The sequence below is a fragment of the Equus asinus genome, chromosome 20 (genome assembly GCF_041296235.1).
Source record: "Equus asinus isolate D_3611 breed Donkey chromosome 20, EquAss-T2T_v2, whole genome shotgun sequence".
Lineage (NCBI taxonomy): Eukaryota > Metazoa > Chordata > Mammalia > Perissodactyla > Equidae > Equus > Equus asinus.
This window is the reverse complement of record NC_091809.1, coordinates 88806634-88950812: the sequence shown is the minus strand read 5'-3', so window position 1 is coordinate 88950812 and position 144179 is coordinate 88806634. Positions and strand designations below refer to the sequence as shown.

Below are 144179 nucleotides of genomic sequence, written 5' to 3'. Positions count from 1 at the left end.
TCCCTCCAAATGGTGCCTAGACTAGACAATTTAATCAAACATGTCTTCTTATTTTTAAAGAGCAGAAAATTCGTGTAGGATACAATTGATTTCTGAGCATATACTGAGCCTGAAAATGTTCTAGGCTTATTTTAAAGGCTGTTATAACTATTTTGTAAAGCCTAAATATATTCATTCATTCAAAGGATATTTTTTAACCCTAATGTGCACTCAGATGGAATGGGAACTCATTGTTCTGTAAACAACCAATAGAGTATGCTAATTACTGTAGTGAGTAGATAATGGTAGCCTGAGTTAATATAACAGGAAAGATTAATGAATTGGCTTCAGAGGTCTAAGAAGACAGAATTGGTAGGACTTGTCAATTAGTAGAGAGGTGATGGAAAGAGAAGTAGTAAGATGTTGAAACATCAGCAAACTCTTCCATCACCAAGAACTTTAAGCCAAGCTTGCTTTGCTTTGTTTTGTTGTCTTGGTTTCTTCTTCGTCTCCTGCTTTTAGGGAATAATTTTAAAAATTACTCAAAATATGCCCATTTGGGGCCAGCCCAGTGGTGCGGTGGTTAAGTACGCACAATTCTGCTTTGGCGGCCTAGGGTTCGCAGGTTTGGATCTCAGGTGAGGACATGGCACCGCTTGGCAAGCCATGCTGTGGTAGGCGTCCTGTATATAAAGTAGAGGAAGATGGGCACGGATGTTAGCTCAGGGCCAGTCTTCCTCAGAAAAAAAAGGAGGACTGGTAGCAGTTAGCTCAGGGCTAATCTTCCTCAAAAGAAAAATATATAATCCCATTTGTTTACTATCTCTAAGGTTAGCAAATAGATATTAACTTGAAGACGGATTACCTGGTGGTGTGAATAGTATCCTTCTATAGTTCTCTTGCAAGCATACCTCATAACTGAAGAATATGCATACAGCTCATGATTCTCTACCTAAGCAGATCCCATGGCATTATTGACATCATTGTTGGCATATAGTTCTTCCATGCCACTTTTAAAGACCTTCAATGATTTCCTTTGTTCAGTTTTAAACAAGGATTATACTAACACCAGATCCCTGATGGAAACATCAAAGTTGGAGAGGCTATAAAGCCCTCTCCCATGTCAAAAAGAGATAACTTTAGTTCACTAAGTGTGTCAGCTCCGGTTTGATTTTCAGCTTCTGGAAATACTCTTGTCTGAATTGCTTTTCACCTACGTTTGATCTTGGACATTTCTTCACCTTAGTCCATTTTGTCTCTTCCTCTGGCTAACTGCCTGTCATCTACAGTACACAGCAAGCTTTCCTGAACAATATTCAAACTAGGTAATGTTCCCAGGTACACTCCTGGCAATTCACATTATTCTATCAGAGCACTTGTAACACTATTTTCATTTTATGTTCCTTCCTTTTTCACATAATAAATGGTAATCTTTAAGAGGACAGATATCATGTATGCTTATTTCATTGTTCTATTCCTAGAACAATTTCTGATGCTAAGTGCTCAATAAATACTTGTTGAATGAATGAGTGACAGAGGACCCATTGGACTTCACACTAATTAACTTGGTCATCCAAATAGTGTTGTGAATACAGTTTACTTATGTTTTACTTATGTTCTCTGCCCTACCATTCACCTACGTCTCCCTCCAACTTGCACCCTCACAGCCTACCCTAATAACAAAAGATAGCTCCTACACTTCAACTCTGGAAAATGGAAAATCTGGAAAAACATGAAAACTTGCTTTCCATATTTAAATACTTCCAAACTAGATGAAGACTTCCACCAAACAAACCAAGAGAATCCACAGACACAACACACTATTGAAAGACGGTCTGGAAGGAAAGACAGCTAGATGTGAGAAATTAGTAGCACCTTCCTCCTCTACCTTCAAAGTTCTAGATACAATGAAAAGGTCCATGGCTTTATATTTCCAGTCCTTGTTGAAATTTCCCAGTTGTCACTAACTATACATTCTCTTTAATCTACTATTACTGTCTTTGTCTTTGATCACAGTATCCAGAATAGTATTTTATATTTAGCAAACATTCTACTCTCACTTTATTGACTGGTCTCTGATTGCTGAGCATTTTTCTCCTCTCTCCTAAGATTAAGAATATTGCAGTGGCACTTCCTATACATCTCTACATGCTCCATCTCCTCCAGCACTAAACTGAACACAGGACATATCCTTCAGTAATATCTTGATCAGGAAGTATTGTAATCCATACCTTGTCCTTTATGTCTCTTTTCAGGCTAAGTGTGTCTGTGTGAAGATCTCTCCTCTTCCAGTTTTAGGGGAAAAAAAACTATCCATGCTTGGTCAATGGGTCACAAAAAACATGCTGTAAGATCCATTCAGAAAGCAGCTGTTCCACTCCATTATATATTTGTGCCCTCCATGATGTGTAGGGTGGATGGATATCTTATTGTTTTCTGCCATCATCCCAAAAGAACAACAGGACACTCATTCATACATTCAAGCATACAAACACACACTTACACATATATGATAACCTAAAAGTCTCTGAGGTGACATATCCAACTTCAATCTCCAGATGGCTGGCCCCAGTCTGATATGGCCAGTCCTAGTCTACCATGACTGCTTATTCACTTTAATTTTTTTAAATCCTTACCATTATAAATTTTAACCATCAGAAAAACCTAGAAATGTTTTGGAGAGAGCAATAGGAGAGGCTTAGAATTAAGCTCCTAAGAGACACTTCTATTTTATACCATTCTCTTACCATGAGTATCAGTTCTAGCATATATATTCAAAGTTCTAATCTTGGTCTTTCTTATTTCCTGGAGCCCTCCACCAGGTCTCTCTATCCTCTCCACCTGGCTCCATTTCTCATAAGCTATACTCCTTACCAGCTATACTCCCTAATAGTTCTATATTGCTCACCACCAGCTTATACCTGGGAAATCGTGGTCCTGAAACTGTTTTGCAAAGGCAGGGTAAGGACCAGAGAATGCAGAAAGACAGCAGGCAAAAAACAGACCAAAGATCCAAAGAAGCAGTTCTTGGATCAGTAAGGACAGAAACAGTGACAAAAAGGACAGACATAGAATCACGCTCACAGTAGGGAAGAACAAACACAGAGCCTGGAGGAGTGGAGTGCAAATGTACTTTCTTTGTCTTCTCCAGGGATTAGTGATAAGTTAGAACAGAAGGCTCTGAACCAAGGGGACCTATGGGCCTCAGGTCCCAAGGCCCCAAGTCAGTCTAGGATATGAGCAAGGATTCGACAAAATTAACACTTTCCCAGCTTACAAACTTATATCTCTGTTCAAATTAGTGGTGGCTGGGAATTTTGGAAGCCGGGATGATAGCATACCTGAGTCTCAGCAGAGTCTTGATCTAACTTAGTCAGTAGTTTGATCAAGAAACTACAGCAAGAGTCATATCTACCATGTCTCCAGGCCCAGTGTAGATCTCCTAAAACTTCTTGTACAGGGACTGGTTCATTTTCTTTTGAATCTCTGATAGAGATTATTTCCTAGTGGACAATCAATAAGTACCTGTTGAATTGAAATAAATCTGCTTCTAGCCTGACATACCAAAACCCTGGAGACATTTCTCACTGTAGCTGCCATTTCCCCAGGTGTGAAGAGACCTCTCTTTTTAGATACTTATTTCAATGTTCAATCTTGCTTGGCAGTTCTCTCCATCTTCCCTCAATGGAGAATCATCACTAACTTCGTCTTCAGTCCATTATCTAGCATACATCATAGTAATTTGTTTATATGGGGCAATCTCTAACACAAAGTACATGTAGGTCTGAAAACTGTAGACAGCCAGCCTGGTTACAGTCTCATCTTTCCAATAGGGAAACTCTCCACATATCCTCCCCTCAGTCCAAAAAGCAAGTCAACTTTCAATGTCTAGTATCTGAAAATCTGGAACTTTTCCCTTATTTCACTCATCCCTTCTTTTGTATTTTATCAAAATACTTGACTGTTCTGGAAATCAGTTTTCATACCCATGGAAAGGGAATAATAACTTGGAAATGCTTAATTGAAAGAAGAGCTCTGAGGAATAAGTGGGGAAACATCTGTTACCTTACTGTGGAGAAAATAAGACTTTCTCCATGATTGCCCATAATTTTCCCTCTGGTTAGATTGAATTACAAATCCAGATAGATTACCACTATGCAAAATAGGATTTACTTCATTAATTAAAACTCATTTGCCTCAACTCTTTTATTCAGCAGATATTTATTGCATGCCTCTTATGAACTAGTAGCTTTGCAAGTGATAGGAATGCAGTGGTAAACAAGGCAGAAATTAACTTGGTCCTCAGGGATGTAATAGAGGGTATAGATGTTAAATAACTAAGTATACAGTCATCCTATTAAAGTTGTCATAAGTCCTGCAATAAAAAGTACACTGTGCAATGAGAAAGTATACAAGAAATACTAATCCAATAAGCAGGATTAATGAAGGAATATCTGAGGAAAGATTTTTTTCCTTTCTTTTCTTTCCTTTCTTTTGTTTTTTTGGTGAGGAAGATTGCCACTGAGCTAACATCTATGGCAATCTGAGGAATGATTTTTAATTAAAGCCTAAATAGGAATTACCAAAAAATGAATAAAGAGTAGGCAAGTATGGAGGTGTACTGTCTTAATTCATTAACAGTAGTATCAGTCTTCCCTGGGGGGATCATTTTCTCCACCTTCCCCAAAATACAGGTCTAACTTTATTAAGATTCCTAGAATATTTTTTCAACTAAGTATGTAGGAGAGACAGTTGAGTTTAAGACAAGTTGAGTTTAAGATAAACACACTATGCAATCTAAACTGGGTAGAGAAGGAAGAAAGGAAAAGTTTGGGATAATGGATGGAGAAAGGGTTTCTGATGAAGTTTAAATATGCATATAACCTTTACTGAGAACACATGGTAGGTCAAGTATTTTCATAAGACAGGGCATAAGAATATGCCTAGGGCTAAGTTTCTGCCTTCAAGGAGCTCATAATATAGGTATGGATACATAAATACATAAGCAAATAAGTATGATGGTTTATAATAGTGGTGTGAATAAAGCAGCCTCTGCATACGTCTCTTCTGAACTTCCTGAATGATATTACAGACAGCAAAGGAAATATCAACACACATACACAAGATTTTATCTTGTTATGCCACTTTTACTCTTTATTTCTTACTACCAAGTAATATAATATGTTCATCTTGATTAAATGTATATCTTCTTCTCCAATAGAGATTTTAGGAAATAGGTGTTTTTATCCTGAGACAGTTTCTAAAGAGGAGCATAGATGGCTCCCACCCAACTCCACCCAGGACACACACTACCCACACCAAGTTTTATTTTTTGTAAAAGAACAGGACAATGCATCTAACAACACAAAGAAGAACATCACTTTTGGAATTACTTGCTCAAAGAGCCAGGGAAGTGCAGAAGAAGTGCAAACAAACATAAATGAAGTGTAAATAAATGTAAATTAAGTGCAAGCTCTGACTTTCATGGAAGATTGCTCTTTCTCTTAGTCTTTCATTCCCTGCAGTGATCCTAAGAACAATACTTATGCATGATCTTGAGGACAGTGGAATTTTTGAAGAGTTTCAAGGTGCAAAGTGACACAATCATATGTGAACTATGAAATGATCACTCTAGGTTTTTTAGAGAGAGTGGATTGGATGAAGCAAGATTGGAACTCCTTCAAAAGGATAACTTTGAAATACACTCAAAGAAACAGATCATAGAAAAGTGCCAGACCAACTCAATAGCCATATGAGAATGTGATGAATATGTCTACTGGAATGACTTATAAGCACTTCAAATTCAAATATTCAACTCAAAAATTAAGTTCATTTTGTTGGAGAGTGACATAGTATAAACCAAGAACAAGTCCCAGGTTTCTGGCTTTGGAATTCATGTTTGTGGTGTTGCCATTTACCATAAAGGAAGACAGAAAATGATGGGCACTTTCTATGTAGGAAGTTAATGAGTTTCCAGGTCAGTTTTGGAGAACTTAAGTTTGAGGAGTTTGTGAACCATTCAAGTAAGTAGATTTCCAGAAAGCAATTGGATAAGGAATCCATAACCAGACAGACTTGGATTTGGATTCTAAATCTAATTGTCTTTCTGTAATCTTTATAAGTCTCTATTTCTTCATCTGTGAAATGAATTAACTAATATTACCCTCTTATAGTTATTTTTTTAAAAATATTTTCAAACTTGTAAAATATGGACAAAGGGTAGTGAAAATTTTCTTGGAACATGCAACTGAAGAAAAGATATACAAAAGATAATCAACTCTATGTAATCTGAAATGTGTAGAGAAAAATGTAAAATAACTAAATGACACAGGAGGATGAAATAATAATGTATAGAATCATGATTAAAGTGAGAGGAGTGTGTTTGGCAGTTTTAGTAGAGAGAATTGATAGGTACTTAAAGAGGGAAGGCAGGAGGTTTGCCTTTAAATACGGAACTGAGAAACACAGGGCTGTGTTGCACGTTAGGAAATATCTAGCCTTCCAACATCTCAAAAGCAGCAAAAGCAAACATGTAACCCTTGCTATCAGTGCTCTTCTGGACCCATCATCACCTTCTTCATACCAGTGATGAGAAAACTAAACCAAGAAAGCTCTTGATTTTCTTTTTCCTCTTTCCCACTTGCCTATATTTTGCACACCGGTAGAACTCTAAAATTTCAAGTTAATAGGAGTTATAGCTCTATTTCTATGTCTTCCTGTGTTTTATAAAATTTCGCCTAATCAATTTTACCTAAATTTCTCCTTCAGTGGCCCTCTGCACTCACTGTTTCGTGTTCAAAGAGCAGCGGAGGATAAATTTGTCCTGTATCTGCTGGGTCTTCACTCCATAAACAATTGGATTTAAAGCAGGAGGGATGGCCACATAGAGGTTTGCAAACAGGATGAGCACGTTTAGAGGGACACTGTGTCCAAAGCGATGAGCAAGGACGGAGAAGAAGGCCGGTGTGTAAAATATGAGGATAACACAGACGTGGGAGCCACAGGTGCTGAGGGCCTTTTGGCGGGCACCCTGCGATGAGAGTTGAAAGACAGCATGGAGGATGAAACTGTAGGAGACAGCAATAAAAATCACATCTGATATGACTGTCATGAGAGGCACAGAAAATCCATACCAGATGTCGATGGAGATATCAGCAGAGGAAAGCTGAGCGACACCTATATGCTCACAGTATGTGTGTGGGATGATATGTGTCCCGCAGAAAGGTAACCGTTTCAGCAGAAAAATGTCTGGAAGGATGATAGAAAAGCTCCTCACAGCAATGCTCACTACAAGCTTAATCATCACCTGCGGAGTCAGGATTGTGGTATATCTCAAGGGGAAGCAGATGGCCACATAGTGATCAAATGCCATAGCCAACAGGATGGCTGAATCCACTACAAAGCTGAAGTGGAGGAAGAACATCTGGGTGAGACAACCAGAGAAGGTTATTTCCTGGGAGCCAAGCCAGAGGTTACTGAGCACTTTGGGCACTGTGGCAGTGGACAAGATGAGGTCAGTGGTTGCAAGCATAGAGAGGAAGAAAAACATGGGCTCATGGAGGCTGTGCTCAACTGCAATGAGGTAGAGGAGGACGCAATTGCCCACAATAGCCACAACATATATGACACAAAAAGGAATCCCAATCCAGATGTGGAACTTCTCTAGGCCAGGTATTCCAACAAGGATGAAGGAACCAGGGTTGTAGCAGCTCAAGTTATACATGGTCTCTTCAGTCTGAGATCCACTGGCTTTTGAGCACTGAGGACAAATGAGCTGTCAGAATGGGCTGCGAAAAATAAGAATTCCACTCAGGTGCTGCACATGGTTGAGGACTGCAATTGTCACATTCAGGTTTCCTACAAGAGAAGTACCTCCTGTCCCCTGCATGAGCTGGCACCTATATAATTGACTCATTTTTGCTACTTTTATTTGTGATTAGCCCCAGTTCATTTCTTTATATATTTATTAATAAACCATCTGAAGTGATTATTTTTGTAGGTCAGTAATTTCACATGATTGAACCTCAATAACTGCATCTCTTTATTAATGCAGATTATTTAGTATAGGCCAAGGTTCAAATGGAAAAAGAAATATGCATGAGGTGAAGGAAGGAGGTGTGTGTGAGAGAGGGAGGGAGGGATAGAAAAATATTAAAAATATTAAATGTGATGAGCTGTGAGGAAAGGGGAATAATTGACTTTTACAGAGCAAATATTATGCTTCAGACAATGGCTTTGATAAAATAAACTGAAGAGTTTCTATGAAGCAGTAGAAAAAGATAAGGAAAAGGGAGGAAAATGAGAGGACAGATTCCAGTACTGTGGGAGCTATAGGAGCTTTCATTACACAGGGGTTAAATATGATTCAGCTTAGGACGTATGCTTACTAGGATATGAATATAAGAGAGTAAGAGAATGCATGTACTAGAAAATGCACAAGGACAAGTGAGCAGCATTCCGCTGACTCAGGCTGAGAGCAGTAAGCTCAAAGGATGATTTATGGCTTCAGGGGCAATGCCCTAAGCCTTGGAGGACTGTCTTCCAAGCATTAGTAAGGGAGACAGCTCTATCCATCAGTGAGGCTGGAATTGCCTGCTAACAGGTATCAGCCAGTGTGATTTGGCCTAGGCAAAATAAAACAGAGCAAATTCTCACCAACTAGATGTGAAATAAAGAATAATAAAGTTTTGCCCCAATGTTTTCTTTTCTGGTCTGCCAGTGCTTGGATCTCATTTTTGGGAATCTTCACCTTTGCACTAAATAGATCCTGCCTTTGGAGGTGCCTTTTGCATTGAAAATATCCCTTGAGTTTTTTTAACTCTATGGTGTGATCTATTGTATGAAGTACTTTTGAAAACGGAATCAGTAGCATTGATACTAGGGAACACAGCATTGGAGAGGCCCAGCACAACTTGAGCCATCATTAGACCAGTTTTGGAGAGGCTTAATTCTTACCCTCCCAAACAAATTTACAAAGTCATTCAAAAAGCTTTTAAAGAAAGGCAGCAGATTTTGTGGTCAAGCTATAACAGCTCTGTATTATTGTATTTGGAATTTGTAGTTTTGTACACAAGGAGGAGAGAATGGGTCAAGCTGTGCAGGATTTTAGGACATCTCTGCCAGAACCCCAGTCAAAGCTTTACATAGTGAGTTTCTCTCACTTAGGGGCTGGTTTCCTCATTGCCAGAGTCCTGAATTATCCAAAGTGAACAAAACATGTACTAAGAGGAATGTGACTAGTTCCCACTATCCAAAAGCAGCTCCCTCCACCCCCAGACCCATAAAAATGTATGTTCTAAGTCACACCTCCGGATCTGTAGCAGACTGAACGCCTACAGGCACTGAGCTTTTATTAGAATAACAATAGCAACAGAGTCTTTATTAAAATCCTCATTAAAAGAATGGCCACATCATCTTCTGAAGTGTGAAGAAGCCGGTATTATATGGGCCCTGATATCAGTTTCCCTACATTAAACCCAGCACATATGGGGTTAAAACCAAAACACTCATTCCTTGCTTACTCTCTGTCTTCCCGGTTCCAGAATCCACTATCCTCCATGGAGACAGACACTGCCAAGGACAAGCTACCTGGATCATCTCCTCCCTGCAAAGAAATACAGGCTGGTGGGAAAGCTGCTGACCAGCAAGGTCAAGGTCTTCCTCCTCTCTGCAAGTAGTCTCAAGGCCAAAGACAGGCTGGTGGGAAAACTCCAATGAGCAAGGCCATATGTTCCCCCTCCCCTACCTAAAACCCCAGATAAAAACCCTTCTTTTTAGCTTTTCATGGAGTTTGGGATTTCAGTGTTAGCTGCGCTTTCTCCTTGCTCAGTGCTGTGCAATAATAAAGTCCTACTTTCTTCCACTACACCCAGTGTCAGAGATTGGCTTACTGTGCAACAGCTGAGTGAACTCACTTCAGGTTCCATACCAGGTAGACTGAGAAAGTCCCAAAATGTCACTACAAATTAGGCTAGATTTCAGCTCAGTCTCTTGGAGCATAGACTCACTATCTCCTGATATGAAGCACATTTCTTCAGGGTCACAGGGAATAAATTCAAGGAAGAGAAAAATAAACCATCAATCATTAAAACTATGAATGGGGCCAAAATAAAACATTCAAACCAAGTTCTGCTGCTTCAATCAAATCCTATTCTGACCTTGGCTCTTCTACCCAAAGAGCTCTTCTTTCTTCTGAATTCTCTGCTGCATTTCTAACCACTTTAGTTGGTCTGCACTTAAAATCAATAGTTTCCTGCCAGCATCTGTCTAGTTATTATGGAATCGTTAGTATCAGAAGGAGTCTTTCCCCCTAGAATCCTGTCCTCCAGGGCACAGCTTCTACTGGACACTGAGTATATGCTAGGATGCAATATCTGATTTAAAAAACAACAGAGATAGTGTTAGATATTCTTCCTCCCTCATTAACTAAACTTGTCAACTCACCAAACTCTTTCTACCATCACTTGCTTTATAGGAGTAGAAGGAAGTACCTATTTAGAAGGAAGCAAGTAAAATTTTAGGCTAGGAGAGGTTCTGTAAGAGGTAAAATGAAAAAAATTATCCATTTACTTGTATTCCTGGGAGATTGAACTCAAGTTATATGCGCCCCCTATTTCCTATTCCCAGACAAGGAATAAAATCAACTACATTAATTCCTCTCCCTTGAGATAGAAGATAACTTGGTGGTTTTAGTAAGCTGTGGATATTGGATCCTTAGGCAATTCAGTCTAGACCATTCAGACACAGTTAGTTAAGAAACAATTCTCAGAGGACTAAGAATGTTCTTGTACTTGGGGTATTCTTCACTTAGTCTATTTGTTTAGCCTTGTACCAACACTGTACATTTATAATTAAAATTTTATACTCTTGATATTGGAATGTAAGTGCTCCAAATTTTTCTGCAAAATATTTTTTAGCCATACTCGCCACTTTGCTTCACCCTGAAAGTTTTGTAAGCAGTTTTTCAATTTATGCACACACCCTTAGAATTTTTATTTTTTTATTTTTTATTTATTTATTTTTTTTGGTGAGGAAGACTCCCCCTGAGCTAACATCTGTGCCAATCTTCCTCTTTTTTGTATGTGGGACGTCACCTCAGCATGGCTTGATGAGCTGTGCCTATGTCTGCACTTAGGATCTGAATGTGTCAACCCCGGGCCACTGAAGCAGTGTGCGTGAGATTAACCGTGACACCTCTGAGCTAGACCTTAGAGTTTGTTTTGATTGCATTGAATGTATATATCAATATGGAAATACTTAATATGTTTATAATACTGTATATTCCTATTGTGAATATTGCACGTATACATGATATATGCTTCCATTTTAATTTCCTCAATAATGGGTTAAGATATCCATGTGTTCTTAAAAAATTAAAATACCTGTTTATGTTGTATGCAGAAAATTTTTTTCTATAGCTGCCATAACAAATTACCACACACTTCATGGATTAAAACAACATAAATTTGGGCAAGCCCCAGTGGCCTAGTGGTTAAGTTCATTGTACTCCATGTTGGTGGCCCAGGTTTGGTTCCTGGGTATAGACCTACACCACTTGTTGGTAGCTGTGCTGTGGCAGCAGCCCATACACAAAAGAGAGGAAGACTGGCAACAGATGTTAGTGCAGGGTGAATCTTCCTTGGCAAAGAAAAAAACCCCACAAATTTGTGATCTTATAGTTTTGTAGTTTAGAACTCCAGCATAGGTCTCCCTGGGCTAAAAGCAAGATGTCAAGAAGGTTGCATTCCTTTCTGAAAGCTCTAGAAAATAATGTTTCTTTGCTTTTTCCAGCATCTAGAAGCACTCTTCCTCCATCTCCAAAACCAGCAATGTTACTTCTGCCCTCTTTCCATTCTCACGTTGCCCTCTGACTTGCATCTTCTGAACTTCCTCTCCCTCTTTTAAGAACCCTTGTGATTACATCTGAGCCATTTGCATAATCCAGAATAATATTCCTGTTTTAAGGTCTACTGATTAGTTTCATGTGATATTCATCTGAAACTTAATTCTTCTGAGCCATATAACCTAACATAATCACAGGGGTTTAGGATGAGGACATTGTTAGAGTAGCCATTATTATTGGTGTAGTACCTACTACACCAAGTTCCATAGTTTATAAATTATGTTTGTCAAACACACTACTCATGATTAATTTTAATCTACTAGATATTTTAATAATAATAGATGCATTTGAATGTCTCATTTTATTTTGTTAGTTTCTCTGAGTTTCTTAGTTAATATTTTACGTGTTAAGGCTATATTGTTATATACACATACATTGCCTGTTTTCACATATCCTAGTGGTTTGCAGTATCATTCTGAGTGGGAGATCCCCTCTGACTGCACTCTTTTTTATTATCTTCTTATGCTCATCTTTCCAGTAACCTCATCCTATTCTCCTAGGCATTCTGTCCCCAACCAAAGTTTACTGTGGAAGTTTCTGACCCTATCCTGTTATGATTTTGTGGATATCATAGATCTACTTTCTGAGACAGAAAGAAAATGGGTTTAGTTCCTGAGGGCAGAATGCATTTGATCCTCTCACATCTCTAGGCAAACTACTTTCTATAAACTGTAATCTGGAAAATGGTTTGATACCAGGTTTTTTGGGTGTGTGTGTGTATGTTTACTTTACATTTTGATCAGGGACTGTATCCACCATTCTTGGCTTCAAACAGTAACCTCAGTTTTGGTCCTCTACATGAAAAAACTTATTAAAAACTTGCAGGAGCTAAACTTCTTTCTAGGTTACCACTTCTTTTTTCTACTTCTGGAACCCAGAATATCTATATATTTGTGAAACCCCTGACTCATAATCCTTGTTTTATTTTTCATTCCTGTTGTTCAGGATCTAGGAATGCACCCATAGGGTCTCAGAGGCAAAGCGACTCTCAGGAGAAAAATTTTGCCACACTTTCCACCTCAAGGAGACAAGATGAGAACACCTGAGCTGAAAGAGTGCATAGCTCAAAGAGGTATGGGAGGGGGAGGGGCTGAGTCCTTGACTGCAGCTCCCTTCACAGACTGCCATGCACTTGTTGTGCACCAAGTTGACCGAGGGAGGGCAGCTTTGCCTTGTGTGATAAAGTCTTTGTAATTACCAATGGTAGGACCTAAAATATTACACAGGATATGGGGCTGGAGTTGGACTCTTCAACTCTTCCCCTTAATTTTTCAGGCACAAGCTAGAAACATAGCCTACACCATCATGGACACTAATGGATGAGACTTTAAGGGATTATGTAAGAAATTGGGTAGTCTGAGGCAACGATGGACTAAGGCCATGATTGTGACCATTCTGAGTAGGATAATGAAGCCTGTCTGAAGGAGTGAATGTAACCATGTGTCTCAACACTAAGCAATACAGGAAAAGATATCCCTTAGCGATTAAATTAGGTTTCTCCTTAAGTTTCTATAGGAATCCTTCTTATGTGTCCCAAGGCATTAATTCAGGCACAGCACATCTGCAGCTGTAGCACAGCAGAAGACGAGCTGAAGCCTTCTTGGGAGGAGAGGTTGCTGAAGCAATGTCAAGATAGTCAGGGTACACATACAAGAAATATAATCCTAGGAAGTACATGTTGTCCCCAAGGAAGAATTTACAATGTGAGGGCACCCCAAGCATGACATATACAATCAGGCAGCAGATTAACAGAGCTCCCAATGTGGCCTCCCATCGTTGGGCCTCCTGCCCTGGAGTTCCCTGTCCAGACTGAATGATTCCATGTATTCCTTCGTTTCAAAACAACCACAGGCAGTCAGTTTCAGCGATTTTTTGTCTGTGATATCAGTTCATCAGCCTCTTGAGTGTGGATGACATCTGCAAGTGTTCTGTGAGGAAAGTGCAGGAGCCAAGGCCAGCCATCCTCTTCTGTCAGCGTCAGAACTGTCAGGTGTGAAGGTTAGCTCAGCAGGAAGTCTGAATCCAAAGTGCTCACAGCAGCTAGGAAAGGTAGCGCTGGGAGGTTTTAGTCAGGAAAAACTAATTTGACTCCCACCTGTAGCCCCTTAGGCTGGCTGCATTTCACAAATTGGGTGACTTTTAGCTACAAGTAAGTAGTATGAGCTATTGAGTACTCATTGTATTGACCCTTCTCTTCCTAGAGACAGCTACTTTTTTCCTTCTCTCTGTTTTTTTGTGTATGTGTCATTTGTCATAAAAAGGAAAAACCATAGAGCAAGATGCAGTAACTCCATAAGCCTGTTGTCTAGCTGGGCCCAAAGTAGGCTTTGCTGCAGGGTCCACCTGTGGGAAATGAGCATAAGGTGGAAGCTGTTGCTAATGGCATCTTGCAAGACAAAAGAGCCGCAATATTGGTGGTCATGTGTCAAGCAGTTAAGAGCCATTAAGGTCCTCACCACCTAGAGAAGTCTCATACACAATCCCCAAACACAGGGCACCTCCCTCCAGGTATTAGTCTGGCTCTTAGACACCCATATTGTAGCTAAAACTATTAATGTGCATATAAGATGAGGTTTATTTTTCTTTCTGTCTAGTGCTATGTCTTGAGAGCTTGGCTTAGTGACCTCTTTGGTTATGAGGTTCCCAGTCCATCAGGGGCCTTTGTCATCTCAACATTTGTTGTTTTTTAGTGCACTACCACCTGTGCAGCAGAAGCTTTTGCTTTCTTAGACTATTTTTGGGAATGAACTTTCTGGATATTATGAGGGTTGCTCCTTTTGCACTCTCTTTTGGGGATGCCTCTTGCCTCATAGTTGTCATAAATTCTTGTAGGTACTGGGACATTAAAAACTGACAAGGCAGGGGCTGGCCCAGTGGTGCAGCAGTTAAGTATGTGCACTCTGCTTTGGCAGCCCAGGGTTTGCCAGTTCGGATCCAGGGCACGAACTTATGCACCGCTTATCAAGCCATGCTGTGGTAAGTGTCCCACATATAAAAAATGGAAGAAGGTGGGCATGAATGTTAGCTCAGGGCCGATCTTCCTCAGCAAAAAGAGTAAGATTGGTGGCAGGTGTTAGCTCAGGGCTAATCTTCCTCACCAAAACAAAAACAAAAAAACCTGATAAGGCAAATATAAGCCAAAAACTCCATCCTGGAGAAAACAAGTGGCTTCTCTGTGCATTTATGATATAGTCAGACAGGTAAATCAACCTATAACTTCATTTAAGTTACAACCCAATGTCTGAGAAATTAAGAGCAATTGTCTTTAAAAAAAAAATCCTTGTAAGATTGGAAATACATCTCTAGAGTCAATTTAGGTTTCACTCACTTCTCTTATCTCAAAGAGCTGTCAAATCCTCTGAGTAATATTTAGCGCATCAGTGATTCCTATGACAGAAGGGAAAAAATGAAAAAGCAAGAAAAATGGCCATAAGAGTGTCCTTACCAAAAATCTAGCATCTTGAGTGTCTTTTCCACAAATATTAGTAAAAAAGGACTAAAATAAAATTTGGATTCATAACTAGGGAAGCTTGTACCTGATTCATGGCAGTAATTTTAAAAGAGCTATGAAGGCTCTGTGTATGGGTGTCTACATGTATGTTATATGTGTGATATTTTGTCTCTGGAACTCTATTCAATTGGCTTAAAGTAAGAGCTTATATAAATGTAATAGGAAATAACCAAAATTGTCTTTTTAAGTTAAGATAATATAAAATAGTCTTTGGTAACTGAAAACGTACTTAAGATTGTTGGTTTGATTAAAATAGACAAGTCCTCTGAATTATCAGCACTGGCTATGATGTAGACATGCAGCCTTTACTCTAAATTTACTGGTCAAATAAGTTGATTATCTCTACCACAAAACTGGCTACCAAAAATAATAACTTAAAATTATGGCTAATTTTGTCTAATGTCTCGTGAATTTTTGTAGGCAATCTAAGTAATTATTGGAAACAGGTAAACTGGTTAAATCTAAAAGGGTAAAACTTCTGGGGAAACTTTTTAACAATGATTATGTTACAATGTGTGTACGTAAAACAATTGACGATGATGGATAACTGCTTTAGTGGCACATAAAATTCTTGTGAGTAATCCAAACATGATTGTCACAAACAAACGGTCTAGCAGAAAGTGAGATAAGAGTTTATAAGTAAACTTTTGGCAATAATTATAGTTTAGGACATGAGTACTTAAAATAACTTCCAAAATCTCTTTGGTAACCTGAAACGTTGAAGTTTTGCTAGGTTAAAGTGAATGATATAAATTCATCGATCATCTAGATAATTTCCAAACAAGATAGAATACTAGATATTAATTATTAAATCTGGTTTATGTACTTTTGGCATCTTACTACAGAAAAACTAAAAATGTTTGGTCTATTAGTAAACACGTCTTGTATTTTATTAAAGATTATTCTATGAAATAGCGTTTCAAGAAATTATCAAAAGTGATTCTGAATTTCCCAAGCCACAGAATGTTAATATAAAAGTTCATAATTGCTGTTTAGTTTTTACCAGGGTCTGTAAGGGTTAAACATTCTAATTAACATATATAATTAAAACTACTAAAAATTAATGAGGAAAACATCTTTGTATTTAAGGAAAATAAGATACATGTTTTCAGTAGAGTATAAAAATAGATATTTTTGTTGTTTAAAAAAACTAGAGAAGAAAACAGGGGAAAAAACTTGGGGCAAATTCTGAATGTAAACAGAAAGTTATAGAAGGTTTGTGGAAGAGGATCCGTAAGAATGAATTTTGTGCATGGTCAAGTTGGCTAAGATTAAAATCAATTTACTTAAATGAATGTTTTAATATCAGAAGTAAACTGGAACAAAAATTAGAATTAAACTGGTACAAAAAATTTAAATTTGGTTTTCTCTTTCTTAAAAGGATAATTTTCCTGGACTTTTAGTATGCTTTTAATAAAGAGGTTATAAAAGCTTTTTTTTTTTATTTTTGAGTAAGTCTACCTAAAAAGACATAAAAACTATGTTTTATAAAATAATTTCCTATCTTCAAAAAAAACTGAGGTCTCTCTATTAATATTTTTTTTGACTGTTTTAACTTTCTGTTTGCCCTTTGCTGTTTCTGTTGTCACTTTGGTTGAATGGATAACTGAGCATTGTTTCCTATTTGACCAAGTGTTTTAAACCCTTTTGATATTTTTCACAAGCTTCCCCCGAATTTCAAATCCTAAATAAAGTCTTTATTTTGACCTGAGGGAAAAAAACTTTCTTTGAGAATTTTTCAGATGACCCCTAGGATGACTCAAAGAAATTTATGTTCTCTCTTTCTATAAAGAAAAAGACACTAAGCTAATTAGGCTTACTTAGTATGTTAAATTACATGGGAAGCATTGTCAAATATGTGATGATAAATCTTCTCAGGTGGTATTGTATGGGAAAATATTATTGATATAAATGTTTTAAAAATGATATAGCATTCCTAAAATTCTGATCTGTCCTGGTTGTCAGCCACAATTCTAGTTATTATCTTGAAGTGTTGTATGTCACAGAAATAGCCAGGTTTCTGTGTCAACCACATTTTTGAGTCTTCTGTCATTTGTGAATAGTTGCTGTTTTACTCTGATGCTTTTGCAAAATATGTTTCATCTTCATAGAAATCAATGAAAAGGACTCTGACACTTACTCTAGAATAAGCCTTCTGATACACTTTCCAAGCATAAAACTGAACTGGGCAAGAAATTCTGTACTCTAACAGAGAAACTGATGACCTTACGAAACTGCTAACAGAAGATTAAGATCAAGAACCAATTACACAAGACTGAATGAACTGATGAGGATGATTATAATTTATATGATTTTTCATTTGAAATATTACTGTCTCTTTTCTCTCAAGCTAACTATGACTTAAAGCAACTTGGTAAATTATACCTTTGTAAGCATAATTGAAACATTTATTTTTTTCTCCCTACCTGATCCGTCCAGAACTTGGAAACTCTTACTGAGTGAGTATTGTTTTCATGACAGTCTAAGTTATTTGCATAAGTTCAATATGAATCTGTTTTCCTTATAACAGACAAAATTTGAAACTGGTTATATTACCAAGGCTTTGACTGGGGAATGTCATATTCAAGAGAAACATGCAGAATCAGATATGACAAGACAGCTTTCAAAGAATAAAGGTGGACTTTCTGGAAAAATGCCACTTGGAAATATCAGCCTGGTACTTTGTTTAGAGAGTTCCCAGCAACTTTATCAGGTAAGTAAGGAAGATCACTTATCTGGAGGCTGCAAGGCACCTCAAAATATTTTGGGGAACCTCAAGAGAAGAGAGGAATTCACCTAAATCTAAAGAATTGCAGATGAAGCCTGAGGACAAATCCTTGGCTTGGATTTTCTGGCTTTAAGTGGCCTTTAAAGTTCAATCTGTGATTCCTTAGAAAAAGTTCCAGCAAAGCAGACTTAAAGGAGCCTATGTGAACAATGGCTATTCTTGATGTGTGTATGTAAATAATTGAATTACATTTTATTGAAATGTTTCATTGAAGCTAGACTTATTTTGCAAACCAGTTAATTTCAATTTGGCTATCATTTATTAAAAATGAGGGTGATTTTAGAGAGAAAAATTGTCTTTCTGTAGAAATTACAGTACAAGTTCATAGATATTAGATTCTGGTTCTCTTAATTGTCTTTGATATTTTTGTTTTATAGCTATTACTTGGACTTGATCCTGAATTCTTCCAGTTTCCTGTAATATCTGACTACAAATATCCAAACTAATGTTTTTAAAAAAATTTTCTGTCACTTTCATTTGGAATCATTGAGAACTGAACCTGCCCTTTTTACTGAAGCCTTGCCAAGTGAAGCTGGTGAACAAGATATAAAGTTAAGAGAAATTCATGTCTATTGCTGTGTAAGATAACTGAACACCTGATGAAATCATCAGAGACGTTTCAAACTGCAAAAGATGCTTTGACTCTGACACCTAGAAATATTTTTAACTGGCTGCCACCTGGACTCAGAAATTAATTTATAATTTGCTCATACCACTAACCTTGTTTTTCTTTTGTCTCTCTAGAAGTGCTTCTTATTAAATACCTGGCTACTTGCTTACACAACACAGGCCTAACTTTGGGAGCCCACCTGCATCACCATTTTACTAAGAGACTGGTTCAATGAGATGGAACAACTACTCCCCTCATCAAGAAGATGCCACTCAATATTGAGGAACAAAAATCAAAAGGGGGGAATTGATATTGGCTGAACACAAGGTTGACATAAGGGAAGCCATATTGTAGAAAAGAAACCATATTGTAACTTTGGATGACCTCTGACTAACCCAGCTGGATAAGCACCCTCCAGGAGATCCAACTGCTCTGTAGATTTTATGATCCCTGCTTGCAAAGGTACCATCCAGCTGTGATAAGATGATAACTTTGTTCCTTTGAGTTCCTTGGGAATGTGATGACCCCTGGGCAGAGAGTCTTTCTATTGTGGCCACTCCAAGTCTGCAACATCAGAGGGTGAACATTCCTAACACCCATCCCTGTAACCCACTGGCCTATATAACTTCTTCAAGATTCTGTGCCCCTCTTAGGATGGTTCTTTTAGACATTAGCTTGCCATCCTCCCTCTTGCTAGCAAACTGTAATAAAATGCCCTTTCTTTGCCACCATCTTGCCTCTTGATGATTAGCTTTTGTCTCTTGGTGAGCAGATTGTGCTCTTTGTCTGGTAACAGTGATAATACTTGTTATGTTTTAATAGTCAGCAAAGCACAAAGAAAAAACCTCAGTGAATGTTTACACATAGTGTAAGTATAGGCTTTAAATATGCAGTTGAGAAGAAGGGGACAACTCACAGCTAACCCATGAATTCCTTGTTATAAATTACACAAAAAAGTATTCTTATAAATTACATGAAGCATGTAAAAATATTTATCTGGATGCATAGATTGAGGCTTTCAACTCACATACCAGTAAATGTACAGTCTTCTCCTGCTGCCATAGTCAGGAGTCAGTTGACCACAGAGGGCTTCCTAAAGGAGAAGAGAGACCAGTGTTGGCCCATCTCTCATTGGGGATGTCAGACCCTCATTAGCCTGTTTCCAAGCCCAACAAATGCCCTGGAGCTACTCCTCTGCAGGTCATTACCTAGTCAAGGGCCTCCACTTCTTCTGAGAATCTCTAATTGATCAGGATTCCTGGAAGAGTTTTATCTCTAATAATTTAGACACAAATTAATACTGAATTTATTTATTCTAGGATAGAGCTAGCTTTAATCGTATCAATACATTGTAACTTCTTTTCAAAAGGAAGGGAAGAAAAGTGTAGTATGTCTACATAAACTAGCTTCTGATAGATTGAAACACAAGAGAGGTTTCATCTTTAAAGCACTCCAGAGAAAGGGGGTAATAAGTAACCTTTACTCTGCTGTGTAAACACTGTACAGTAACTCACTATCAGTCATTGGTGGAATACAATTAAGTCACTGAACAGAGTGACTCCATGAAATTGGCCTTGAAAACACCTCAACCTCAAGTTCAGAATTTAGGCAGCAGCAGGAAACCATTATCTTAGCACATCATTCTCTTCCGTTGACATCTTCTCTATGTTCTCTCTCAATTCTAGCATCTCAGTAATATTAACCCAGTTGGGAAGTTAAGTTTATTGGAATCCATAGGCACTATGGGGAAAAATCTAAAGACAGCAGGGATCCTCTTCAACAGTTGGCTTCAAACCCTGTTCTCCTGTTTATGGAAGTGTGCTCATTCTTATTTCTAAAGTTAAGCTGCTTGTTTGAACAAGAGAGTGGCTTTTCTTTTAACATTAATGACACTAAAGGAAAAAAGAATCTTTGAAGCATTTTGAAAAATTCTTATGCCATTTTCAAGAGTTTTTTGAGGTGTTTGATCTTTCCAGAACAAAGCCTAGTAGACTCACAATTGACTTTGTTAAGTGGACTGGTGGTGGCAGTGGGGAAATCCCTAAGATCAAACTATTTGTTTCCAAAAGCAACAAATTTCAGATTTGTGTAAAAAGCCTAATAATTTTAAAATATCCTCTATCTTTGATCTAAAAATAAAGATACTGCAATCACAGGGCCAGAAAGAGAATTTGCCATCCCAAAATATGTCTCTTTGTTATAAAAATTACTTTGGGCTGATTGCAGCCCAAAGAGCAGAAAAAGATGAAGCTCTGAAATCCTAGAAGTTACCCATCTGTAAGAGCAATTGACATTTATAAGAGAAATCTCCACTTGTAAGGGTGCATTTCTCTGAGCCAGGATGGAGAGGATGACTAAATATCCAAATTCTCATCAATAAAGAAGACAATCACTGAAATCTCATAACAACTTTATCCTTTTAACTGTGCTGACTTCTTCTTAACAACAGAATGTTAAGGCTAACTTTCAAGGGCAGGAAGCCAGACAGGAGTATGCACAGAAGAAAAAATTTTGATCTGCCAATCGAAACTCATCTTGCCAGTGGTTCCACATAGCAGCCTGACCTCCTTGATCCTTTAAACATTACCCTATACCCTGGATTGGGAACCAGAGTTGAGAGCCTTCCTTCTATCTCCTAACCAATCGATTGTGTAATAAACTTTCTTCCCACAAACACCAGTGTACCACAGTAGTTGCTTCTGTGGGCTTTGGGTGGAGAGAGCCCTTAGTCAGTAACAATGCTAACTTCTTTAGCTCAGTTTCTCACAATAAGCTTTAAAATGCCAGTAGATTCTGTCTTAAAAATTGCTCTTCATTTCCAGTGGAAAATGAAAGTGGACAACACAGACTGGCAATGTTTGTGGTGCAATTAAACACATAAATGACAGGAATCGCTTCAGAGTTAAAAAAAAAAAAGAGGTTGCTGTTTCAGAAAGCATCACAGTTCTGTAGTTATCACAAAGGGCACTTAATTCAAGATGATGTTCTAGAAATGGCCGACTAGAGACAGAAAAGCAGTCATGAGTGTTTAGAAGGTAAAGGTGGGGCAGAGGAAGCTCTTTTGATTTCCAGCATATTTACAACTAGGTAAATGTATTCTTAAATACTTAAATAACCCAAGTAGGTAGCAATTACAAATATGTTATGTGAAACCTAACAGCCATAAGCCACACTAAAATTTCCTTGTTTAGTACCGGTGATTTCCCCAGTTTTTTCTCTAGTCAGTTCACATCTCAGGAGAGTTGGGAGAATGCAACACAAAGAAAAGAGCATCCCAGTCCTTCAGTTGCACTGTCAATAAGAGTGGCTAGAAATAGGCTCTGCACTGTCTCAACTTCTGCATAGACATCTCTCTTACATTCTTCATGTAAAACACACTGGATACAGAACCACTGGCTTGTGTCTCTCCAGATCACTTCTCAGCTGTTCATAGCTTTAAGCAATAGGTTAAGTGTGCACCAAGAGGCTTGGAAGTGTGGTACCACTGCTTGGGGGTCAGGGACTTCCTACATTGGCAGAATGATGTTACTGTATTCTATGCAGTGGGACAAGGAGCCCTCCTGTACCTCTAAGGCATTTAGATCATTGGCTTTTCCTGGGCTCAGAGGTGACACACACTGTCACAATAACCAGTGATAAAAGTCCCTGGTATATTACCAAGTCAGTTTTGAAACTGTCTTGTTTTACCAAGATCTTTCAGTCAGTGTGAATGCAGCATTTCTGAACAGAAAATTATTTTCACTTACCATTAGGACCAGTTCCAACAGTTGGAAATCTTAGAGCTAAGCAACATCTTTGTCCTTTCTTACCAGAGCCCTGGATAACTTTCTGATCTTATCCACTTGATCTGGATTAACACTCAGCTCACAGTAACTCACTCTGAGCAATTCTTGGTAGGTGAGCTCTTCTTGGTCCAGTTCAATGTCAATGAAATCATTTTATCAAAAAGATGGGTCCTGAATCCTCACCTTGAGTCTAGCTCTTGCTTATTAAATGGAAATGCTCCAGTGAAGAAAAATCAATGGAATGCTGGCACCAGTCTCGTACACATGCATTTTGAGGCTCGAGAGACACTATTGGCTTGGACTGGGCAGAAGAGAACAGTGAGCAACTCTGACTCACTGGTGGCTGACAAACAGGAAGTGCTTTCTGGTGTGCTGAGTCTGGCAGAAAGGGCAGACACATCAAAGTTCTGAGAAAGTGCCAAAGAGCTGTGGTCCCATGGAAAGGCTACTAGCAGGGGAGCTTCCCCAGGGGTGAGCAACGGAGGTGAGCCATCCACAGGAGGTGATGCAGGTGGTGTGGTGAGGCCCTCATTCTGTAGCTAGGCTGAATCCACTGCTTTGAAGGTATAGGGAAAGGGAAAGCTTGTTTGGCCAAATAGTTTGAAACAAAGAGGGCTGTTCTGACTCATTCAGCTGGCGGAGGTTTTTGTCATCATCATATTTCAATCCCATAATCTTCCTGATTTCTCTCCTTGATGCTAATTGGACTAGTATTTCTGCTTTTGCAGTAAGAATCTCTTCAACACCTCCTGATTTTAACAAATAAGAGATGATCTGGCCATGATTAAGTTACATACTCTATGTAAACAGGCCCAGATGTTGACCACATTTTGGGAATTCACATTCACTTGCTCTCCACTAGTGTCTGCACTTCTTGAATGTCTCCCAAGGTAGAGGCTGCCCACCACTTCCCTGCTACTCATGGCCAGCAGGCTCAAATCCCCTCAGCACTGCAAATCTTGGTTCAAATTTTGTACAGTGGCATAGCCTGCCCTAAGTTATAATGTGTACTTCTCTAAGAACAGTTTGTGTCTTTGCTATCCTAGGTAATTCTACTCTTCATTCTTAGTTTGAAAATAACTTCTTTTTTAAGAGAAGAAAAGTTTATAAGGTAATAAATATAGTGCTATACTCAAGTGTTTCATCACACTGAAAAGGATTGAACATCAAAAACCTGTGTCTCATAAGCACAACTGAGCCCAGACATGACCCTCTCCACAGGACACATCATGAAACCTCAGTACTGTCCACAGTGGGGTTTTGGGATCCAAAAACTGAGACTTCAGTGGAGCCAATTATCATTTTATTGAAAAAAATCACCAAAACAAAACAAAACTGTACATTAGGTCATTGAAATAGCTTACATTTTTTTCAGTAATAATAACAAATATTTATTCTTGCATCTAAGACTCATAAAAAAGTGTATTAGTTAATAAACTTTATTTTCTCAAAATGATCCTAGGAATTAGTTCCAATCTATATCATTAATATGTATTTAAAGAAATGAGACCAAGAGATGATAAGTAACATTCAAGGTTAAACAGCTTGTAAATGAAAAGACTACATCTGACTTCAGAAACTCTGAGCACCAAATATATACTCTTGGTAAGATTTTATTTATGCACCTCCTGCTTTAACTCTGTGATAATATGGGGTGCCACTGGTAAAGCTATGCACTCTAAAGTATTCACTACTTAGGCACGGCTTCCTATGCCCTGCTCTAGATAACATGGATACGGCTGACAAGTTTTCCTTGCTAATTCTGTTCAGCAGCAGAGGGCAACAGGAAGAAAAGAGACGTCAGAGGATTTACAGAAATACTGTTCTTTCTATAGGGGGGATTGGATGTGTTTGCCTTTCAGATAGAAAAAAAAAGTAAGCATTCTTTCCTAATGAAAACAAGGTATAAGGAAGAAAAGTTTCAAGCTTTCACTGTATGGGTAGGGAAGTGTAAAAAATTATTATGGATTGAATGATGTTCCCTCCAAATTCATACGTTGCAATCCTAACTCCTAATATTTCAGAATGTGATCTTATTTAGAAATAGGGTCTTTCAAGAGGAAATTAAGTTAAAATGATGATTTTAGGGTTGGCCCCACTCCTATAGGACTGGCGTCCGTATAAAAACAGGAAATTTAGGCATAGAGACATGCATAGTGACAAGATGATGTGAAGAGACATAGGGCAAAGACAGCCATCTACAAGTCAAAGAGAGAATCAGGGAACGGATCCTGTCTGCACAACTCTCAGAAAGAACCAACTCTGCTGACACCTTGATTTTGGACTTTTAGCCTCCAGAGCTGTGAGACAATAAATTTTTGTTATTTAAGTCACCCAGTCTGTGGTATTTTGTCATGGCAATCCTAGTGGACCAAAACGAAGACATGCTAAATAAAAGAATGGGAAAAAAGGAAGAGGCAGGCAGAATGGTGCAAATAAACTCAGGTGCAGGAGACAAACCACAGGACCAGGGCACTAAGCAGAGGTAGGTTATGTATTAAGAATGTTCAGGAGCTTGGTGGGCACAGGGAAATGGGGCCTGGACAGTTCCAAGGATTAAAATAAGGATCAAAAGTCTGAGAAAAGTGACACTAGAGAACTGTAGATGAGTGAACCATGGTTTGTGACATCAAAAAATGAGACAGTACTTGCTTCATAGTCTAGGAAAAAAACAATGAGCCCGGGAGGAACAGCCATGGAGAGTCAAAACCTGGGGATAGGAGCTGGAAGAGTCCTCAAAGGCATTGTACTCAAATTCATTCTGTAACCCTATAACCCAGTAGCCATATTGAGGTCTGTATCTGGAATAAAAATTTGGATGATTAACTTTTTGGCCAAAAATAAACCCAGAGATCTCATTTCTATTGGTTACTTGTTTTACTTCATACCCCGAGGATCCAGGCAATCTTCCTAGACATTTCTACCTCCCAGTAATATTTCCCTGAGAGGAAACTTTGGTGGCCTAAGACGTCAAAAGCAGAGAAATCATGTGGATGTACATTTTAAAAAATCTTAAAATGTGTCACTTGTATCTGATCTTCAAACATGATAACAACAGAAATAACATTGGCTGGATTCAGCATGACATCCACTGTAGGAAAATAGGAAAATTACAGGGTCATGTGAGGGATACAGAATGGGTGTGTCTTGCGACATTGTGAGGAGAAATATTGGGAGATGACTGGGAAGAACTTGTGTTGATGGGTAGGAGATGAGCAGGACACTTAAGAACTCTTGCATGTAGCTACATTTGGAAAAGAACACATGAAGCTAGGATCATGGGACCTAGTAGTAACCAAAACTTCTAAAAAGGGATCAGGACATGGAGATTTGACGATCCTGTAACTTCTTACCCCAGTTGCACAGACCTCTGTCAGCTCTGAAACGACAAAGTTTGCAATGATGTTGTTAGAATCAAAGGAGTAAACACTCATATCTGTCTTCTCTCTAGAAACAAGACTGTGGAGGAGTGCCTTGTGAGGCTAGGAACTGGTGAATTAGATGATAAAGTAGGCACCCTACCATTCACCCTTAATTCTGATCATCTTTAGCACAGGATCACTCTCTCTTTGTCAGGCCTACCTCTTTTCATTTACCCTCATCTGAAAACAATATCTGCTCCTCCATTTGTCCCTGATCCTACAAGAATCCCACACCTACACCTTTCCCCTGACTCTCCTCACCTTTAACCACATGCAGTTTCCCTACTAGACCAGAACCTGGATACTTTCCTTTGTTGCTCATGAAAAGTTTTTCACTTCTTCAGCATCAAGATTTCACTACTAGGATGAAAAAAATTGACCTACACACTTCTGACAGTTTGTTCCTCAAAAACCACTGACTTTCTATCTTTTCACCACATGGATGCACTTGAACCTTCTTCCCTGGAGGCTCTGAGAAAGGAGATAGTAGACTGTTCCACTTCAAGTCAGAAATGTGCCCACTCCACGTTCCCAGTTACACTCTGTGTGACCTTGGAATGATCAAGACCCATCAAGGGCACAGTTTCTTCCTTCCAAAATGAAATCATTATCCTCTCCCTCTCTTCTTCCTAGAAAACATATGAAATTATATGAAATAACAGACTTAACAAACAAAATAAAATACTTTTACCTTGAAAAAATAAACTGTGGAAAAATCACTGCATGGATGTGGGTCCCCATGGGGATGATCAGAAAGTGAGGTTGCAGAACTTGTTTCCTGAGAAGTTGAGACATATCAAGTGTGGGAATACGTTCTGGAGAGGAACAAGATCTTTAAAAACTGCTCCCCAGTAGGGATGCCCTCATTATAACACCTGAGATTTTAGGTTCTTGGGGAACAATAATAAACACTTGGAAAAAAGACATTATGAACTCCAAACTAGGAACAAAAAGACATTATGAACAGCAAACTAATAGTGGTCTGAATTTCATATGTTCAGATAGAGCTTGATGCTTCAAGGTAAGTGTGCAAATTTAGACATAAGGATGCCGCCTTTCCATTCTGGCTTCTAAGGTACATGACTAAGATGTATCAGCTGTTTGCCCCAGGTCCAAAATATTTCCTGGGATTCAAGTCTATTTTTGGAAATCTATACAGAACCCTGTAGAATTCTCAGCGCAGGAATTTAAATATGAAGGAGTTGTCTCTAATTCTGGGTGGTTGGCAGGTAAAGAAGACAGGAACTTCTCATGATATGTCAGCAAAGAATGAAATACAGAAACCTGAGTTAGATACAGGCACGCAGGGTAAATAAAATTTATAAAGTCACAGAGGTCTGATGCCGCAATGCCTTATTGTTAATACTGCTACTGATCCAAACCCTGCAATTTCCCACCACCTAAATTGCCAACCACAGAATCTTGTCCGTTCTCAATAGTTAGAGAATACTCAACCCATGATTTATGAACAGAAATTTAAGATAAAACTACACCAAAGCTGTCTTGCCCTGAGTGATGTTTTATTATAATTGACCACTAAATAACTCTAATGGATTTAAAACTCTTCACAGCACAGAAGGGCCATCTCTGGTCTCCCTCATATATTTTTCCATGAAGCCATTCATATCCTAAGGAGAAAAGAGAAACACAAGTCAAGAAGTGATGCACCCTCTCCACTTGCAAAGCGTCATCACATCCCCACAACTCCCATTGGGAAGAGATGATCACAACGTGAGAACCAAAACATAAAGAAAAGACCTAGGCCAATCATTCCAGAAGCCTCATTAGATGTTGTTATGTTTCCTAAAAGGTAGAAACAGCTTTGGCCCTAGTGGAAGTACAGCACAAGGCTTCCAATATCTGGAGATTAGACATATTTATGAAGAAAACAAGAAGTCCATAATTTTTTCCCCAAAAGCATAAGGTGCCCCATGAGACAAATTGAATAATTCATAGTTCTTTCATTTATTCAATGGAAATATAGAATCATATACAGGTATTTGCCAAGTATTATGCCAGGCTCTGAAGAAGCAAAGATGACTAATAATCATAATCTTCCTCAAGAAGTTTACATGGCTTTTGCTGAGGGTACAAGCAAACACATGTATTAATGTAGGCATTTTCAAGCCTCTCTCATCTCATTTTATACACCATCTATAAGTAACCTCATCTAGTCCTAATTCACCACACACATATGTGCTATTGATTCTCAAATCTTTCTTTTACTTAATTTTGCTTCTTAAATGCAAGTTAATATATTCAGTACTAAAGAAGCCACAGGAATCAGTAACTTAGAATGTCTAATAGGTAACTTACTATTCACAAACTAAATTGTTTCCTCTTTTATACTCCATTGTCAACACTGTTACCAATATCCCCTTTGTCACTGTCCTAAAAACTACAATATTTATCCTCTTCTTCATTCTCTACCAAGTCACTTTAGTCCATATCCTTGGCAGTTTTTAGCCATCTGATCTTCTTCTTCATCATCACAGATATTGTTTTCTTTGCTTGAACGATATGCATAAATATATTTGGTCTCTTTTACCTCAGACTTACTTCCTCCATGTCACTAAAAATTAGGCCAATGACTATGTCTACAAATGCAAAAATAAATAAATAAATTTTCTCTCTGAATTAGAGCTTTTTTGTTGTAATATGGTAAAAGCAAAATTAAACTAGATTAAGTAGAGAAAAGTATTTTCGAGGTCAGTTGTAATTTTAGTCAAAGCTTCATTTTGAAGCTCAATCCTTGTCATCAGGATTTGGTCTATGTCTTTCTCCAAATTCTATTTACACCCTCTAGGTTGACTCCATTCTCAGTTTATGAAGGAGACATGAATCTCCTGACAGAAGAAAAGAGACCTTCTCTTCTTCATTATCACAAAAAATTCTGAAGCCCACATGGCCTGCATTGGATCAGGTGCTCACATTAAGAGCCTTGCTATGCTGTTGTTGGAAAGAAATGAAACAATGGGTTGGAGGCAAGTTTTTTTGCTTTACTGGAACTGTTAGTTTTAATCTGAAGTAGATTGTGATGGGATAGGATGCATATTCTAAGGCTTAGAGAAAACACTAGGGAAAAAAAACTAAAACAAAATACAGTTAGAAAATAGGAAAACTTACAATTTTATATCAGAAATATTTGTTTAACACAGAAGAAGCTTCTTAAGGCAAAAGAGGAGAATGAGAACTACAGGTGATATATAGAAAGCAAATGGTAAAATGGCATATTTAAATACAGCCATATCAAGAATTGCATTAAATCTCATTGTCTTATTTCCCTAATTAAAAGGCAGAAATTGTTGGACTGGATAAAACGTAAGATTAAAGTATTACTATCTATCAGGGGCATATTTTGGATTTAAAGACACAAAGAGGGTAAAAGTAAAAAGATAGAAAAATACATACCATAAAAGAAGTAATCATAAGATTGTTCAAATGTCTAGATTAATATTAGACAAAATAGACTTTAAGACAATAAGTATTATGAAAGAATGAGAGGAAAAGTTCATAGTGATAAAAGGTCCAGTACATCAAGAAGGTGTAACAATTATAAATCTATATACACTTAATAATAGAGCCTCAAAATACACAAATGAAGGCTAAAAGAAAATATAAACAATTCAATAATAATAGTCTGATATTTCAATAACTCACTCAGTAAATGAATGAACAGCTTGTATGAAAACTATCAAGGATATAGCAGACCTGGACAATACTATCAACCAACTTAACTTAACTGACACCTATAGACAATTTCAACCAATGAGTGCAGAATATACAGTCTTTTCTAACACATACAGACAAATTTTCTGGACATACAATACTTTAAAGTATAAAACAAATGTCAATACATTTAAAATATTGAAAAAATAAAATGTATGTTCTCTGATCACAGAGGAACTAAATTTGAAATCCACAGCAGAAGAAAAAGTAAGAAATCGCGGAGTATTTTTAATTAAACAACACACTTTCAAACATCTCAAGGTTTACCAAAAACATCACAAAAGTAACTTGAAAATAAGTTGAACTGAGTGAAAATAAAAACTCAACAATAAAAATGTATTCAATAGAGCTAAAGCAATGGATTTTATCATTAAGCACTGTATCAGAAGAGATGGTCTCAAATCAGTGATCTAAGATTCTACTTCAAGAAAACTAGAAAAGGAACAACAAAGTAAACCCAAAACACACACACATGTACACCTGCATATGCACACACACACACAAAGAAAACTTTAAGGGTGAGAAAAGAAAAAAGTGATATAGTAGGGTACAAAAATAGACAAAATCAATGAAATAATAAGGTTTCTTCTTAGAAAAATCAACAAAATTGACCAAAGATAACTAAACTGATCAAACAAGAGAAAAAGAAATCACTAAAATCAGGAATAAAAGAGGGGGCATTACTGTGAGTGATGTAGAAATTAAAGTGTTCATAAGGGATTATTATGATTAACTTTATGTCTACAAATCATAGAACTTGGAGAGAATGGACAAATTCCTACAAAGACATACACTATTGAAAACTGACTAAAGAATTGTAAAAATCTAAATACCTAATACAAGTCAAAAAGTATTGTTTTAAAACTTTCCACAAAGAAAAGCCCAGAGTGAGATGGCTTCCCTGGTGAATACTATTGAACATTTAAAGATTAACCAATATCAGTACTTCAGAAATTCTTTTCAAAATGTAGAGAAAGATTGGGGAAATCTCAACTTATTCTGTGAGGGAAAAAAATAGCAAAAACTCTTGGAATCCGAAGAGCAGCTGTTTGTCTGTGACTAAACTGGATCATGAAGAGTTACCTGATAAAGGCTTAACATTGACCACAGATATCAGGGACCTATAGAATATCACTGGACACAATGGATCTTTTCTCCAAGATCAAATCTTTGCACTGCACTTGATAATAAATAATAAAACAAGAATTTCCCTGTTATTCTTGCATTTGATTATTCCTATAACCTCTGAAACAGATGCAGGAAGGGGTGCTGCAGGGCTAAAGGAATTTTAGTGTCACCACCGGAAAGAATACAGTAATACAGAGGAGAAGGAAACTAGTCTTTATTTTCCTCAAATCTCAGAGGCTGGGACTTCCACCTAAGTTTTACCTGCAGCATCTCCGTTATTGACCCCGGCAACCAATGCTCCACATCTGAGATGAGAGCTCTTACCAACAGGCTCTGCTGGATGGGCTCATTCTCAGATGAAGCCAGGTTATGTAGAATATCTCCCTCCTCATTCTTCAGCTTTAGCAACTCCTTCTGCTCCTCACAGTCCAAGATACCTCTCATTTGATTAGACTGTGTATGGACACTTTTTTCTTATTTTGTATTTGATTCTTCAGGAATGAGAAAGAGAGAGAGATATGCAGGCTCTCAGGTAGACCCTGGGAGACAGATGAAGAACTGTTCTATTAGGGAAATTCTCACAAGGAAGTAAGATAGAAGCAAGGGAACAATTTTTACAGAATCTAATTTTCCTAATATTTTCTCTACATCACATTTGAAAATAAAGGCCTCAAATCTGCATTATTGATATGAACTCTGAGCTACATTGGATACCTGAGTGTGGTTCAGCTTTCGCACAGCTGTGCAGGACACTCAAGCCTTCCTGCATTATGCCTGACCCTCACCCATTGCCAAAAGTTGAGCACTGAGGACAGAACCATGAGTCATTGACAAATGTCTTCCCTTAGAAGAGTCAAAGGCTCAAAAACATGACAAGAAAGGAACACAGAAATCACTAGCCATCCTCAGGAAAGAGCATATCTATGTGAATACTTCCCTCCAAATATCTGCATTCACTTGGACATGTTCACTTTTGAACCTCCAACCATATCAGGGAAAGGATAAAGATGAGGACTAATCAAATGACTACTGGACATATCAACTCTCAGGGAAAAAGAGGAAAGAAGTTTCTTGTGGCTAACATCCAAGGTCTGGCCCAGATTTCAGTCTAAATCCTTCAGGAAGTGTCTTCTCCTACCTTCCAGGAAGTTCTCTTTTCTCTGACATCAGCTTCCAACTCTTCAACTTCCCACTGATCCTCCCTCAGCTTCACCAGAACTGCCAGGAGTTTCTCTAGTGAAAAAGGAATCAAACCAGAATCAAGCACTGGGCCTTCTCAGCATCGGAATAAAGCATAAATGGGAAAGAAATCAGGATGATCGCCAGAGACTACAGTTTACAGAAACTGTGAGAAAAGCTATTAGAATCTATGACTTAGAAGAAAACCTGAGGTGGTGAATGTGTTCTTCATGGTTCAAGCAATAGAAGTCAGCATCCCATCACCAAAAGAAGACTGATTCTCTTTATTCTCGAAGAAGAAAACAGATACGGTGACAAGGAAAGATCTTACATCTCAATCCACCCAACTCTCCAGTTAACTCTCTTGTTCAGAGGTAATTAGAGGTTTTCAAGGGCACCAAATCTCCACCTACTAGCACAAGGTACAAAAATGTCTACTTCTGGCTAAGAGTCTGTATTGTAGGCTAAAATTTCTGTAATTGAATGGAATGCACAGAAGTGGCCTTCAGGCCTCTCTACTATGTTGCCGCATGCTGATTAAGCTGCAGGTTTCCAGGCTCATATGGAATTCAGCACACAGGGCCGCTGCTCTCTCCTTCTTGGCTGATCCTGGACTCTTTGTTATTTGTGGTGATGCAGGCTGGGCAGAAGCTGTAGCCACAGTGTAGGTATCAGGGGTTCTGTCAGGAGCTCCAGGCAATTGGAACAGATCACCTTCTCCTTTACGTTCACCAGGATTCCTAAAGCTTTCGTGGCTGCTCCCATGTACTACCTCTCCTGATTTCTGAGGCTCCTCGTCTTCACAGATCCCTGCATGATTGCTAGAGACTTTCTGTATTTTGTTGCTTATTGCTCCAGACCTATTAGAATTGTTGCATATAAGGAATGATAAGGTGATAGACTTGTAGCTGTAAGTATGATTTTAATTGAATTGAACATCTGGATGATAAATCATGCTTCTATTTTATTGTTCTTGCTGTGAACACAATTGCTCTGCTACATAATGAAATCCAGCTATTCTTATGGTATTATTAACATATATATGATTCCCCTTTGACAAAATTTAACTAAAAATTTTTCATATCTCTGTTGTCTTCCTGACACTCAGATTGGTGTTTAATTCATCTCCACTACCACATTTTAACCACATTAACTCTTACTTAGTTTTAAGGTTTTCCCAAACGGGAAAATGTTAAAGGTCCATGGGCCAAAGAGGGAGATATCTCATTAGCTTCCTCTCCAATCAGGAGAAGTAATAATTGTAGCAAAACACAGAGCTCTAGTGAGAAATTTCTTACCCTGTAACTCAGAACACAAAAGCGAGAATATGGAGAACACCAAGATGCTCAGCTCTGGTGAAAAATTTTGATAAGAGGAGCATGCTGAATTTAGGTTTCCTACTGGCTCAATTTTTCAAGTATCTTGATGGGACCCGATTTCACACAGCCACAAACCTAATGTTTCTTACCAAAGTCCTAAGATGTCAACAAAAGATGTGGGGTCAGTTCAGAGATTCACATGGAGAGAATTAAAATCACGGATATTGACCTGTGAAAGGATTGAGAAGAGAATAAGAATTGGACAGAGTAGAGGACTTTGAAGAATGGAGCTCATTTCTTTTGAAGTTTACCATCAATACTGCTAATACTGTGATTGTCACAAAACACACCTACCTCTGAGATCTCCAATCCCCTCCAGGTTCAATCATGTCATATACCTAAAAAGACATCTATTCTTAGTATCCCTGTATTAACCACCACATGACATAACATCATTGCTAAATATGCATAGCTAGTAAACCTGAGGTTCCCTTTCCACTAATGGAGGTATTCATTCTAAAAAGATAGCACCCTTAACTTGTAGATCAGAATTACAAACCTGGGAAAAATGTGGGAAAAAAAAAAAGGAAACTAAACATGAAGTCACTAGAGAGTGACAAAAGCAGTTAAAGTCTACAGTGTAGTATATAGTTGGAAGAAAGGGACAGTATTGGGGGAGTTTTCTGTTTTTTTGACTTTTGATTTGAAGGCAGACCTCTATTGGTAGTGGGTGAAACAGTTAAAACTCAGTTAGCAACATACAGACTTATTGGTTTGAAAAAAGAATGATTTGTGGCTACCACAGCAGCTGGAAAGTGGTCGAGCAGATCTGTAAAAGAGAGATCCAGAGGAAGAGATCCCAAATTGGACATATGAACTCTTACCAAATCTCTAACTACACGTGTGTGAGAGAGATGCCAAGCAGCCGAAGTAGGGATAATGGAACTCAGCAGAGATTTCAGTTGCTGTAATATTCAGGGAAGATTAAGAATTTGAATTCAACCAACTTAACTGCCTAAAAACATAATAATAGTATTCTTCAGAGAAGTAAATATAATCCACAGTCTCTACATCTCATTCACAATTCCATTGGGTGAATTTTAGATACAATCTAAAATCATTCAACACACAACGAAACTAGAAAACATGGCTCATACTCAAGAGAAAAGGCAATAAATGGAGACAAACTCCAAAATAATCCAGATGCAAGGACTTCTCAGCAGCTATTATACCTAGGGTTAAGAATGCAAAAGAAAATATGCTTACAATAATGAGTAAATAAGAAATATCAAAAGACAGAAATAGTTTTTTTAAAAAATTATTTTAGTCTTATTGTTTTATGACATTGTGTAAATTTTAGATGTACATTATTATATTTCAGTTTCTGAATAGACTGACTCATGTTCACCACCAATAGTCTAGTTTTAATCTATCGTCATACATAAGCGCCCCTTTTGCTCTCCCCCCACCCACTTTCCCTCTGGTAACCACCAATATATTCTCCTTATCCATGTGTTTGTTTATCTTCCACATATGAGTGAAACCACACAGTATTTGTCTTTCTCTGTCTGACTTATTTCACTTAGCATAATGCCCTTAAGGTCCATCCAGGTTGTCGAAAATGGCACAATTTTTCTTTCTTTATGGCTGAGTAGTATTACATATATCACATTTTTTTATCCATTCATCCATTGATAGGCATTTGGGTTGCTTCCACATCTTGGCTATTGTGAATAATGCTTCAATGAAGATAAGGGTGCAGATATCTTTTGGAATTATTGATTTCATGTTCTTTGGTTAAATACCCAGTAGAGGAATAGCTGGATCATATGGTATGTCTATTTTTAGTTTTTCAAGAAGTCTCCATACCATTTTCCATAGCGGCTGCAACAGTCTACACTCCCACCAGCAGTGTATGAGTGTTCTCTTTTTTATACATCCTCTGTGATACTTGTCATCTTTTGTGTTGTTCATTACAGTCATTCTCAAGAGAGTGAGGCGATATCCCACTGTAGTTTCAATTTGGATTTCCCTAATAATTAGTAATGCTGAACATCTTTTCATGTGCCTGTTGGCCATCCGTATATCTTATTTGGAAAAATGTTCATATCCTCTGCCCATTTTTTGATTGGATTGTTTGTTTTTTAGTTGTTGAGTTCTATGAGTACTTTATATACTTTGGAAATTAACTCCAGTAAGACATATGATTTGCAAATATTTTATCCCCTTTGATGAATTGTCTTTTATTTTTGCCAATGGTTTCTTTTGCTACGCAGAAGCTTTTTAATCTGATGTAGTCTCATTTGTTTATTTCTTCTTTTGTTTCCCTTGCCTGAGGGGACATGGTATTTGAAAAGACACTGCTAAAACTGATGTCAGAGAGCATACTGTCTATATTCTAGTAATTTTATGGATTCATGCCTTATATTCAAGTCTTTAATCCATTTTGAGTTAATTTTTGTGTATGGTGTAAGATAATGCTTTACTTTCATTCTTGTGTATGTGGCTGTCCAGTTCTCCCAACACCATTATTGAAGAGACTTTCTTTCTCCATTGCATGTTCTTGGTTCCTTTGTGGAAGATTAACTGACCACAGATGTTTAGTTTTATTTCTGGGCTCTCAATTCTGTCCCATTGATCTGTCTGTCTGTTTTTCTGCCAGTTCCTGCTATTTTGATAACTTTAGCTTTGTAGTATATTATGAAATCAGGGAGTGTGATACCTCCAACTTTGTTCTATTTCTGTGAAAAATATCTTTGGGGTACTGATTGGGATTGCACTGAATCTGTAGATTGCTTTAGGTTATATGGACATTTTAACTATGTTTATTCTTCCAATATATGAGCATGGAATGTCTTTCCATTTCTTTGTGTCTTCTTCAATTTCTTTCAATACCGTCTTATAGTTTTCAGTGTATAGATCTTTCACCTGCTTGGTTAAATTTATTCCTAGATATTTTATTCTTTTTGTTGTAATTGTAAATGGGATTGTATTTTATTTTTTTTTAAAGATTGGCACCTGGGCTAACAACTGTTACCAATCTTTTTTTTTTTCTTTCTTTCTTTCTGCTTTAGCTCCCTGAACGTCCCTGTGCACAGTTGTATATCTTAGTTGCATGTCCTTCTAGTTGTGGGATGTGGGATGCCACCTCAACGTGGCCTGACGAGCGGTGCCATGTCCGCACCCAGGATCCGAACCCTGGGCAGCCGCAGCGGAGCGTGCAAACTTAAGCACTCGGCCACAGAGCCAGCCCCAGGGATTGTATTCTTGATTTCTCTTTTTTCTAGTTTGTTATCAGTGCATGGAAATGAAACTTCTTTTTGTATGTTGAATTTGTCTCTGCAACTTTACTGTATTTGTTTATTATTTATTATACAATTTTGGTGGATTCTTTAGGGTTTTCCCCATGTAGAATAAAATCCTCTGCAAATAGGGACACTTTTACTTCTTCCTTTGCAATTTGGATAGCTTTTCTTTCTTTCTTTCTTTTTTTTTTTTTTTTTTTTTTTTTTTGCCTGACTGCTCTGGCGAAACCTTCCAGTATCTTGTTGAATAAGAGTTGCACGAGTGGACATCCTTGTCTTGATCCTTTCTCAGAGGAAAAGCTTTCAGCTTTTTGGTATTGAGTCTGATGTTGACTATTAGTTTGTCATATATGGCCTTTATTATGTTGAGGTATTATCCTTGTATACCCATTTTCTTCAGAGTTTTTATCAAAAAGGGATGTTGGATCTTATTTATCGATTGAGATGATCATGCAATTTTTATTACTCATTTTGTTAATGTGATATATCACATATATTGATTGCAAATGTTCAACCATACCTGCCTACCTGGAATAAATCTCACTTGATAGTGGTATATGACCATTTTAATGTATTGTTGTATTTGTTATGCTAATATTTTGTTGGTGATTTTTGGGTCTATGTTCATCAGCGATGTTTGCCTGTAATTTTCCTTTTTTCTGTTGTCCTTGTTGGGTTTTGCTATTGGGTGTAATGTTGGCCTTATAAAATGAGCTAAGAAGCATCTCTTCTTCAGATGTTTGGAATAGTTTGAAAGGATAGGTATTAAATCTTCTTTGAATAGATATTAAATCTTTGTGATAGATTTCTGCAGGGAACCCATCTGGTTCTGAACTTTTGTTGTTTGGTAGGTTTTGGATTGCTTTTTCAATCTCTTTACTTCTAATTGGTCTATTCGGATTTTCTATCTCTTCTTGATTCAGTTTTTGGATGTTGTATGATTGTAAAAATTCATCCATTTCTTCTAGATTATCCAATTTGTTGATGTATAGCTTTTCATATTATTCTCTTATAATCCTTTGTATTTCTGTAGTGTTCGTTGTAATTTCTCTTCTTTCATTTCGGATGTGTTTGAGTCTTCTCTTTTTTTTCTTATTGATTCTGGTTAAAGTTTTGTCAATTTTGTTTATCTTCTCGAAGAATCAGCCCTTAGCTTCATTGATCCTTTCTGTTATTTCTTTAGTCTCTATTTCATTTATTTCTGCTCTGATTTTTCTTATTTCCTTCCTTCTGGCTTTGGCTTTTTTTTTTTATTTTTTTCTAGTTCTTTTAGATATAGCATTACATTGTTTACTTGAGACTTTTCTTGTTGCTTAAGGTAAGCTTGTATTGATATAAACTTCTGAGTACTGCTCTTGCTGCATCCCATAAGTTTTGGTAAGTTCTATTTTCATTTGCATTTGCATCACCAGATATTTTTTTATTTCTCCTTTGATTTCTTCATTGATGCAATAGTTGTTTGGTAGTATGTTGTTTAGTCTCCACATATTTGTGACTTTCCCAGGCTTTTTCTTGTAGTTGATTTCTAGTTTCATAGCATTATATTCAGAAAAGATGCTTGATATGATTTCAATCTTCTTAAATTTATTAAGGCTTACTTTGTTTCTCAACACACAGCCTAATTTTGAGAATGTTCCAGGAAATATTCCTCCACTTGAAAACAATGTGTATTCTACCGCTGTCGGATGAAATGTTCTGTGTATATCCATTAAGCCTGTCTGGTCTAGTGTTTCATTTAAGATCACTATTTCCTTGTTGACTTTCTGCCTGGATGATCTATCCATTGACGTAAATGTATGGTAAAGTCCTCTCTTATTGCTGTGTTGCTGTCAATTTCTCTCTTTAGGTCTATTAATAGTTATTTTGTATACATTGATGCTCCTGTGTTAGGTGCATATATATTAATGATTGTTATGTCTTCTTGATGGAATGTCCCTTTTATCATTATATAATGCTCAAATTTATCTCTCATTATCTTTTTTTGTCTTGAAGTCTGCTTTCTCTGAATAAGTATGTCTCCACTAGATTTATTTTGCTTCCCATTTGATTGGAATGTCATCTTTGATCCCTTCACTTTAAGCCTTTATTTGGCTTTAGAGCTAAGATGTGTTTCTTGGATGTGCATCATATGGTTAGGTCTTGTATTTTAATCTGTCCAGCGGCTCTGTGTCTTTTGATTGGTGAATTAAATTCATTTGCATTTAGAGTGATTATTGATATATGAGAGCTTAATATTGTCATTTTATCTTTTATTTTATGCTTGTTCTATATTTCCATTTTCTCTTTTTCCTTGTAATTCTGTCTGTCATTTTAGTATATTGATTTTCTGTGATGTTTTTTCTCAGTTTCCTCTTCATTTATTATTTATGACTCTACTCTGATTTTTTGTTTTGTGGTTACCATGAAGTTAGTATAAAAGATCTCATAGAAGAGATAGTCCTTTTTCTGAGAGCCTCTAACTTCCAATAGCCTATTCAAGTTGCATCCCTTCCCTCTTCCCTTTCTCTGTTTTTGTTGTCACAAATTACTATTTTTTGTGTTGTGAGTTTGTGACCAAATTGAAGTCATTATACTTATTTTTGATATTTTCTCTCCCTTTATGCTTTATGTTACAATTAGGTGTTTACTAATCTATTCTGATAAAGAGCTGCAATTTTCTGTCTTTTTGTCTTCTTGCTCAAAGCTTTGTAAACCTTTGCCTTTTTCTTTCAGGTAGGAGAGCTCCATTAAACATTTCTTGTAAGGCAGTTCTAGTGGTGATGATCTCCCTCAGTTTTTGTTTTTCTGGGAAACATTGATTTTCCATCATATCTGAGGGATAATTTCACAGGATAGAGTATATTTGCTGATAGTTTTTGTCTTTCAAGATTTTGAATATAACATTCTACTCTCTCCTAGCCTGTAAATTTTCTGCTGAGTAGTCTGCTGAAAGCCTGATTGGAGTGCCTTTTTACTTTATATTCTTCTCTCTTGCTGCCCTTAATATGTTTTTCCTTGTCATTGACTTTTGACAGTTTTCACATTACATGCTTTGGAGAAGGTCTTTCTACATTGAGGTAAGTAGGAGTTCTATTATCTTCATGTAATTGCACGTCCAGTTCTTTCCCCAGGTTTGGGAAGTTCTCAGCTATTATTTCTTTGAACAAGCTCCCTGCTCCTTTCTCCCTCTCCTCTCCTTCTGGGATACCTGTAATCCTGATGTTACTTTTCCTAATTGAGTTGGATATTTCTTAGAAGATTTCATTTGTCTTTTTAATCTTAGTTCTCTCTCCTCTGCCTGAATTATTTCTAGATTTCTATCTTCCAGCTTACTACTTCTCTCTTCCATATATTCTGTTTTATTTTTAATGCTTTCTTTCTTATTTTTCATCTCATTGAGTTCTTCATCTCCTAATTTCTATTTGTTTTTTTTTGTTACAGTTTCAATTGCTTTGGTGAAGTACTCCTTCTGTTCATTAATTTTATTCCTGAGCTTATTGAACTCTCTGAGTTTTCTCGTAACAGACTGAGTTCCTTTATGACATCTATTTTGAATTCTCTGTCAGTTGGATTGTAGACCTCTGTGACTTCAAGTTTGATTTTTGGAAAATTGTCATTCTCTTCTGTTTTTCTGTATTACAGTAGGGCTTCATGGTATTTGATGAATTGATTCTCTGCTGGTGTGTTTCTGGTAGTAATCACCTTTCTTATTTGGGTACAGCTTTGGTTACTTTGATTCTGAGCTTATTCTGCTCACATTTGAAAGCTTGCACTTTACACCCTCCACTGCCTGTGCTAGAGGTGTCATGGGTGTGCTTTCTGTGCCACTTATGCCTCTGAGGTTACTGATGCCTTACTGCTAATAATGTTGCTGATGTCTCAGGTGTCACGACTGGGGTCTGAAAGCACTTATGCTGCTTCGTGGGTAAAGTGTGTTTCATGGTACTCCACTGGCTGTGTGTGGGCTCTCCATGAGCTCAGATGCTGCTGTGCCATGCACCATCCATGCTGCTGCTCCTGGGTTTTCTGGAGGTGCTCATTGTACCACTGCCAGGGGTGCTGGATTCATGGGTGTGGCTGTCACAGTTGGGGCATGGGGACCTTGTGGCTTCTATGCAGCCTCCACTGCTACTGAGCTATTGGTATCTGGGTGACCAGTTCTTCTACAGTTCCTGAAGCCTCTGGTCACAGGTTCCACCTGCCACTGCTTTGAAGAAGCAGTATTTATGCAGGGAGAGGTTGTTGTTGCTGGTTTCTGTGTAACCTCTGGTCTTTGGTGCTAGCAAGTGTATTTTAAAAACTCAGGTCAGCGTCCCCCATCCCAGCCAGGCATATCTGAGTTTTATATATTATCACAGCTATTGGAAAGATATGGCCCCTTCCAGGGGTGAAGGAGAGGCAGTGTGTGCTGGATCCACTGAGATATGGGCAGGGAGCAAGACACATGCATTTTTTCTCCTGCTCCTGTTGCAGTTGCTCATATTTGTGCAAGCCACAGTGCCTGTTGTTTCCACTCCACTGACAGTCACATGGGCCACTGTAATTTCAACTCCTGCAATGACTGTTTACAGGCAATCATATATCATTGAGTGCAGATCATGTGTCTCTATTCCAATAAGGATCAGGTCCTCAGGGTTTAGAAATTTCTGATCACCAACCAGTTATGGCTATAGATACTACTGCCTGCTCATTGTCCATGGATGAACCTGCAGGGTGAAACCTACTTATTCCCTGAGATTCTCCTGAACTCCCACAAAATTCTCATTGTGGACACCCATCTCCAAAATTCATGGCCCAACACAATCCTAAAGTCCCAGAAATACAAGATGAAGTAATTTCCATTCAGAGAAATTGTTCATGAGAGAACCCATATTTGATGCCCGATGAACTTTTTGAATCCAGAATTCCTTCTCAGGACATTTTGTGAGAAGAAACTACTTACAGGCTTCATACTCTTATGAGGAAAGGTCTTCATTTGGGGGCAGGAGATGCTGTTAAATAAAGGATGTTTCTAATTTTTCTGCTGTGTTTGCTAACTCAACTGCTTTTCTCTTTAACTTGTTTCACAACTTGAACTTGTTTCCTTAATGGGTTATAGCTTCAGTCATTGTAGCAATAAAGTTACAGGAAAGTAGAGGTCAAAGGGAATATGGATAAGAATCAATCTCCCCCTGTGCCTATGGATGAGACTTTGAGGGTGTGTGTGTGTGTGTGTGTGTGTAAACAGACTGGATGCATCTAACCTGGAATGGAGAATTGAAGAATTTCTTGTGTAACAGGGATCAGAGAAGACACTATTTAGCCAAGTATCCCATTATTTCTATTTCTCTCAGCTCATAGGTAGGTTAGGAAAGAGCTGGAAATGAAAATACCAAAACACACAGGGACACCATCATGTGCTGCATGAAAATGCACTGCAGCAACATTTGCCCTGCTGTCTCACTGAAGAAGAACAGGCTTTACGTCATTCCTGAGAACTATTGTAGGCTTTCAGCTAGCTGCAAAAGGTGAGGCTGACCAGGAAAGGAAACACCAACCTATACCATTGCTGAGGGAGCCCATGACCAAACGCCTGACCCCTACTCTATCACTCTAAGTTGTGATGCGAACCAGCAACCTGAAGAATGGAGATTGATCTGGGAAAACCAAGAAAAAGTTTACAATTGAGAGAGAATTACCATGGAAATAGAAAATAATGTAAAATCAACTTAGTACATTCATTTAGATTAAAGAGGCTGTTCCAGAAATTAAAATAAAAAACAGACTAAAAAGCCTTGAAGAAGATAAAACTTCCTTCTATTATGAGGAAATATTTATTATGTGCACTTACAGTATTCTTAAGTATAGTCAGTGCCACATAATGACATTTCAGTCAACAATGAACCTCACAAACGATGATAGTCCCAGGAGATTAGTACCTTATAGACTAGGTGTGTTGTAAGCTATGACATTTGCATAGGTGGTATTTTCTATATGTTCAGAAAGATGGAATCACCTAATGATGCATTCAGAAAGTATCCCTGTCATTAATTGATGCACTACTCTATAGAGAAAATGTTTACAGTAGATCTCTAGAACTTATTTATCTTACCTAACTGAAATTTTGTATCTGTTTAACAGAAACTCTTCAAAAATTTCTTAAGACATTAGATCTCATGTTAAATGTCCTTACTACAATTTTAAAAAGATTGTTTAATTGATAGCAGACTATTAAATAGCAAAGTCAAAAAGAATGTTTATGGCAAAAAATAGAATTGTGTACTCGGATAACTATCTGTAAGTTGAAATAAACACATATGACGATATAAGGAAATACAAATTTCTTATTTAAATGATGAAATTAAGAAATGAGATCTGTGATTATTTAATCAAGTTATTCTATTTCAAAGCAAAGCAAAGATGCTAATATTTAAAGTAGATTAATATACATTCTGAACACTACTTCAAATCACAGAAGAAAATTGATCAACACCAATCTGGATCAGTGCTCATATGCTAGGTAATGAGAAATTTATTACAAATATTTCATTATTAATTCTCATAATATCCCTATCAAGTAAGTCTTACTATAGTTATTTCTGATGATAAACTGAATCCAATTAAATTTAACTTAATAAGGGCCAGTAATTAGCAACATCACTAGATAACAAAGTTCTATCTGACTTCAAAGTCCAGGCTATTAAGTATCCACAGTGTTCACCCTCTATATCATGTCAACTGCAAGAGAACCCTGGTCATGGAGTAATTCATCTTGGTTTTAGTCATTACCATGACTTGTTCCTGCTTCATTAAAGGCTATATAGATTGAGCATATCAACCTCTATTTCACAGCACCCAAGATTTTCCCATGATGCTCTCAGCTGCTTCTGCAGATCAGCATTTCTTGGGTTCTTACTCTTACCCCACATCCTAGAGAATCTGGCTCCTACTTAGGGATGTACTGCAGAGAGGGCACCCCTGCTGGAGAAACACAGAACTAATTCTAATCCAGCCTTCTCCACTTATTAGCCATGGACACTCAGGAATATCTCATAACTTATATATTCTTTTAACCACCTGATAGGATTTCCTCCTTCTTATGACATTTTTGAAGATTAACTGGGATAAAAATCCCCTATTTATATACATTTATACACATAATTATATATGTGTGTGGGGGTGTGAGTGTAAGTATGCATGTGTATGTATATAGCATTCCCTGACCAGGTACTTTCTATTGTCACCTCCCTATATCTTTATGAATGCTCTCTGCATCAGGCTGCCCTAGTTTATAATACATACTTCTCTAGGAAAATTTGTGCCTTTGCTATCCTGGGTAAGTCTATCCCTCATCCTGAATTTGAAACCGGTTAAAAAAGAAAAGAAAAGTACATAATATTACATGTATGGTATATACTCAACTGTTTTACCAGAAGGAAAAGGCCTGAACATCAGAAGCCTGCCCCTTATAGGAGTAGCTGTTCCTAGAAATGGCTCCCTCTGCTGAACATATTTTGGAAACATACTTTTGCAGTATTCTAACTGATTAATAATAAAGGGGCTTAAAAACAATCCCAGCCTTAGCATAAAAAGTTCTATGGAAGAATACCGGAACTGGAGTAGTCTTGACAGTGGAGTCTGGGAAGTTAGGAAATGAGACTTCAGTAGAATCCATTATTCTTCCTCTAAAGGGCACAAACATGTCGCACAGGACATTAACAAAGCTTGCATTTTTCAGTAATTATGAGAGAAAATATTTATTATAATGTACAGGACACTTAGCTGCTTTACATTGAGTGACACTTAGTTTTTCACAAGGATTTAAGAGTTAAGTATAGTTTTAAATCTGAAATTGTATTTTAGGAAAAGGGAACCAGAATTTATTCATCATTACACATCTTTAAAAGAAGAGATAGGATAGGAACTCAAACACTCTGTACACAAAATCTTCACTTTCGGTACATATATGGCTTATGTTTTCCTTTATTTGACTTTCTGATGAACCTAGTATATCCTAGGCAACAAATAAACATGCACCCAAAGACTCCTTAGTTGTTTTTGGTATGTGGAGGGTGATTACGGACTGTCCTAGGTAATGTGCATGGTGGCAGACAGGCTTTGCAATGTCTCTTCAGATCAATGATAAAGGAAAATATGAAGAAATGGGATGGCAAATGTTATATCAATACTGCTCTGCCTTTAGGAGGAATTATATGCCTTTCTTTGAGAACACAAACAATGGTAAATGAGCATCTCTCATAATGTGAACCAGATACACTGTACAGCCCAAGGATGTGTAAAAGTTTTAAAGCAAAGAAGGGATACGTCAGGAAGAGATGGTGTGAATGGTGCAGATGAGCTCACATATAGAGATGAAACCCAGGACAACGGACACAAGAAATGGGTGAGGGAAGAAGGCGGCTCAGGAGCTTGGTGGACACAGTGTCATGGGAGCTGGACAGTTCCAAGGATTGAAATATGGATAAGAAGGATCAGAAAAGCGACACTTAGAGAACTTGTAGATGAGTGACCCATGGTTTGTGACATTGAAAAATGAGACAGTGCCTCCTTCACAGTCTAGGAAAACCCCAACACGATGGGGAGGAACAGCCATGGAAATAGTCAAGACCTTTGGATCAGAGGTGGAAGAGTCCTCAAAGGCATTGTACTCTGATTCATTCTGTAACCCTACAACCCAGTAGCCATGTTGAGGTGTGTATCTGGAATAAACATTTGGATGATTTAGATTTGATTCAAAAGCAAACCCAGAACTCTTTTGTCTATTGAATTTCCGTTTGTTACTGCATACCCCCAGGATCCAAGCAGTCTTCCCAGACACATCTACTTCCCAATAATATTTCCCTGAAGAGAAACTTTGACAGCCCAAGATATCAAAAGCAGACAAATTACATGGAAATATATTCCCAAACATAAAAGGGTGCACAACTCTCACTTGTCTCTGATCCGCAGATACAATGATACTTGAAATAGCGTTGACTGGATTCAGCATCACATCAACTGTAGGAAAAATCACAAGGTCGTTAGGAATGTAGAGTACTTGTGTCTTGTGACATTGTGAGGAGGAATATTGGGAACTGACTGGCAAGAACTTGTGTTGATGAGTCAGAGATGAGTAGGACACTTTAGAACCGTTCTATTACGTATGTTTGGAGAAGAACATGAAGCTAAGGTCATGGGGCCCAATAGTTACTACATCTTCTGAAAAGGGATCAGAACATGGAGAATTGAAGACCCTGGAACTTCTTACCCCAGTAGCATTGGATCTCTGTCAGATCTGAAATGACAAAAGTTGCAATGATGTTGTTAGAAGCAAAGGAGTAAACACTGACACCTGTCTTCTCTCTAGAGTGGGGTCAGGGGAGGGGAGCCCTATAAGGCTATGGACTGGTGAATGAGAGGATAAAGCAGACACCTGGCCACTCCTCCTTAGATCTGATCTTCAGACAGGATCTCTCTCTCCTTGCCGGGCCTACCTCTTCCCTTTTACCCTAATCTAGAAATAACATCCACTCTCCCATTTTGCCCTGATAGTACAAGAACCCCACACTCACACACTTCTCCTGGCTCTCCTCACCTTTAAACACTTTCAGCATACCACTTAGATCTGGAACTCTGAATGCACGCCTCAGTTTCTTGGAAACCATTTTTGGCTTTTTCAAGGTCCAGGTCTCACTCCTAGAGAAGACAACAATTGATCGTCATACACTTCTGACCTTATGCTTCTCCAAGACCACCTCACCTATCACTCCATTGATGCACTTAAATTCTCTTCACTGAGGAGCTTGAAGAGAGGGGAGAGGAGAGCCCTGACACTTCAACCAGAAGAAATATGCTCATGTCTACCTTTCTATTTACTCTCGGTGTGATCTTAGGAAGGTCTTCCCCTCAAAGAAACTCCAGATTCTTCCTTCTAAAATGGAAAAGTTAACCCCATCCTTTCTACCTGTTAAAAATAATATAAAACTAGATGAAATAATGGTGCCTTTAAAAGGTATTTGATGTTTCTAAAAGAAGTATTTGATACAAAAATAAGTCACTGTCATCTCAGTGGTTCTACCAGGGGAAGGCCAGAGATGTGAGGTCCTAGGCAGATGGTCAGTAGAGAGTCTCCAGAACCTGGCTACCAAGGGGTTTAGGTTATCAAGTGTGGCTCTCCTGTGTTAAAAGTTTGAAGAGTCTCAAAAGCCTGTTATCCCAGTACAGATGCCCAGAGATTAACATTTGAGGGGACATTCTCTTGGGAAATATTAGAAACATTTGGAAAAGAAGAAGTTATGATGACCAAATTATTGGTGGCCTGAATTTTATGTGTTTTGGAAGACCTTGGTAATGCCAGGTATGTAGTCAGCTTTAGACACAGGAAAACCATTTTTGCCATGAGATGCTAAAGTGTTCAAGAAGGGATTAATTATTGGTACCAGGACCAAACCCACTATTCCCCAAGACTTGTCTATTTTCTGGAAATATGAAGAAAACCACCCTCAAAGATCTTGTTTTTTCCATTCTCAAGAAGAAAAGTAAATTCCCTTCTGGCATATTTGGGGACCTGGTAGATAAAGTGGACAAATTCCTTCTCGTGATAAGATACACACCTAAGAAATATAGAAACAAGAGCTGAGGCAGAGACAGATTGACTAAAATGAGTGAAGTCATAGAGTTCTGATATAGCAACACCTCATTTCTAATGCTTCTATTTGCCCTAATTCTGTGACCACCCACCACCCAAATTTCCTACCATTGACAACTGTGATCTGTGATCAGCAGTTTGAAACAATATCATACTCAAATTTCCCAGCTCTGTGATTTCTTTTTGAATTGTGATTAATCTCATGATAAAACTCATGACTACAGTTCTGCCTTCACACAAAAATGGACCATACCTGGTCTTACATACATACCTTCTTATGAGGTTGTTCACATCCTGGGGAGAAGAGAGATAACATGAGCTAAGCATAGAATTGTTAGATTTACAAAATAAAAATGGCTACTTAAATTTTAATTTTGGAAAAATAACAATATGCTTTAGTATAAGCATGACCTCTGCAAAATATGATATCCTTTTACTAAGAGATAATGTGTCATTTATCTGAAATTCAAATTTAACTATACATTCCATATTTTTCCTGGCAACCTTGAAGGATGTGAAGCCCTCCTACCTTACAAAGTTTTACCCAACTTTCTCCTCACATCCCTAGCACTCTTTGATTTGTTGAATAAATTGATGGTCAGAATATGGGGGATGAAATGTAGAGATGAGACCCAGACCAACCATCCTTGAGGACTCATGTGAGGATGTTAGAAAGATGCTTGAAGTATGTGAAGATGGGATATATTTAATAGGAAGAGGTCTATTATTGTTTTAACTACATTTATGAGTAGACTTTATTAATTCATTATGCTTTTATTTATTCTAGAGACAAATAAGGTGAAATATACTATTTGCCAGACATCATTCCAGGCTCTGGGGAATCAAAGATGAATAATTCATAATAGTCCTCAAGAAGTATATATTGTGTTGCTGCAGGTACAAAAAATAAGCACTTTGAGTAAATGTTTCTCTGGCTGCCCTCTACTTACTGTATACTCCTCCTACATACTGCCTATAGGTGATCTCATCAGATATTAAGTATGAAATAAGCCACAGGAACCAGCACCTAAAAAAGTTTAAAATGTAACCTATTATTTGCGAACTATTTACATGCCATTGTCTAGAATGTTACTAATTTCCCTTTGATCACTGTCTTAGTAACTACAGTATCTTACCCTAAATTCCAAATTGTACAATCCATATCCTCAACTTCTTTTAGCCATCTTCTTTTCCCTATCATAACCATTACATACTTTATTTTTTTGAACAGAAATGTGCCAATATATTTGGTATTCTCTTCTCCACCCTCATTCCTTGTACACCACAGACTTGACTACTAGTTGACTCTACATCCTCAGGAAAAGTTTTATTTTCTGTAGTAGGCTTTTTAAAGTATTATTATTATTATTGTATATGACAAAAATCCAACTAAAACTGACTTAAATTTAAAAGAAAGAAGAAGAAATTGAGGGGGCAAGTAGAACTTCAGTCATAGCTATGTATTTAAGTGAAAATGTTGTCATCAGAATCTGTTCTTTTTTCTCAAAATTTTATTTTCTATCTGCTACATTGACTTTCTTTTCAGATTTTATATGGCATCAACTTGAATGTCTTGGTTTAAATGGTAAACTCTGGTATTTTACCCCACAGAAAAAAGAATTTCTCTTTCTAGTCATGACAGTAAAATTCTAAGACATACAAATCATTGACCTGAATTGGGTCAATGATTAAATGATAAAAATAATTACTGCATCAGTGGTAAACAAATGGGAATCATATATGCCAATTTACCTAGAGTTGAGAAACATACACTCTCCTGATGCTACTGATTTTATCAACCATAATCAACTACATGCACTGAGTGTTGAGATAATTCCACAAAGGATAATTCAAGAGGTTGTTACAAAAAACATAAAAAGATATTTGAATTGAGATTGGACAGACAAACAAAAGTCCCATGCAGTCCACCCTTTACCTGACTGCCACCTCCTCACTCTATTTACCAAATTATATTTTTTAATGGCTAAATATATTACAATGGTTATAATAAAATTAAAAATGGATGACTTACATCATATATAATTTATAACAAAATCAATTAAAGATTTAAAACTATAAAATTGTTGGAAGGAAACATAGAGTAAACTCTTCATGATATTGGATTTGTTAATAACTTCTGAGATACAACACAAAAAACAAAGGCAATAAAAGAAAAATAGATAAATTGGATCTCACAAAAGTAAAAAGTTTTGTGCATCAAAGGACATTCTGAAGAGAGTGAGAGACAATGCACTGAAAGGGAGAAAATATTTGCAAATCATATATCTGATAAGGTATTAATATACAGAATATACAAAGAACTCCTACAACTCAACAACAGTCAAAAAACAAACAGCCCAATTCAAAGAATGGGGAAAGGATTTGAATAGATATTTCTCCAAAAAGATATACAAATGTCCAATAAACATATGAAAAGATGGTCAGCATTATTGGTCATCAGGGAAATGTAAATTAAAACCACAATGAGATACCACTTCGTACTCTGTAGGATGGCAAAAAACTCATAAAAAGTAATAAGCGTTTCTGAGGATATGTAGAAATTGGAACCCTGGTCCATTCATTGCAGCTATGAATGTAAAATGATGTGGCCACTATGGAAAACAGTTTAATGGTTCCTCAAAAAGCTAAACAATTACTTTTACGATCTATCAATTCCACTCCAAGGTTCATATGCAAAGGAATTGAAAGCAGGGACTCAGATACTTTTATGCCAATGTTCATTGCAGCATTATTCCCAATAGCCAAAAGGTGGAAACAACCCATGTCCATCAACAGATGAATAAATAAACAAAAGGCCCCATATACACACAATGGGAAATTATGCAGCCATAATAAGGAATGAAGTTCGGAAACATGCTACAGTAAAGATGAAGCTTGAAAATATTATGCTAAATGAAATAGGCCAGAGAAAAATGGACCAGTATTGTGTGATTCCATTTACAGAAGTACCTAGAATAGGCAAATTCATATAGGCAGAAAGTAGATTAGCAGTTATTAGGAACTGGAGTCAGGGGGAATGGGGAGTGGAGAATTATTACTTAATTTCTACAGCAATTATCAATTCAATTGATGAAAAAAATTTAGGAGTCAGTAGTGGCAATTTTTGCACAACACTGTAAGTGTAATTAATGTACTTTAAAATGGTCAAAATGACAAATTTTATGTTATATGTTTTACCACAATTGTTCTAAAACTTTAATAATGTAATATACCAAACACTATTGAATTTTGCACTTTAAATGAATGACTTGTATGATATGTGAATCATATCTCAATAAAGTTACTAAAATAAATGGATATGAGCCCTTTTCTAGGGTAAAAGATCTAAACTGTCATCTATTCCTCAACTCTACTTTTAAGCCCAGCATTTCTGTCATTTTCATCCGTATCAGTCTAAACCCAGCTCCTCATGGTCCAGCAAGCAATGTATATATGATAAAATGATTCATTCCAAACATTGCCAAAAAATAGTCCAGATTACAGAGAAACTGTCATCTGAACTCCTGGTTGGCAAAACTGGGGAGTAAAGACCACTAGCCTGTTACACGTTATAACAATTTGAAGAATTGCCAAAACTGAAAAAGTTTCTTGATTGGCCCACATGTCTGCCTCAGCTCTACTCCTGTCAGTAGTGGTGCATGGCCCTACCCAAGAGGAAAGTTGTAGAGAATTTCCAATATGTGACCATAGCTTTCCAACAAGTACAGTCTGGCAGGTTGCATATTAAAGTCTGTATATTGCCTCAAGAATGGAACAATTACAGGCATCATTTCCCACAATTGTGATTCACCTTTCCCAACTAAAAATATTGTGTGATTTAACTTTTTGTATGGCCAATTATATGAGCTATAACAAAAACTAGAAATCTCTTCCAGTAGACAGATTTGTATCCAAGAGTTTAACTTATTTGTTAGCATGTGGACATTATCCTAGAGTTCATTTAAAACAGGTTATCAGCCCCTTTCCCTAATCTGCATTCCAATGAATAGGCATTAATAGTGTATTCTTGTGCCCCTATCTCAGGTAGGAAGTTGACCATTTGACCTTTGTATGACCGCTTTGTCAGTCTCTGGCTCTTCATTAGTCCCAGTCATAACTCATGCTGTGCTTTCATCCTCTCTGACTTTGCTGGCACTAATTTTAGCTTGGAATTGAAAAGCTGGGCTATGCTGTGAAAAGAACCAGCCTCTATTAGCAAATTCAACTGGAATTTCTCAGTCCTATGGGTCATTACTAAAGGCTAAACAAAATAGCCACACATCAAGTCAACAGTCCCACTGTACAATAAGTGATTGTGTAAGAGCTGCCTCGCTTTCATCTTCCATTTGTAGCCCAATAAATACAGGGAATCATTTACAAATTACTCAGCATTGTGTTTATTTCAAATGACCAAATACAAAATCAAACAGGCTTGATCAGAGAGAAATGGAAGTAGATTGTGCTAAAACAAATAAATGAAATATCCAGTAATCTATCTGACTCCAGGAATAGCAGATCTGATGAATTCAAATGATCACAGTGGTGTGCTATTTATGAGCTTATGCATTTCTGTGTTAGTGTCACTCTGAGGTTTCATGTGGTCATCCCTAGACAACTGAATATTACTTTTGAATAATTTTAATGGGAAAATGTCACATTCATAAATGTGAAATAGAGAAAGAAGAAAAGCATAAAATAAGAATTTATTAGATCAGATAAGAAGAAACTGAAAAAGGAAAGAAAAAATATGGGAAATAAAAGAAACAATATCAGAAAATAAGTAAAACTGGATTTATTTATAGATGACATGATCCGGTATGTAGAAAATCTCAAGGAACATGCTGATGGGATTCAGGGCAGGCCCCAAGATGCTCCCCTGTGGTATGTGGATTATTTTGAGCTGAAAACAATAAAGGCTCAGACTCAGGAAGAACATTAAACCTTTCCCCGCTAACCACTTAAAAGAAATTTAAAATAAAGGGCTAGGCCCAGGACAGTCCATCACCATAGATAATTCTGGGTTTTGGTGTCCTGGGAGTCTCCTTGCTAAGCCCACTCTTATCAAAGTTCTATTTACCAAACATCTGCTTTTCCATTTCCGTGTGAGTTGCCTTCCTCCCCTTTGAAGTCCCAAATCACTACCCCAAATGTCCTCCTTGTCTGTTGCTGAAGATACTTAAACAGGCAGCCTCGGCCAGTTGGCTGAGTTACTCAGTTTCTCCTGAGTTCCTCCCATGTATACATGTTATTAAACTTTGTTTGATTTTCTCCTGCTAATCTGCCTTTTTAATCATTTGACCAGCCATGAGAACCTTAAGGAAAATGAGAGGAGGATTCTCCCACCTCCCAGACAACACACATACACACTAATAAAACTAGCAAAATAGCTTAGGAATATTGTGCAATACAAGATCAATATAAAAATCTATTGTATTTTTTATTACTAGCAGTGAAAAATACAATAAGAAATTAAAATATTTATTTATAGTAGTTTCAAAAATAATCAACTCAAAAATTGAAGATAATAAGTAAGAGACTTTTGTGCTGGAAATTACAAAATATTGCTGATAGAGTTTAAAGAAAACCTAAATAAATGGAGAGATTTTATTAGGATGACAACACTCCTCGAATTGTTCTTTAAATTCCATACAATGCCTATGAAAATCCCAGCAGGCTTTTTAACAAAAATGAACAAGACATCTCAAAATTTTCATGGACAATTCAAAGCACCCAGGGCAGAGTTTCTCAACTTTGGCACTACTGGCGTTCTGACCAAGATGATTCTTCATCATGGAGTCTGCCCTGTGCATTGGAGAATTAGCAGCATCTCTGTCCTCTACCCACTAGATGGCAGTAGCATTCTCCAAATGTTCCCTGATGCCAGGGTGGTTAAATTGTTCCCACAGAGAGCAATAGACTTAAATAAAAAATATTTCAAAATAGAATTGAATAAAATTGTTTCAAACTTTTTTCAAACAATTTTGGAAAAGAAGAACAAAGTTGGAAGACTTACCCTAACAATTTCAAAGTTTTGTAGGAAGCCACAGTAATCAAAAGCTCAAAAAATTATTGCCAGAAAAGACATATAGATCCATGCAGAAGATTGATAATCCAGAAACAAATCCTTACATTTACAGCAAACTGATTTTTAACAATGGTGCCAAAATCAATCAGTGGAGGATAGGAAAGTTTTTTCAACAAATTTTGAACTGAATTGTTCATGGTTTAACAATCATGAACAAAAATTCTTGGATTTTATAATGTGTAAGTAATACAGCAAGAAATCTTGCTTTTTTGTAAGGCAGAGGTAAAGATCCAGCAAATGAAAATTGATTACCCCAGTATTGGAACAAAAGTTAAGTAAAGAAACTCTTGTTCAGCTAACAAAGGAGAACGGCAAGAAATAAAGCAGAGAAAATTTGAAATTTCCTGAATTTCGCAACATACTTCACACCTTAAGATCACAGGTACACTGCTATTGCCATAGAAAAAAGTTTAACATTCATGCTAGGCACACCTCATCCATCAAGTCTCTACAGGTTTGCCCCCCCATCCCTCTCCAGCCAACACAAACACACAGAAGAACACATGCACATTCATACATGCACATCTCTCACTCAGGTATCACATAGTCTAGCCTCACATTTTTCACTCCTCAACAATAAAAAAATCAGACATAAACAAAGATTCATGTTGTTTGCTTGTAACTAAGTTTAGTGAAGAGAGGCCTTATAAATACTAGCTAATGAGAGCCTATAAAAATCTTCTCTCCTAATTTTTGCACTCTCTTTTATAAATTAACAACCATGGGAATTTCCCTTCCCATTTGCACATTGAATTATTCCTATGAGCCTTGAAATGAATGACAGAGAAGAGGCACTGAAGGGCCAAAGGAACCTTGTAACATCATCAGGAGGAAGAAAGTGCATGGACCCAGAAGGGAAGAAACGTTAAGTCTCTGTGTTTTCCCCCAAATCTTCTATGTAGGAGCTCAATCCCAAGGCTTACCTGCAGTGTGTCTATTGATGATACACACGTCTGACGCTCCAGCTCTGCGATGAGCTCTTTAATGTACTGACTCTGTTGGACCAGCTGGTCTTTAGCTGCTACCAAGTTCTCCAGCACAGTCACCTCATCTTCCTCCAGCTTTCGCAGCTCCTTCTGCTCCAAACTGTCCAGGATGCCTCTCATTTCATTAAACCCTTTCAGAATCCTCTGTCTCTCAGTCTGCATATGATTCTTTGGGAATGAAAAGAGAAAGAAACCGTCAGTTGTGTGGGCCTGGGAGCCAAGGTAAGAACCCTTTTCCTCAGGGAGTTCCAGTAATAGGAGGTGAAATCAATGAGCAATTCCTGGGAAAGCCATTTTTCCTGCTGTTTTCCCCTGAGCTCCTCCCAAACCAATATATTCTCACCTGCTCTATCAAGGTGCATTCTGAGACACAAAGTGACACCCGAAGGAGGCCTGGGTTATAGACACATGTCCTGGATGATCATGCTGCACTGTGTATTAAACCCCTCCACCCATACCTCCTGAGTAAGGAACCCTGGGCCTTTCTCAACGTGTGTTCTGGGAGCGCCAGAGCCTCAAAGTTGATGATGGAAAAGGGACATGGGATTCATGAGTCCTTTTTATATTGCTTCCTTCTATGCTTTTGCCACCAAATACATGGATTCACTTGTGATATGTCTAGTCTCCAGCCCTGAACATCCAACAAAGAAGGAATGAAATGAAGACTAATCAGATGTCTTCCACACACATTCATTCTGAGGTAATAAAGAGAAAGGAGCCTCTGTGTGATTGGACCAAAGTGCTGCCCAGCTTCCTGTCTCAGAACTCCCTCAGGAAAAAATCTCTTCCTGCCTTCCAGGTAGCTCTCTCTTCTCTGACATCAGCTTCCAACTCCTCAGCTTCCTGCTGTTCCTTCTTCAGCTTCTTTAGTGCTCCCTGGAGCTTGTCCTGTGAGAAAGGAATCATCAGAGTCAAGCTATGAGATTTCTCAGCACCTGGAGAAAGGGGGAAGAAATCAGGCTCATCTCAGAGGAGAATTAAGTTTACAGAAACAAAACTAAAATTTAGAATCTAGGATGTAGACAAAAATCTTAGGAGGTGAATATACTCTTTAACCCTGGGAGATACAAGTTCATCAAGAATAGTCTCTCTTTCCCTACAATAACTGATCCTGCAGCAAGAAACGTCTTTTCCACTCATTGATACTTTTCTCATGTCCAACCAACCATGTTTCCAAAAAAACCCTTCTGCTGCGAGGGAAAGTCGGAACTTATCTTGGGACACAATTCTCCACTCATCTGACTTTTCTTTGCTGAGAGTTTGTAGTCTAGGCTTATTCTTGAAAGAAATGAATGCAAGCACAGAAATGTCCTTCAAGCCTCAGAGCTGAGCAAAGGGTATGGAAAGGTTGCAGGACTCAGTTCTATGACAACAAGGATAATAAAGTAGGATAGAAAAGTGATGGTTTCAATTTAGATAACATTCTGCCATAACTTCCTCCACCCTGGGGCCTACCTGGATTTCCATGACCGCTTTCTCCATGAAGAATATTTGGTGACCCTGGTGCTCCAGAGACGGCACACAAAGCCTGCAAATGGCCTTCGCATCATTCTTACAGAACAAATGGAGCTTTTCTCCATGGTGCTCACAGAGATCTCTCTTCTGCCACTTGTGTGGGCTCGTGTTGACCTCCCTGACTCTCTCCACTTTGGTGGCCAGGTGCGGATTAGGCTGGAGGTTCCCAGGCTGGTATCTTCTCTGGCACACAGGACAGCTGCACTCTCCCCCTGGGTGGATCACTGACTCCTTGATCTTTGCAGTGATGCAGGCTTGGCAGAAGCTGTGGCCACAATCCAGGCTCAGGGGTTCTGTCAGGAGCTCCAGGCACATTGGGCAGGTCACCTCCTTCTGAAGATTTACCTGTGCTGAAAAATCCATTGCAATTCTCCCCTTGCTTCCTCTGGTCCTGACTCCTGGGGCTCTTCTTGCTCACAGTCTCCTGCAGGGCTGGGAATGTTGAAGGGGCAGGATAAGAAAGGATGAATAGAAAGGATATTGATTGTGCAGAGATTTACAAGAAGACAAAATGTTAATATTCAACAAATAAATGAAAAGAAAGAAGAGGAGCAGATTAGTGACAGAATGAAAAGAGCTCTGTGTCATAATTTCAAACACTTTACTCTTAGTTTATGTTGCATGACAAATTTCACCCCATCAGGGCAATGATTCTTAGTTTCTCTTCTCTGACTGGAGAAAAGGACAAATCTAGGCCCTTGCTACCAAGAACCTTATACAACACATCATTTGTCTGCCTTTTCTTTCCCACCTCAAAATACACGCTCCATGTAAATATGCTAACCCCACAGTTGCCCCTGGGCCTTTGCACATGCTCTTCTCTCTGCACAGAATGATTTTCCTCTGATATTTGCACGATTCCTTTTTAAAAACAGTTTTATTGAGTTATATTTACATCAAATGCATTTGTTTCAAGAGTACAATGAAATAATTTCTAGTCAATTTATGGAACTGTATAATTATTATCACAATCCAATTTTAGAACAATTCTATCACTTGAAAACAAAGCTAATGCCATGAGCAGTTACTCCCATTCTGAAAGTGAGACTCAGGCAACCACTAATCTCCTTTGTGTTTATATAGATTGGCATTTTCACATCAATTCACGAAAAGGAATCATAATACATGGTCTTTTGAGTCTAAATTCTTCCACTTGGCACACTGCTATTGAGATGTATCTATCCTGCCTCTCTTTCCCTATGGCAAAAACGCATCCTCAGTGTTAAAGGCACAAAGTGCACTGCTGCCTCAGAGAGTTTGCACTTGCTTGTTTCACAGCATGGACTGATTCTCACCTGATGTCAGCATGATTCACTCACACATTTCATTCAGTCTCTTGTACATGTCCTCTTATCAGAAGGACCTGCTCTAACTCACCTATAGAATAACTGCCAATACTATCACTTGCTGTACATTTGCCATATGTCTCTTATTTTTATTACAAATTATATAACATCTTTCTTTAAACATCTACATCTTCCTCCTAAAAAGTAATCCATTCACAAATCAGGCATGGTTTTGTTCACTATGTATCCTTAGTACCTGGAACAGTGCATCACACATGGGAACACAATGTTTGTTGAATATGTAAAATTAGAACTTTCTCATCTCTCCATTGATGATTAGACCTTTCTTATCAGCTTCTCATTTTTTCTTTTCATCAATTAGCAGTTCTCCAATAGCTGAGAAGTGTTTACCTCCACACACTTGTCCCAGACAGAGCCTTCTCCACCCTCAAACTCATTCCCCAAACGCACCTACAGAAACTGCAAGAACCACAATAGGGAGGTAATTCTCTCATTAACAATTTTATAACAGTTACAACTTACAAATTACTTTGACCTATTTATTCCTTATATAAAAATCCTTGACAAATAAGAGTACTCCCTTTCTTCAGACGTATAAATAGAGTCAAGTGACTTACAGATCATTCTATTTATGGAGATCATTCTATTATAATAGGTAGGGTTGGGGTGAACATACCATCCTCGGGATCCTCCTTCAGAGTTCTCTCCACTACTGCACAGATTTTAGCAAAGACAGAGGTAAAGATTGCAAGTACTAAAATTATACCCAATGCTATGGGCATGTAGAAATGCAGAGATCAACACCAACTGGGTGGTTCTGGGGAGTCTTGCATTTGTAGATGTTGGGATTTTACCTTGACGTGGACATAAGGCAGGGATGTTGATAACTGCTAAAGGTGTATGTTTTTAGAGGGAAAAGAAGGTTCATATACTCATAGGATCACACACATGACAGAGATCTGAAGAACATAAATTCCAATGAGGCATCCGCGGGTCACGGGAGAGAAGTCTCAATAAATAAGGGAGATCATAGAGTGGAAAGATAATGTCTATCCTGTTTCAAACATGCTAAGTGCTATTACAGGTTGACTTGTGTTCCCCAAAAAGATATTGATGTCCTAACCCCAAGTAGGTGTGAATGTAAGTTTATTTGGAGATCATGGCTTTGCAGATGATCAAGTTAAAATGAAATCATTAGGGCGGGCCTAAATTCAACACAACAATATCTTTATAAAGAGGGGAAATTTGGACACAGACAGACATGCACATGTGGAGAATCCATATGAGACAAAGGCAGAAGGCAGAGTGATACATCTACAAATCAAGGGGCACCAAAAATTTCCAGCAAAATACCATAAGCTAGCAGAGAGACATGGAACAGATCCTTCCCATACAACCCTCAGAAGGAACCAACCCTACCTACACCTTTCATCTTGTATTTCTAGCCTGAAGAATTATGAGAAAATAAATTTTATTTAAGTTACCCATTTGTGGTGCCTTTTTATGGCAGCCCTAGAAAATAATATTAATGCTTATTTTTCCTTCATTCATTCTTTATTCTATTATTGAAGAAGCAATATACCATTGAAATTCTCCCCACCTAAGATAGAAAGACAGATACAGAAACAAAATATATGCTCCCCTTTGGAGATGGGACAATGTAGAAGTTTTTACAGTAAGGTATGGACCAACTAGGTCCTGAATTTCCATCTCACTGCTTCCCAATGGTCTGCACAGAGGCTTTCTGTATATGTACAGTTTAGACAAGAAAAATGCATGTTTCTCCCCATTGAGGACATTGAGGACAACGTGGAGAAAAAGCTCTCTGAGGGCTTGAGCCAACATCCTTGAAACTTCTCCTGTTCCCTGAGATAGGAACTGCCAATGGGATGGTGGACCTGTTCTCGGCATCCATAGACCTGAGGAAACTCAGAAACATTGCAGCTCCTCCACATTCCTCTATACTCAGAGCTCTCTCTTCCGCCACCCTTTAGATTCCAGGGTTTAATCTCCCTCACATTAATGACCCTGTCCCTAGGCACTCTAGCTCCCAGGTCAATTAGTTTCAAAGAAGTCATTTGGTAGCAGAAATCATCTTGAGAAAGCTACCCCTAGTCTTATCTCTTCTCTCACAGTCAGTTCACAGACAATAGTATAGCTCTCACTTCAAATTACAGAATCTTTCACAAAAATTCCAGGAATAGCTTCCCCACTGGTCTCCCCACAACTGTCATTGGTCTCACATAGTCTGCTCTCATCACTGTTCATACCAACAATTAGAATGATTTTTAAAATATACATCAATTTTGTCACTCCTCTGCTCCAATGAATGTCATTCAGCATGAATTCATCTTTATCATAGTCTACTTAGGTGCATATTACACATCTTTTGCTATGGCCTCATCTCTCTCAGCCCACCTCCTATTCCTCCCCAACCCACACTGGTTGCCTTTATGTTCCTTAATCACTCTGGAGAAAAATCCATGTTAAATTCATCATCTCCTTGAAGACTCTGCTCAGAATAACATTCCCACACTGAGACTTAACTTCCAATCTGTTAAAAATTGTGAAGCCCTTTCCCAGGGCTCATAGATCCTTTGCCCCATTACAGCCCTTTCAGTGTATTATTGTTGTTTCTTTGTTGTACTTTTGTACCATAGTGAGTTTCATCTTTTTGCACACTACATTACTCTTTTATGTTTGTTTACTTTTTCTCTCTTGACCCAGAATATAATCTTTTGTAAGCATTTAACTTTTATTGTGTGTTCAGTACATATGAATACAATTTTTTCACCATAGCTGTATGCTTTTGTTCTTGTGAATTTAATCAGAAATACCAAAAATTTTTAGAAATTAATTTCCTCCTATTTATTGAGCCCTGTACTAGAACTGAGTGGATAATATATACCATCTGTGAACCTTGTCCAGGTGTAAGGCACAGACTCATGACCACTGAAAAATGAGAGGAAAAGATGGTACACATCAAAACATATGTAACATAGAAATTAAGGAACAAAATGTTCAGAGGTGAGTTTAAGAGGAGGTTCTTGTTGAGAAATGACAAATTCCTTGTCTTAGCTCTGTGCGAAGAAAAATTGAGTAAGGAGTTGAAGTAATAAGCAAGGGAAAGGTGTTCACCTTCACAGGGTAGATAGTCAACACTACAGAAAATGAAAATAGTGAGGATAACAGCCTGGAGAAATAATGGTCCCTCCAAGAAACAAACATGGATCTTTGTCTTTTTAACCCTCCCCTCTTTAAAGGTCACTCCTTTCCCAGACTCAATGCTCTCCTCCTCTGCCACTTCAGCAGAAACCCTACAAGCTGGCTCTCTTTGTTAATTCAGAGTAGCTTCAGAACCACAAAGTAAACTCACCCAAACACACTCATTCTGTCCCTCCCAAAGACTGCTGCCCTTTGCCCTCACAAACTACCCTACACACCTTTAGGCGAAGTGGAGTAGTCTTGACTTGATGGAGATCAGGTGCAGGATTCACTCTCTAAGACAGAAGCCTCTTCTTGAAGAGAAATTTCCCCACAGGGTTTGGGTGAGAAAGGACAGTTAAATTAGTAGAAGTGAAAATGAAACACAAGAAGTAGAACAGAAACTTAAAAACAAGAAACGAAACCACAGAAGCAGAAAAGAAACTTAAAAGCAATAACAATGGGAGGCTCCAGGTAGGACACCAGCGGAGGGTAAGGCTTCAGTATGTTCTAGAGTCTGTACCAGAAAGGCACCCAATCACTGCTTTCTTATGCGTCTCCCAGTTTAGTCCAGCAAAACATTTGAATAGGAAGAATGTGAATTACAATGATACATTATACAGCTTGCCTGAATACTCAGAATTTCAATGCAATCCTATAATTATTAGTTAAGCTTATCCTATATTCAGATCCTAAGCAAGTCATTAGGGATAAAATAATGATCCAGAAAAACTTGGCAGCACCTGACCTCTTGTAATGCAGAGTGTGATGGAAAAAATAATCAGTTATAAAGCCCTGTAAATTAGAGCTGGCACAGTGAGTATTAGTGGCTGTCACTGTGAATGGTAAAAATAAAACTAAAAAAAGTTTCTTCAGTATGAGCCTATTGAGAAAATATTTTCACAACATTATTGAATCTTAGAAGTCCATCAGTTAATTATCTGTTTCTGCTCCTTATTCAGGCAGGCCAGAAGAGGAAGGCTTCCAGAGACTAATTGTGGTAAAACTGTGTCAGTGTCATGTTACCCAGCAACCAGGGGGCAGGTGAGAACATGGAGGTTAATAGATGGTGCTGTTCCAGTATAATCTTTCACCGAGCAGCACTCACACCTCCAAAAGTTGTCCACTTTTCCCTGCTTCCTTTGGGAAACATTTGGTCCTTTCTACACCATCAATCAAAAACAGAACTGAAACATTTTATATTTCCTATACGTACTCTCCTGCTCTATTATCTGTTGTGTGCTTGTTCTAACTACATGTTCCAGATGTTACAGTTACAAGATTGTGGAAGCTCCATGACATGGGTCCCTGACAGACAGAAGGGCAGAGCTCACCAATCTTCACACGTTAGCTAATGTGAAACATGTAGGGCACTGAGAAGTGGATGTTTTTCCAGTTAAAACACAGATATCTTGGTACTGTTTGTAACCCTCAGAAGAGTAAGCTAACCTTTGCTCATACACTCTTCTTGATTCACTTATATATATGAAGTAGGAACTGAAAATTATGTAGACATAGTTTCTGAGCCATATTGACAGTTGCAGTTTCTTGGGTAGGAACAAAATTTGTTCTAACAATAAATCAACTCATGGTGCTTTTCAAATGAAATGATAATCTTCCACATTTTATATAAATTGCATATTTTTCTTTATCATCTTTGTTATTACATAATACTGTCAATGAGTATCTCTCGTCATCCAGCCATGTGCCGAACAACAGTAAGTTATCTGAAGGCAGAAAGGGACCTTTGCTATGTTGTTCCATTTTGTCTCAGCTCTATTACAAAAGGTTCTACGTAGGGAGTGATATCTAAATAGAAAGGCATGCAGTTCTATAACTGTAGATATCATTTTAATTACATTGAACACACTGATGATAATCATGGTTATATTCTATTCTTCTCCTTATAATCATCATAATTGCTATGCTACGTAATGAAATTCTGCAATTAGTACTACCATTTATATTTACATGTGAACTCCCTTGACAAATTTTAACTAATAATTTCTCATATCTTCTCTGCCTTGTTCCTAAGATTGACTCAGATACCTATGCAATACCCATTGTTTCATCTATCTACATCACCACACTCTAACCACATTACTTCCTGTGCCCTGTGGTTTTTTCAGACTGTAAACAGTAAAAAAATTGTGGCCCAACATGGGAGATCTTGCATAACTCCTCTACAACAGGATATATAGAGACTTAAGGGAAACACAGAGCCCTAAGGAGGATTTATTATTCCCTGGGCCCTCGGAACGCAATAAGCTAGAACTTAGACCTTGGTAATGTGGTTAGCTCAGGGATAGACTTTGGGTGGGGGGAGAAGGAGCATGCTTCCTTCAGGTTTCCTTTTGGCCCACGTTTTCTTGTGTCCTGGCAAGCTTGATTTCCTCACTGGCTTCGCTCCATCTTAAATCTAATGTCTCAGAGGAGGTTCCCAGGACATCAGTGGAACTCTCCCTGCCCTCCCATCCTGTTTTAGGCCTATGATTCCCTCCTACATTTTCCAGATGAATATTTTATAATAGCTTCTCAGACAAGCTCAAAAACATCACGTTTTCTACATACCTGCAATTTTTAAATTATAAGTTGACCCAAGGCTTAACGGCACAAAACTTCCATATCTCAACTTATTGAAAAATAGGTACCGAGTACTGGGTCTTGAGTTTTGGAAGAAAGAGTTCTTGGAGGCTAAGGAGAAGGGATCCAGAACAGCCAGCTTGTATACCACTACTGCCAAACAGATCTCTCTGTTCACATTCCAGAAGAACTTGTACCTCATACAAGCATCTCACAGAGAACCCATTAGTTATCTGGGTCCCAGGACATGAGGTCAGATGAGAGATTCAAAGGGAAAAACGACTATAGGCGTGCCTTGCTTTATTTTGCTTCACAGATATTGTGTTATTTTACAAATTTAAGGTTAGTGACAACCCTGTATTAAGCAAGTTTCTTGATCCCACTTTTCCAACAGCATTTTCTTGCTTTGTGTCTCTGTGTCACATTTTGGTAATTCTCACAATATTTCAAACTTTTTCATCATTATTGTATTTGTTATGGTGATCTGTGATCAGAGATCTTTGATGTTACTATTTTCATTGGTTGAGGCGCCATGAACTGAGCCCATATAAATCAGTGAGATTAATTGATAAATGTTGTGTGTGTTCTGACTGCTCCACCAATCAGCCATTCCTCCAACTTTCTCACTCTCCTCAAGCCTTCCTATTCCCTGATACACGACAATATTGAAGTTTAGCCTGTTAAGATCCCTAAAATGACCTCTAAGTTTCAAGTGAAAAGAAGAGAGACACATGTCTCACTTTAAATCAAAGGCTACAAATTATTAAGCTTAGTGAGGAAGACATGTTGAAAGCTGAGACAGGTTGAAAGCTAGGCCTATTGTACCAAACAATTAGCCAGGTTGTGAATGTAAAGAAAAAGTGTTTGAAGGAAATTAAAAGTGCTACTCTGTGAACACATGAATCATAAGAAAGTGAAACAGACATTGCTGATATGGAGAAAGTTTTCATGGTCTGGATAGAAGGTCAAACCAGCCACATTTCCTTAAGCCAAAGCCTAATCCAGAGCAACATCTTAACTCTCTTCAATTCTACAAAGTCTGAGAGAGGTGAGGAAGCTGCAGAAGAAAAGTTTGAAGCTAGCAGATGTTGATTCCTGAGGTTTAAGGAAAGAAGACCTCTCTATAACAAAACAACCTTATATTGGAAGAAGATGCCATCTAGACTTTCATAACTAAAGAAGAGAATTCAATGCCTTGCTTCAAAGCTTTAAAGGACAGTTTGACACTCTTGTTAGGAGCTAACGCAGATAGAAATTTTAAGTTGAACCAATGCTGATTTACCATTCTGAAAATCCTAGGTCCCTTAATAATTATGCTAAATCTACTCTGCCTGTGCTCTATAAATGGAACAACAAAGCCTGGATGACAGCACGTCTGTTTACAACATAGTTTCTTGAGTATATTAAGCCCATATATATGAGACCTACTAATCAGAAAAAAAGATTCCTTTCAAATTACTGCTTATTGACAATGCATCTGGTTACCCAAGAACGATAAGAGATGCACAAGATTACTGTTTTCATGCCTGCTAACACAACATCCATTCTACAGCCCATGGATCAAGAAGTAATTTCAATGTTCAAGCCTCGTTATTTAAGAAATATATTTTGTAAGGCTTTGGCTGCCATAGATAAGATTACTCTGATGGATCTTTGCAAAGCATATTGATGTGACAGAATTGCTGCAATCTCCTCATAAAACTTTAATGGATGAGCAGCTGATTCCTATGGATGAGCAAAGAAAGTGGTCTCTTGAGATGGAGTACATTCCAGGTGTAGATGCTGTGAAGATTGTTGAAATGACAACAAAGTGTTTAAAATATTACATAAACTGGGCTGGTAAAAGGGAAACACAGTTTGAAAGGATTACACCAATTTTGAAAGAAGTTCTGTTGGTGGGTAAAGTCTATCAAACAGCATCACATGCCACCGAGAAGTCATTCGTGAAAGGGAGAGTCAATCGAGGTGGCAGATTTCATTGTTGTCTCATTTTAAGAAATTGCCACAGACACATTGACATTCAGCAACCACTGCCATACTTAGTCAGCAGCTACCAACATCAAGAAAAGACCCTCCACAAGGAAAAAGATTAGGACTTGCTGAAGGCTCAGATGATGGGTAGCATTTTTCAGCAATAAGGGATGTACATTGGTTTTTTTTAGACATAGTGCTATTACACACTTAATAGACTACAGTCTAGTGTGAACATAACTTTTATATGCACTGGGAAAACAAAAAATTTATGTGACTTGCTTTATTGTAATATTTTCTTTATTGTGGTGGTCTGGGACCAAACCTACAAAATCTACGAGGTATGCCTATAAAAGGACAGTTATGGGATTTATGGGAGGCATGAGAAGAAGTATTAGAGAGAAGAGAGGCTCTTGGACAAGGGAGCTCATCTCCTTTGGTCCTCAAAATCAATTCCCCTACCCTGCTCCTGTGCACGCCACATAAACACGTTCACACACACTGAGCCCTCCACTCCCCTCCAGTTGTCAATAAGACTTACAGATCAAAAGTAGACTATACCAAATGTCACGTCTACTGTATATCTCTGCATTAAATGCCTTACTCCATAATATCCTCTTCTCCTTTATGAACTGTGAGAATGAAAAATGGGACAACCACTTTGAAAGAAACCTGGCAATTTGCTATGACATAAAATACACACTAACCTTAAAAACCAATAAATCACCTTATAGTCCTTACTCATGAGGAATGACCTGTTTGTATTTCTAGAAGGCCGGATATAGGATCCCACCAAGCCCTTCAAGAAAAAACACTGTAGAAACAATTCTTCTCCCTTCTCACTGGGGAAGGAAAAAGGGCTTTTCTTCATTCCTAAGGACTGCCATAGTCTGTCAGCTCACTGGAAAGACTGAGGCTGACCAAGAGAAACAAAAGTTTGGCCTATACTATTGCTGAGAAATCTCACAAAGTACTCTTGACTCTTCCTGTATTGTCATAAATAATAATTTTTTGAAGCTAGGCAAACAGAGAAAAGGATTTCCAATGAAACAGAATTACTTCAAAAATAGAGGAGAATATTAAATTAATTTTTAATTAGCATATTCAGTGAAATAGGCTATTATAATTATAAAATGTAACAAGGCAGCTATGGAGATGATAAGAAAAAATGTTTTACAATGCTAAAATATTTATTGTACAATTAGGTAAAATTCTTTAAAATATCTTTAATTATTTAAACAAGGTATTTTATTACTTAAAACAAAGCAAAGGTAATAATATTGAAACTAAACTAATATGCATTTTTAAATGATTTATTTCAAGTCACAGGTAAAGGGATAAAAAAATAATAGACTCCATTCTGGATCACTGCTTATGTGTTAGGAAACAGCAGCAGTAATTAAAAATATTCTACTGTTTAATTTTCACAATAGCTCATCAAGTAATTTTCATTACGTTTTTCGCAAATGAGGATGTGTATCTCATAGATTTTAGTTTACTTGATAAGGGCCAGTGTGTGGCAACACTGGAATTGCAATAAAAGTTTCCCTGTGATACAGAAAGAGAAATACTGCATGATCTCACTTATATGTAGAATCTAAAATAGTCAAACTCATGGAAGTAGAGAGTAGGATGGTGTTTGTCAGGGGCTGAGGGGAGGAGGAAATGAAGAGATGTTGGTGAAAAGGTACAAAATTTCAGTTATGCAAGATGAATAATTTCTGGAGGTCTAATGTACAGCATACAGCTAAGGTCTGAATGTTTGTGTCCCACCCCCTCCAAATTTGCATGTTGAAATATGAATGCCTAATGTTCTGGTATTAGAAGGTGGGGGCTCTGGGAGGTGGTTAACTCATGAAGGCAGAGAAGTGCCTCATGTGTCATGAATTGGATTAGTGTCTTGATAAAAGAGATTCCACAGAGATGCCTAGCTCCTTTGAATGTGTGAGGATTTTCATCATTCCTGAAGACTGCCATAGTCTACATGGTCACTGGAAGGAGTGAGGCTAAGTAGGAGAAACAAAAGTTTGGTCAGCAACATTGTTGAGCAATCCCACAAAGTACTGTTGACTCTTCCTGTATTGTCATGAATAATAATTTTTTGAAGCTAGGCAAACAGAGAAAAGGATTTCCAATGAAACAGAAATACTTGCAAAGAAAGAAAAGAATATTGTCACCTTTTAATTAGTGTATTCAGTGAAATAACTATTATAAGATGAGGCAGCTAAGAAGATGATAAAAGTTTTAAAATGCTAAAATATTTCTCTTACAGTTAGACAAAATTTTCTAAAATGTCTTTGACTACTTAAGCAAGTTATTCTATTACATAAAACAAAGCAAAGGTATTAATTTTGAAAGTAAACTAATATGTATTTTTTAAATAATTTATTTCAAGTCATAGGTAAAGGGAATCAGAAAAAAATTAATGGACACCATTCTGGATCACTGCTTGTGTGTTAGGAGACAACAGCAGGTAATTTTCACTATGTGTCTTTTGCAAATGAGGAAGTGTATCTCTTAGAATTTAGCTTACCTGATAAGGGCCAGTATATGGCAAGACTGGAATTATAATAAAGGTCTACCTGTGATACAGAAAGAGAAATACTGCGTGACCTCACTTATATGTAGAATCAAAAACAGTCAAACTCATGGAAGTAGAGAGTAGGATGGTGGTTGCCAGGAGATTGGAGGAGGAGATGAAGAGATGTTGGTGAAAGGGTACACAATTTCAAATTCATATATTGAAATCCTAATGACCAATGTGATGATTTTAGGAGGTGGGGCCTTTGGGAGGTGATTAAGTCATGAAGGCAAGGAAGTACCTCATGTGTCATGAATAGGATTAGTTCCTTAATAAAAGAGATGTCAGAGATCCCTGGCTTCTTCCACCATATAAGGAGACAAGAAGTTGGGAGTCTACAACACGGTAGATGGCCTTCACCAGACTGGCACCCTGATCCTGAACTTCCCAGCATCCAGAATTGTGAGAAATAAATTTCTGTTGTTTATAAGGCACTCATTCTGTGGTAGTATAATGTTACAGCAGTTAACATAAGGTAGTATGTTACAGTAGTGCAAACAGATAAAAACACATGGTGACCAGTTATCAATACTGTTTGTATATCTAAAATTTGCTAAGAGAATATATATCTTAAATCAAATCTTACTATACACAAACACACACATGTGCACAGGCATACACATACTCACAAAATGGTAACTCTGTAGAGGTGATGGATTTCTTAATTAGCTTGATTGTGGTGATCATTTTACAATGTATACATATATTTAAACATCAAACTTTACACTATAAATATTTACAATTTGTATATGTCCATGTTATGTCAAAGCTGTTAAAAAAACTAAACACAAAACTATGGCTGTGAGATGAACATTTTGTGTGTGTATATCAAAAGCAGAACTGGAGTAATTTTGACAGAGGTATCAAGGACCTGGGAGAAATCATACAAGGTTTATCTTTGTATTATATCTTACATCTGTATGTGAATCCACAGTTATCTCGTTTTTTTTCAAACATTGCCAATTTTAGAAAGACTTCTCTAGGCTACAAATGTTCCTTTGATTTTGAATTCTTCATTGAGCTTTTCTTGTAGGTGGCAGACATAGCCCAGGAGGAGCATGACTGAGTTTGGTGTATTCAGCAATCTGTTGGTATTTCTGGAGGACCGGGCATGGGCCTCAAGGGAGATGAGTGCACAGAGGAGAGACTGCAGAACTGGGCAGCAGTCATATCATCAAGACTCCTTTATATAGGCAAGAGGGTACTAGAAATTTCTCCAGAGTATAAAAATACTACTACATATTTACACATACAAGAAGCAAATGTAGCAGCTTCCCCAGGTGCCTCTGGCTTTAAGGTCCTCAAGTATCCTCATTTCCTTCTCTCTCCTGAAGGAGGGCAGGCAGTGATGCCCTCTGTTGTTGCTGATTACAGATGTGACCCAGAGGCTGGGCTGTCAAAAGGAGCATTGAAGACTTATAATTGCCCAATGTTGAACATCCTCTTATTATTTTGGTCCTATGATGTTGTATGCTTCTCCTTAGAGTAAGTCATTTTTATATTACTCAAATTAATCATTTAACAGAGATTCTAAACATCATTAGCTAGAATTGTATAACAATTTTTAAATTGTTTACTTAGTAATAGACCGCTTTTCATTCACAATTTCATTAGCTGGTATAGATATCTTTTGCCTTTTTTGTGTGTAAAATGATCACATTCTCCTTCTACTGTCATTTTGTTTTTAGTATTTTTATTTGCTTTTCACTTATTTCAAAGAGTAAGTCTCCCCTGTATGAAAGGAGACAGCTGTTTAGAGGCAGGAAGAGGCTGGGATAGCTCCCCAAAGGTGAAATCCTTGCCCACCTTTACGGAAGACCACATACTGCTGCAGTTGCCTTCACCTGTGACACCAGCTAGTGGTAGTTGAGAGTTAATGACTCAGAAGGCAAGGAGCAGGCTCAGGGCAGGGAGGAAGCTGCAAATACCCACCACTGCAACTGCAACAAACACAACACAGCCTTGACATTTTCAGATTTCAAGCCCCATAGCTACAGCACCGCTCCCTCAGTCAGTGAAGAAGATTAAGATATTTTTGTTCTTGTTGGGGCAAAGTGACATGATTTGCTTAACAAACAGGAAGGCCTGTGACATTTGAAACACCTGTGAAGACATGGATGCCACTTTTAACACATCCGTTTACTTTAACTTTCCTACAATATATTAAACATCAAAAATGAACTCATGACACACATTAAACAGATATAGCATAAAATTTATGATTTTATTTAAGAGCACCACTTGGCATACAGTATGTTTAGGAGCAATATATGTACCATTTATTTATCTACTGTGAGGAAGTTTTTACCCTATAACATGAAAATAATAAGAGCTATGTTATTAAGTCTCCAAAATCCTCAGTACTAACTGAAAACACTCAGTGTCTGTGAAGATAAATTTATGTGTCAAGTTGGCTAGGCCTCAGTACCTAGTTTTGGCCAAACACTAGTCTAAATGTTGCTGTAAGGTTATTTTCTTGATGCTATTAATATTTAAACCAGTAGACAGAATAAAGCAGATTGCCCACCATAATGCAGGTGGACCTCATCTAATCAAATGAAAGGCTTAAAAGAAAAAAGACACAAAACTCCCCACCCCCCAAAACAGTAATTCTGCTCCAGACAGACTTCAAACTTGGGCTGCAACATCAACTCTTCCCTGGTTCACCAGCCTGCCAAACTGCCCTGCATATTTTGGATTGTCACCCTCTACAACTGCATAAGTCAATTCCTTAAGATCTATCTATTGATCTATTTACATGTACATCCTATTGGTTTTGTTTCTCTGGAGAACCCTGATTATTAGAGGGTCTAGGAATGTTCCTGTACAGTGTAGTGGCAAAGTGACACTGAGGAGAAAAACAATTGCCACACCTCGCACCTCAGGGAAACAAATGATAGGTACTTGAGCTGGGAAGGTACATGGCACAGCAGAGCAGAGTACATGCTGTATGTGCTGAGATTAAGAACAGACCCAGATTTGGACATCATGGAGAGATTACCACAGGATGAAGAGATTGTACAGCATCATCACAGAGCAAAATGGAATGTCACTGGAATCCCATATTAATGAGTGCAGGATACATGTTTATTTCAATTAAGATCTCAGGTCCCCAAATAGAGAAACTACTGATCACCATCTGGTGATGGCTCTTGATACTGCTGCCTGCATATTGTCTGTTGAAGATTCCACAGGTTGAAGATTTCTTATTCCCTGAGATTCTCCTAAGCCCACTAACATTTTTCACTTCGGATGCGCATCTGCCTCATTAGTGACTCAGTACAGTCCTGAAGCCCCAGAAATAGCAGATGGAGTTATTGCTACTCAGTGGTTTAGAGCTGATGGAGAGGGAAAAGCCCTAGACCTTATTTGCAGAAAGCAAATCAACACTTGGTACCCACCAGACTTCTTGAGTCCAGGTTACCTTCTCTGGTTGTTTACTGGGAAGAGAGAGTGCAACTGGAAGCAACTTAAAAATTCTATACTGTCTTCAGTAAACGGCTTCATTTTGAGACCACAAGGCTTTGTTAAAAAGTAGATTCACAGGGCCAGCCTGGTGGCATAGTGGTTAAGTTGGCATGCTCCACTTCAGTGGCCCAGGGTTCGTGGGTTTGGATCCCAGGCACAGACCTAGCAAGGTTCATCAAGCCATGCTGTGGTGGCATGCTACATAAAATAGAGGAAAATTGGCATAGGTGTTAGCTCAGGGCCAATCTTCCTCACCAAAATAAATAAATAAATTAATTAATTAAATTAAATAAAGAAACTAGTGTCACTCAGTGTGCAGATCTTTTCAGCTGTATATAAAAATTCAGGTTTTTATTTCCTCATAACTAGGCACTTCATCCTGACCTGGAGGACCAGGCATCCCAGTAAGTGAAATGACATGAACCTCCCTGTACTGTCATTTGTCAGTAATACAAGAGTACAGATTTTAGCAAATGAGTGAGAGCCTCAGTCATTGTAACAATGGGGTGACAGGATTGCAGAGGTCAAAGGAAAAATTCAGACCAATTTCCTGAAGATTCCACTGATGAACATGAAGATATGCATGTGTACATACAGACACATACACACAAGCACACATATACTGGAAATATCCACTTTGGAATCTTTAGTCTCAAAAAGTCATCCAAAGATGAGGAAGTTGGGAATTCCTGGGGAGCAGCAGGGATGAGAGCAGATACCACTTGACCAATGAGTGCACTTCTTGTTTTTTTTTAACTCTGAACTTGGGTGAGGGAAGTGTTTTGAATAAAAATACCCAATACATGGAGAATCCCACCACATCCTGAATGAACCTCCATTGAAGAAACAATTCCCCTCCTATCTCACTGAAGGTGGAGAACAGTCTTTCCTCTTCGTCCCTGAGAACTTTCACTTCACTGCAAAAGTAAGGCTGACCAGGGCACCCAAAACACCTACACCATCATTCGAAGTTCAGCAATTCTACTTCTGACTCTTATTGTATCACTGCGAAGAATAACTTTGTAATAGTGGGTAAAGAGAGCACAAATTAAAATTCAACTTCATGACAGAGAATTACAGCAGAAAATGAAAAAATAATAAGATGGGCTGGCTAAACAGACTCACTTATTTACAATAAACTATAATTTAAAAAATTGTAATCCTTTAAGTTATTGTTTATTTAAAAAAGCAATAGTGCTAATGTTGAAAATAAACTAATATGTATTTTTAACATCATTTATTTCAGTCACAGTGAGGAGGAGACAAAAAATGATACACACCATGTTGGATTACTGCTTAATGCTAGAAATGACGGAAGTTATTGAAAAAATTCTGTTTTTTAAATTTCACAGTACTACATTCAATAAATTCCATATTTTTTTTTTACAAATAAGAAACTGAACCTGATAGACTTTAGTTTACTTGATAATGGCCAGTGTGTATCAACATCAGAACTATAATAAAATTCTAACTGTGATAGGCACGCACACACACCCCCCTCCATGTATCACAAGCAGAGCTGGAGTAGTCTTGACAACAGAGCAGTGTATCTTGGATCTGGAAAATGAAACTTCAGTAAAAAGAACCCTAGAACCCCTGAAGAAATGAAACTATTTCATGAGACACTGAAACAGCGTATATTTTTCAGTAATTAGTAGAGCAAATATTTATTACTTAATGACATTTGTCTTCACACAGTGATCCTAAGTGTGAAGCAGTTCCTATCCTAAGATTATTCTAAGAAAATAAACACAGCATTTAAGTACGTCATTCAGGGTTACACTGCTAGTATGTGGAGAGACAGGATTTGAACTCAGACACTCTGGATACAAACATCCACTCTTAGTGCATAGTATTTATATTTTCTCCTTTACTCCTTGATGAATAAGAGGCACCATGGGTAAACTGACACACCAAAAGGACTCATTATTTCATGGATAACTCCTATACACGGTCTTCGATAACGTACAAAAATTATTGGAAAGCTTTCCTTCATCTTCACAGTCAGTGGTAGAGGAAATGAGGCCGTAAAAATTTGGCAGAGGTGTTACCTCAATACTGATCTTTCCTTATGAGGCATTAGTGATTTTTCCTTGGGAGGAAGGAAAATGATGAATTAAGATTCTCTCCTAATGCAAACATGATTTTGGGAAAAATATGACACAAGAAAAACTGTACATCCTATTGGTGAATGAGGGATGTTCAAGTGGAAAAAGAGGGAGGCAGCAAGGAAAAGATGGTGAGAATGTCGCAAATGACCTGAGTGTGTTAAATACACCCAAGGCAAGAGGCACTACAAAGTGAGTGAGGGTACAAGAAGGCTCAAGAGGTGGGCGAGCACAGAGTCATCGGGACAGGACAAGTCATAGGATTGAAATATGGAAAAGTTTCTTGAGAAAAGTAACATGAAGAGAATTTATAGAGGAGAAATCCATGGTTTGTGACATTGAAAAATGAGACAGTGCCAGCCTCATAGTCTAGGAAAACACCAACACGAAAGGGAGGAACAGTTAAGGAGAGGGTTAAGAACGAAGGACATGAGGGGGAAAAGTTCTCAAAAGCATTATATTTAGAGCAATTTAGTAACCCTATAACCCAGTAGCCATTTTTAGGTTGATATCTACAGTAACGATCTTGATAATTTTCACTTTCTTGAAATAAAATCTTCATGTTGATTTCAGGGCTTCTTCTACTATATACCCCAAGAATCCAGGCACTTTTCTCTGACACATCTACCTCCCAGTAATGTTTCCCTGATCTGATAACTTGGGAGCCCAGAACATCATAATCATCATAATCCCAATATGCATTTCTCCGTGGTCTCACTGGTGAGTCCAGAATATCACAATCATCATAATTGTAATTTTGATATGCATCTGTCTTTGGTCTCACTTGTCTCCGATCCGCAGAAAAGGAAACATTTGATTTAGAGTTGACAGGATCCAGTGTCATGTGAACTGTAGAAAAATTACAGGGTTGGGTGAGAGATATGATGTAGCTTTATTATACATCATAAACGTATGCTATTGTGAGAGAGATCTTGAGAATAACTTGAGTGGGAATTAGGAAGAACTCTGTTCTGTTCTTGGGGGAGATATATAACACTGCAGAAACATAATATGGATGTGTGTTTTAGAAGGGAAACGTGGGTCTTAAACATGCGATCCACTAGAAAATGCACAATTCTGAAAGATGATGATAACAGGGTAGGCATGATGATACTGTGAATTCTACTTACTCCAGTAGCGTCGCATGTCTGTGAGCTCTGAAATGACAAAATCCATAACATTAAATATAAGGAAAGGAGTCAGTGCTGAAAGCTATTTCCTGTGCGGATTAGGGGAAGGATTGGGGACTATGGTGAGATAGTCAACTGGTAAATGAGAGGATAAATCAGACACATGGCCACTCCTCATTAAATATGATCATATAATCAGCACATGATATTCATCCTTTTTATCTCTTCTATCCAGACTTAGAAAGTGTACCCTCTTCCCCATTTAGCCTCTGCTATCACAAGATTCCCACAGCCACCCACTTGCTCTAACATTCCTCACCATTAAATGCTTGCAGTATCCCTCTCAGGTCAGGAACTCGGCACACTCTCTTTTGTTCCACGGGAAGAGTTTTTGGCTTCCTCACAGTCAAGGTCTTACTCCTAGGGAAGATAAAAATTGATCCATACAACTCTTTTTGTCCCTCCAAAACTACTGACTTCCTATCTTTTCACTGAATGATTCACTTGAACCCTCTTACCTGGAGGCTCTGAGAAAAGAGATAGTAAACTGCTGACCTGGGAGCCAGAAGACCTGTGCTCATGTCCACCTTCTCATTTACCCTCTGTGTGACCTTGGGAAGATCTTGACCTCTTAGGTACAGATTCTTCCTTTCAAATAATATCATTAACCTCTCCCACTCTACCTCCTAGAAAGCATATGAAATTATATGAAATAAAAGATTTAACAGACAAAACAAGATACTGCTACTTAAAAAAGATTAACGTGGAGAAAAGCAACTGCATGGATGTGGGTTCCCAATGAGATGACCAGAAAATGAGGTTGCAGAACTTAGTTGCCGGGTGTTTGAGACATATTAATTGTGGGAATACTGTCTAGAGACCAAGATCTTCAGAGTCTGCTAAGCAGTAGGGAGGCCCTCAAAATAACATCTGAGATTTCAGATTCTCAGGGAACAATTATAAACAATTGGAAACCAAACATTATGAAGACCAAACTAATAGTGGTCTGAATTTCAAGTGTTTGGAAAGAGCTAGATGCTGCCATGTAGGTGTGCAAATATGGACAGAAGGATGTCACCTTTCCATCCTGGCTTCTGAAGTATATGACCAAGTTGGATCAATTGTTTGCCCCAGGCCAAAATATTCTGTGAGATTCAAGTCTGTTTTTGGAAATCTAAACAGAATCATACTGAAACACCTGGTCTCTTCAATTCCCAGGGCAGAAAGTTAAATATAAAAGAGACGTCTTGGAAGATAAAGAAGACAGGACCTTCTCAGGAAAGGTCAAGCACCTAAGAAATATGGGAACCTGAATCAGACACAGGCATGCAGGGTGAATAAATTTTAGGAAGTCACAAGGTTCTGATACTGCAATGCCTTGTTCTTAATACTGCTACTCACCCAAACTCTGCGACTTCCCAAGAGCTAAATTCCCTACCACAGAATCTGGTCCATTCTCAATAGTTAGAGAACACTTAAGCCATGATGTGTGAACAGAAATTTAAGATAAAACTCCACCCAAACTTTTACCGCCCTGAGCAATATTTTGTCCTAACTGACCATCAGAGAATTCTAATGACTTTAAACCTTACTTCACAGCAGGAAAGGACCATCTCTGGTCGCCCTTACATACCTTTTCATGATGTCATTCACATTCTAGGGAGAAAAGAGGAAACATGAGTTAAGAAACGATATGCTCTCTCCACTAACAAAGTTTTATCACATCCTCACCAACCCCTGGAGTGGTGGGTATAGAGATGGTCCCAATGTGAGAGCCAAAAATAAAGACCCAGAGCAATCATTCCTGAAGGCTCTTGAGAAGTTGTCACATTTCCTAAAAGATAGAAACAGCTTTACCCTGGTGGAAGCACAGCATGAGATTCCCCGTATCTGCAGATGAGACTGATTTTTAGGGAAAAAAAGAGGCCCCCATAACTTTTTCTCAAAAGGCATAAGGCTCCTCATAAGACAATTTGAATAATTCATAGTCTTTTCCTTTATTTAGTGGAAAAGTAAAGTGACATACTATTATTTCTCAAGTATTATGCAGGGCTTTAGAGAATAAAAAATGGGCAAATAGTAATAATATTCCTCAAGAAGTTTGCACAGTTTTTCCTGAGGGTACAAGTAAACAAATATATTAATCTAGGCATTTCTCAAGTCTTTCTCTTCTCATTTTATATACTATCTAAAGATGACCTCATCTATTCCCTTTAATTAAACACACACATATGTGTAATTGATTCCCAACTCTTCATTTTTACCTGTTTGCTTCTTAAATACAGATTAATATATTCAATAGTAAAAAAGCCACAGAAACCAGTAACTTAGAATTTCTAATAGGTAACTTTCTATTCACCAGCCAAATTGTCTCCTCTCTTATACCCCATTGTCCATAATGTTACCAATATCCACTTGGCCACTGTCCTGAAAACTATAACATTTACCCTGCACATCAGTCTCTAATAAGTCGCTTTAGTCCACATCTTTAGCAGTTTTAGCCATCTGATCTTCTTCATCACCACAGATATGGTTTTTTTGTGTGTTTTGTTTTTTTGCTGAGGAATATTAGCCTTGAGCTAACATCTGTGCCAATCTTCCTCTATTTTGTATGCAGGTCACCACCACAGCATGGCTGACAAGTGATGTAGGTCCACTCCTGGGATCTGAACCCATGGAACCAGGCCACCAAAGCAGAAGGCACTTGACTTAACCACTAGGCAAGAGGGCCAGCCACACAGATATTGTTTTATATTTTTTTTGAACAGATATGTACCAATGTATTTGGTCTTTTTTACCTCAGGTGTACTTCCTTCATGTCACAAAAAACTAGGCCAACAGCTGGGTCTACAAATACCATAAAAACGGTTTTGTTCTCTGTGTTTGAACTTTTTTGTTATAATATGACAACAACCAAATAAAATTAGATTAAGTAGAAAAAAGGATTTATGGGCAGTTATAGCTTTAGTCAAAGCTTAATTCTGAAGCTCAAAACTTGTCATTAGGATCTGTGTCTTTCTCCACATTCTATTTATTCTCTCTATACTGACTTTATTTTCACTTCATAAAGGAAACATGAATCTCTGATATAAACTCCAGAAGAAAAGAGAACGTCTCTTTTCTATTATTACAGAAATTCTGAGATCTGCATGGCATTTTCTACATTGGATCAGGTGCCCATATTAAAAGAATTACTGTGTTGATGCTGGAAGGAAATGTAGCAATGTTGATGGCAAATTTCTGTATTTTACTGGAACTAAGTTCATGTTAATCTCATGTAGACTGTGATAGGATAGGATGCATATTCCAAGCACTAGAGCAAACACTAGGAAAAAACTAAAAAAAGTACATTTAGAAAAGGAGTAAGCAAAATTTTGTACTAAAAACATTTGTTTACCACAAAAGAAGCTAGTTAAGAGAAAGAGAAGGATAAAATCTACAGGAGATATATAGAAAGCAAATAGCAAACTGGATAATTTAAACACAAAAATATCAATGATTGCATTAAATAATATTGTCTGAATACTTCAATTAAAAGGTAAAGATTTCAGGAATGGATAAAAAGCAAGATTTAATTACTCTTATTTGCATGAGACATATTTTGGATTCAAAGACAGAAATAAGGATAAAGGTAAAAATATAGCAAAATATCTACCATACAAGTAGTAATCATAAAATTGCTCAAGTCTATATTAATATTAGACAAAACAGACTTTAAGAAAATAAATATTTTGAGAGAATGAAAGTACAGTTTCACAGTGATAAAATGTTCAGTATGTAAAGATATAACAAATATAAATGTGCATACACCTAACAACAGAGCTTCAAAATACACAAAATGAGACTGAAAAGAAAAAGAGACAATTCAATAATAATATTTGGATAACTGAATACCTCTCCCTGTCAATAATTGAGAGAATTGCTTACATGAAAATGATCAAGGATTAGAAGACATGGAGTATACTACTGACCAATTTACCCTAACTGACATCTTTAGACCATTTTACCAAATGAATGCAGAATATACATTCTCTCAAATTCACATAGAAAAAATTCTACATACAATGGTTTAGGTCATAAAAAAGTGTCAATACAGGGGCCGGGCTGGTGATGTAGTGGTTAAGTTTGCCTGCTTCACTTCAGGAGCCTGGGATTCACAGGTTCAGAGCCCAGGCACGCACCTAGCACTGCTCATCAAGCCATGCTGTGGCAGCACTCCACATAAAATAAAGGTAGACCGGCACAGATGTTAGCTCAGTAACAATCTTCCTCACACAAAAATAAAGGGTCAATACATTTAAAAGACTGAAATAATTAAATATATGTTCTTTGATTACAGAGGAATAAAAGTGGAAACCAACAGCAGAAGAAAAATTAAGAAATCACTAAATATTTTTTTAACTAAACAACACAATTTCAAGTATCGCAAGGGTTAACAAGAGAGTCACAAAGGAAATCTGAAAATAAGCTGAACTAAGTGAAAGCAAAAACTAAATAATCAAAATGTATAGAATACAGCTAAAGCAATGCATTTATCATTACAGACTATATCAGAAAAGATAGTCTCAAATCAGTGATCTAAGTTTCCACTTTAAAAAATACTAGAGAAGAAACAGCCAACTAAACCTAACACACACATACACACACCTGCATGTACACACATACACACACAATGAAAACATTAAAGGTGAGAGCAGAAATGAACGATATAGAAAGGTAAAAAATAAAGTTCAATGAAATAATAAAGCTTGCTCTTGAAAAAATCAACAAAATTGACCAAACATTACTAAACTGACCACAAAAAAAAGTGAAAAAGCAAATCACCAAAATCAGGAATAAAAGGGGGAACATTACTCTGAGCGCTGTTGAAATCAAAAGGTTTATAAAGTATTATTACGATTAACTTTATGAATACAAACCAGACAACTTAGACAGAATGGACCAATTCTTACAAAGACAAACTTTTCCATAAACTGACTCAAGTACTATAAACAATCAAAATAAACCTAATATAAGGAAAAACAGTATTTTAAAGCTTCCCAAAAAGAAAATCTCAGAGGGAGATAACTTCCCTGGTGAATTCTAATGAATATTTAAAGATGAACAAGATCAGTTCTTCAGAAATTTTTTTTCAAAAAATAAAGTAAAATCTCAACTCATGTTACCAGGGGAAAAAAACAGCAACAAAAACTCTTGGAATCTGAAGTGCCTTTATTTGCCTGTGACTAAGCTAGATCACAAAGAGGTACCTGATAAATGCTTAACATAGACCTCAGATAACAAGGGCCTATAGAGTATCACTGGAAAAAAAAAAGAATTTTCTCTCAAAGGTCAAATTTTTGCACTGCACTTGATAAGTTAATAAAAATTGAGATTTTCCCTTGTTACTTATCCATTCAATTATTCCTATAACTTCTGAAATAGTTTCAGGGAAGGTACTGCAGGACCAAAGAAATCTTAGTGTCACCGTCAGGAAGAACACAGCAATCCAGAGGAGGAGGAAACTAGTCTTCATTTTCTCATATCTCAGGTGATGGGATTTCTTCCCAAGTCTTACCTGCAGCATCTCCATTGTTGACCCCTGCAACCGATGCTCCAGATCTGAGATGAGAGCGCTCACCAATTGCTTCTGCTGGACCAGCTCATTCTCAGCCTCAGCGAGGTGATGTAGAATATCTGCCTCCTCTTTATTTAACTTCAGCAGCTCCTTCTGCTCCTCAGAGTCCAGGAAAACTCTCACTTGATTAAACTCTGCCTGGACACTTTTTTTCTCATTTTGCATTTTATTCTTCAGGAATGAAAAAGAGAGAGAGGTACTGAGGCTCTCAGGCAAAGACTGGGAGATAGAAAAAGAACTATCTTCTTTGGGAAGTTCTCACAGGGAAGTGACTTAGAAGCAGGGGAGCAATTCTTGGGGAAGCTGACTTTTCTTGTTATTTTCTCTTCACCATATTCGAAAATAATGCCCACAAATCTGTATTATTGAGACAAACCCTAAGCCAACGTGGATACTTGGGTATGGGTCAGCTTTCACACAGCTGTTCAGGATTAACAAAACTTTATGCATTACTCCTGACCCCTAATCCAACCCTCTGCTAAAAGTTGAACACTGCAATAGAACCACGAACCATTGCCAAACGTCTTCCCTGAGGAGAGTAAAAGGCTCAAAAATATGACAGCAAAGGAACACAGAATTCACTAGCCATGCTCACTAGAGAGTCCATCTATGTGAACACCTCCCTCCAAATGTTTGTGTTCATTTGGACAAGTTCACTTTTCAATCCCCACCCCTATCAGGGAAAGGGTAAGGAAGAGGACTATCAAATGATCTTGGACATATCAGTAGTCAGGGAACAAAGAGGAAGTGAGCTTCTTGTGACTAATATCCAAGGTCTTGCCCAGATTTCACGTAATTCCCTCAGTAAGTGTCTCCTCCTACCTTCCATGAAGTTCTTTCTTCTCTGACATCAGCTTCCAAGCTCTCAGCTCTCTGCTGCTCTTTCCTCAGCCTCTCCAGAGCTGTCTGGAGCTTCTTCTGTGAGAAGGAAATCAAACCAGAGTCAAGCACTGGGCTTTCTCAGCATAAAAATATAGGATAAATGGGGAAGAAATCAGGCTATTCTCCAGAGAGATTAGAGTTTAAAGAGACTGTAAGAACAATAACTAGAATCTATGACTTGGAAGAAAACCTGAGATGGTGAATGTGTTAAGACTTAGGTGTTAGAAATCAGCATCCTCTCACCAAGAGAAGACTGATTCTCTTTGTTCTAGAGAAAACCTGATCCTGAGGGAAGGAAAGAACTTATCTTTCAATCCACCAAGCTGCCCAGTTATCCCCCCTGTTCAAAGGGTGATTAGAGCTTTTCTTGGGTACCAAATCTCCACCTACTAGCAAAAGGTACAAAAGTGTCTATTTCTGGCTAAGAGTCTTTATCGTAGGCTTATCCTTTTATAATTGGATGGAATGCACAGAAATGTCTTTCAGGCCTCAGGAGGTGAAGATAGGAATAAAAGAGATCACAGGCTCCAGGGCTATGGTGACAAGGTAATTAAAGTCCAAAGCAAAGTGGAGATTTTTCATGAAGTATCATTTTCTGCTCTATCTTGTCTCCATCCTGGTCTCTTACCTGATATTCCTGGGCAACCTCCTCCATGAGGAATGTGTGGTGACCACGGTGCTCCTGTGACCGCTCGCAAAGCCAGCAAATGATTTTCCCATCCTCCTTACAGAAAAGCAGGAGTTTCTCTTCATGACGCACACAGAGATCTCTCTTCTGTTTCTCCTCTGGGTTCAACTTGACCTCCCTGAGCCTCTCCACTATGTTGGCCATGGGCCGATTAGGCCGCAGGTTCCCAAGCTGGTAGCTGATTCGGCACACAGGGCAACTGCTTTCTCCTTCTTGGCCAATCTTGGAGTCCCTGTTGTTTGCAGTGATGCAGGCTTTGCAGAAGCTGTGGCCACAGTCTAGGCTCAGGGGTTCTGTCAGGAGCTCCAGACAGATGGGGCAGGTCACCTCCTCCTTTATGTTCATCAGGATTTCTGAAGCCATTGCAGCTGCTCACCTGTCCTACTTGTCTTGACTTCTGAGGCTCCTCTAGCTCACAGATCCCTGCATGATTGGGAAGGTAAAAGGGGACAGAATAAGAAAGGTAGGAACAAAAGGAAACTAATTGTGCAGACATCAAGGATGAGACAAGACCAAAATATCACAGAACAAGAAAGAAATGGGAGAGAAACAAGGAAAGGAGCTTGGTGACCTTGTAGAAAGGACTTTCATAATAATTTCATGGACTTACCCCCAGTTCACATCACATGACAAATCCCATCCATACTTGTGCAACGATTGATATTTTTCTTTACTTTCAATGAATGAAAGATGACCTGAGTCCATTTCTACCAGGATCCTCATGTGACCCACCATCTATTGCTTGTTCTTTACTATGTTAAAAACACATCCTCAGTGTTAAAAGCATCAAACCACTTATGCCTCTGCGCTATTATACCTGTTCTTCTCTCAGCATAGAATACTGCTCCTGATATCAGCTTGACACACTCTTATACTTAAGTGAACTCTCTCTAGATGTGCTCTCATAGAAAAACCTGCTCTAACTTATTTATAATGCAACCATTACCATCACTTACTATACATTTGTGATGATTTCTCTTATTATCATGACATAATATATGACAGTGTATGTGTGTATGTGAGAAAAGTAAATCATTTATCAGATGTGTAAAGAGAGATAATAAGTGACTTACAAAGATTATATTGGTTGGATCCAGAGTGGCATTGGGAAGATCAATTAGGAGGAATGCACAGTTGCTCAGAGGAGAGATGATGATATCTGGAGAGACAAGGTGACGAGGGAAATGGAGAGCAGCAGATGAAAATGAGAGTCAAGATGAGGTAGAAGGATAGGAATGAGACTTAGATTGGATATGTGGGAACAAAAGGTTACCAAAAGGCCTGAGCTCTTTCTTCCTGTAAAGATGATATTAGGTTACTCTTCTTCTGGTAAGTATTTTTTTTTCTTTCTGGGAAATCTACTGGGTTACAATAAAGTGGACGTTCAGCTGCCTCAATAATAAAAATGGCCTAGTGTAAAGTGCATTTGAACTGGGAAGACTATGTATAGATGTTAAATGCCAGTTGGTAAGATCAGACCTCAATTTTCACAAGAGGAATTGTTATTCTTATTAACAAATGGTCTAATTTAGGCCACTGGAAGCAGTGCTCATGGATTTTCATAAGGTAATCAGTTTTTACAGCAATAGGCTTATCTAACATATGATAGTTTTACATGCATCCACCTAGTTCAGCTTCTTATAAAGCTGAGATGACAGGGATAAAGTATTACCTATACCACTGTAGATCCATCACTGAGAACTCACCTGAGGCAGCTATGCTGGCATGCTATGACTCCTGTCCAGTATCCCCCAGCTAAGCTACATGAACCTGGCAGTTGATGTCTTAATAGCTCACATAGATGGAAATGACCCTCCAGACTGCAAACTGCTGCTGGTGGTCAGCCAGAGGAGGGGAATCACAGAATGGTAGCATTGTGATGCTTATTCTCTGCCCTGGACTCAATATGGCCCTGTGCTCACAATCTAATATGAAGAGCTCTTTCTGGACCTTGAGGCAATAAATAACAAAAGGGAAGATTTCAGTAGATGTTAATGTCTTGATATTTTCCAAAGTTTGAGGGTAAAAGAAAGATCTCCAGCTTGAGATAACAAATAAATTTTACCTTTGACCTGCACAGGGAGGGAAAAGCTATAAAGGCTGCATAGAGATAAATTTAGACCTTCTAAAGATGTCAACTTGTGCCACATACATCATACATGAAGGGAACCTGATAAAGAATGAGGCTGAAGGTGAACTAGAAGTGTAATACAGCTAATAGTACAGATACTGAAAATAGTCCAAAAGTCATATGCAGTTAGCCCCTAGCTGCAGAGACTATGGCCCAGAACAGGATCTGATGACTAGCAAGATCAGACGTAGATTTTATACCAGAGGTAGGTATTACATGATAATGCCTACCTCTGTTTATGACTCAAGCTGTGATGCAAACCTGGGGTTGGGGCTTGAAATTATTTCTCATCCCATTCAAGATATAATCAATGCATCAAGAGCCTACAGTCCAGGTAGGATTAGAAAATTATTTTGATAGTGGGGGTCTAAGGAGCTTATGTCAACACAGCTGCTGCCAGAATGGGCAAAGAAGGGCAGGGGCAGAGGAGCTAGAATCCTCTCACAGGGAGAATGACCCCACCTCTACCTAAGCAGTGTCCCAAGGGCTCCACAGCAATCAGGGAGATAGATATGGGAACATGAGTGGTGTCTGCCTCATAGAACTCCCAGGTCGGTTGGCTGACATAGTTGTCAGGTGATTGTACATTACACATTGGTCTTCTGACATATGAGCTCAAAATGTTCCACAGATCCTAGCTAAGAACAAGCAAAAAAAGACATTAAAGACATTAACTATGTAAAAGTCTAAACAATAAGGATATGGACAGAACTTTCTTAGTTTGTCACTGAAAAGAAAAATGGTTTCTTTAAGCATGATGAATCCACAAATTACTGATGTTAAATGGAAAGAGGCACTTTTCTTAAATAAAGTAGAAAACAAAATTATGCTCTGTTTTATTTGCCAGGTAGTCATCTAATATAATTTATTATAAACTCCTTATAATCTTAGCAAAGTAAACATTGAAGCAGAAAAGTAAAAACTTAATTCTAAATCCCTGTGATAACTGGCATGACAGAGGCGTACTGTATGAGCTCAGAAGACAGGTGCCCGACACTAACTTATGGCTGAGCGGAGGGCAAGAATATGTAGCAGAGTAGATAATCTCCAAAGTCAACTTTGATAACGTAAGATTGGGTCACATGAGAGGAAGTCAGAGTGAGAAAAGAGATTTGACTGGTGTCCTGCATATCCCTGAGTAAGGTGGGTACAGCTGTACACTCTATAGCAAGGGAGAGTAAATACAGAGGATGCCCTACTCTAATTTCCTTCCCTCATGGGTCTCAAGATCTTGTTAGCATACTTCTTATTCTGAACCCTGTTTATATCAGTGACATCAATCAAGTAACTCATTTTGTTTATTAAAGTTAGAAAAGTTACCACTTCCATACATGCTTCCTACATGCTCCTCTTGCTCCTGATCTCTCATCTGAATTTGGTTTCCTTCTGGCACGTATGGCTGATGGAGAAGGATGAGCAAGGTTAGTGATTTTTTTAAGGAATTGTGCCAATTTCCTGTGTCTGGTCAAGTGAATAAGTGCCAGGTGTCACTCCGTCATGGTTCCTAAGCACAGAGAGGCCCCGGTGATGAGAATTTACCTACAGAGACATGCAGAAATACTAGATTGTTCCACTGATAAACATTAAACTACTTGGATGCAAACATCCCTCTGCCTGTGCTTCTGGTGTTGGGGGAAGGGACTTTCTACCTCTGGTAAAGCCAGGAGACTGGCTGTCCTTAGCAAGGGACAATTCAAAAGTATCGAACTGGGAGGAGATAGAGATAAATTCAGCTTGGAGAAATAACAGTCTCTCTATGAAAGAAACAAAGTATTTCCCTTCTCCAAACCTCCCTTCTTTTAAGACCACCCCTCCCCCAGACTGCACTTCAGTCAGCACTCTCAGCAGGAAACCTGTGAGCTGGGCCTTTTTCCATCCTCAGAACAGCTTCCTGAACACAAGTTAAATTCACTCAAGCAAATTCAGTTCTTTCCTCTGAAGTCTCACAATCTCCACCCTCTACAAACTGTTCAACTCACCTTCATACACCAATGGAGCAGCCCTGTCTCCTTGGAGATTTGAAGGCAGGCTGGGAGCAGATGTGGTCAGGATTCACTCAAAAAACCAAGGGCCTGATCTTCACAAAGTGATCCAGGGGAGGGAAGTGAAAATGAAAGTTAAATTCTTGAAGGAGGGCAGAAAAGGACAATAGAAACTATGGAACAATTAGAGGCCTCCATATGAAGCCCCTGGGAAGTGACAAGGTTTGTGCCTGGGCCAAATGGGCAAGCGACTATATTCTTATTCCTGTCTCAGTTCTAGTCCTGGAAGCTCTTTCTGGCTCTTCAAGGTAATTTGTCCTTTGGAGCACTAGGCTTCCCTAGGCAATGGAATTTCACACACACCCACCTTGTCTTATTTCTTTACAAGTGAGCTGTCATGAGGTGGGAATGAAGAACCTCCTTTACCATGGTGAGTACCAAAAAGGAAGGCTCACCTGAGACAGCCATACAGGCATGCTCTCTACTGTCCTGCATCCACCAGCTAAGCTAAGTGAATCTGGCCAGTCTATATCCCATGAGGTCATGTGAGAGGGAATGGCTATCCAAATCTGAAATTGCCTCAGGTGGTAACTGAGAGGGCTTATCACAGTCAAAGCACAGTGATGCTGACTTTCAGAATGTGAATTCAATATGGCTGGAATGACACTTTTCCTAGACTGGGAAGATAAAACTATATGAAGTGTCATTTTTTGGGCATTGGTATCCAATACTATTTAACATATAATCTCTTTATTATTGCATATGAAAAATAAAGGCAGAAAATAATCGTAATGGCTAATTTTCCATGTCAACTGGACTAACCATGGGGTCCCCAGATTAAACACTATTTCTGGGTGTGTCTGAGTGGATATTTCCAAAGGAGATTGACATTTAAACCTGTCGACTCAGTAAACTTCATTTTCCTCCCAATTGTGCCTGGGCATCATCCAATTTGTTGTGGGCCTGAATAGAACAAAATGGTAGAGGAGAAAAGAATTTGCCCCTTTTCCTTTCTGCCTGCCTGTCTGAGCTGGGGCTTAGGTTGTCCTCTCCCTTGGATTAGGACTTGCACCACTGGCTGCTCTGGTTCTCAAGCCTTGAGAGACACTGATCATACCACCAGTTTTCCTGGTTCTCCAGCTTGACGACAGCAGATTCAGGAAATTCTCAGCCTCCATAATAATGTGAGCCAATATATTATATAGGTGTATATGATCTATATAGCTCTCTATATATCATATTGGTAGTGTTTCTCTGGAAAACTCAGACTATGTATTACTATATTTAGTAATGTAAAATTCTAAAACTCTGTCTTAAGTGGCACAGGTGAACTGTGATAATGATAATGCTAGTGACACAGATGAACTGTGATATTTCCAAAGCTCTGTGCCTAGAAATGCCTTGGAAGTTTGAAGTGTACAAGGAGGATGTTGTAGAGGTTACAATACCCAAAGTCAACCTTAATCCAGTAAGATGTAGTCAGATAAGGGGAAGTCAGGATAAAAGTGAGAGAGCTTTGGCAGGGATCCATCATCTGAGTGAGTCAGTCTGGAGTGAACTGTGCTTTTCACAGGAAGAGAGAGGGTCAACTCAAGCGACACTCTTACTTTAACCTTTTCTCATGGGTCTCAGGATCTTGTTATCATGTCACTTCTTCTGATGTCTTTTCATATTATTAACACCAAAGAAGCATCTCATTTTATTAAACGTTGTAAAGATACTCCTTATGGAAATTCTTCCTATATGTTCTTATCACCCCTGATCTCTCAGGGGAGCTCTGTTCCTTGGCGGCAGATATGGCCCAAGGAGGAGGAGAGGCAAGGTTAAACATTCAACACTCATCATTCATGTTCATTGTTCAACTTTATGTCCTAGCCCAAAAATTTAGGCAAGAAAAACAAATAAAGGTATAAATAGCAGAAAAGAAGAAATAAAACAGTTTCTATTTGCAGATGACATAACAGTTTATATAGACTATCAAGATAAATTTAGAGGAACCTATTAGAATTAGTAATTTAAGCAGGGTCATAGGACACAAGGAGAAAATTGAAAATCAATTACAGTCTGTAATCTGGCAGTGAATAATTGGACAATTAAATTTAATATGCCTCTTCAACAATGTCCCCAAATAAACTACCCTGAGGAGATAAAGAATGCTTCACTTTCTACCTCTGGGTCATGAGATAAGTCACCTGGTCTGGCAAGGTTCCTGGCACTGGGAGACACAGGGGATTAGCTAAAGGTTTGAAATCAAAAACAGACCTAAGAAGGAACAATATAGAGAGATTACGAATCAGAATCCATAGATCCTCCATCATCATCCTTGAGCAAATCAGATGATCTTTGGAACCTCCTATCATTGAGTACAAATCATTTTCTCTACTCCAAAAAGGATCTCAGGTCCTCAGGGTTTAGAAATGTCTGGTTACCAACCAGTGACGGTTGTAGACACCATTGCCTGCTCATTGTCCACCGATGAACATGCAGGATGAAGCCTGCTTATCCCCTGAGATTCCCATGAACTTCCCCCAAACTCTCATTTTAGACACGCATCTCACAAATTCATGGTGTAACACAATGCTATGGTCACAGCAATACAAGATAGAGTAATTGCCACTTAGAGGACTTGTTCATGACAGAATCCACAATTGATTCCCTATAAACTTTTTATTTTCAGTCCAGAATACTTTCTCAGGACAGTTGCTGAGAAGAAGCTACTTGTAGGCTTCATACTTTTATGAGGAAAAGGCTTCATTTAGGGGCCAGAGATGCTGTTATAAAAAGGGTGTCTTGAACTTGCCCTTTGTGCTTGCTAACGCAGGTACTTTTCTCCTTAAGTTGTTTCACAACTTGAACTGGTTTCCTCAATGAGTTACGTCCTCAGTCATTGTAGCAACAGGATGACAGGAAAGCAGAAGTGAAAGGGATTATGGATAAGAATCAATTTTCTCTAGTGCCCATGGATGAGATTTTGAAGACTGTGTGTATGTGTATTTGTGTGTGTGTGTGTGTGTGTGTGTGTGTGTTTGCATATATCTAACCTGGAATGCATAACTGAAGAATTTCCTGTGAAACAGGGACCAGAGCAGACACTGTTTGGCCAAGGAGTGCATTATTTTTATTTCTCTCAGCTCTTAAATTAGTTGATAAAGAGTTTGAAACAAAAATGCTAAAAGACACGAGGACACCACCATGTGCTGCAGGAACACTCAGTGCTGCAGCGTTTGCCTGACTTTCTCACTGCAGGAGGAGAACGGGCTCTACTTCATTCCTGAGGACTGCTGTAGCCTTTCAGTTCACTGGAAAGAGTGAGGCTGGTAAGGGAAAAGAAACCTTGACCTACAGCATTGCTGAGGGAGCCCATGACCAAACTCCTAACCCTTCTATCACCGCAGTCGTAATGGGAACAAGCAACCTGAAGAATGGGCAAGCAGAAAAGGTTTCTGTTGAGAGGGAATTACTGTGGAAATAGAAAAGAATGTCAAATCAACTTATGCCTAGTGTATTCATTGGGATTTAAGAAGTGGCCCCGGTCATTAAAATGAAAAGCAATCGAAGTACCTTTGAAGATAAAAGTTTCTTTTCTAATGAAGAAATATTTATTATGTGCACAACACAGTTTGTTAACTACAGTCCTGTGCTGAATAACATCGTTTCAGTCAACGAAGAACCAAATACATGATGGTGGTCCCATAAGATTAGTTCCATAAAGTCTTAGGTGTGTAGCAGGCTACCATCTAGGCTTGTATAAGTACACTGTATGATGTTCACAAAATGATGTAACCACCTGATGATGCATTTCTAGAACCTATCCCTGTGCCTAAGTGATGGATGACTATATATGCAGAATGTTGTACAGTAGATCTCTAGAACTTTTTATCTCCCATAACTGAAACTTTATATCTTTTGAAGAGCAACTCCTTAAACATTTCTTAAAAGGCTCGATTTCACGTTAAGTGTCCTTACCACATTTAAAAAAAAAACAGTTTGACTGATATCTGACTATTAAAAAGCAAAATAAAAAAGACTGTTTAGAGAAAAAATAGAATCACTGTGTACTCATGTAACTATCTGTAAGCTGAAATAGAAATATGTGAAGATTTTAAAAAAGGAAATATTTAGTACGCAAAAATATGAAACTAAGGGGGCTGGCCCCATGGCCAAGTGGTTAAGTTCATGCACTCTACTGCAGGCGGCTCAGTGTTTCATTGGTTCGAATCCTGGGGGTGGACATGGCACTGCTCATCAAACCACACTGAGGCAGCATCCCACACGCCACAACTAGAAGGACCCACAACGAAGAATATACACCTAGGTACTGGGGGGCTTTGGGGAGAAAAGGAAAAAAAAAATGAAATTAAGAAATGATCTGTGATTCTTTAATTAACTTAGTGTGTTTCAAAGCTAAGCAAGAGTACTAATATTTAAGGCAGATTAAGATTCATTCTTAAAATTATTTCAAATAACAGAGAATTAATCAACACTAATCTTAATACGTGCTTATGTGCTAGGAAATGAGGAAGCTATTACAAACATTCTAATATTTAATTCCCATAGTATCCCCATCAAATAAGTCTTTGTATATTTACTTCTGATGATGAGCTGAATCCTGTAAAGTTTATGTAATAAGAGCCATTGAATAGCAACATCACTAGAGAATGAACTTCAAAGTTCAGATTATTAACTATTATCATCAGATAAATGATCTCAATTCCAGGCTATTAATTGTCCGGTGTTCACCCTCTACATCATGTCAGCTGCAAGAGTGCCCTGGTCAGTAAGTAGCCAACTTGCTTTTAGCCATTACCATGACCTGATCTTCCTTCATTAATGGCTACATGGATTGAGCATATCAACTTCTATCTCCTGGCACCCAAGATTTTCCCATGATGCTCCCAGAGCTGTCTGCAGATCAGCATCCCATGGGTTCTCCCTCCTACCTCACATCCTAGGGGATCTGGCTCCTACTTTTCTGTGTGGGGTATACTGCAGAGAGGGCACCTGAGCTGGAGAAACTCAGATCTAGTTCTAATCCTGCCTCCTCTACTCTTTAGCCATGGGACCCTGGGGAATATCTCATAAGTTTTTAAATTCTTTCAGCTTCCTCATAGGAATTCCTTCTTCATATGACATTGTTAAAGATTAACTGTGATAATGATATCCTATGTCTATATATATATATATTTTTTTTTAAAGATTTTATTTTTTCCCTTTTTCTCCCCAAAGCCCCCTGGTACATAGTTGTATATTCTTCGTTGTGGGTCCTTCTAGTTGTGGCATGTGGGACGCTGCCTCAGCGTGGTTTGATGAGCAGTGTCATGTCCGCGCCCAGGATTTGAACCAAGGAAACACTGGGCCGCCTGCAGCGGAGCGCGCGAACTTAACCGCTCGGCCACGGGGCCAGCCCCTATGTCTATATATTTTTTATGCATAGTTATATATGTACCTGAGAGTGTGTGTGTGCATGTGTGTGTGTGTGTGTGTGAGTATGAGTGTGTACGCATACACCATTCCCAGACCAAGTGCTTTCTTTTTCATTCCACTCGGACAAGTTATTACCCTTCTATATGCTGATGTGGGCGCTGTGTGGCAGGCTGCCCAAGTTTATAATGCATATCCTCTAAGAAAATGTGGACCTTTGGGGCTGGCCCCGTGGCGCAGCTATTAAGTTTGCACATTCTGCTTCTCGGTGACCCGGGGTTTGACAGTTCAGATCCCAGGTGCGGACATGGCACTGCTTGGCAAGCCATGCTGCGGTAGGCGTCCCACATATAAAGTAGAGGAAGATGGGCACAGATGTTAGCTCAGGGCCAGGCTTCCTCAGGAAAAAAGAGGAGGATTGGCAGTAGTTAGCTCAGGGATAATCTTCCTCAAACACTTGAGTATACCCCATATATATATGGAAGGAAAAGCCCTGAACAGCAAAAACCTGTCCCTTTTAAAGGTAGCTATCCTTACATATGGCTCCCTCTGGTGAGTAGATTTTTGGAAACCCCTACTTTAGCAGCCTTCAGAACCATTTCTAATAAAGGCCTTAATAACGGTCCCAACCTCAGTATAAAATGTTCTATAGAACAAGACTGGAACTGGAGCGGTCTTGACAGCGGAGTCTGAGAAATGAGACCTTAGTGGTATCAATTACTGTTCCTCTGAGGGACACATATCAGTTGCCAAGGCCATTGACATACTTGTACTCTTCAGTAGTCAGGAGAAAAAAATATTTATTATATTGTGCAAGACACTTAAATAGCTGCTTTTCATTGACACTTAGTTTTACACATGGATCTGAGTTAGGCATAGTTTTAAATCCCAATTTGATTTTATGAAAAAGAAACCCTGAAATTGTTCATCATTACACATCTTGTAAAAGAAGAAACAGGGTTTGAACTCAAACATTCTGTACATAAAATCTTCACTCTGGGTACATATATTGCTTATGTTTTCCTTTCTTTGACTCCCTGGTGAACTCAGTATATCCTGTGCAACAAATGGACAAAGACTCTTGGTTGCTGTTGGTGGGGGGAGGTTGATTATGGCCTCTTCTAGATAAAGTGCATGGTGGCAGACAGGTTTTTCCATGTCTTTTCAGATCAGGGATAAACGGAAATATTGAGAAATGGGAGGGAAAACATGTTATATCAATACTATTCCACCGTTAGCAGGAATTAGACATCTTTCTTGACAATACAAAAAGGGTAAATGGCAAATAAGCATCTCTCCTAACTCCAACCAGATACATTGTCTATCCCAAGGATGAGTAAATGTACTAAAGGAAAGAAGGGAGACAACAAGGAAGAGATGGTATACCTGCTGCAGGTGAGCACAGTTATACAGATGAAAGCCAGAACAAGGAGTACTACAAGAAGTGGAGGAGGGAAACAGAAGGTTCAGGAACTCAGTGGCCACAGAGTCACAGGAGCTGCCCAGTTCCAGAGATTGAAATACGGATAAGCAGTCTGAGAAAAGTGACATTTAGAGATCTTGTAAACGAATGACTCATGGTTTGTGACGTTGAAAAACGAGACAGTGCCTGTTTCATAGTCTAGCAAAACCTCAACATGATGGGGAGGAACAGCCAACAGAGAACACCTGAAGCTAAAATCACGGGACCTATTAATAACGACAAATTCTGAAAAGGGATCAGAACATGGAAATGTGAAGACTCTAATTTCTTCTTACCGTAGTAGCACTGGACTTCTCTCAGCTCCGAAATGACAAAAGTTGCAATGATGTTGTTAGAAGCAAAGGAGTAAACCCTGATACCAATCCTCTCTCTAGAGTGGGAACAGGGGAGGGCTATGAACTGGTGAATGAGAGCACAAAGCAAAAACCTGGCCATTCCCCCTTATATCTGATCACATCTGTAGCACAGGATCTCTCCCTTCTTGTCAGGCCTACCTCCTCTCTTTTACCCCCATGGTATTTCACACCTCTGAAAAAACTATTTGCTGCATGGAGAAGTCACTGCCATCTCAGTGGTTCCACCAGGTCCCAGGCAGATGATAGTAGAGAGGCTCCAGAACCTGGTTCCTGAGGAGTTTAGGTTGTCATGTGTGGGGTTCCTGTGCTCAAAGTCTGAAGGGTCTCCAAAGCCTGTTATCCCAGTCCAGATGCCCAGAGATTAGCATTTCAGGTCACATTCTCTGGAGTAATGTTACACCTACTTGGAAAAGAAGAAGATATGATGACTAAATTAATAGTAGTCTGAATTTCATGAGTTTGGGAAGATCTTGATACTACCAGGTGAGTAGTCAACTGTTGCCATAAGAAAACATTTTTCCTACAAGATGATAAAGTGTGTAAGCATGAAGAGATTAATTATTGGCACCAGGAACAAAGCCACTATTACTAGAAACTTGAGTCTAATTTTAGAAATCCAAAGAAAGCCACCTCCAAAGACCTTAGTTTTTCTATTTTCAGGAAGAGAACTAAGTATAAAGGAGCTGTTTTTGTGAAAAATTTGGGGGCCTGGAATATAAAAGGAAAGGATCTTCCCTGTTATAATACAAGTACCTAACAAATAGGAAACAAGAGGTGAGGCAGAGACTGAGGTTTGGCTAAAATGACTAAAGTCATGGGGTTCTGATAGAGTAACCCCTCCTTTCTAATACCTTTGTTGGCTCTAATTCTGTGACCTCCTACCAGCCACATTTCCTACCATTGACAACTTTCATCTGTGATCAGCAATTTGAAACAATGTAATACTCAAATTCCCCAGCCCTGTGGTTTGTTTGAAAAAATTCTGCTTGATCCCCTAAGACTCATGGCTACAATTCTGTCTTCACACAAAAATGGACCATACCTGGTCAGAATATGGGATACAAAATGTAGAGATAAGATTCAGACCAACCATCCTTGGGGACTCATGTGAGGATGTTGGAAAGATGTTTCAAGTATCTGGAGATGGGATACGTTCAAAAGGAAGAGAAGAGGCCTACTAATGTGTTAAATACATCTATGAGAAGACCTCATTAACTTATTAAGTATTTATTTATTCTAGAGACAAATACAGGTGAAATCTACTATTTGCCAGACATCATTCCAGGTTAAAGGGAATGAAAGATGAATAATTCATAATAGTCTTCAAGAAGTATACATTGTTATGCTGCAGATACAAGGAAACATGCACTTCCAATCAACGCTTCCTTTGCCTGCCTCTCCTAACTCTATACATCTCCTACATACTACCTATAGGTGATCTCATCAATTTTTAAGTATAAAATAAGCCACAGGGACCAGCACCTAAGAAAATCTAAAACCTAAAATACTATTTCCAAGCTATTCACATGCAATTGTCCGGAATGTTACTATTATCCCCTCAGTCACTGTCTTAGAAATTATAGTATCTTATCCTAATTCCCATATTGTAGTAAGCAGTCTACTCTATATCCACAACTTATTTTAGTCATCTTCTTTTCCCCATCATAGCCATTATTTGATTAATATTTTTTAACAGAAATGTGCCAATATAGTTTCCCCTCTCCAAACTAACCCTTTTGTACCAAAGAGTTGGCCACCAGTTGGCTTTATATCTGCAGAAAAAGTTCCACTTTCTGTACTAGGCTTTTTTGGGGTTATATATGACAAAAACCAAACCAAAAATGACTTAAACTTAAAAGAAAGAAGAAGAAATCCAGGGGGCAGGAAGAACTTTAGTCATAGCCATGTGTTTAAGCAAAAATCTTGTCATCAGAATCTACTCTTCCTTTTGAAAATTTTATTTTCTACCTGCTCTGTTGTCTTTTTTTGCAGACTCTATATAGCATCAACTGGAACGTCTTAGTTTCAATGATGATCTCTAATATACTACCTCATAGAAAAGAGAATTTCTCTTTATAATCATGATAATAAAATTCTAAGCCACACAAATCATTGACCTGAACTGGGTCAACGATTAAATGATTAAAATAATTGCTGCATCATTGATAAACATATAGGAATCAGGTATGCTGATTAACATAGAATTGAGGGACATGCACATCCTGGATGCTACTGATTTTATCAACCCGAACCAAGTACATGGACTGAGGGTAGAGATGGTTCCACCAAGTGTAATTGAAAAGAGTGTTACAAAAAAAAAAAGGTATTTGAATTGAAGTTGGACACAAACACAAATGTCCCATGCAGTCTACCCCTTAGCTGACTGCCACCTCTTTACTAATTTTTAGCAAATTATTTCCAAAAAGATGCTAACAATATTACAATGGTTACAATAATATTACTAATGGATGACTTACATCATACATAAGTTATTACTTAAAATCAAGTAAAGATTTAAACTTAAAATCTAAAACCATAAACCTGTTAGAAGAGTAAATAGAGAAAGTTCTTAATGATATTGAATTTGGTAATAATTTCCGGATATGACACAAAAAGCACAGGCAGTAAAAGAAAAATACATTGTACCTCACCAAATGTAAAAACTGTTGTGCATCAAAGGACACTGTGAAGAGTGTGAAAGACAATGCATAGAAAGGGAGAACATATTTTCAAATCATATATCTGTTAAGGTATTAATATACAGAATATACAAAAAACTCCTACAACTCAACAACAAAAACCAAAACATCCCATTCAAAAAATGAGGAAATTGGGGCCAGCCCAGTGGTGGAGCGGTTAAGTAGGTACTTTCCACTTCAGTGGTCCAGCGTTCACCGGTTTGGATCCCAGGTGCGGACATGGCACTGCTTGGCATGCCATGCTGTGGGAGGCACCCCACATATAAAGTAGACGAAGATGGGCACGGATGTTAGCTCAGGGCCAGTCTTCCTCAGCAAAAAGAGGAGGACTGGCGGCAGTTATCTCAGGGCTAATCTTCCTCAAAAAAAAAAAAATGGGGAAAGAGTTTGAATAGATATTTCTCCAAAAAGATATACAAATGTCCAATAAATTCATGAAAATATGCTCAGCATTATGGGTCATGAGGGAGATGCAAATCAAAAGGACAAGGAGATACCACTTCACACTCTTTGAAACGGCAAAACGTATCATAAAAATTAACAAGTATTGCCAAAGATATGCAAAACCTGGAACTCTCTATATTGCTGGTATGAATGGAAAACGATGCAGTCATATGGAAAACAATTTGGGGGTTCTGCAAAAAGCTGAACAGTTAAAATTATGATCCAGCCATTTCACTCAGAGGTGTATACTCCAAGTAATTGAAAGCAGGAACACAAACAGGTACTTTTATGCCAATGTTCATTGCAGCATTACTCACAATAGCCAAAAAGTGGAAACAACCCATGTCCATCAACAGATGAGCAGATAAAATGAAGTGTATACACACAATGCAATATTATTCAGCCATCAAAACCGGATGAAATTCTGATACATGCTACACCATGGATGAAGTTTAACCACATTATGCTAAATGAAATCAGCCAGACACAAAAGGACCAATATGGTGTGATTCTGCCTACAGAAGTACGGAGAGGAGGAAATTCATACAGGCAGTAATTAGATTGGCAGTTATCAGGAGGTGGGGTCAGGGAGAAGGGGGAAAGGGGAGTTATTGCCTAACGGTTAGAGTTTCTGTTTGGGTGGATGAAAAAAAATTAGAAATAAGCAGTGGTGATTTGTGTACAACACTGTTAATGTAACTGATGTCCCTGAATTATACACTTCAAAATGGTTACCGTACTAAATTTTATGTTACATGTTTTATCACAATTGTTTTAATATTTTAAGAATGGAAAATACCAAACATCACTGAATTATACACTTTAAATGAACGAATTGTAATATACATGAATAAAGTTGCTAAAATAAATGAACGAGGGGCCTGCAAGAACACTGCGAACGGTCGCTCCCGGGGCCCGCGCGGGCCGCCCAGGGCGGCTCGGTCCGCCCACCTCTCCATGCTTCACAGACGCTCCGCCGCCAGCCCGCCGCGCAGGCCCAGCACTCACCGCCCCGCCGCCGCCGCCGCCGCCGCCGCCCGCTCCTGCCGGCCAATCACAATCGGCCCGGCCACCGCGGGCCCTCAGCTGAAGCACAAAAGTTCCCGCGGCCCGGCGCGGGAGAGCGTTGTGGCTGCGTGACGGCAGGAAGTGACACAAGCTGTCCTTCCGGCGCGCCGGATTATGAATTTCTGCCGGCGCGCCTGCTCCGGGTCCGCGGCCCGACGTCCCTCCGGCGGCCTGGCTGGTGGCGAGTGGCCAGTGGGTTGAGACTTGGGAGGCGGAGCTGGAGGCCTGCGCCGGGCGTGGCCGCCAGGACCAGGACAATCCATTACTCATGAGTGAATGAATATATCATCCCAGTTATTATATTGTGGAATCACAAAACTGTGGAGTCACAGAAGCACTTTGGGAAGACCAGCGTTGTCAGATCTTCGCAGGCTGTTATCCCAAGACAACTACAGGTGACCCAATGCAAGAAGAAAATGAAAGGCATTAAGAAAAATCTTACAGAAGAATACCTGTACCTGGATTTTTCTCACCAAGTAGAATGATGTATCTTTCCTCTTCACACATCTGTAACTTTATTTTTGTTATCATACTGTGACTGCAAAAAGCTTTGAGATTTCCTTAGTCCTCACTGGAAAAAGTGCAGATACTTCACTACTTAAAAATGTATTGTCCCAGCATGTTCAAATCCAGATTATCTCGAGGCAAGAGCTTCCACAGATAGTCCAGAATTGCTGTTTACCTGCAGTGGTAGAAGGACCAGACAGTTTCTACAGAGCAGGGCTCGCTGTTGTGCTGAGACACATCGTCCAGAAAGCATATGACGCAGAGCCCTCAAAGAAGGGGATCTTGGAGCTGCTGGATTTTAAGAAGACTTGTTTGAAGCCCTGTGTTGAAGTTAGTCAGTAGACCAGGCTATGTGAACTTACCATCCCTTTAGCTATTGAGAATTTTGTCAAAGAGTCTTGTGACCTGCACGCAGCTATCCCCACAGAAGTACTACAGCTAGAGAAAAAGCTCAGCGAGCCTGTTAGAGTGCGCAACGATGACAAACTCCGTGAGCAAAAGCTGAAGCAGCAGAAGGCTGCTGCAGTGGTGCCTGCTCTTGCCTAGGAGAAATTGAAGGCCTGTAGACAGGAAACATCTGAGGACCAAGACCGTTCATCCCGCAGCCTGGAGCTGCAAGTGGCCTTCTCAAAGCTCACGGTACAGGAGCACCCAGCTGCTCCCAACAGGGAGCCTGCTCACATCATACGAGCAGGCACCTGCGCGCTTCTGCTCCTGGAGCACCTGTTTGCAGAGGGCCTGTGCTTCACCTGGGTAGACCTCGTACTTCTGCCCTGCAGCCATCACTTTTTGGTAATTATCCTCGAGAAGCTTTCTGAAAGGCTGGTAGAATTTCTGCTGCTGGCTGCCTGGTACCAGAGGGCTCAGGAGGTGCCAGGAGTGAGAACAGCAGCTTCTCGCCGTGGGATCTAGTTTCTCCACTTACCAGAGTTGCCGACCACCTCCAGCGAACAGCATCCAAAATTCAACAAGGCCCAGGAGCAGAGGAGCACAGCGACCCTTCGTTTATGTTTAGTGGGCCCAAGACCCACTAAGACCAAGTTAATGGAAAAGGGCATTGAAGTGATGTTTTCTCCCTACCCTTGCTCTGCTTGGACTCTTGACTGGAATAGACTTCCTGCAGCAGTGAGCCCAAAAGATGGGAAGACGTCCAGTGACCGAGCGCTGAGGAAGCAGCAGGAGTTAAGCAACCTCGTCTACGTGGTGACACATCAGGCCAGGCCTGGGGACAGAATCAGAGTCAAGTTATGAGCTTTCTCAGCACCTAATGAACACAGAATAAATCAGTCTCATCTCAGAAGAGTCGGAAGTTCACAGAAATACACCTGGCTGGAAGAATCTAGGATGTAGACAAAAACCTGATGAGGGAAGTGTGTTCCTTAACCCTGGGAGATGCAAGTTACCATCCCTTCATCAAGTATAGCCTGCATCTCTCTTTCTCTAGAAGAACTGATCTTGAAGCCATGGAAGTCCTTTCCTCTCATTGACACTTTTCACACATCTAAACAACCATGTTCCAAAAAAAATATTTGTGCTCAGAGGGAAAATCAGAACTTAATTTGGGAAGAAATTCTTCACTCATCCAAATTCTCTTTGCTAAGAGTTTGTAGTCTAGGCTTATTCATGCAGCAAATGAATGAAAGAAAAGAAATGTCCTTCAAGCCTTAGAGTTGAGCAAAGGGTATGGAAAGTTTTCAGGGCTCAGTCCTGTGATGACAAGGGTAATGAAGTAGGACAAAAAAAATGAACATATCACTTTAATTACAATGTTTCCCACCCTGGGGCCTACCTGAATTTCCATGACCGCCTCCTCCATGAAGCAAATTTGGTGACTATTGTGCTCCGGAGACATCACACAAAGCTTGCAAATGGCCTTCTCACACTCCTTACAGAACAAATGGAGTTTTTCTCCATGGTTCTCACAGAGAGCTCCCTTCTGCCACTGGTGTGGGCTTGTTCTCACCTCCCTGACTCTCTCCACTGTGGTGGCCAGGTGCAGATTAGGTCGGAGGTTCCCAGGCTGGTGTCTGCTCTGGCACACAGGACAGCTGCATTCCACTCCTGGGCAGATCACTGACTCCTTCTTTTTTGCAGTGATACAGGCTTGGCAGAAGCTTTGGCCACAGTTCAGGCTCAGGGGTTCTGTCAGGAGCTCCAGGAAGATGGGAAGGTCACCTCCTTCTGTAGAATTACCTGTACTGACAAATCCATTGCAATGCTCCCCTCACTTCTTCCTGTTCTGACACCTAAGGTTCTTTTTGATCACAGTCTCCTGTGGGGCTGAGAATGTTGAAGAGGGCAGGATAAGAAGGAGAGGAATATAAAGGACATTGATTGAGAAGAGATTTAGAACAGTACAAAACATTACTATTCAGTAAAGAAGGGAAAAGAGAGAGACAAGAGGAGTAGGTCAGTGACAATTGACAGGCTTCTTTGTCATCATTTCAAACACTTTACTCATAGTTTATGTTGTTGACAAATATCACCCCATCAGTGGAGTGACTGCTAGTTTCTCTTCTCCTACTGGAGAGAAGGACAAATTGAGGCCTTTCCTTCCAAGAACCTTGTACAACACTCCTATGTCTGCCTTTTCTTCCCCACCCCAAAACATATGGTCAGTGTTAGATACACTAAACTCACTGTAACCCCTGGGCCTTTGCACTTGCTCTTCTCTCTGCATGGAATGATCCTATCCCTGATATGACTCACTTTTTAAAAACAGTTTTATTGAGTTATATTTACATCAAATGCATTAATTTCAAGAATACAATACAGAAATTTCTAGTCAATTTATGAAACTGTATAACTATCATCACAATGCCATTTTAGAACATTTCCATCACTTGAAAACAGACTCAATTTCATGAGCAATCACTCCCATTCTGAACCTGAGTCTCAGGCAAACACTAATCTCCTAGATTGGCATTTTCACATCTACTCATAAAAAGGAATCAAAATACATGATCTTTTGAGTCTTAATGCCTTCAGTTGGTATACTCCTATTAAGGTATATTTATCCTTCATTTCTTTCCCATCACAAAAACACATCCTCAGTGTTAAAAGAACAGTACCCACCGCTCTCTCAGAGCGTTTGCACTTGGTTGTTGCTCTGCATGGAAGGATCCTCCCCCGATATCAGCATGATTCACTCTCATGTTTCTTTCAGTCTCCTCTTACAAGTCCACTTATCAGAAAAAACTGCTCTAACTCACCTATAGCAAAACTACTGATACTATTGTTTGCTGTATATTTGCCATCTGTCTCTCTCTCTCTTTTTTTTTTACTACAGAATATATAACATCTTTCTTTAAACGTCTATCTGTTCTTTCTAAAAAATAATCTATGCAAGGATCAGGCATGGTTTTGTTCAGTATGTATCCTCAGGACCTGACACAGCACATCATACAGAGGAACACAATGTCTGATGAATGCGGAAAGCTAGAACCTTCTCATCTCTCCATAGATGATTAGACCTTTCTCATTAGCTTCTCATTTTTTTGGTTCCATCAATTAACAGTTTTCCAATATCCAAGAAATGTTTACCTACACACACAGAGCCTTCTCCTGCCTAAAAGTCATTCCACAGAGACACCCAAGGAAACTGCATGGACCATTATAGGCAGGAAATTTATCAGTAACATTTTTATAATAGTTATAATTTAGAAATCACTTTTACCCATGTATTCCTCACACAAACATCCTTGACAAATAAGAGTACTCCCTTTTTTCAGATATATAAATAGAATCAACGACTAGTTGATTCTAAATGAATCTATTGATTGTAAGAGAATGACTTACAAATCATTGTATTTATATAGATCATTTTATTACAATAGTTAAGAGTTGGGGTGAACTTACCATCCTCAGGATCCTCCTTTAGATTTCTCTCCACTACTGCACAGATTTTCACAAAGACAGACAGAGGTAAAGTTAGCAAGTACTCCATTGATACCCAGTGCTATGGGGATGTAGAAATGCAGAGATCAACACCAACTGGGTGGTTGTGGGAGCCTTGTCATTGTAGATGTAGGGACTTTTTTTCTTGGCCTGCACACAAGGAAAGTATGTTGATAGGCCCCTAAATGTGTATGTTTCTTGGAGGAAAAGAATGCTCGTATACACATAGGATCACACACATGGCAGAGATCTGAGAAACATAAATTCGAATGAGGCACCTGTCAGTCATGGGAGAGAAATCTCAATAAATAAGAGAGGTCATAGAGTGGGGAGAGAAAGTCTATCCTGTTTCAACACACTGTGTGCTAGCCCAGGTTGAATTGTGCTCCCCAAAAAGATGTTGAAGTCCTAATCCCAAGAGTGTGATTATGGAGCTTTATTCTGAAATCAAGTCTTTGAAGATGATCAAGTTAAAATGAAGTCATTATGGTGGGCCTAAATTCTACATGACTGTGTCTTTATAAAAAGGGCAAATTAGGACAGAGATAGACGTGCACACATGGATAACCCATGTGAAGACACAAGCAGAGATCAGGGTGATTCATCTACAAATTGAGGAATACTAAAGATTTTTAGCAAAGCACCATAAGATAGCAGAAAGACAAGGAACAGATCCTACCCACTCAACTCTCAGAACGAAGCAATCAGGCCCACACCTTTTGTCCTGTATTTCTAGCCTCCAGAATCATGAGAACATAAATTTTATTTAAGCCACACATTTGTGGTAATTCTTATGGCTCCCTTGAAAATGACACAAGTCCTTTTTTTCCTTTGTTCCTTCACTTTTATTCTGTCATTGAAGAAGTATTACACCATTGAGATTCTTCTCTTATAAAAGACACACAGACAGACACAGAGACAAAATATATCTTCACCTTTGGAAATAGTACAATTTAGGAATTTTTATAGTAAGGTAAGGACCAACTAGGTCCTGAGGTTCCTTATCTCACTCCATCCGGTTAGTCTGCACCAAGGCTTTCTGAATCTGTATAGTTAGGGCAACAAAAATGAAAGGGTCTCCACAATGCAGATAAAATGTCCTGTGAGGTGTTTATCCAACATCCTTGAAACTTCTCCTGTTACTCTGTCAAGAACTGTCAATGGGAAGGTGGATCTGTTCTTGACATCAGGAGACCTGAGGAAAGTCAGAAACATTGCAACTCCTCCCCCATTCCTCTGTGCTGAGAGATCCCTCTTCAACCATCCCTTAACATGTAGGGTTTATTCTGCCCCACATTAATGACTGTGTCCCTAAACACTCTAGCTCCCAGGGAAATTAGTTTCAAACAAGTCATTTGGTAAGAGAGGCTATCTTCATATAGCTAACCTCAGTATAGTCCATATACCATCCTCTTCAAATTAGGTCTCATGCAATGAAGTCTTTTAACTATATTCCAGGAACAGTTTCCACACCAATCTCCCCAATTCTGCCATTGGGGTCACACAGTAATGTCTCATCACTGTTCACATCAACAGCCAGAATGATTTTTAAACGTATACATCAATCTTGTCACATCTCTGCTCAAAGGCATGTCATTCAGTGTGAGTCCATCTTTATCATGGATTACTGAGGTGCACATTACACATCCCTGCTATGGCCTCATTCTTCTCTCCCCATCTCCTCCTCCTCCTCCTCAACCCACACTGGCTGCCTTTATGTTCCTTAATCACTCTGGATAGAAATATATTTTGTACACATCATTTTGTTGAAGACTCTTTAAGTCACCTTCCCACAGTGAGACCTATCCTGAAATCTATTTAAAATTGTAAAGATCTTTCCCAGGGCACATAGACCTTTTGTCCCATTATCACCCATTTGGTTTATTGTTATTATTGTCTCTTTGTTGTGTTGTTTTGTGCCATAGTGAGTTTCATCTTTTTGCATACTACATTACTCTTTTTGTTTACTTTCTCTCCCCTGAGCCCTGTAATCTTTTCTAGGTACTTGTTGTTAAATGTAAGATCAGTAGATATTAATGTAAATTTTTCCACAGTTGTATGTTTTTCTTGTGAATTTAATCAAACATATTAACATTTATTTAAACTCATTTCCTCCTCCTTATTTGGCCCTGTACTAGTGACTGAGTAGACAATTAACATATATAATCTTGTCCAGGTCTTTCTAAGATGAAGAACAAATTCTAAAGCAAGACCCCTCACCAGAAAGTCATGGGACACTACTGAAGTAAGAATAAACCATGGCCCTCAGTGGAGAACAAATTCCTTATGCCTGGAACTCCAGAGAGACAAGTGACCAGAGAGGAGTTGTGGAGATGGAAAGCATCTGATCATCCAGCCTGTCTTATCAGGCTGACCAAAGGGCTGGTAATTTATCAGGAAAATTGTGAACACTTTCCTAGAACTTACCAGGACTAGTAGTAGAAAAGATTATCTTCAAGAAGGTCTTATCCTAGCAGAGCCCCTAAGATCTCTTCCCTCCATCATGAGTCCAGATAAGAGGTCTCATCTCTCCTTGCTCTCACTGGTAGCTTGGGTGATTATGAAGAGGTAGAGTCGTGTTCCCTGTCACAGGCTTCTCTGAAGGAAAGGAGGAAGCAGTTTTCTGCATCTGAAATAAAATACTATTCTGGCTTACCTTGGTAGGGTAGAACGCCAAAACTACAAAATAGGAAGAACATGAGAGTAACAGTATGGACAAATAATGATTCCTACAAGAAGCAAACAGAGATTTTTGTTTTTATAAACCTCTCTTTTTTATTTATTTTCTATTTCTTTATTTTTGTTTTAGGAAGATTAGCCCTGAGGTAACTTCTGTCGCCAGTCCTCCTCTTTTTGCTGAGGAAGACTAGCCCTGAGCTAACATCTGTACCCATCTTCCTCTACTTTATATGTGGGAAGCCTGCCACAGAATGGAATGACAAGCCATGGCATGTCCGCACGCTGGATCTGAACTGGTGAATCCAGGGCTGCCAGAGCGGAACGTGCACAATTAACTTCTGTCTGATCGGGCCAGCCCTAAAACTCTCATTTTTAAAGGTCACTCCTCCCCAGGACTCAATGTCACTTCTTCTGCCACCTGAGCAGAAAACTTACGAGCTGGTTCTTTTTGTTATTTCATAGCAACTTCACAACCACAAATTAAACTCATCCAAACACACTCAATCTGATCCTCCCAAAGCCTCTTGACCTTTGCCCTCACTAACTTCCTTATAGACCTTCAGGAGAAGTGATGGAGTCTTGAGTAAGTGAAGATCAGGTGCAGCTGTGGTCAAGATTCTCTCATCAAGGCAGATGCCTGCTCTCCACAGAGCAGTTCTCCCACAGGAGCTGCATGAGAAGTCAAAGTTAAGTTCTTAGAAGCAGAAGAGCAACTCAAGAAGAGTAACATTAGGGGGGCACCAGGTAGGATCCATTGGAGACTCAAGTTTCAGTGTATTCTGGGGCCTTTACCAGCTAGACACCCAATCACTCCATCCTTATCCTATCACAGTTTACTCCAGCAAGAATATTAGAATAAGAAGGATGTCAAATTCAAAGATGAATTCTACGGCTTGCCTGAATATTCAGAATTTCAATTCAATCCTATAATTATTAGTTAAGCATATCCTATATTCAGATACTAAGGAAATCTCTTGGGATAAACAAATGATCTAGCAAGGGCTGGCGCCTGAAGTCTTGTAATACAGAGTGTGATGTAAAAGATAATCAATTATAAAGCCCTGTAAACTTGAGCTGGCACAGTGAGTAAAGTGGCTGTCATGGTGAATGGTAAAAATAAAATTAAAAAGAGTTTCTTCAGTAATAGCCTATTGACAAAATATTTCCACAAAGTTATTGAATATTAGAATTGCATCAGTTAATTACCAGTTTTGCTCCTTATCTAGGCAGGCCAGAAGAGGAAGACTTACAGGGACTATTGTGGTAAAACCATGTCATTTCCAATTTACCAAGCAACTAGGAGAAAGGTGAGAATATGGAACTTGATAGATGGTGCTGTTCCAGTGTAATCTTTCACTGAGTAACACTCTCATCTCCAAAACTTGTCCACTTTTCCCCATTTCCTTTGGAAAACATTTGGTCCTTTCCACACCATCAGTGAAAAGCAAATGTGAGAGCAATATGAGGGAGCAAGCAGTTCTCTTTGTCTCTCTCCATTTGAACTACAATTAAATGGGCATTGATTGATCAATGGAGGAGACCCATGTAGCACCTCAGGACAGTTGAGATACCCATGCTTGTATACATAAGAAGGTGGATGGACTACCCCAGGAGCAGTGGCAGAGATAGGTGAGAACTCTCCAGCCCTCAGACAGTCAAGTACCCATGAGTGACTGCTCTCATGGCAGAAGTGTTCATAGCACTGCTGTAGCTCCAAGGGTGGGCATGCATCTTGGCACAAGTATAGAAACAGGTAACAGAGCCCTGAGCCCCCCGTGATTGCTCTTTGGTTCAGTGGGTAAGCCCACAGTCCCACCACAGCCCCAGGGCATGACTCGGGCTTGGACCAGTGGGGAGGCCCTGCCTACCAAGAACAAAGTCTGCAACCTTAGAGCAGACCATGGCCCAGCTACAAGTAAGGTTGAACAAACCGCCAGCTGCCTTAAATGCCCATTGTTCTGCTGTGGTCCCAAAGGGAAAAGTACAGCCCAATGGGACTGTGGGAGCAGGCTGGTGTAACCTAGGAGCAGATGGGGGTGTAGTTGGAGCCCAGGCGAAAGTGCACCCAGCAGCCTCTAATGTCCACAGTAACGTAGCATCCCTGAAGGAAGGAGTATGACTTCTGGGCCTGTGGAAGCAGGTGTAAACAACTCTGAGGCCCCATGTGATCACTCTCTTAACTAGGGGGAGAGCCCAAAATTCCATCATGTTCCCAGGGAGTGGCAATGGCTTAAACCCAGCTGCGAGGCCCCATACACCAAGTACATAAGCTCATATAACCTAAGAACAGATTGTGGCAGAGCTGTGAGTCTTGTAGCACAAGTTCCCTGCTGCCACGAAAGCCCATAACAGCACTGTGGTCCAGAAGGGGGGGTGGGCATTTTTAGATTGGTCTGTAAGAGTAGGCAGCAATAGCTCAGGACACCCATGTTATTGTTCCTACAGTTGGTGGGAGACCCCACAGGGCTGCTGCTTTCTCAAGGAGAAGCCCTGGCTCAGATGTGCACAGCTGATGGGGATCCTGGTTGGTGCAGGTTACATAGCTCCTGCCTCCTCTCCCAAATGACAGCAAGTGGAAGCTCTGACCAAATTCTGTCTCTATGTGGAGGCACAAATCCACTTCATCAAGCAGCATGAAGAATTTATTAAATCTCCAGAACAGAAGGAAAATGACAAGTACCCAGAAATGAATCCTGAAGACACAGAAGTCTATAACCTAAATGGCAAAGAAGTCAAAATAGTTATCCTTAAAAAACTCAAGAAGTTAAAAGAGAATATACAAAGACAATTCAATGAGCTCAGGAGTTACTTCACAAAACAGCTTGAAACTATAAAGAATCAGTCAGAAATGTTGGAGATAAAAAACACAATGAATGAGTTTAAAAAAATCTGGACTCTCTGAACAGTAGAGCTGATGTTATGCAGAACAGAATTAGCAGTATGGAGGCCAGAAATATAGAAAGGCTTCAGATAGAGGAGGAGAGAGATCTAAGACTAGGAAGAAATGAAGAAACTCTCTGAGAAATACACAACTCAATTAGGGAAATGAAACATAAGAATTATAGTTATCCAAGAGTGAGAAGAGAACAAGAATGGAGCAGAAAGCTTGTTCAAAGAAATAATAGCTCAGAACTTACAAAATGTGGGGAAAGAGCTGGAAATCCATGTGACAGAGACCAATAGATCTCCAAACTATATCAATGTAGAAAGACCAACTCCAAGGCATAAAGTAGTAAAGCAGGCAAAAGTCAAGGACAAGGAAAAAATATTAAAGGCAGCAAGAAAGAAAAAAGTAACCTACCAAGGAACCCCAACCTGGCTGTAAGCAGATCTCTAAGCAGAAATCTTACAGGCTAGGAGAGAGTGGGATGATATATTCAAAAATATGAAAGTCAAAGACTTTCAGCCAAGAATCCTCTACCCAGGGAAAGTAGCCTTCAAATATGATGGAGAAATAAAAACCTTCCCACATGAACAAAAGTTAAGGGTGTTCATTGCCACAAGGTCTCCCTACCAGAAATCCTCAAGAAGGCCCTCATACCTGCAAAATAAAAAAACTAAAGGGTTTTCCATGCCCTTAGTAAGTTGATCAGTAGATAGATAAAATCAGAAAATCGCAACTCTCTATCTGAACAGGTTAGCAAATGCATAATTATAACATTAAAGATAAAGGGAGGGAAAACATCAAAAATCAATATAATCTTGTCATTTTAACCACAAACTCACAACATAAGATGGAATAAGATGTGACAATAACAACTTAGCAGGAAGAGAGGAAAAGGATGGAAACAACTTAGTCTAAGGAAATAAGAGGCTATCAGAAAATGAACTATCTCATCTATGACACTTTTCATACAAACAACAAGGTAACCACTAAACAAATAATTAGAACAGATACACAAATGATAAATAAGGAGAAAACTCAGCATAGAACACTACCTGACCAAATTTGTAGTTCAAATTCCAGGGATGGGAAACAAAGGAAATGCAGAGGAACCAGAAAATGAGTGATAAAACAGCAGTGTTAAGACCTCATATATCAATAATCTCTCTAAATGTAAATTTGAATTCTCCATCAAAAGAAACAGAATGGCAGGATGGATTAAAAAACAAGACCCAACAATATCCTGTCTTCAGGAAACACATTTCAGCCCCAAAGCAAACACAGATTCAGAGTGAAGGGATAGAAGATGAATCTCCAAGCTAATGGCAAACAAAGGAAGCAGGTGTCACCATATTTATATAAGCAAAGTAGGCTTCAAGATAAAAGAGGTAAAGAGAGACAAAGAGTGGCAGTATACAAGGATAAAAGGGACACTCCACCAAGAAGACATTACACTAACAAGTACTTATGCACCCAACAGAGCAGCACCAAAGTACATAAAGCAACTGTTAACAAACCTAAAAGGAAATATTAACAACAACACAATAATAGTAGGGGATCTCAACACCCCACTTACACCAATGGATAGATCATCCAGAGAGAATATCAACAAGGAAATTGTAGATTTAAATGAAAAACTAGACCAGATGGATTTAATAAATGTATATAGAAGATTCAATCCCAAAACAGCAGGTTACACATTCTTCTCAAGTGCGCAAGGAACATTCTCAAGGATGGACCATATTGTTGGGAAACAAGGCAAGCCTCAAATAAATTTGAGGACTGAAATCATATCAAACATCTTTTCCAACCGTAATGCTATGAAACAAGAAATCAAGTACAAGAAAATAATCTGTGAAAGGTACAAAGATGTGGAGATTAAACACTCTACTGAACAACCAATGAATCATTGAAGAAATTAAAGAAGAACTCATAAATTATCTGTCAATGAGTCTCCCTCCTCATCCAGCCTTGTGCCCAACAACAATAAGTTGTCTGAAGGCAGAAAGTGACCTTTTATGTGTTGTTCCTTCTGGGCTCAGATCTATTACAAAGAGTTGTATATAGGGAGTGATATTTAAATGCAAAGACATAAAATATTACAGCGTGGATATTTGAAATACATTGAACATACTGGTGATTATCATAGTTATATTCTATTGTTGTTTCAGTCAACGTAGTTGCTGTCATACATAATAAAATTCTCCTATTAGTATTAACACATTTTATGAACTCCCTTGACAAATTTTAAGCAACAATTTTTCATATCTTGTCTGTTCTTTTCCTAAGATTTACTCAGATACTTACTCAGTACCTGTTTTTTCATCTATCCGCACAACTGCTCTTTAACCACATTACTTCCAATACCCTGTGTTTTTTCAAGACGGTAAACAGTAAAAAGTTGTGAGCCCAATGTGGGAGACACTTCAATAGATTCTTCTCCAACAGACATAGGGACTGGAGGGAAACACAGGGCCCTAAAGTAGATTTGTTATTCCTTAGGCTTTCAGAATAGAATAAACCAGAACCTGGACCATAGCAATGTGGTTATCTCTGGAACAGACTTTTGGTCATGGGAGGATCATAGGTCCTTCTGGTTTCTTTCAGCACATGTTTTCTTTTACCCTGACAGCTCTGATTTCTTTCCTGGTTTCTCTACACCTTAAACCTAATGTTTCAGAGGAGGTTCCTAGGACTTCAGTGGCACTCTCCCTGCCCACATATCCCTGCTTAGACCTCTTATTCCTTCCTACATTTTCCAGATGATTTTTTTTATAATCTCTTCATAGACAAACTCAAAAACTTCAGGGCCTCTATGTAGCTGCAATTTTCAAATTATATATAGATCCATGGCTTTACAACCCCTATTGACCTATCTCAACCTCCTAAGAAATGCATGATGTGTACTGGAGTTGGATTTCTGGAAGAAGGAGTTCTTCAGGTCTAAAGAGAGGGATCCAGATCAGCTAGCTTTTACATTCTGTCCCGCCAAACAGACCTCTTTCTTCACATTCTAGAAGCACCTGAATGCCATGCAAACATCTCACAGAGTCTGTAGGGAACACATTAGTACTCTGGGGCCCAGGACATGAGGCCATATCAGAGATTCAAAAGGAGAAAAGACTACAGGCATACCTTTCTTTATTATGCTTCAGGTATTGTGTTCTTTTACAAATTGAATATTTGTGGTAATCCTGCATTGAGCACGTTTATTGGCACGATTTTTCAAACAGCATTTGCTCACTTTGCGTCTCTGTGTCATATTTTGGTAATTCTCATAATATTTCAAACTTTTTCACTGATATTATATTTGTTCTGGTGATCTGTGATCAGTGATCTGTGACATGACTATTGTAATTGTTCTAGGGTGCCATGATCTGAGCCCATATTAGACAGTGAAATTAATCTATAAATGTTGCATGTGTTCTTACTGCTCCGCTGACTGGCCATTCTCTCAACAATCTCCCTTTCCTCAGTCCTTCCTATTCTACGAGACACAACAGTATTGGAAGCAGGCCAATTAATAACCCCCAAATTACCTCTAAGTGTACAAGTGAAAGGAAGTGTTGCACATCTCTCACTTTAAATCAAATATAAGGAATGATTAAGCTTACCGAGGAAGGCATGTCAAAAGCTGAGATAGGATGAAAGCTAGGACTATTTCACTAAACAGTTAGCCAGGTTGAAGGCAAAGGAAAAGTTCTTGAAGGAAATTAACAGTGCTACTCTGTGAACACAAAAATTATAAGAAAGCAAAACAGACTTATTGCTGATACAGACAAAGTTTTAGTTTGGTTAGAAGCTCAAACCAGCCACAACATTATGGTAAGCCAAAGCCTAATGCAGAGCAATAGCCTAACTCTCTTCTGTTATATGAAAGCTGAAGGAGGTGAGGAAGCTGCAGAAGAAAAATTTGAAGACAATAGAGTTGATTCATGAGGTTTAAGAAAAGAAGTCATCTCCCTAAGGCAAAACAGCCTTATATTGGAAGAAGATGCCATCTGAGACTTTCATAGCTAGAGAGGAGAATTCAATGCCTGGCTTCACAGATTCAAAGGATAGGCTGTCTCTTTGTTAGAGGTTAGTGCAGCTAGTGACATTAAGCTGAAGCCAATGCTCAGTTACCATTCTGGTAACCCTAGGGCTCTTAAGAGTTACACTAAATATAGTCTGCCAATGCTCTTTAAATGGAACTACAAAGCCTAGATGATGGCCCATGTGTTTACAACATGGTTTCCTGAGTATTGTAAGCTCACTATTGAGAACTACTCCTCAGAAAAAGGATTGCTTTCAAAATGTTACTGCTCATTACAATGCACCTGGTTACCCAAGAGCTCTGAGACATGAACAGCAAGATTAATGTTTTTGTGTCTGGTAACACAAAGTTCATTCTGTACCCTATGGATCAAGAAGCAATTTCAACTTTCAAGCCTTATTATTTAAGAAATACATTTTGTAAGGCTATAGCTGCCGTAGATAAGACTCCACTATGGATCTTTGCAAATTAAATGGAAAAAGTCGTGTAAAGGATTCACCATTCTAGATTCCATTAAGAAGATTGACGATTCACAGGAAGAGCTAAAAACATCAACATTAAAGGAGTTTGAGGGAAGCTGATCCCAACTCTCATGGAGGACTTTGAGGGGTTCAAGATTTCAGTGGAGGAAGTAACTGCAGATGTGGTGGAAATAGCAAAAGAACTCAAATTATAACAGGAGCTGTGGATGTGACAGAATTTTTGCCATCTCATGATAAAACTTTAAGGGATGAGGAAGTGTTTCTTACAGAGGAATAAAGAAACTGTTTTCTTGAGATGGAGTATACTCCAGGTGAAGATGCTGTGAAAATTGTTGAAATGACAACAAAACATTTCAAATATTACGTACACTGAGTTGATAAAGCAGCAGCAGGCTTTTAGAGGATTACACTAATTTTGAAAGAAGTTCTTCTAGTGAATAAAATGCTATCTTATAGCATCACATGCTACAGAGATATCACACATGAAAGAGTCAATTGATGTGGCAAATTTCATTGTTGTCTCATTTTAAGAAATTACCACAGCCTGCACAACCTTCAGTAAACAGCACCCTGATCTGTCAGCAGACATCAATACTGAGAAAAGACCCTCCAACAGCAAAAATATTATAACCTCCAGAGGGGTTAGATGATGGTAAGGATTTTTTAGAAATAAAGTTATTTTATTAAGCTATGTACATTGGTTTTTTGGACGTAGACATTGCAAAAAAATTTGTGTGATTCGCTTGATTGTGATATTCACTTTATTGTGGTAGTCTTGGATGAAACCTGAAATATCGCTGGAATATGCCTGAAAAGGATAGGTATGGGATTTGTGGGAGGCATGAGAAGGAAAAAGTATTAGAGAGAAGGGAGGGCTTTGTACAATGGAGCTCATCTCCTTTGGCCCTCCCAATCAAGTCCCCTATTCTGTTCCATGCACATCACATAAAAACACACACAGTGAGCCCTCCAGTTGTCAACATGATTAACAGATCAAAAATAGAACGTACCAAATGTCAGGTCTACTGTATGTCTCTGTATTAACCACCATGCTTCATACTATCCTCTTCTTTCTGAAATCTGAGAATGAAAAATGGAACGACCACTTTGAAGGAAATCTGGTAGCTTGTTATGACACAAAATACACATTGACCTTAAAACCCAGTAAATCACCTTGTAGTATTTACTCAAGAGGAATGAGCTGTTTGTATTTTTAAAGAGTTGGGTTTGGGGATCCCACCAAGCCCTTCGTGAACAAGCACTGCAGAAACAATTCCTCCCTTCTCATTGAGTGAGGACAAAGGGCTTTTCTTCATTCCTGACGACTGCTGTAGTCTGTCAGCTCACTGGCACGAGGGAGGCTGACCAGGAGAGACAAAAGTTTGGCTACAACATTGTTGAGAAATCCCACAAAGTACTCTTGACTCTTCCTATATTGCCATGAATAATAATTTTTTGAAGCTAGGAAGACAGAGAAAAGGATTTCCAATGAAATAGAATTACTGACAAAATAGATACGAATATTAAATCTACTTTTAATTAGTATATTCAGTGAAATAAACTATTATAATTATAAGATGAGGCAGCTCTGAAGATGATAGAAAATATTTTACAATGCTGAATCATTTATTTTACAATTAGATAAAATTTTTTAAAATATATTTCATTACTTAAGCAAGGTATTCTATGACTTAAGGCAAACCAAAACTAGTTTGAAAGTAAACTAAGTTTTAAATATTTTTAAAATAATTTATTTTAAATATTTAAATTTAAATTTAAATAAATTAAAATTTATGTTTATATACGTATTTTTAAATAATTTATTTCAAGTCATGGGTAAAGGGACCCGGAAAAACAACTAATAGACACCATTCTAGATCACTCATTACGTGTTAGGAAACAGCAGCAGTAATTAAAAATATTTTATTGCTCACTTTCACAACAGCTCATCAGGTAATTTTCATTATGTGCTTTTTGCACATGAGGAAGTGTATATCATATAACTTAATTTCCATGATAAGGGCCTGTATGTGGCAACGCTGGACCTGTAACAAAAGTCTCCCTGTGAAACAGAAAGAAATACTGCATGCTCTCACTTGTCTATAGAATCTAAATAGCCAAATTCAAAGAAGTAAAAAGTAGGATAGTGGTCTGAAGAGATCTTTCTCAAAGGGTATAAAATTTCAGTCATTCAAGATGAATAAATTCTGGAGTTCTAATGTACAGCATGGTGTGATCATATGAATGTTTTTGTCCTCCCCCTCCCCCCAACCCTGTTCCAAATTCATATGTCGAAATCCTAATGCCCATTGTGATGGTTTTAGGAGGCGGGGCCTTTGAGAGGTGATTAAGTCCTGAATGGGATTAGTGCCTTAATAAAAGAGACCCCAGAGACATCTCTGGCTCCTTCCACCATGTGAAGTCACTATGAGAAGTTGGGAGTCTACAACGTGGAAGATGGCCTTCACCAGACCGGCATGATGATCCTTTCTTTGAGGAAGATTAGACCTTAGCTAACATCCGTGCCAATCATCCTTTTCTTTTGCTGAGGGAGACTGGTCTTGAGCAAACATCCATGCCCATCTCCCTCTGTTTTATATGTGGACGCCTTCCACAGCATGGCCTGCAAACTGTGAGTAGGTCCACACCCGAGATGCAAACTGGTGAACCTTGGGCCACAGAAGCAGAACGTGGCAAGAGGATCTTGGATTTCCTCAGCCTCTATAACTGTGAGAAATAAATTATCGTTGTTTATAATCCACTCATTCTGAGGTAGGTTGTTATAGCAGCCCAAACAGATAAAAACACACGGTGACTACAGTTAACAATACTGTTTGAACAACAAAAATTTGCTAAGAGAATATATATCTTCAATTAACTCACCACACACAAACACATACATATGTACACACACATTCACACACAGTCTCACAAAATTGTAACTATGTAGAGAGAACGGATTTGTTAATTAGCTTGATTGTGGGTATCATTTTACAATTTATACATATATTTAAACATCAAGTTGTACACTTTAAATATTTACAATTTTTATATGTCAATTCTCTCAAAGCTATTAAAAACACTAAAACAAAATATGGCTGTGAGATATATGTGTGTCTATGTGTATCAAAAGCAGACCTGAGTGCTCTTGGCAGGGCTATCAAGGACCTGAAAAATGCAAGAAATTGTTCAAGGCTTGTCTTTAATTATTTCTTACATCTGTTTGTGACTCTACAGTTATCTCAAGTTTTTTTAAAATGTTGCCAACTTTAGAAAGTCTTCTCTGGGATACAAGTGTCCCTTTGATTGTGCATCCTCCGTTGAGCTTTTCTTTGAGGTGGCAGACATGGCCCAGGAGAAGCATGAGTGAGTCTGGTGTTTTCAGGGATCTGTTGGTGTTTCTGGAGGACTGGGAATGGGGCTCAAAGGCAATGAGTAAAGAGAGGAAAGATTGTAGAACTAGGCAGGAGTTTCTTCATCAAGACCCTTTTATATAGGTAAGGAGGGCCCTAGAAATTTCTCTGGAGAATCACAAACACCATTAAGTATTTACATGTATAAGAAGCAAATGTGTCAGCTTTCCCAGATCCCTCTGGCTTTAAGATCATCAGGTCTCCTCATTTCCTTCTCTCACCCAAAGGAGGGAGGCAGTGATGCCCTCTGCTGTCCCTGATTACAGATGTGACCCAGACGCTGGGCTGTCAAAAGGAACATTGAACACTTATAATTTCATAATTTTGCATATCCTCTCATTATTTAGGTCATATGGAGTTTTCTACTTCTCCTTAGAGGGAGTCATTTTTTTTATCACTCAAATTATTCATTTAACATAGATTCTAAAGATCACAAGCTAGAATTGTATAACAATTATTAAATTTTCTAGTTGTCAGTAATCATTTTTCCTTCACAATTTCATTAGTTGGTATAGATGCCCTTTGACGTTTTTGTGTGTAAAATGATCATGTTCTCCTTCTACTGTAATTTTTCCTTAGTATTTTTATTTGCTCTTCAATTATTTCAAAGAGTAAATTTCCTATGTGTGAAGAGACAGCAATTTGGAGACTGGAAGGGGCTGGTAGCTCCCCAAACCAGAAAACCTTGGCTGGGCTTCACAGAAGAACACATGCTGCTGCAGTTGCCTCCACCTGTGACACAGGCTAGTGGTAGTTGAGAGTTAATGACTCAGAGGGAAGCAGGAGGCTCAGGGCAGTGAGGAAATGGCAAAAATACAACACTGCAACTGCAACAAACACAACACAGCCTTGACATTTTCAGATTTCAGGCCCCATAGCTGCGGCACCACCCATAAGATATGTTGTTGGGGCAAAGTAGCATGAGTTGCTAAATGAACCGGAAGGCCTGTGGCCTTTGAGAGCACCTCTGAAGGCACAGATGCCACTTTTGACACGTTAGTTTACTTTAGGTCTCCTACAATATATTAAACCTCAAAAATTAACTCATGACCAACATTAAATATATATACCATAAAATTGGTGATTTTGTTAAAGAGGACCACTTGGCATAATAGAATGTTGAGGAGCAATATACTTTCCATTTATTCATCTGCTAGGAGGAAGTTTTTAACCCATAACATGAAAATAATAAGAGCAACGTTATCAAGTGTCTGATATTCTCAGTAGTAACTGAAAGAACTTCGTGTCTGTGAAGATAAATTTTCGTGTCAAATTGGCTAGTCGACAGTACCTAGATTTGGCTAAATGTTGCTGTAACGGCATTTTCTAGATGCTATTAATATTTAAACCAGTAGACAGAATAAAGCATATTACCCACTATAGTGTGGGTGGGCCTCACCCAATCAAGTGGCGGCCTTAAAAGAACAACAGACAAAGGCAGTGGCCTGGTGGCGCAGCAGTTAAGTGCGTACATTCTGCTTTGGCAGCCCAGGGTTCGCCGGTTTGGATCCTGGGTGCGGACATGGCACCGCTTGACAAGCCATGTTGTGGTAGGTGTCCCACATATAAAAAATAGAGGAAGGAGTGCACGGATGTTAGCTCAGGGCTTGTCTTCCTCAGCAAAATGAGGAGGATTGGCAGATGTTCACTCAGAGATAATCATCCTCAAAAAAAAAAAAAAAAAAAAGACACAAGACTCCCCACCCCCCCAAAAAGGAATTCTGTTTCTAGATTGCCTCGGACTTGGGCTGCAATATCAACCCTTCCTGGGTCACCAGCCTGCCACACTGCCCTACAGATTTTGGATTCTCACCCACCATAACTGCATAAATCAATTCCTTAAGATCTATCTATTAAACTGTCTGTCTACACGTACATACTGTTGATTCTGTTTCTCTGAAGAACCCTGACTATTACAGTATCTAGGAATGTACTTGTACAGGTTAGTTTCAAAGTGCTTCTGAGGAGTAAAACAATTGCCTCACTTCCCACCCCCAGGAAATAAATGAGAGTTACCTGAGTTGGGAGGGTACAAAGCACAGCAGAGGGGAGTACCAGCTGTAGGTGATGAGAGTGAGAACAAACTCAGATTTGGACATCATGGAGAGATTAGCACAGGATGAAGAGATTGTATAGCATCATCATCGAGCGAAATAGAAGGTCATTGGAACCCCATGTTAATGAACACAGGTTATGTGTTTATTGCAATGAATATGTTAAGTCCCCAGATTGAGAGGCTACTGACCACAGTTGCATGCTACTTGATACTCCTGCATGCATATTGTCTATGGATGATCCTGCAGGTTGAAGCTTCCTTATTTCCTGAGATTCTCCTCAGTGCACTCAAACTTTTCACTATGGTGCACATCTACTTCATTGATGGCCCAGCACAGAATTACCAGATGGAGTGATTGTTGCTCAGTGGTTCAGAGGTTATTGGGAGAGAATAGCCCTAGAATGGATCTGCACATTGCAAGTCCACACTTAATTCCCACCCAACTTTTTGAGTCCAGGATACCTTCTCTGGTTGTTTACTGAGAAGACAGAGTGCAATGGGGAGCAATTTAAAATTTCCATATTCTCTTCACCAAAGGGCTTCATTTTAGGACCATGAGCCTCTGTTAAAAAGTAGAGCCATTCAGGGGCCGGCCCTGTGGCTGAGTGGTTAAGTTAGTGTGCTCCACCGTGGCAGACAAGGGTTCCACTGGTTGGAATCCTGGGCGAGGACATGGCACTGCTCATCAAGCCATGCTGAGGTGGTGTCCCACATGCCACAACTAGAAGGACCCACAACTAAAAATACACAATTTTGTACCAGGGGGCTTTGGGGAGAAAAAGGAAAAATAAAATCTTAAAAAAAAAAAAAGTAGAGCCACTTAATATGCAGATCTTTTTGGTTGTATATGACAATTCAGGTCTTTATTTCCTTGTAAGTAGGTACTTCATCCAGAACTGGAGGACTGGGCATTCCAGTAAATGAGAAGATGTGAATGTCCCTGTAGATTCCTTTTGCAATAATTGCAGAGCACAGATATTAGCTAGCTAGTGACAGCCTCAGTCATTGTAACAATGGGGTGACAGGATAGCAAAGGTCAAAGGGAAAATTTAGAAGATCAACATCCTCAATATTCTGGTGATGAGCACGGAGATATGGATGTGTACATACAGAGAAACACATACACAAACATATACTGGACGTATTCACCTTGGAATTGCTTATCTCAAAAGGTCATCCAAAGATGAGGAAGTTGGGAATTCCTGGGGACAAGCAGGGATGAGAGCAGATACCACTTGACCAATCAGTGCACTCCTTGGTTTTTTTTTAAACTCTGAACTTTGTTGGGGGAAGAGTTTTGAATAAAAATATCAAAACACATGGGGGTTCCCAACACGTCCTGAATGAACTTCCATTGCAGAAATAATTCCCCTCCTATCTCACTGAAGGTGGAGAACAGGCTTTCCCCATAATCCTGTGAACTTTCACTTCACTGCAAAATTAAGGCTGACCAGGGTACAGAAAATATCTACACCTATCTTAAGAAATTCCACAATTGTACATCTCACTCGTACTGTATCATTGTGAATAATAACTTTTTAAAGTTGGGTAAAGAGAGCCCAAATTGAAATTCGATTCTGTAACACAGAATTAATGCAGAAAAAAAGAAATGAAAGAAAGACCATGAGGCTAAGTAGAAACACTTATTTAAAATAAGCTAAAATTTAAAACAATTATAATCCTTTAAGTTACTGTATTTTGTTAAAAAAGTCAAGGATAATAATGTTGAAAGTAAACTAATATGAGTTCTTAAAATCATTCATTACAGTTATAGTGAGAAGGTGGCAAAAATGATAGACACCATGTTGGATTATTGATTATGTACTGGAAATGCTGGAAGTTACTGAAAACATTCGTTTCTCTAATTTTTATAATATTGCATTCAGTAAAGTTCATATTTTTTTACAACTAAGAAACAGAATCCTATAGATTTTAGTTTACTTGATAACGGCCATTATGTAGTAACACCAGAATTATAATAAAATTCTAACTGTGATACAAACACACCCACACATACGCTTATGTATCACAGGCAGAGCTGGAGTAGTCTTGACAGCAATACACTGGTATCTGGGACCTGAAAAACGAGACTTAGGTGAAAAGAATCCTGGTGTCCCTGAAAACACAAACCTGTTTCATGAGACACTGACAGAGCCCATAATTTTTAGCAATTAATATAGCAAGTATTAATTATTAAGATAGACACACAAGTGCTTTATACTTAATGACATTTATCTACTCACAATGACCTAAGTATGGTGCAGTTCTTATATCAAGATTATTCTAAGAAAATAAACACAGGACTTAAGTATATCATTTAAGTTTACACTGCTAGTATATGGAGAGACAGGACTTGAACTCAGACACTCTGGACACAAAACTTCCACTCTTAGTACACAGTATTTATTATATTTTCTCCTTATGTCCTTGATGAACAAGGGGCACCGTGGGTAAACCAACACATCACTACGGACTCATTCTTTTGCGGATAACTCATATGCAAGGTCTTTGATAATGTCAAAATTGTTGAAAAGCTTTCCCACCTCTTCTCAGTCAGTGGTAGAGGAAGTTAAGCAGTCAAATTTGTCAGAGGTATTACCTCAATACTTATTTTTCTTTAGGAGGCATCAGTCATTTTTCCTTGAGAGTATTAAAATGAGTTAAAACTATCTCCTAGTGCCAACATGATACTGGGAAAAATAAGATACAATGCAAACTGTACATCCTATTGGTGAATGAGGCACGTTCAAATGGACAAAAGGAAGGCAGTGAGGAAAAGATGATGAGAACAGAGCAAATAAGATGAATGTCTTAGATGCACCCAAAGCAAGAGGCACTACAACCTGAGTGACATTGTAAGAAGGTTCAAGAGCTTGGCAAGCACACAGTCATGCGGGCACCACGTGTCATACAATTGAAATATGGGAAAACATCCTGAGAAAAATGACATGAAGAGAATTTATAGATGAGAAACCCGTAGTTTGTGACATTGAAAAATGAGACAGTGCCAGCCTTATAGTCTAGGAAAATTCCAACACGACGGGGAGGAATAGTCAGGGAAAGGGTTAAGATCAAGGGATCTGAGGAGGAAGAGTTCTCAAAAGCATTATATTCAGAGTGATTCCGTAACCCTATAACCCAGTAACCATGTTTAGGTTGATATCTAGTGTAACTATTTTGATAATTTTTACCTTGTTTAGATGAAACCTTCAAGTTGAATCCAGAATATATTCTACTGTATACCCCCAGGATCCAGGCAGTTTTCCCTGACACATCTACCTCCCAGTAATGTTTCCCTGAATTGATAACCAGGGAGCCCAGAAAACCACAATCATCATCATTTCCGTTCTCATATGTATTTTCCGTTGGTGTCACTTGAAAACCATAAAGATCATAATTGTAACCCCAATGCGCTTGTATGTTTGGTTTCACTTGTCCCCGGTACGCAGAAATGGAAACAGTTGATTTAGACTTGACAGGATCCAGTGTCATGTGAACTGTAGAAAAATTACAAAGTTGAGTTAGACATATGATGTAGCTTTATCATACGTCATAAATGTATGACACTGTGAGAGTGATCTTGAAATAACTTGAGTGGGAATTGGGAAGAACTTTGTTTTCTCCTTGGGGAGATATATAACACTGCAGAAACATAATATATATGTCTGTGTTAGAGGGGAAATGTGGCTGTTAAACATGAGATCTACTAGAAAATGCACAGTCTGAAAATGAAGAGAACAGGGTAGCATGATGATACTGTGAATTCTACTTACCCCAGTAGCGCCGCATGTCTGTGAGCTCTGAAATTACAAAAATCCGTAATATTAAATATAAGGAAAGGATTCAGCACTGAAAACTATCTCCTCTCCACGTTAAGGGAAGGATTGAGGACTATGTTAAGATAGTGAACTGATGAATGAGAGGATGAACCAAACACTTGGCCACTCTCCATTAAATTTGACCATATAATCAGCACATGATATCCATCCTTGTTTGTCTCTTCTATCCACACCTAGAAATTGTACCGTCTTCCCCATTTATCCCTGCTGTCACAAGATTCCCACAGCCACCCACTTGCTCTAGCATTCCTCACCATTAAACACTCTCAAGATTCCTCTTGGATCAGGAGCTCGGAACACTCTCCTTTGCTCCATAGGAAGAGGTTTTGGCTGCCTCAGAGTCAAGGTCTCACTCCTAGGGATGACAAAAGTTGACACACACATCTCTGACATTTTGTCCCTCTAAAACCATTGACTTCCTATCTTTTTACCCACTGATTCACTTGAACCTTCTTTCCTGAGGGTCTGAGAAAGGAGATAGTAGAGTGCCGACCTGGGAAGCAGAAAAAATGTGTTATGTGCACCTTCTCATTTACCCTCTGTGTGACCTTGGGAAGATCTTGACCTCTCAGGAACAGATTCTTCATTTCAAATAATATCATTAACCTCTCCCTCCCTACTTCCTAGAAATGATATGAAATTATATGAATGAATAGATCTAACAGACTAAACAAAATATTGTTACTTAAAAAAGATTAATGTGTGGAAAAGCAACTGCATGGATGTGGCTTCCCAAGGACATGCCCAGAAAATGAGGTTGCAGAACATGGTTACTGGGTGCTTGAAACGTATCAAGTGGGGGAATGCTGTCTAGAGACGAAGATCTTCATGGTCTGCTCCCTAGTATGGAGGCCCTTGGAATGGCATCTGAGATTTCATGTTCTCAGGGAACAATTACAAATACTTGGAAACCAAACTAAATGAACATCAAACTAATAGTGGTCTAAATTTCATATGTCTGGAAAGAGCCTGATGCTGCCATGTAGGTGTGCAAATTTACACACGAGGATGATGCCTTTCCGTTCTGGCTTCCAAAGTATGGGACCAAGACAGATCAATTGTTTGCACCCGGGCCAAAAGATTCTTTGAGATTCAAATCTGTTTTTGGAAATCTAAACAGAACCATATAGAAGGATTTGGTCTCTTTAATTCCAATGGCAGAATTTTAAATATAAAAGAGGTGTCTCCTATTCTAGGTGCTTGGAAAATAGGGAAGACAGGAGTTTCTCAGGAGAGGTCAAGTGTCTAGGAAATATGGGAACCTGAGTGAGATACATACATGCAAGGTGAAAAATTTAGAAAGTCACAGGGGTCTCATACTGCAATACCTTCTCCGTAACACTACTACTGACCCAAACTCTGCAACTTCTCACCACCTAAATTCCCTACCACAGGATCTGGTACATTCTCAGTAGTTAGAGAACACTCAAGCCATGATTTACGAACATAAATTTACAATAAAACTCCACCCAAATTTTCTTTCCCTGAGCATTATGTAATCCTATTTGAACATCAGATAATTCTAATGGTTTCAAACCTCTCTTCACAGCAAGAAAGGACCATCTCTGGTCTCCCTCACATACCTTTTCATGATGCCACTCACATCCTAGGGAGAAAAGAGGAAACATGAGTCAAGAAGTGATACACTCTCCCCACTTACAAATCTTCATCACATCTCCACCAACACTTGATGTGGTGGGAATAGAGATGGTCCCAATGTGAGGGCCAAAAAGTGAAGAAAACACCCAGAGCAATCATTCCTGAAGGCTCTTGAGAGGCTGTCACATTTCCTTAAAGTTAGAATCTGGTTTTACCCTGGTGGAAGTGCAGCATGAGGTTTCCAGATTCTGGAGATGAGACATATTTATGAGGAAAGCAAGAGATCCATAATTTTCTTCCTAAATGCATAAGGCTCCTCATGAGATGATTTGAATAATCCATCGTTTTTTCATTTATTCAATGGAAATGTAAAGTGATATAATTGTCAAGTGTTATGCAGGGTTTTGAGGATCAACGATGATATATATTATGATAAATAATCATAATATTCCTCAAGAAGTTTGCATGGATTTTGCTGAGGGGACAATAAAACAAATGTATTACTGCAGGCATTTCTCAAATGACTCTTTTCTCATTTTATACACGATCTAAAAGTGACCTCATCTACTCCCTTCAATTCAACACACACATGTGCAGTTGATTCCCAACTGTTTATTCTTACTCAATTTTGCCTCTGAAATGCGGGTTAATATAGTCAGTAGAAAAAAGCCACAGGAGACAGTGACTTAGGATATCTAATAGGTAACTTTCTATTCATCAGCCAAATTGTCTCCTCTCTTATACGTCATTGTCCATAATGTTACTAATATACACTTGGTCACTGTGGTAAAAACTACAATATTTACCCTGCACATCAGTCTCCACCAAGCTGGTTTAATACACATCCTTAGGAGTTCTAGCCATCTAATCTTCCTTATTATCACAGATATTTTTGTCTGTTTTTGTTGTTTGTTTGCTGAGGAAGATTAACTCTGAATTAACATCTGTGCCAATTTCCTCTATTTTCTATGTGGGTTGCTGCCACAGCATGCTGATGAGTGGTATAGGTCCATGCCCAGGGTCCAATCCCACAAATCTGGGCTGCCGATGCAGTGTGCACCAAACTTAACTACTCGGTTACAGGGCCAGCCACACAGATATTGCTTTATTTATTTGAACAGATATGTACCAATGTATTTGGTCTCTTTTACCTAAGGCTTACTTCCTCTATGTCATCAAAAACTAGGCCAAGGTCTGGGTCTACACATGCCATGAAAATGGTTTTGGTCTCTGTGTTAGGGTTTTTTTGTTGTAATATGACAAAAGCCAAATAAAACTAGATGAACTAGAGAAAGGGATTTTGGGGGGCAGTTATAGATTTAGACAAAGTTAGGTTTGAAGCTCAAACGTCGTCATCAGGATCTAGTCTATGTCTTTCTCTAAGCTCTATTTATTCTCTTTATATTGACTTTATTTTCGGTTCATGAAGGAAATATTCATCTCTGATATAAACGTCAGAAGAAAAGATACCTTCTCTACCCAGTTATCGCAAAAAACTCTGAGATCTGCATGGCATTTTCTGAGCTGGATCAGGTACCCATATTAACAGCATCACTGCATTGTTGCTAGAAGGCAATTAAGCTGTGTGGGAGGCAAATTCCTATATTTTACTGCAACTAAGTTTGTTTTACTCTGAAGTATGTCATGATAGGATAGGATGCATATTATAAGCACCAAAGCAAACACTAGGAAAATACCAAAAAAATGCACAAAGGAAACAAGTTAAGGAGAGAGGGAAGAATAAAATCTGGAGACACATAGAAAGCAAATAGCAAACTCCAGAGTTTAAACACAATAGTATCAATAATTGCATTAAATATCCTGGTCTGAATACTCCAATGAAAAGGCAGAGGTTGTAGGACTGGATCAAAAGCAAGATTCAATTATTGCTATCTGCAAGAGACATATTTTGGATTCAAAGACAGGAATAAGGGAAAATGTAAAAATATAGTAAAATATATACCATAAAGTAGTAACCATAAAATTGCTTGTGTGTATATTAAATTAGACTAAATAGACTTTAAGAAAGTACATATTATGAGACAATGAGAAGGGAATTTCATAATGATAAAAGGTCAAGTGCATCAAGAAGACATAACAATAATAAATGTGCATACACCGAACAACAGAGCTTCAAAATACACAAAATGAAATCGAAAAGAAAAACAGACAATTAAATAATAACAGATAGAGATTTCAATACTTCTCCTTCTCAATACCTAAGAGAATTGCTTGTATAAAAACTATGAAGAATTAGAAGACATAGACTATAGTCTCAACCAACTTACTGGAATTGACATCTTTCAAACTATTTCACGCAATGAAGGCAGAATATACATTCTCTCAAATTCACATAGAAAAAATTCTACATACAATATTTTAAGTCATAAAAAAGCTCTATATGGGCTGGCCCAGTGGCATAGTGGTTAAGTTCACGTGCTCTGCTTCAGCAGTCCTGGGGTTCACAAGTTTGGATTCCGGGCATGAACCTACAGACAACTCATCAAGCCATGCTGTAGTGGCGTTCCACATACAAACAACAGAGGAATATTGGCACAGATGCTAGCTCAAAGCCAATCTTCCTCACTAACAACAACAATAAAATAGTTCAATATATTTAAAAGATTGAAGTAATAAAATATATGTTCTCTGATTTCTGAGGAATTAAATTTGAAATCCACAGTAGAAGAAAAATTAAGAAATCACTAAATATTTTCTAAACAAAACACTTTCAAGTGTCCCAAGGGTTAACAGAAAAACAACAAAGTTGAACTGAGTGAAAATAAAAACTAAATAATCAAAATGTATAAAATACAACTAGAGCACTGCGTTTATAGTTAAACACTATATCAAAAAAGACAGTTTCAAATCACTGATCTAAGATCCACTTTAAAAAAAAAACAGAAAAGGAACAGCAAACTAAACCCAACACACACACACAGGCATACCTTCATATATACACACAAACATACAATGAAGAGATTAAAGATGGGAGCAGAAATAAATGCTATCTAAAGGTTAAAAAAATAGATAAAAAATCATGAAATAATAAAGTTTGTTCTTGAAAAACATAAACAAAATTGAGCAAACATTATTAAACTCACCACAAAAATAAAAGTGAAAAACAAATCACCAAAATCAGGAATAAAAGAGGGAACATTATGGTGAGTGCTGTTGAAATCAGAAGGTTTATAAAGGATTATTATGATTAACTATATGAATACAAAGCAGACAACTAAGACAGAATGGAAAAAGTCTTACAGAGATATGAGTTACCAAAACCTGACTCAAGATCTGTAAAAAATCTAAATAAACTTAATGTATAGAAAAATCATATTTTACAGCTTTCCAAAAAGACAAGCCCAAGGGAGATAGCTTACCTGGTGACTTCTATTGAATATTTAAAGATAAATAAGGTCCGTTCTTCACAATTTTTTTCAAAAAATAAAGAAAAAGTGGGAGAGACTCAACTCATTCTATGAGAGAAAAAACAAAACTCCTGGAATCCGAAGTGCATTTGTTCATCTGCAACTAAGCTGGCTCATAAAGAGGCACCTAAAAAATGCCTCATATAGACCACAGATAATAGGGGCCTATGGAATATCACTGGAAAAGAAGTATCTTCTTTCAAATGAAAAATGTTTGCACTGCACCTGATAAATTAATAAAAATTATGTTTTTCCCTGTTATTCAAGCATTCAATTACTCCTATAACTTCTAAAATACAAACAGGGAAGGGATACTGAAGGGCCCAAGGAACCTTCATGACATCACCAGAAAGAACACAACAATAGAGAGGAGAAGGAAACTAGGCTTCATTCTTCCCAGATCTCAGAGGCCAGGGCTTCTTCCCAATTCTTACCTGCAGCATCTCCAGTGTTGACCCCTGCAACCGACGTTCCACATCTGAGATGAGAGTTGTCATCAACTGCCTCTGCTCCACCAGCTCCTTCTCAGACTCAGCCAGGTTCTGTAGAATAGTTCCCTCCTCACTCGCCAGCTTGTGCAGCTCCTTCTGCTCCTCAGAGTCCAGGATGCCTCTCATTTGGTTAAACTCAGCCTGGACACTTTGTCTCTCGTTTTGTATTTGATTCTTCAGAAATGAGAAAGAGAGAAATATACTCAGGCTCTTAGGTAAAGATTGGGAGCCAAAAAAAGAAATATTTTCTTTGGGAAATTTTCACAAGGAAGTGACTTAGAAGCAGGGGAGCAATGCTCGAAGAAGCTGATTTTCCTAATATTTTTTCTTCAGCATATTCCATAATAATGCTCACAAATCTGCGTTATTGAGGTCAACTCTGAGCCAAAGTGGATACCTGGGTGTGGCTGAGTTTTCACACAGCTGTCCAGGAAAGTCAAACCTCCTTGCATTACTCCTGACTCCCACCCCTAGACTCTGTCCAAAGTTGAACACTGAGGACAGAACCAAGAGCCATTGCCAAAAGTCATCCCCCAGAAGAGTCAAAGGCTCAAAACCATGACAGGAAAGAAACAGAATTCACTCGCCATCCTGATTGGAGAGTCCATCTAAGTAAATACCTCCCTCCTGGTATCCATGTCCATTAGGGACATGTTCACTTTTCAACCCCCAACCCTGTCACAGAAAGGATAAAGAGGACTAATCAAATGAATTTTGGACATATCATCTGTCAGGAAACAAAGAGGAAGGGAGTGTCTTGGGAGTGACACCCAAGGTTCTGCCCAGATTTCACTCTAACTCCCTCAGGAAGTGTCTCCTCTTACCTTCCAGGCAGTTCTCTTTTCTCTGATGTTAGCTTCCAACTCCTCAGCTTCCCGCTGCCCCGCCCTTAGCCTCTGCAGAGTTTCCTGAAGCTTCTTCTGTAAGAGAGGAACCAAAGCAGAGTCAAGCACTGGGCTTTCTCAGCATAAAATCATAGGATAAAGGGGGAAGAAATCAGGCTGTTCCCCAGAGAGACTAGAGTTTACAGGAACTGTGAGAACAGCTGTTTAGAATCTATGACTTGGAAGAAAACCTGAGGTGGTGAATGTGTTCTTTAAGACTCAGGTGGTGGAAGTCAGCATTCCCTTTCCAAGAGAAGATTGATTCTCTTTGTCCTAGAAGAAGAAACTTGACCCTAAGGGAAGGAAAGAACTTATATCTCAATCCACCCAGTTCCTCTGTTAACCGTCCTATCAAAGGGATAATGAGAGCTATTCTTGGGCACCGAATCTCCACCTACTAGCACAAGGTACAAATATATCTACTTCTGGTTAAGAGTCTGTATTGTAGGCTTATCCTTTTGTAATTGGAAGGAATGCACAGAAATGGCTTTCAGGCCTCAGAAGGTGAGTTTAGGAAGAAAAGACATCACAGGCCTCAGGGCTATAGTGACAAGGTCATTAAAGTGGAATACAAAGTGTGGAGATTTCTCATGAAGTATCACTCTCTGCCCTCTCTTTTCTCCATTCTGGCCTCTTACCTGATATTCCTGGGCAACCTCGTCCATGAGAAATGTTTGGTGACGACGGTGCTCCTGAGACCGCTCACAAAGCCAGCAAATGACCTTCCCATCCTCCTTACAGAAGAGCCGGAGTTTCTCTTCATGGTGCACACAGAGATCTCTCTTCTGCCCCTCTTCTGGGCTCAACTTGACCTCCTTGAGCCTCTCCACTATGTTGGCCACATGCCGATTAGGCCGCATGTTAACAGGTTGGTAAGTGATTCTGCACACGGGGCAGCTGCCCTCTCCTCCTTGGTCGATCTTGGACTCTTTGTTCTTTGCGGTGATGCAGGCTTGGCAGAAGCTGTGGCCACAGTCTAGGCTCAGGGGTTCTGTCAGGAGCTCCAGGCAGATGGGGCAGGTCACCTCTTCCTTTATGTTCACCAGGATTCCTGAAGCCATCGCAGCTGCTCCCCTGTCCTATTTGACTGACTTCTGAGGCTCCTCTACTCACAGATCTCTGCATGATTGGGAATGTGGAAAGGGACAAAAATACAAAGTTAAGAATAAAATGATACCAGCTGTGTAGAAACCAAGGACAAGCCAAGACCAAAATATTGAAGGACAAAAAGAAAAGGTAGAGAAACAAAGAAGCTTGTTGACCTGGTAAAAAGGACTTTTTATAGTAATTTCAAACACTTTACTCCTATTCAAACCATAGGAGAAATTCCATCCTTATCTGTGCAATGATTGGTATTTTCCTTTAATTTCACTGAATGAAAGGATGATCTGAAGACTTTTCTACCAAGATCCTTGTGTGACACACCATCTATCCTGCTTGTTCTTTCCCAGGCCAAAAGCACATCCTCAATGGTAAGAGCCCCAAACCACTTATGCCTCTGGGGTTTCACACTTGCTCTCTGCTCTAAGCATGGAATGCTGCCCCTGATATCAGTATGACTCTCACTTATCCTTAAGTGAACTCTCTCTAGACCTGTTCTCATATCTGAAAAACTTGCTCTAACTTATTTATAATGTAACCATTGCCATCACTTGCTATACATTTGTGATTTTTCATATAATCATATGACAATGTATGTGTGTACATGATAAGATCAAACCCTTTATCAGATGTGTAAATAGAGATAATGAGTGACTCACAAAGGTTATTTATCTTCAATTCACAGAGTTGGAATGAACCTAATCTTTGGGGTCCTACTTCAGAGGTCTGGCTCCTCCTACTCCACAGAGTTTTTCAAACTCGAACAAAGGAAACTTCACGGATTCAATTAAAACCCAGAAGAATGGGGCCTGTGGAAGTGAAGAAATGCAGACTAGTTTGGATTTTCTGGGGAGCCTTGTGTTTATAAATGGAGAGATTTTCAACTTGACCTGGAAATATGCCAAGGACATTGATAAGAGCCTAAATGTGTGTGTGGATGTGGATAGCAGAGAGGGAGATGGTATGGATATCCTCAAAGGGTCACACATGTTGTACCTGCAACAATAAAAACACAGGTGAAATGAATTTGAATCTTCAGAAAGAAGGCTCAAAATCTTTGTCAACATAAATCAACAAATTATCATTGATGATGAATTATGTTAGCATATTTAGCTCTGCACTTGGGGTGTGAAATGTTAGATCGATCCAAAGTGGAAGTGAGGAGATCAGTTAGCAGGCATGCACATTGAGGGACAAGGTGATGAAGGGAATGAAGAGTACCAAATGAGTGAGAGACAAGATAAGGTAGAAGGATAGGACTGCGACTTATTTGGATATGTGGGAACAAAGGGTTTCCATCAGGTTCAAGTTCTTTCTTCTTATAAAGATGATATTGGCTTACACTTCTCCTAGTAAGTTTTTTTTATTTCTTTCTTTCTAGGAAACCTACTGGGTTACAATAAAGTGGAAGTTCAGCTGCCTTGATGGTATAAATGGCTCAGTGTATAAAGTGATTTGTGCTGGGAAGACCTTAAGTATATGGCCCGATGTATAAAATAATTTCTACTAGGAAGACTTTATATAGACCTTAAAAGCCAGTGGTAAGCACAGACTTCATTTTTCACAAGTGAATGTGACTCTTATAATCAAATATGTCTCTTTTAGGGCTCTGGAAGCTATGCTCGTGGGCTGTCACAAGGTAATCAGTGCTTTGTAGTCCTAGGCTTATCTAACCTAGTTTTACAGACATTCACCTAGTTTGGCTTCTTATAAAGCTGCGATGACAGAGATAAAGCACTTCCTGTACCACTCTAATATCCATCACTGAGAACTCACCAGAGGCAGCCATGTAGGCATGCTGTGACTGCTGTCCGGTATCCCCCAGGTAATCTATGTGAACCTGGCAATTTATGTATTATTAGGTCACATAGATGGAAATGGTCATCCAGATTGCAAACTGCTGCTGCTAATCAGTCAGAGGGGGGATCACAGAATGGCAGCACTGTTATGCTTATTCTCTGCCCTGCGCTCAATATGGCCCTGTGGCCACCGTCTAGGATTAGGAATTCTGTCAGGAGCTCCAGGCAAATGGAGCTATGAGGCAATAAACAATGAAGAGGAGATCTCAGTAGATATTAACATCTTGATAGTTTCCAAAGTTTGATGGTAAAAGAAAACTCTCCAGCATGAGACAACCAATAAATTTTCCCTTTGCTATGCACAAGGGAGGGAAAAGCTATAAAGGCTGCATGGAGACAAAGTTAGACATTCTGAACGTATCTACTTGTGCAACACACATCATACATGAAGGGAACCTGATAAAGAATGAGGCTGAAGGTGAAGTAGAAGTATAATACAGCTAATAGTACAGATACTGAAAATAGTTCAAAGGTCTTATGCGGTTAGACCCTGGCTGCAGAGACCATGGCTTAGATCAGAATTTGATGAATAGCAAGATCAGAGATAGTTATCACACCAGGGGTAGATATTACATGATAATGCCTACACCTGTTTATGACTCAAGCCGTGTTGCAAACATGGGGGGCAGGCCTAAAATTATTTCTCATCCTGTTCAAGATCTAACCAATGCATCAAGAGCTTATAGTGCAGGAAGGAGCAGAGCATGCTCTCCACAGTGGGATTAGAAAATTATTTTCATAATGGGCTACAAGGAGCTAACGTCAAGGCAGCTGCCACAATGGACACAGAAGGGCAATGTGCAGAGGAGCTAGAGTCCTCTCCCTTGGAAGATGACCCCACCTCTACCTAAGCAGTGTCCCAAGGGCTCAACAGCAATCAGGGAGATAGATATGGGAACATGAGTGGTGTCTGACTGATAGAACTCCCAGGTCGGTTGGCTGATATAGGTGTCAGGTGATTGTACCTTACACATCAGTCTTCTGACATCTGAGCTCATTAGAATACAAACTCAAAATGTTCCACAGACGCCAGCTAAGAACAAGTGAAAAAAGACATTAACTATGTAAAATTCCAAACAATAAGGATATGGACAGAATTTCCTTGTTTTGTCACTGAAACTAAAAACTGTTTCTGTAACCATGATGAAACTGCAAATTACTGATGTTAAATGGAAAGAGTCACTTTTCCTAAATGAAATGTAAAGATAAAACTGCTATGTTTTATTTGCCAAGTAGTCATCTAATACTGGTCAATATAAACTTCTTGTAATCCCAACAAATTAAACATTGGAGCAGAAAAGTAACAAATCAATCCTAAATTCCCATGGTAACTGGCATGACAAAGGTGTACTGTACAAGATCAGAAGACAGTTGCCTGACACTGACTTATGGCTGATGCGGGGCCAAGAATGTGCAGAAGAGGTGACAATCTCCAAAGTCAACTTGGATAAATTAAGATTGGGTCACATGATGGGAAGTCAGAGGGAGAAAAGGGATTTGACTGGTGTCCTCCGTATGCCTGAGAAAGATGGGTGTAGATGTATCTTCTTCAGGAGGTGAAAGTGAACACAGAGACTTCCACACTCTAACTTCCTTCCCTCATGGGTCTCAGGATCTTGTTGTCATACTACTTCTTCTGACATCTTCTTATATCATTAACATCAATCAAGTAACTCCTTTTGTTTATTAAAGTTGGAAAAGATACTACTTCTGGACATTCTACCTACATTTTCCTCTTGCTCCTGATCTCTCATCTGAGTTTTGTTTCTTTGTGACAGATGTGGCTCATGGAGAAGGATGAGCAAGGTTAGTGATTTTTAAAGGAACTGCACCAATTTCCTGTGTCTGGACAAGTGAATCCATGTCAGGTGTCACTCTGTCATGGTTCCTATGCACAGACAGGCCTAGCTGAGAATTTATCTATAGAGTCATGCAGAAATACTAGATTGCTCCACTGATAGACATTAAACTGCTAGGATGCAAAGATCCCTCTGCCTGCTCCTGTTGTTGGGGGAAGGGACTTTCTGCTTCTGGTAAAGCCAGGAGTCTGCCTCTCCTTAGCAAGGTACAATTCAAAACTATAGAACAGGGAGGAGACAGAGATAAATTCAGCTTGGAGAAATAGCAGTCTCTCCATGAAACAAAGAAAGTTTTTCACTTTTACAAATTCCCCTTCTTCCTTTTTTTTGTTTTTGGTGAGGAAGATAGGCCCTGAGCCAACATCTGTTGCCAACCCTCCTCTTTTTGCTTGAGGAAGAGTGTCACTGAGCTAACATCTGTGCCAATCTTCCTCTACTTTATGTGGGATGCCACCACAGTGTGGCTTGAGGAGCTGTGCTAGGTCCACACCCAGGATCCCAAACTGCAAACGCCAGGCTGATAAAGTGGAGTGAGTGAACTTACCCACTATGTAACTGGGCGGGCCCCAAATTTCCCTTCTTTTAAGGGCACATTTATCCCAGACTGTACTTCAGTCAGCACTTTCAGCAGGAAGCCTGTGACCTGGATCTTCATCCTGCTTCAGAACAGCTCCCTGTAGGTAAATTAAACTCACCCAAGCAAATTTAGATTTTTACTCTGAACTCACCCCAACTCTGCCTTCTACAAATTACTCAACAAACCTTCAGACACCAATGGAGAAGTTCTGTTTCCTCGGAGGTGAGTGAAGGCAGGTCACCGGCAGACACGGTCAGGATTCACTCGGCAAACCAGGGTCCTGATCTTCAGGAAGAGAGCCCAAGGAGCCAAGTGAAAATGAAAGTTAAATTCTTAGCAGAGTGCACTTAAAAGGAGAAGAGAAGCTATGGACCAATGAGAGGCCTCCATACAGGGCCCTTGGGAAATGACAAGGTTTATGCCTGAGCCAAATGAGTCCATGAGTGCTTTCTCATTCCTCTCTCAGTTCTAGTCCGCGAAGCTCTTCAAGGTAATTCTATCTTTGGAGCACTAGGCTTACTTAGGCAATAGAATTTCACACACACACACCTGCTCTTACAAATGAGCTGTCATGAGAGGGGAATACACTACCTTCTTTGCTACAGAGCAGACAATTATTGGCCAAGTAGCCCATTATTTCTATTTCTCTTACCTTTAAGTAAGTTGGGAAAGAGTCGGAAATAAAAATGCCAAAAGACACAGGGACACCAGCCTGTACTTCAGGAAAACTCGGTGCTGCAGCATCTGCCCTGCTGTCCCACTGCAGGAGAACAGGCTTTCCTTCATTCCTGAGGACTGCTGTAGCCTTTCAGCTCACTGGAAAGAGTCTGGCTGACCAGGAAAGGGAAACACTGACCTTGACCATTGCTGACAGAGCCCATGACCAAAGTTCTGACCCTTCCTCTATCACTGTAGTAATAATGGGAATCAGCAACCTGAGAATGAAGATTGATCTTGGTAAATACAGAAAAGGTTTTCCATTGATAGAAAATTACTGTGGAAGTAGAAAAGAACATCAAATCAACTTGTACCTAGTATAGTCATTTAGATTAAAGAGGCTGTTCCAGTAATTAAGGTAAAAAACAGGCTAAGTAACTTTGAAAATGATAAAACCTACTTTTCTAGTGAAGAAAAGTTTATTATGTGCACAAAACAGTATTGTTAACTAAAGTCATGTACCATATAACAACGTTTCAGTCAATGATTAACCAAACATATGATGGTGGTCCCATAAGATTAGTACCATAGAGCCTAGGTGTGTAGTAGGTTACTATCTAGGTTTGTGTAAGTACACTGTATGTTCACACAATGACAGAAGCACCTAATGATGTATTTTTAGAAATTATGCCTGGCCTGAAGCTATGGACAACCGTACAGGCAGAATGTTGTAGAGTAGATCCCTAAGACTTATTTATCTTGCTAACTGAAACTTTAAATCTATTGAACAGCAAACTGATAAAAACTTATGTTAATCTCGTGTTAAATGTCCTTACCACAATTAAAAAAATACAGTTTGACTGATAGCAGACTATTATATAGCAAAGTGAAAAAGAATGTTTAGAGAAAAAAATTAGAATTCTGTACTCAGATAATTATCTGTAAGTTCAAATAGAGATATTTGAAGATTTAAAAAAATATTTATTATGCAAAAATATGAAATTAAGAAATAATCTGTGATTCTTTAATCAGGCTAGTCTGTTTCAAAGATCAGCAAAGGTAGTAATATATAAAGAGGATTAATTTCTTCTTAAATTAATTATTGCAATTCACAGAAAAAGTTTAATCAACATTAATCTGGATCAGTGCTTATGTGCTAGGAATGAGGAGGCTACTACAAACATTCTATTTCCTGTCATCTGAGATTTTCCTATGATGCCCCCAGCAACTTCTGCAGATCTGGATCCCCTGCATTCTTCCTCCTACCCTACATCATAGGGAATCTGGTTTCTACATTTCTTTGGGGAGTATACTACAGCAAGGGCACGTGTACTTGAGGAACCCAGATCTAGTTCTAATCCTGCCTTGTCCACTCTTTAACTGTGGGACCATGGGAAATATCTCATAAGTTTATCTATTCTTTCAACTACCTGATAGGAATCCCTTCTTCACTTGACAATTATGAGGTTAACTGTGATAATGATATCCTATGTGTATATATATATTTATATAGACAATTATATATATATATACTTATGTATGTGTGTGTGCATGAGTGTGTATACCATTCCCAGACCAAGTATTTTCTATTTTATTCCACTGGGTCAGGTTATTACGCTTCTATACCTTGATGTGGGTGCTGGGCAGCAGGCTTCCCTAGTTTATAATGCATATCCTCTAAGAAAATGTGTAGCTTTGCTATCCTGGGTAAGTCTATCCCTCATGCTCATTTGAAGCTGGTTAAAAAAGAGAAGAATAGTGCATAAGATTTTCTACATGGTGTATACTCATGTGTTTTACCACAGGGAAACAGACTGAACATCAGAAGCCTGTCCCTTATAAAAGTAGCTGTCCCTAGATATGGCTCCTTCTGCTGGACAGATTTTGGGAAGCCCCTGATCTAGCAGTTTTCAGACCTGTTTCCAATGAAATGCCTTAAAAACCATCCCAGCCTTGGTGTAAAAAGTTCTATAGAAGAAGACTGGAACTGGAGTGGTCTTGACCGTGGAGTCCAGAAACTTGAGAAATGAGATTTCAGTAGAATCAACTATGGTTCCTCTGAAGAACACAAGTCTGTGGCAGGGGATATTGACACAGCGTGTACTTTTCAGTAATCATCAGAGAAAGTATTTATTTTACCATGCAGGGAACTTAAATAGCTTCCTTACATTGAGTGGCACTGAGTTTTACACAAGGATCTAAGAGTTAAGTATAGTTATGAATTCCAATTTGTATTTTAGGAAAAGGGAACCCTGAATTTATTCATCATTATACATCTTGTAAAACAAGAGACAGGATTTGAACTCAAACAGTCTGTACATAAAATCTTCACTCTGCATACTTATATTGTTTACATTTTCCTTTCCTTGACTCCCTGATTAATCCCATGTATCCTGGGCACCTTATGGACATACAGTCAAAGACTCCTTAGTTGGTGATGATGGGTGGAGGGTGTTTATGGACTGTTGTAGATAGCAAGGGTGGAGGCAGACAGGCTTTGCCATGTCTCTTCAGATCAGTGATAAAGGGAAATATGGAGAAATGGTAGGGCCAACACGTTATATCAATACTGTACCATCTTAAGGGAGTAGACACCTTTCTTTGAGACTATACAAAAGGATAAATGGTAAATAAGCATCTCTCCTACCTCAAAACAGACACTCTTACATCCCAAGGATGTGTAAAAGTTCTATAGTAAAGAACGGAGACACGAAAGAAGATATGGTAGAAATGGTGGAGCTGAGTTCAGGTGTAGAGATGAAACCCGGGGCAAGGGGCACTACAAGAAGCAAATGAGAGAAGACGAAGTTTCAGATGCTGTGTTTGAACCAAGTGACGGGAGCTGGAAAGTTCCAAGTATTGAAATAATGGATAAGCAATCTGATAAAAGTGACATTTAGAGGACTAGATGAGTGACCCATGGTTTGTGACATGGAAAAATTAAACAATGTCTAGGGAACCAGCCTGGTGGCATAGTGCTTGTGTTGGCATTCTCCACTTCTGTGGTGTGAGGTTCACTGACTCAGATCTGGGGTGCAGACCTGTGCATTCCTTGTTAGGCCATGCTGTGGCATGCATCTTACATGTAAGGTGGAAGAAGATGAAAACAGATGTTGGCTCAGGGCCAATCTTCCTCATTAAAGAGGAAGATTGCTGGCAGATGTTAGCTCAGGGCAAATCTTCCTCAAAACAAAAAAAAAATCATGAGACAATTTCTGCTTCATCGTCTGGGAAAACCCTAACCTGATGGGGAAGAACAGCTATGGAACTAGTCAAGACCTTGAGGTCTGAGGTGGAAGAGTCCACAAAGACATTGTACCCAAATTAAATCTGTAACCCTATAACCCAGTAGCCATATAGAGTCTGTATCTGGATTAAACATTTGTCTAATTTACATTTGGGTCAAAACCAAACCGAGAGATCTAATATCTACTGAGGTTTCTTGCTTTATGGTATACCCTCACGACGCAGGCAATCTTCCTAGACACATCTGCTTTCCAGCAATATTTCCCCGAGGAGAAACACTAGCAGTCCAAGATGTCAAATGCAGAAATATCACATGGATATATATTCCTCAATGTAAAAGTGTGCACAACTCTGACTTGTCTGATCCACAGATAGGACAATACTTCAAAGAGCATTGACCGGATTTAGCATCACATTGGCTGTAGGAAAAATTACAGGGTCAGGTGAGGGATGGAAAATGGATATGTCTTTTGACATTGGGAGGATGAACGCTGGGAGCTGAGTAGGAGGAACTAGTGTTCAGGGGTCAGAGATGAGTAGGACACTTAAGGATTGTTGTACTATGTATGTTTGGAGAAGAATGCATGAAGCTAAGATCATGAGGCCTATTAGTAACCACAACTTCTGAAAAGGGATCGGAACATGGAGATTTGAAGACCTAAATTTATTCTTATCTCAGTAGCATTGGCCCTCTGTCAGCTCTGAAAAGACAAAACTTGCAATGATGTTGTCAGAACCAAAGGAGTAAACACTGATACCTATCCTCTTTCTAGAGGGGGTCCAGGGAAGTGGAGCCCTGTGAGGCTATGAACTTGAAAATGAGAAGACGAAGCAGAAACCTGGACATTCTCTACTACATCTGATCACATCTTCAGCACAGGATGGCTCTCTTTCTTCTCGGTCCGACTTCTCTTTCACCCACTTCTAGAAACAACATCCACTCCTCCATATTTCACTCTTACACTACAAGAATCCCACACCCACACCATTCCCCTGGCTCTTATCACCTTTAAGAACTTGCAACATCCCAGTCAGATCTGGAACTCGGAATGCATGCTTCAGTGTCTTGGAAACCATTTTTGGCTCTTTCAAGGTTCAGGTCTCACTCCTGGAGAGGACAAAAACATTGATCATTGCACACTTCCAAACTTCTATGTCTCCAAGACCACTGTCTCCCTCACCTATCACTTCATTGATGCACTTAAATCCTCTTCATGGAGGATCTTTAAGGGGGAAGAAGGGAGAGCCCTGGCACTGTACCGAGTAGAAATCTACTCTTGTCTACCTTTCCATTCACCCTCTGTGTGATCTTGGGAACATCTTCACCTCAAAGAAACTCCAGGCTATTCCTTCTAAAATGGAAAAGTTAACCCCATACTCTCTACCTTTTAAAAATAGCATAAAATTAGATGAAATAATGTACCTTTAAAAGGTATCTGATGCCTCTAACTAAAGTATTTGATACATGGAGAAATCACTGCCCTCTCAGAGGCTTGACTAGGGTGAGGCCAGACATGTGAGGTCCCAGGAAGATGGTCAGTAGAGCAGCTTCAGAACCTGGCTATTGGGGAGTTAATGTTATCATGTGTGGGACTCCACTGTTGAAACTCTGAAGGGTCTCCAAAGACTGTTATCCCAGTATGAATGCCCAGAGATTCCCATCTGAGGGCACATTCTCAAAGGACACGTTACATTCATTTGGAAAAGAGGAAGTTATGATGACTCAATTAATAGTGGTCTGAATTTCACGTTTTTGGGAAGTCTTTGATACTGCCAGATAGGTAGTCAACTTTTACATAAGAAAACTATTTTTCCTACAAGATGCTAAAGTACGTGAGCAAGAAGAGATTAATATTGGCACCAAGTCAAAATCCGCTAATCCCAGACACTTGAGTCTAATTTTTGGAAATCCAAAAAAAATCCTCCAAAAATCTTATTTTTTCTATTCTCAGGAAGAAAAGTGAATATAAAGGAGCTATCTTTGTGAATAATTTGGGGCCCTGGGACAGAAAGAGGACAGGTTGTTCCCTGTGATAAGACATGTACCTATGAAATATGGAAACAAGAGCTGAGGCAGAGACTGAGGTTTGGCTAAGATGAGTGAAGTTACGGAGTTCTGATACAGCAGCATTTCATTTCTTATGCTTCTATTGACCCTAATTCTGTGACTCTGAGCTCCCACCACCCGAATTCCCTACCATTGACAACTCTGGTCTGTGCTCAGGAATTTGAAACAATGTAATACTCAAATTTCCCAGCTCTGTGATTTTTTAAAAAATTCTGATTGATCTCATAACACTCCTGGCTACAACTGTGTCTTCACACAAAACTGACAGTACCCGGTCTCACACACATACCTTCTTATGATGTTAATCACATGCTGGGGAGAAGAAGGAAAAGGTATCAAGTATAGAATTGCTAGATTTACAAAATAAAAATTGATAAATTTTAATTTTGTATATATAACATTTTTTTTTCAGTATAAGCATGCACCCTGCAATACTTAAGATAGCCTTCTACTAAGAAATGGTGTGTTGTTTATCTGAAATTCAAATTTAAGTACTCATGTCATATATTTTGTGGCAACTCTCTAAGGAGTGATAAGCCCTCCTACCCAACAAAGTTTTACCCACCTTCCTCCTAACACCCCCAGGACCCTTTGATTTGATGTGAATAAATAGATGGTCAGAATATGGGCATGAAAATATAGACATAAGACCCAGATCAACAATCCTTGAGTACTGCTGAGAGGATGTGTTTAACTGAGGCCAATGGAAGGAGTGTTCATGGATTTTCACAAGGTAATCAGTTCTTTGTAGCAATAGGTTTATCTAATGTATGGTAGTTTTACATGCATTCACCTAGTTTGGCTTCTTATAAAGCTGAAATGACAGGGATAAGTGTTTCCTGTACCACTGTAGATCTATCACTGAGAACTCACCAGAGTCAGCCATGCTGGCATGCTGTGTCTCCTTTCCAGTATCCCCCTGCTAAGCTACATGGACCTGGCAGTTTATGTCTTATTACATCTTATATATGGAAATGACCATCCAGATTGCAAACTGCTGCTCGTGGTCAGTCAGAGGGGGGATCAAAGAATGGTAGCAACGTGATGCTTATTCTCTGCCCTGGACTCAATATGGCTTTGTGGTCACAGTCTAGTATGAAGAGTTCTTTCTGGAGCTCCAGGCAAGTGGGGCTATGAGGCAATAAAATCGAAAGGGAGGATTTCAATACATGTTAATGTCTTGGTATTTTCCAAAGTTTGAGGGTAAAAGAAAGATCTCCAGCATGAGATAACAAATAAATTTTACCTTTGCTCTGACAGGGAGTGAAAAACTATAAAGGCTACATGGAGATGAATTTAGACCTTCTAAAGATGTTTTGTGCCATGTTCATCCTATATGAGGGAACCTGGTAAAAATGAGGCTGAAGGTGAAGCAGAACTATAATCCAGCTAATCGTACAGATACTGAAAATAGTCCCAAGGTCATATGCAGTTAGCCCCTGGCTGCAGAGACCATGGCCCAGAACAGGTTCTGATGAATAGCAAGATCAGAGGTAGATTTTATACCAGAGGTAGACATTACATGATAATACCTACTTCTCTTTATGAGTCAAGCTGTGACACAAACCGGGGGGTGGGGACTAAAATTATTTCTCATCCTGTTCAAGATCTAACCAATGCATCAAGACTTTCTGATCCAGGTAAGAGCAGGGTATACTTTCTGCCATAGGATTAGAAAATTATTTTGATACTTGGGGTCTAAGGAGCTTATGTCAAAATAGCTGCTGCCAGAATGGACACAGAAGGGCAGGGGCAGAAGAGACAGAGTCCTCTCACAGGGAGAATGACCCCACCTCTACCTAAGCAGTGTCCCAAGGGCTCCACAGCAATCAGGGAGATAGATATGGGAACATGAGTGGTGTCTGCCTCATAGAACTCCCAGGTCAGTTGGCTGACATAGGTGTCAGGTGATTGCACCTCACACACTGGTTTTCTGACATATGAGCTTAAAATGTTCCACAGATGCCAGCTAAGAACAAGTAAAAAGAGACATTAAAGACATTAACCATGTAAAAGTCTAAACAATAAGGATATGGACAGAACTTTCTTAGTTTGTCACTGAAAAGAAAAATGGTTTCTTTAAGCATGATGAAGTCACAAATTACTGATGTTAAATGGAAAGAGTCACTTTTCCTAAATAAAATGGGAAGCAAAATTATGCTCTGTTTTATTTGCCAGGTAGTCATCTAATACTATTTAATAGAAACTCCTTATAATCGTAGATAACACTGAAGGAGAAAAGTAAAAACTCAATTCTAAATTCCTGAGATAACTGGCGTGACAGAGGCATACTGTAAGAGCTCAGAAGTCAGGTGCCCGACACTAACTTATGGCTGAGCGGAGGGCAAGAATATGTAGCAGAGTAGATAATCTCCAAAGTCAACTTTGATAACGTAAGATTGGGTCACATGAGAGGAAGTCAGAGTGAGAAAAGAGATTTGACTGGTGTCCTGCATATGCCTGAGTAAGGTGGGTACAGCTGTACACTCTATAGCAAGGGAGAGTACATACAGAGGATTCCTTACTCTAACTTCCTTCCCTCATGGGTCTCAAGATCTTGTTAGCATACTTCTTCTTCTGAACCCTGTTTATATCATTAACGTCAATCACGCTACTCATTTTGTTATTAAAGTTAGAAAAGTTACCTCTACTGGACATTCTTCCTACACGCTCCTCTTCTCCTGATCTCTCATCTGAATTTGGTGTCTTAGTGGCACATATGGCCGATAGAGAAGGATGAGAAAGTTTAGTAATATTTTAAGGAACTTCACCAATTTCCTGTGTCTGGACAAGTGAAGAGGTGCCAGGTGTAACTCGTCATGGTTCCTATGCACAGACAGACCTAAGTGATGAGAATTTATCTACAGAGTCATGCAGAAATACTAGATTGTTCCACTGATAGGCATTAAACCACTAGTATGCAAAGATCCCTTTGCCTGTGCTCCTGTTGTTGGGGGAAGGGACTTTCTACCTCTGGTAAAGCCAGGAGTCTGGCTGTGCTTAGCAAGGGACACTTCCAAAGTCTAGAACGAGGAGGAGACAGAGATAAACTGAGCTTGGAGAAATAACAGTCTCTCCATGAAAGAAACAAAGAATTTCTCTTCTCCAAACCTCCCTTCTTTTAAGAATACCCCTCCCCCAGATTGCACTTCAGTCAGCACTCTCAGCAGGAAACCTGTGAGCTGGGCCTTTTTCCACCTTCAGAACAGCTTCCTGAACACAAGTTAAACTCACTCAAGCAAATTCAGTTCTTTCCTCTGAAGTCTCACAATCTCCATCCTCTACAAACTAGTCAACTCACCTTCATACACCAACGGAACAGCCCTGTCTCCTTGGAGATTTGAAGGCAGGCCGGTAGCAGATGTGGTCAGGATTCACCCAAAAAACCAAGGGCCTGATCTTCACAAAGTGATCCAGGGGAGGCAAGTGAAAATGAAAGTTAAATTCTTGAAGGAGGGCAGAAAAGGACAATAGAAACTATGGAACAATTAGAGGCCTCCATGTGAAGCCCCTGGGCAGTGACAAGGTTTGCACCTGGGCCAAATGGGTGAGTGGCTATATTCTTATTCCTGTCTCAGTTCTAGTCCTGGAAGCTCTTTCTGGCTCTTCAAGATAATTCGTCCTTTGGAGCACTAGGCTTCCCTAGGCAATGGAATTTCACAAAACCACCTTGTCTTGTTTCTTTACAAGTGAGCTGTCATGAGGTGGGAATGAAGAACCTCCTTTACCATGGTGAGTACCAAAATGAAAGCTCACCTGAGGGAGCCATATAGACATGCTCTCTACCTGTCCTGCATCCAGTAGCTAAGCTAAGTGAATCTGGCCAGTTTATATCCCATGAGGTCATGTGAGAGGGAATGGCTATCCAAATCTGAAATTGCCTCAGGTGGTAACTGAGAGGGCTTATCACAGTCAAAGCACAGTGATGCTGACTTTCAGAATGTGAATTCAATATGGCTGGAATGACACTTTTCCTAGACTGGGAAGATGAAACGCTATGAAGTGTCATTTTTTGGCATTGGTATCCAACACTATTTAACATATAATCTCTTTATTATAGCATATGAAAAATAAAGGCAGAGCATAATCGTGATGGCTAATTTTCCAAGTCAAATGGACTAGCCATGAGGTCCCCAGATTAAACATTATTTCTGGGTGTGTCCATTCGGATATTTCCAGAGGAGATAGACATTCAAACCTGTTGACTCAGTAAACTACATTTTCCTCCACATTTTGCGTGGGCATCATCAAATTTGTTGCAGGCCAGAATAGAAAAAAATGGCGGAGCAAAAAAGAATCTGCCCCTTTTCCTTTTCTGCCTGCCTGTCTGAGCTGGGGCTTAGGTCCTCCTCTCCCTTGGATTAGGACTTGCACAACTGGTTGCTCTGCTTATCAAGCCTTCAAAGAGAAACTGATTATACCACCAGTTTTCCTGGTTCTCCAGCTTGATGACAGCAGATTCAGGAAGTTCTCAGCCTCCATAATAATGTGAGCCAATATATACATATATATGTATATATATATAAAATTGGTTCTGTTTCTCTGGAAAACCCAGACTATGTATTACTGTATTTAGTAGTGTAAAATTCTAAAACTCTGTCTTAAGTGGCACAGGTGAACTGTGATAATGATAATGATACTGACACAGATGAACTGTGCTATTTCCAAAGCACTGTGCCTAAAAATGCCTTGGAATTTTGAAGTGTACTAGGAGGATGTTGTAGAGATTAGAATACCCAAAGTCAACCTTAATCCAGTAAGATGTAGTCAGATAAGGGGAAGTCAGGATAAAAATGAGAGAGCTTTGGCAGGGATCCATCATCTGAGTGAGTCAGTCTGGAGTGAACTGTGCTTTTCACAGGAAGAGAGAGGGTCAAATCAAGAGACACTCTTACTTTAACCTTTTCTCATTGGTCTCAGGATCTTGTTATCATGCCACTTCTTCTGATGTCTTTTCATATTATTAACACCAATCAAGTATCTCATTTTGTTTCATTAAACATTGCAAAGATATCCCTTAGGGAAATTCTTCCTACATGTTCCTATCACCCCTGATCTCTCAGCTGAGCTCTGTTCCTTGGCAGGAGATATGGCCCACAGGGAAGGAGAGGCAAGGTTAAACATTCACCACTTACCATTCATGTTCATCATTCAACTTATGTCCTAGCCGATAAATTTGGTCTAGAAAAACAAATAAAGGTATAAATAGCAGAAAAGAATTAATAAAACGGTCTCTACTTGCAGACGACATAACAGTTTATGTAGAGTATCAAAATAGATTTAGAGGAAACTTTTAGAATTAGTAAGTAATTTAAGCAGGGTCATAGGACACAAGGAGAAAATTTAAAATCAATTATATTCTGTAATCTGGCAGTGAATAATTGGATAATTAAATTTTAATATCCCTCTTCAACAATGTCCCCAGCTAAACTACCCTGAGGAGATAAAGAATGCTTCACTTTCTACCCCTGGGTGATTAGATAAGTCACCTGGTTTGGCAAGGTTCCTGGCACTGGGAGACATGGTGGAGTTGCAAAGGGTATGAAATCAAAAGCAGACCTAAGAATGAACAATATAGAGAGATTAGGAATCCGAATCCATCGATCCTCCATCATCATCCTTGAGAAAATTAGATGAATTTTGGG

At 38.9% G+C, this 144179-nt stretch overlaps 4 protein-coding genes and 3 pseudogenes across 37 annotated transcripts; 1 reads left to right on the top strand and 6 right to left on the bottom strand.

Moving 5' to 3' along the window:
• Positions 1-6760: 6760 nt before the first annotated feature.
• On the bottom strand, positions 6761-7702 carry LOC106830185 (olfactory receptor 52H1-like). The gene has a single exon (XM_014839599.3). The coding sequence runs from the start codon at positions 7700-7702 to the stop codon at positions 6761-6763; it is 942 nt and encodes a 313-aa protein (XP_014695085.3).
• Positions 7703-22443: 14741 nt separating this feature from the next.
• On the bottom strand, positions 22444-33890 carry LOC106830233 (ankyrin repeat domain-containing protein 40-like; annotated as a pseudogene).
• Positions 23872-25550, bottom strand: LOC139041172 (E3 ubiquitin-protein ligase TRIM22-like; annotated as a pseudogene).
• Positions 33891-44345: 10455 nt separating the features above from the next.
• LOC106830223 (E3 ubiquitin-protein ligase TRIM22-like) lies at positions 44346-60876 on the bottom strand. Its single transcript, XM_014839650.3, has 8 exons — positions 60600-60876; positions 55790-56281; positions 55127-55222; positions 54272-54502; positions 47535-47557; positions 46211-46311; positions 45884-45910; positions 44346-45633 (listed from the first exon to the last, which is right to left on the bottom strand). Exons 2-8 carry the CDS (start codon positions 56210-56212, stop codon positions 45038-45040), a joined length of 1497 nt encoding a protein of 498 aa, XP_014695136.2. The 5' UTR covers positions 56213-56281; positions 60600-60876; the 3' UTR covers positions 44346-45037.
• Positions 60877-72123: 11247 nt separating this feature from the next.
• On the bottom strand, positions 72124-97163 carry LOC106830220 (tripartite motif-containing protein 5-like). Of its 15 annotated transcripts, none has more exons than XM_070490899.1 (10): positions 96856-97163; positions 85499-85596; positions 82462-82547; positions 81329-81811; positions 80641-80736; positions 79759-79989; positions 75835-75857; positions 74521-74621; positions 74202-74228; positions 72124-73920 (listed from the first exon to the last, which is right to left on the bottom strand). In XM_070490899.1, exons 4-10 carry the CDS (start codon positions 81749-81751, stop codon positions 73286-73288), a joined length of 1536 nt encoding a protein of 511 aa, XP_070347000.1. In that variant the 5' UTR covers positions 81752-81811; positions 82462-82547; positions 85499-85596; positions 96856-97163; the 3' UTR covers positions 72124-73285. The 15 variants fall into 15 exon arrangements, with proteins under 15 accessions (XP_070347000.1, XP_070346997.1, XP_070346994.1 ...); XM_070490896.1 differs by lacking the exon at positions 82462-82547 and adding an exon at positions 84851-84918 and having other exon boundaries at positions 85499-85591; XM_070490893.1 differs by lacking the exon at positions 82462-82547 and adding an exon at positions 84851-85058 and having other exon boundaries at positions 96913-97163.
• A 337-nt stretch (positions 97164-97500) lies between these two features.
• LOC106830228 (glutathione S-transferase C-terminal domain-containing protein pseudogene) lies at positions 97501-98730 on the top strand (annotated as a pseudogene).
• Positions 98731-107329: 8599 nt separating this feature from the next.
• Positions 107330-141960, bottom strand: LOC106830222 (tripartite motif-containing protein 5-like). 20 transcript variants are annotated; one of them, XM_070490904.1, is made up of 13 exons: positions 141836-141960; positions 141180-141376; positions 137474-137574; positions 132749-133498; positions 132531-132642; positions 128928-129077; positions 127806-128286; positions 127108-127203; positions 126227-126457; positions 122349-122371; positions 121020-121120; positions 120700-120726; positions 107330-120423 (listed from the first exon to the last, which is right to left on the bottom strand). In XM_070490904.1, the coding sequence occupies exons 7-13, from the start codon at positions 128226-128228 to the stop codon at positions 119792-119794; spliced, it is 1533 nt and encodes a 510-aa protein (XP_070347005.1). In that variant the 5' UTR covers positions 128229-128286; positions 128928-129077; positions 132531-132642; positions 132749-133498; positions 137474-137574; positions 141180-141376; positions 141836-141960; the 3' UTR covers positions 107330-119791. The 20 variants fall into 20 exon arrangements, with proteins under 20 accessions (XP_070347005.1, XP_070347008.1, XP_070347011.1 ...); XM_070490907.1 differs by lacking the exon at positions 132531-132642 and having other exon boundaries at positions 132749-132848; positions 133216-133498; XM_070490910.1 differs by lacking the exon at positions 132531-132642 and having other exon boundaries at positions 132749-132848; positions 133420-133498.
• Between the last annotated feature and the right edge of the window lie 2219 nt (positions 141961-144179).

What these genes read in the sequence shown, in the direction of transcription:
- LOC106830185 (XM_014839599.3), bottom strand. Translation starts at nt 7,702, where the DNA reads ATGTATAACTTGAGCTGCTACAACCCTGGTTCCTTCATCCTTGTTGGA.
- LOC106830223 (XM_014839650.3), bottom strand. Translation starts at nt 56,212, where the DNA reads ATGGATTTTTCAGCACAGGTAAATCTTCAGAAGGAGGTGACCTGCCCA. An exon ending in GTGAACAACCTCATAAGAAG is followed by an intron (nt 46,312 to 47,534) that starts GTATGTATGTAA and finishes TGTCTTCTCTAG; the next exon opens with GAGTGAGACCTGGACCTTGA. An exon ending in AGAGATCCAATGCTACTGGG is followed by an intron (nt 45,634 to 45,883) that starts GTAAGAAGTTCC and finishes TTTTTCCTACAG; the next exon opens with TTGATGTGATGCTGAATCCA.
- LOC106830220 (XM_070490899.1), bottom strand. Translation starts at nt 81,751, where the DNA reads ATGGCTTCAGAAATCCTGATGAACATAAAGGAGGAGGTGACCTGCCCC. An exon ending in GTGAATGACATCATGAAAAG is followed by an intron (nt 74,622 to 75,834) that starts GTATGTAAGGGC and finishes TATCTTCCCTAG; the next exon opens with GAGTAAGACCTTGACTGTGA. An exon ending in AGACATGCGACGCTACTGGA is followed by an intron (nt 73,921 to 74,201) that starts GTAAGTAGAATT and finishes ATTTTTCTACAG; the next exon opens with TTCACATGACACTGGATCCT.
- LOC106830222 (XM_070490912.1), bottom strand. Translation starts at nt 128,228, where the DNA reads ATGGCTTCAGGAATCCTGGTGAACATAAAGGAAGAGGTGACCTGCCCC. An exon ending in AGGTTGCCCAGGAATATCAG is followed by an intron (nt 127,204 to 127,805) that starts GTAAGAGGCCAG and finishes CCTCTCTTACAG; the next exon opens with AAGAAGCTTCAGGAAACTCT. An exon ending in AATCTTGAGAGTGTTTAATG is followed by an intron (nt 120,727 to 121,019) that starts GTGAGGAATGCT and finishes TTGTAATTTCAG; the next exon opens with AGCTCACAGACATGCGGCGC.